Source organism: Maylandia zebra, linkage group LG6, assembly GCF_041146795.1.
Source record: "Maylandia zebra isolate NMK-2024a linkage group LG6, Mzebra_GT3a, whole genome shotgun sequence".
In the NCBI taxonomy this organism is placed as follows: domain Eukaryota; kingdom Metazoa; phylum Chordata; class Actinopteri; order Cichliformes; family Cichlidae; genus Maylandia; species Maylandia zebra.
In genome coordinates, this window is record NC_135172.1 from 19,823,713 (window position 1) to 19,967,891 (window position 144,179).

General features: G+C 41.1%; 4 protein-coding genes across 14 annotated transcripts; 3 read left to right on the top strand and 1 right to left on the bottom strand.

Moving 5' to 3' along the window:
- Positions 1-3,050: 3,050 nt before the first annotated feature.
- On the top strand, positions 3,051-34,303 carry frem3 (Fras1 related extracellular matrix 3). Its single transcript, XM_004549337.5, has 24 exons — positions 3,051-8,228; positions 9,066-9,155; positions 20,066-20,212; positions 21,684-21,914; positions 21,990-22,115; positions 22,357-22,608; positions 24,991-25,140; positions 25,227-25,436; positions 25,832-26,029; positions 26,143-26,307; positions 26,683-26,865; positions 26,958-27,088; positions 28,951-29,109; positions 29,239-29,542; positions 29,623-29,754; positions 29,853-30,184; positions 30,792-30,984; positions 31,075-31,179; positions 31,491-31,618; positions 31,709-31,843; positions 31,938-32,064; positions 32,159-32,346; positions 32,445-32,591; positions 33,333-34,303. Exons 1-24 carry the CDS (start codon positions 3,212-3,214, stop codon positions 33,888-33,890), a joined length of 9,408 nt encoding a protein of 3,135 aa, XP_004549394.3. The 5' UTR covers positions 3,051-3,211; the 3' UTR covers positions 33,891-34,303.
- Positions 34,304-35,249: 946 nt separating this feature from the next.
- On the bottom strand, positions 35,250-45,357 carry smarca5 (SNF2 related chromatin remodeling ATPase 5). The gene is made up of 24 exons (XM_004549338.5): positions 45,079-45,357; positions 43,963-44,091; positions 43,710-43,876; positions 43,509-43,609; positions 41,479-41,579; positions 41,180-41,359; positions 40,524-40,679; positions 40,291-40,422; positions 40,103-40,171; positions 39,904-40,013; positions 39,558-39,784; positions 39,282-39,403; positions 39,020-39,172; positions 38,775-38,907; positions 38,478-38,626; positions 38,265-38,387; positions 38,057-38,164; positions 36,932-37,045; positions 36,720-36,842; positions 36,476-36,608; positions 36,266-36,384; positions 35,709-35,921; positions 35,473-35,583; positions 35,250-35,364 (listed from the first exon to the last, which is right to left on the bottom strand). Exons 1-24 carry the CDS (start codon positions 45,148-45,150, stop codon positions 35,299-35,301), a joined length of 3,111 nt encoding a protein of 1,036 aa, XP_004549395.1. The 5' UTR covers positions 45,151-45,357; the 3' UTR covers positions 35,250-35,298.
- Positions 45,358-47,231: 1,874 nt separating this feature from the next.
- On the top strand, positions 47,232-56,785 carry usp38 (ubiquitin specific peptidase 38). The gene is made up of 11 exons (XM_004549339.3): positions 47,232-47,583; positions 48,777-49,467; positions 51,696-51,831; positions 52,199-52,328; positions 52,458-52,559; positions 52,962-53,120; positions 53,312-53,502; positions 53,591-53,684; positions 53,788-53,894; positions 54,092-55,424; positions 56,036-56,785. Exons 2-11 carry the CDS (start codon positions 48,786-48,788, stop codon positions 56,198-56,200), a joined length of 3,099 nt encoding a protein of 1,032 aa, XP_004549396.2. The 5' UTR covers positions 47,232-47,583; positions 48,777-48,785; the 3' UTR covers positions 56,201-56,785.
- A 4,421-nt stretch (positions 56,786-61,206) lies between these two features.
- On the top strand, positions 61,207-118,518 carry gab1 (GRB2-associated binding protein 1). 11 transcript variants are annotated; one of them, XM_004549340.3, is made up of 13 exons: positions 61,207-61,707; positions 61,841-61,996; positions 99,839-99,967; positions 100,396-100,561; positions 105,302-105,503; positions 106,218-106,900; positions 108,175-108,269; positions 108,360-108,660; positions 110,776-110,859; positions 113,993-114,086; positions 114,620-114,746; positions 116,410-116,541; positions 116,637-118,518. In XM_004549340.3, the coding sequence occupies exons 2-13, from the start codon at positions 61,925-61,927 to the stop codon at positions 116,793-116,795; spliced, it is 2,244 nt and encodes a 747-aa protein (XP_004549397.1). In that variant the 5' UTR covers positions 61,207-61,707; positions 61,841-61,924; the 3' UTR covers positions 116,796-118,518. The 11 variants fall into 11 exon arrangements, 10 of the variants coding, with proteins under 10 accessions (XP_004549397.1, XP_004549400.1, XP_004549401.1 ...); XM_004549343.3 differs by lacking the exon at positions 114,620-114,746 and adding an exon at positions 115,582-115,657 and having other exon boundaries at positions 116,413-116,541; XM_004549341.3 differs by having other exon boundaries at positions 61,208-61,707; positions 116,413-116,541.
- Positions 118,519-144,179: the final 25,661 nt, after the last annotated feature.

The following is a 144,179-nucleotide window of genomic DNA, read 5'->3' on the forward strand; positions in this document are numbered from 1 at the left end:
ACTCGTGAAAGTGGCTCCTTTGACACTTTCCTCATGTTTAAGTCAGCCATGCTTAATGCTTATAATTATGTTTAGAGGGAAGAACGCAAAAAGGAGACACTTTTAAGTGTAAATCATGGTACGTGACACAAATTTAAAGTCAAGACATGAAAGACAAAATCATTTATTCATATATTTCATGTGAATCCATCCATTACTCCTTTGACTTAAAACCAAAAACGCCCTCCTCACGGTGGTGCTAGAGGGTTAGTCCGCAGAAGAAGATCTATCCTTTTCCCGGGGACCTTGAGCGTCTGCACAAACTTCCAAGGCAATCCTTCCAATAGTTGCTGAAGAGGTGTTTCATTTTGAACCAGCGAGCTAACAATGTGAGCCCTGGAGCGTGACTAAAACGAGGGGGTAAAGTCAACAGTTTGTGCTGAGAGCATGTCAAACTGTGAAACGTGTTTACTAAAGAGCTTTGCATTCCCTGTTCTCTGAACATGATGACGCAGACCAGGAATTGTGGGAAACTGAGGAAAATAATCAGCAAATCCTGGATTTTGCCACCGTTGCTGTTAGGGATAAAAGGACGAGTGCTTTGTTTTCCATTTATCACGATGTCATTAGTGCTGCTGTCATCACAGGCTTCCCCCTGGATGAAGAGATGATCCTGGGCACCAGAGGCTGGCATCACACCAGCTTCATTCTCTGTTTATCTTAGACACTTATTAAAAGCATGTCGTGTCTTTAATGTCTAATTTGGAGAAATGCAAGTTAACCAGTTAACCAGCTCGACAGACACCTTAAGCAGCTGTCATCGGGTGATTTATACACGCCTGTTTCATCAGTCATGCTTCCAGCCCAGCAATCAATATCAGGCTTTTCTAACTATCTGAATGGGAAGTTCTTGTTTTTAAGTCTTCACTTTTTTCCTCACTATGGGAGGAACGTGGAGAGTAACAGAATATAAAAAGCTTACTGTGTTTGTTTCTATAGTTACACCATTTGGTGCATGTCCCATTTTTATTCTTGTCCGGTCAAGCGAGGAGGGCAAGATTTATTTAGAGGATGCAATGAAAAGTGTGATACAGAATGCTGGGATGCTTATGGCATCTCTGCTATTTGACCCACACTTAGAGGAAGGTTGCTGAGTGGTTCACAGCGTTGTCCTAAAAGCTTTACCGCCACCGATAAAGAAGCAGCACTTTCACTGAATAATAATTCTAGCAGCTCTGAAGGTTCATTTTTCACTATATTGAAGCATAAATTGCACTGAAGTGCCCTACCTAGCAACAAATTCTTCCATACAAGCAACTCATTATCAGTCCATAACTGGATAAATTTACTGGTGTGTTAAACTATTTAAAAAGAAGATTTTTCCTAGTACGTAGAAATGTCACAGTCAGCGGTTACAATAAAACGAAACTCAAACATTTCCAGCGTTGCAGCTGGAAGGAAAGTGTGAAAATGCTCGAGCGCTGCACATGGATCACTTCGTCAAGTGTCAGGCTCAACTTAAAAGATGACCCATAAAAGGCTACTAGGTATTTTTATCTTAACATGACCTTGTGTAGCATACTGAATACACATTCTCACATTCTCGCTGCATCCAGTGTGAGTGCTCGATGTGTCCACGCTCTGCTTTGTCACTGCAGAAAAAGAACGTCAAATTTTCTTCACCTGCTTATTCTGCTGAAACTTTCTTTTGCGCACTCAGTTTGCCGAACAACAGTGTTCGGTTGCATGAAATATGCAGATGCTGTAATCACAGACGAGGGGACTTTCCCTCATTTGAATCTTATTTAACCTCAAAACACGCAGCCATTGCTTGCAGAGATTCGGTTATTACAAGCGCTTGCTCAGCAACTAAACTTTATGAGAAATGAAGCCAGAGATGTCCCGTGCTATATTTATGCGGCGTATTATATATTTATTTCCATCACAGGTGGCTTAGGTGGCATATTTTCAGCTGTATAATGTTTTTTCTGTGTGTGTGTGTGTGTGTGTGTGTGTGTGTGTGTGTGTGTGTGTGTGTGTGTGTGTGTGTGTGTGTGTGTGTGTGTGTGTGTGTGTGTGTGTGTGAGACCAAACAGTTTCCAACACCTGTTGTGCCAGCTGATGCCAGGTTATTGTCCCCATGTTTGGAACAAATGGCCCCTCCGGAGCCGAAAGTTGCCTGAACTTAGAGGCCCTTAACTCTAGAAGAGAACAGAAATATCTCCACACGTCATCATTCTGCACAGACACACCTTTGGTTGAGATACTAAACTTTATTCTTCTGATACTCTAAGAATCCTGTTCAGTGTCTGAATCCCTGCTGACTGGCTCATCTTTGATATAATGATAGTTTGTTTGGGCACATTACATTGCCTTCTCTTAGTCCGCCCTCCATGGTAATATAAGGGATTGGTTGATAGGATAGGTTACACCCTTAATAATGAAGTTGCGTGTGATATCACACAGGTCAGTGATCAAACATCAGAAGACACTGTTCATTTTAAAGTAACTAAAAACAAATCGATTAAATAGCTAAAGAATCATTTTATCGCTGGGTAAAGGCTTTATTACTGTTTTTCTACTATTTCTTAGCTTTAACCCTTTTAAAGGGAACATTAACTGGGTTGCATTCTGACACATTTGCATGTTCACACTTGTGTCTAAAAGAAAAAACTTGGAGGAACAAGATATCAAATTATATTCAGTTGATTTTTTAATTAAATGTATTTATAAAATGATGCATCATATGAAAAAACATGGATATCTATCTATAGTACATCACATTTCCTAACCTATACAGTATAGTGTCAGGGGTTTTAACTGTACAGATTCCATATAATCAAATAAGACTTGTTTTTTTGAATAGGATTTTATCCTCCAACCCCCACCCCAACACCCTTTTTTTAGTGAGAGAAGAGGAGAAGGGTAGGTGTTGTTTGGGGCAATCTTGTCCAATGGTCTTTCTTAAATTAGCTTTGGGGGCTGGAGGCTCCCCTCCCTGCACTGACAGAAGGAGGAGCCTGTGCAAGTCACAGACTACTGTTTCATTCACCTGCACAGCCCTGCAGCATTCACCACACTTGGGTCTGTGCAGCCACACAAGAAACACACAGAGGAGATTCCAGCCGGCCCAAAGTTTCTTTTTTTATGCTTTTTTTCTCACTTAAGAAGCATCAGCCTCCTGCTGCTGCTCACTTGTTTTAACTAAATTACAAGGCAACTAGCAGCAGACATGGCTGCTTGTCTGCAAAGTTGCAAACTTTGTAAAAAGAGTTGCCTTCTTTTGGCTTTTTCTCTCAGCTTCTGTTTTGCCTCAGTATGTGCAGGGCCTTTTGATTCAGCTCACCTCTATCACCGCAGGGCCGGACCTAATGAAGATGATATCATTGTTGCTAACAATGGGATCAGAGTGCCTTTTGGGCGGTCCGTGTTTCTGGACCCTGTGAATGACCTGGTAACAGAAGTGCAGCCCGGTGACCGCTGCCAAATCACAGTCCTGGACAATGATCCACTGGCCCAGAAGCCTGGGATGCTAACCCCTAAAAAGTTTCCCTGTTCATTTGGATCTGAAGAAGTGAAATACACGCATTTTGGATCAAGGAGCCCCAGTAAGGATCGTGTGAAGCTGCAGCTTCGTTATGACTCTCACACAGACACAGTCATTGTCCCCTTCATGTTGGAAGTAGAGGTTGTTTTCCAGCAGCTTGAGATCCTCACCAGGAATATGCCCCTTAATGTTGAAAAGCTCAATGGAGAGAGCAATCCTATTGACAAAAAGGGCCTGGAGTTTTCCTATGAGGATGGTGTCACACAGTGTAAGATCAGCACTCTGGTCGGCGCTGGAGGTCTTCCCAGGTATGGCACTCTTTTGAACAACCCTTCCAATGGCCAAATGGTTGACTGTGATGAGTTTGTGAAGCAGGGTATTCGCTACAAGCACACGGCTAAAACCAACTCACCAAACAGAGACTATATTCCAATGATGGTAGAGCTGCAGGATAACGAAGGAAACATGATAATGCAAGAGCATTTCCAAATGATGGTTAGAATCAGAGAAGGTGCAGAGAACACTGCTCCCAAACCCAGCTTTGTAGCTATGATGATGATGGAGGTTGATCAGTTTGTGATGACAGCTATTACAAGTGACATGCTGTCGGCTGAAGATGTCGAATCTCACCCAGATGACTTAATCTTCAACATCACGTCTCCGCTGAACCCTCAGCAGGGTTATATCATCAGCACAGATGATCAGAACCTGCCTATCACCTCCTTCTATCACAGGGACATCAAAGAGCTTAAAATAGCCTATAAGCCACCCTCAGATGACTCAGAACAAGAGAGGATTTTTCAGCTAGAGTTTGAAATTGTAGACACCGATGGTGCAGTGTCAGATCCATTTGCTTTTATGATTGTGGTAAAGCCTATGAATACACTGGCTCCTGTTGCAACCAAAAATACAGGGCAGCTATTGTTTGAAGGGCAATCTCGAGCTCTCTCCAGCTCTCAGAATTTAGAGATTAGCGATGAGGATAACCTGGAAGACGTGAGAATCACAGTCATCGATGGTTTAAAGCACGGAGACCTTACCATGCTCGGCACACGCAGGAAGTTCTTTACACCTGCCGATCTAGACGCTGGCATTGTTGCGTACCAGCATGACGGCAGCGACACCTATAGCGACAACATTATTTTTAGAATGACTGACGGCAGTAATGAAGTGGAATTTTTGTTCCCCATCACCATTGTCCCCACTGATGACGAGCCCCCTATTATTAATGCAAACACTGGCTTGGTGTTGTTCAAGAATGAAATCATGCAGATCTCTCCATTCATCCTAAGTGCAACAGACATCGATTCAGAAGACTCCACTATTAAGTTTGTCGTGGAGGCACCATACTCCACCATAGGGCAACTCCTGCTTAGGCAAGCAGAGCTACCGTCTGACCCATCTCTGTGGAAGTTCAGCGAGACAGATGAGATGTTTGAGCAGGTGGTGACTGAGTGGCTTCAGCAGGACATTCTGGATGGAAAGCTGTTCTATCGTCACATCGGGCCCCACAGCACCACCACTGTAACCGATCACTTTGTATTCCGGGTCCAGGACGATAACGATCCTCCCAATCAATCAGGCGAGCACACGTTCACTATCAAAATCCATCCCGTTGATGACCTTGCCCCAGAGCTTTTCCCAGGCACCACCCTTCACATGACAGTGCAGGAATATGAGCTCACATACTTTAGGAAGAAATTCTTGTGTTATACTGATCTTGATTCAGATGACAGAGATTTGAAGTACACCATCACTAAGCCCCCGACTGACACAGATGAGAACAATCCAGCCCTCTTGGGTGAAATTGTACTGACTGACAGCCCTGACACTGTAATTACAGAGTTTACACAAGCCCAGGTTAATCACCACAAAGTAGCTTATAAGCCCCCAGACCAGGAATTGGGCATCACTCCAAAAGTGGCTCAGTTCACATTCACTGTGGAAGACACAGCTGGAAACACAGCAGATGGACTGTTCACCATTTTCCTACAGCCGGTTGACAACAAACCTCCACTTATCACCAACACAGGATTCACTGTTTTGGAAAGAGGTACATATGTCATTACCAGGAAGGAGCTGCACGCCACTGACACGGATACAGATGACGACAATATCATCTTCACGGTGACCCAGATTCCCCAGTATGGGCAGCTGCAGTATTTGGGGATTGATATGTCAAATGGCGAAACATTTGTGCTCGAAGACATCACAACCGGTCGTCTAACTTACATGCACGGAGGAAAAGAATCTCTCACTGATGTCATCAAGCTCTCTGTAAGTGATGGTTTCCATGAGGTACCAATTGCCATCAGGATCACAATCGAGCCAGTTGATGACAAAAGGCCCACGATTATGCTCCCACCCGGCCTGCTCGGAGCCTCCATAGATGTACTGGAGAATGGAGCCACGGAGATTACAAGTAACGTCATTCAGGGCCACGATGAAGATACAGATGACCTCATGCTCACTTTTATTGTTGAAGAACCTCCGAGACTGGGTGAAATCCTGGTTAATGGTGCTCCTGCTGAGAGATTCACTCAGGAGGACATAATTAACGGGGTGGTTGTGTATGCTCACACATCTGGTGAAATAGGGCCGACCAAAGAGCACGACTCCTTCAATCTTACTTTGTCTGACATGTCAGAGCAGTGGGTCGTTGGTGGCAACAAGATCCAAGGTGTGACAGTCCATGTGACAATCCTTCCTGTTGACAGCATCCCACCTGTTGTCAGCGTCGGCGAGCAGTTTATAGTAGTGGAAGGGGAGAAGAACGTCATTACTCTGGAGCAAATTCATGCCGAGGATGTTGACACCAACAGCGAGGATATCTTGTGTACCATCATTGTCCAACCAACTTCTGGTTATGTGGAGAACATCTCACCTGCAGCAGGCTCAGAGAAATCAAGAGCTGGGACGGCCATCACCGCATTCGCCATTAAAGAAATTTCCCTTGGCCACATCTACTATGTCCAAAGCATCCACAAAGGGGTTGAACCTGTGGAAGATCGTTTCACGTTCCGCTGCTCAGATGGTATTAACTTCTCTGAGCGCCACTTTTTCCCCATAGTCATCATTCCAGCCAATGATGAGAAGCCTGAGATTTTTGTCCGTGAGTTTGTGGTAATGGAGGGAATGAGTCTGGTCATTGACACCCCAATTCTGAATGCAGCTGATGCTGACATCCCCAAGAATGAGCTGGACTTTGAGATCATCAAACCACCCAAGCATGGGACAATTGTTCAGCAGCTCAGCACTGGCACCATCCCTGTGGAGAAGTTCAACTTGGAGCAGCTCATAGAGGCATCCAACATTGTCTATGAACATGATGACTCTGAAACCAAGGAAGACAGCTTTGAAATCAGGCTATCTGATGGAAAACACAAAGTGGAAAAAACAGTTCCTATCGTGGTCATTCCTGTTGATGATGAGACACCAAGAATGGCCATTAACGATGGCCTCGATGTGGAGATCGGAGAAACAAAAGTGATTAGCAACAGCGTTTTAAAGGCAACAGATCTTGACTCCGAAGACAAGGAATTAACTTATGTTGTGCGATACGGCCCTGGCCAAGGCTACCTGCAGCGTATCAGCAAATTTGGAGACGTTTTAGGAAATATCACCCTGGGAATGAATTTCACACAAGATGAAATTGACAGACAACTCATTCAGTATGTGCACACAGGCCAGGAAGGAATCCGTGACCTGCTGAAATTTGACGTCACAGATGGTATAAATCCACTTATTGACCGTTACTTTTACATCAGCATTGGAAGCATTGATATGGTTTTTCCAGATGTTGTTAACAAAGGTGTGACTCTCAAAGAAGGTGGAAAAGTAACTCTCACCACTGACCTCCTCAGCACCTCTGACATCAACAGCCCTGATGAATACCTCAGTTTTAGCATCACGAGAGCGCCTAGTAGAGGGCACTTAGAGTGCACTGACCTCCCAGGTGTTCCTATTTCCACCTTCACCCAGTTGCAGCTTGCTGGCAACAAGATCTACTACATCCACACCTCTGATGATGAAATTAAAATGGACAGCTTCGAGTTTGAGGTGACAGACGGCTACAATCCCGTCTTCCGAACCTTCAGAGTGTCCATCACCGATGTGGATAATAAGAAACCTGTCTTAACCATAACGAGGCTACTTGTGGAGGAGGGCGAATCCAAACTCATCACACCTTTTGAACTTACTGCTGAAGACCGGGATACTCCAGACCACCTGCTGCGCTTTATAATCACGCAAGTGCCAGTACACGGTTTGCTGCTTTTCAACAACACCCAGCCAATTACGACTTTTACCAAGCAGGACCTGAACGAGAACCTTATCAGCTATAAGCACGATGGCACTGAGACCAGTGAAGACAGCTTCTCTTTCACTGTCACCGATGGCACTCACACCGACTTTTACGTTTTCCCTAACACTGACTATGAGACACGCAAACCCCAAATGATGACTATTCACATCAATACGGTGGATAACGGTGTCCCCCAGATTTTGGTAAATAAGGCTGCCGCTTCACTGAAAGTCCTCCCAACTGGACACCTGGGCTTTGTGATCACCAGCAAGGTCCTTCGATCAGAGGACCGGGACAGTCCCCAGAAGGTGTTGAAGTACACGGTGTCCGAGGCTCCACTGCACGGCTTCATCATGAATACCGCCGTGGGCAATGACAGCATCAAGACATTCACACAAGGTAAGATGATGTCACATTTTTAAACCTTGTAACAACGTTTTTCAAAGGTAAGATTTACTCATCAGTGTTTTAGAGTTAATATTGGATTAGAGTGGATGTTTTGTGTGGCACAAAGGAAAGAATTGTTCTGAATTCATGATGCCAACAGCTTTGAGTTAGTATAAAGTTGACAGAACACCAGATATTCTCCCAGGATTTATTACAAAGACTTGTTTTTATAGAATTTAATAAGATGCATAGAAGCACAAATCCAAATCCTGAATGTGTAAAACAGAAAGACAGCTTTTTATAACCGGTGAAAAAGCAAAGAATAAAAAATATTCAAATAAATAATATTCAGTTAAAACCAGTTGGCTGCATTCTTATACTAATATAATGATGCTTAACTGGTTACTACAGACCCCATAAAACAATTTTAACCTCCTAGGACCTGGCGTCCACATATGTGGACATCAAATTTTGGGTTGTCTAGACCAAAATACAAAATTTTGCTCTACAAGGGCCTGATTTCCACTTATGAGGACGTTATGCTGCCACTGTTCTGTCAAAATTTTCAAGCTAATGTCCTCATATGTGGATCTCATTTTTCTCAGAAACAAAAATCAGGGAAAAAAGTCACGTAACTCTTTGTTTTTACATTCATCAGGTCCCAATCAGCCCAAATGGTAAAGACAAATTAAAATTGCATGCCCTGAAAGGGTTCAGGTCTTAGGAGATTAAATATATCTCTGTAAACTATATTTTCTGACTTTGTATTTATACAACCTTATAAAAGTGGTTTAGTCGTCACAGTTATCATTTTAGCTAATTGTTTCTCCATATTTTTTATGCAAACAGCTGATATCAATGACATGAAGATCTGTTATGTGCTGTTGGATGGGAGCAACGCCACCAGTGATATCTTCTACTTCATAGTTGAAGACAACGGTAGGACCCCTCTAATATTTAACGTGCAGTGGCTTCAAGCCACTTTGAGTTTGACTTTTAATGGCTGCTTAAAATTTAAACTTCTTGCTCTCTGTCGGTCACCTAAGTGTTTGCATCACAAAGGCTTAAAGCAGTTGGCCATGACTGACACCCAGTACCGAGGCGCCGCCTCTGTTCACCCCACTGGAAAGGGCAGCAGGTTTAAAGGACAGGGGTCAAAGGGGACTTAAGTCAAACACTGAATGTGGGTTAGTAAAAGTAAAAGACTACCACATGCTCTCAACTGTATTGTTATTGAACAATAGGGTCCTATACTTTGGGGCGCTTCTCTGGGCTTTCAAACGCCACCTTTCATCATCTGCCTGAAGTGACACAGTGAAGTGTGCATAGGTATGCTGATATATCTGGTTCCTCTTACAGCAAGTCTCACAAACATCTTCTTTTATCTTTCTAAGTATCCACTATTCAATGACATGACTTGTGAAATAAAATCTGCAGAATATTTTGACATTATGAAGATTTTCAAATTAAAAGATTCTTAAATTTCTTTTTAATAAATAACCAACTTTTTCCAAAATATAAGAACTTCATATTTTTTGTTAGCTCAATTTCTTTCTCTCTCTGTTTTTACTCGCTTACTCTGACATAACATTGAAGCACTGAGGCTTTCTGTAACACTGCCTTACTATTAAAACATTATTTATATCCACCCCAAGCATAATGCGACAATCTGACAGCCGACATCGGTTACCCTAAAGAATTCTCTTAAATGAATCGGATATGCATGGTATATGATGGGTCAGGGTATAATAAAATCACTCGTTGCCTTGTCACATTCACCTCTAACAGCATTACATATTTATAGCAAATGCAAAGCGATAAAATGCAGCAGGTGGGTTTTACTATTTTAGCATTGGCTGTAAAATATGAAACAAGATTTAGAAAGGCAATCAATGCTGAAGGGAAAGTTTAGTCTATAATTATGCTGTTTGGAGGGACATGCTCCACCTCCTAACACCACCATCACACCCATTGAGAAAAAGGAGGACGTGAGTTTGTCTGTTTTTAGTTTAGCTTCGCCTTAATGCCTCCGTATTAACTCTTACCCTCAGACTGTGAGTGATATATTTATTTTTAATGAGAATCAGTAGCACTGACATTAATCAACATAGATTAGATAAAAGTGCCTTAATCCTATAATCTTCATTTAGGCCAACATTTTTCCACATGTGGTTTAATAAGATGCCTAAAGCTAAGAATTTCTGTCTTTAAGTGTGGGTTTTACCACAGGAAGGGAACACAAGGGCTTCAATTAGCTCAGCGCTCCCTTTTCTGTTTGCTTACACACTTTATTTAAGCTTCCAGCCAACTCAGCTGAACCAGGTGCAGTGGAGCTTATACTGGGACGTAAAACCAGACCTTGTTTCTACATGACCACGGCTGACACGTGTGGCAGCGCCACATCATCTGTGTGATGAACTGCATCTGTATCACTGCACTTAATGGATACACTTATCAGTAAAATCATCACCATGCATATACATAACTACACACACAAATACAAAGACACGTCCAGGAAAAGATCAAAGAGATAATACATGAGAGCGAGTCGAGCCAGCTGGTGGCCCGCTAATGTGAAGTGTTGAAGAGGTGACCCCTGAGGGATGTGGCTTTATCCTGGACATGTAGGGGCATGTGAGTGGAGAGCACAGTGATGGTCAGGCTCTCTGATAACAAATCTCAGTGGGTGAGCTGCTTGTGTGAGAACCGATGGTGGGTCAGTAGAGATTAGCACCCAAGATAATCCATTTTTCACTGGCCTCAGGGAACAAACTTTTGTACTTAAAAAGAAAATCCAAATGCGACTTCATTAACCTAACCTAAGGTTAAATAGAAATCTGTGCTTAAACACCACAAAAACACTATTAAACTTCTTTATAATGAATTCTTATCTAATCAAAGTAGTTCTAGAGCCAGACACATCCTTTCAAAATCAGTGGGTTTTAAACCTCCTTTGTAAACTCCAGTAATTCTTAATCCTGAATCAAGTGTAAACATACCACTTCTAAACCTAGTAAGTTTTACACAAATACACACAATCTGAATGTGGCCTCACGCTCCGGAAATACCCCTCAGATGCACTGATATGGGAAGCTCCCTAAGGGTCTTAGCAGCCTTTAAAAGATACCTGCCACTACATGCGCTCCAGTGATGCTTCTTCACGAGCAGGTCAAGAATACACACTCGGATAATTAACATATCCTCATGTGGAACTGAAGCAGTTTGGCATTCCTCTATAAGCCCTGCAGGCTCAAATGTTGCAAGCATACATGTACATATGTAACTGCGAGTCCGTGTATCTGCTGATACAGAAAATTAAGATCTTAATCAAACATAAACCAATGATGTGCAGACCAGTGACATTGTGTGTGTGGGTATGTGTGTGTATGTGTGGCCAGGCAAAGCGGAAGTATGGCTCTTGTAAGAGCACGTGTGTCAGTAAGTTGGGTAAGTTACTTTAAAAAAGTAATTAATTACTAATTACTTAGTCAATATTGTATTTAAACTACTTATCTAATTACTGTGTCAGAAAAGTAACTTAATTACTAAATAAGTAATTTAACTAAATACTTCTTAAAATCCCTATAAACCTTGAGTGGGCAAACAACAGAAATTAAACTTTCTAAATAATAAATACATTTTTTTAAAGACGGAGACTCTACAGTATGCAGCGGTAGCATCTCTTCCACAATGCAGCCTGCAATCACTTTTTTAAGCTCACCTTCAGACGCTTTCTGTGCTGCTGAAGTAAAATCGAGTTTTGCCTGCTTAGCAGGAGCTGCCGCGGTGTTACCCATGGATGATGAACAAGGATCACTCAGAAGTGTTCGTCTATGCTCTTGTGTCAGGCGCTTCAGTAGATTACTCCTGCTATTAACAGCAGCCGATAAGTTTTTTCTCCCCAGGACATAGCTTACATATCGTTAGCTTCATAGCATAAGTGCCTAAGTCATTGACTTAGTCAAATGACTTAGGCAATTATGCTATGAAGCTAACGATATTACTGTAATAATAAGTGATCCGACCAGTTACCATGTAAGTGAAGAGACGGGAATATGTCCATTTCAACAAACAGCCACTCGCTTCAGCCGAGTCCGACATCTTCCGCTTTAGAATACGACTATAAAGCAAACTGGTGCGAAATGACGTACAGCTGCACTACAGCGATGTTAAAGCGGCAGAGTTTACTTCTACGTTTAGGAGACAAATTATTGAAATTAAATAATGATATTCAGCGAGTTTAATTATTTTACAATGTAACGCAAATACATTGTAAGTAACTGTAATTAAAATACCTAAAAATGAACAGTAATTTGTTACTCTACTTTTTCAGTGGAAAAGTAATTTAATTACAGTAACGCGTTACTTAGTAACGCATTAAACCCAACACTGGTCTTAGTAAGAAGTCAGGAGCAGACACTCGGTTTGATTTCAGGGGTCTCTGTGAGGATCAGTCATTAGCATAGAGTTAGCATAGCAGTCAGTTGTTAGAAAAAAAACCCTCCTCTGTTGCTTAAAGTTTAAATCTACAGTGAAAAACATCTAAATTCTACATTTGATCTGCATTATCCGTACTATATGGTGCATAGTTTGTTTCTTTTTTTAATGTCTTGTGATTCCATTACAGTTTCTGCAGCCTCTGGTTCATTTGAGGTATTCTATACATGTTCATATCTGTATATTCACAAGAAAGCTATTATGTAACATTAAATACTTAAAGGTGTAACGGTTTTTCAAGTCATTGGTTTACTTTTACAGCACCTCACCTTGCTACAAGTTTAACAATAAGAAAGATTTTCTCAAATGCTGATTTGAGCAATAAAAATCTTTTAAAAACACGACAACGTCATCAGTACTGATTGTCCACACCACTGTCCAGCCTCACTGTCACTCTCCTTCTATGCATCTTCTGTGTTGTGGAAAGTTAAATAGGTGCAGAAAGTTGCTTTAAAGTCAGGTGGAGACTGGAGGCATAAAGAAAAATCTTTAATCACAAAATTTTGAATATCTTATAATTATTTGCCAGCAAATCCCGTCTAAAGTAGAAAGAAACCAGTATAATTATCATCTGCTACTGCGGTCATTTTAAAAAACTAATGGCTTCTTACTAAGTACTCAGAATACCAGACTTAACAGATCTGTGATGATGATCTTAGAAACAAACTAGGATTCAACTTGGGCCATCCTCACACCGTTTGCAAGCAGTAACTTGCACTCAAGTGACCAACTCTGGAATTTCTTACAGCCGTTCAAAGAGTGGGATACTGAAGCAGTAAATACCTGCTGTGACACAGCTCACATATATCCCCATCCATCAGGAATGGGTCCAGTGAGCCACGGGCTAAGAAAAGAAACCCTTTTGTGTCAGGCCTGTTAAACCTTGTAAATGTAAAGATTTTGGAGTGTTTTGGAACAATAATTTAAAAACAACAACAACAACAACAAAAAAAAAAAAAAAAAACATTTCATTCTTCTTAATCTTTGGTGCAAGTCAAAGTGCACCCCAAACAGAAGACAAAAACCAAAGACAGAACAAATAGCTTTGCATTAAGATAAGGTTTTTTTTCTAGTTGCAACAATATAGTCTCCCAGTTCTGCAGGGGGATCATGGGCCCTGGTGAGTTGAGTGTTATGTGATCATTCAGAGCCGGGGAGAGGAATGCACTTCCTATGGGACTCCAGACTCCAGGGCCACAGACAGAGCAGGGCCTAGAAGTGAGGTGGTATCCCAGGCAGACAGGTGTGTACGTGAGAGTGGAGGCTCCAGAGGGATCCCCTTTCAAAGCCTGTGGTCACCCCACTCCCAGCTCTGCAGAAATCTAACCCAATCTCAGATAGCCCGATAACCCACAGATTTCCAGCGTAAGAGTTGCCCGCTCTGGAGGGGGCAGCTCCCCAGAGGGGTGCAATGATATCAAGCCAGAAGAGAAAAGGGGAAACTGAGGAAAAGGAACTTGAAATATTTTTAAAAGGGCAGCATTTTGGTCACATTTCTTCAGTACTGTAAGGGTACCCTGCTGCATGTGGACTGCAGGCTGGCTGACATGGACATGCTAAACCTCTGCTCCCTAACAGTGTTTTGGGATCTTACATGTCACTCGTGTCAACAGTCACCGGGAGATTTACTGGCTAATGGTGCCACTGTCGGGGCCCCCGCGACTTAAAGAAGCTAAGGCCTCTCAGTCCTCCTCCACCGCACCCCGTCCTGTTCTCACTTACCCTCCTTCCCCTTTCCTCTTCTCTAAGAGCCCTTCAGGGTATTACTATTCTTTTTTCTTGTTTCTATCTCACGTTTCCCTCCGGCCCTTTCACTGAGCTCTGCTATTCCCTCACTCTTTGTCTCTATTTCTCTTTTTGTTCTTTATCTTGAGCCTTGATTTATGGCGACTGGTGGACTTCTGGGGTGCAGAGTTATGATGTATAGCTAGAGCGGTTATTCTTATCTGCTCCCACGTGGCAAAGCTGTCACTGAGTTACTCTGTGCCATGTTTTTTTTTTTCAGCCGCACTAGTGACTTTGCTGCAGAGAAGGAAACACTGGTTTGTTGGATTGTTGGTTCACTGTGGTCTGAAGTGAAATGTCTCAACAGCTTTTGAATGGATTAGTTTTGGTACATTCATGACACACCAGGAAGAGTTTGAACTTCCTGGTTTCAGTCGAGGTGCCTCAAAAGATTAATCAGGTGCAGTTTTTCATAATTTTTTGACTCAGTTGTCTTAACCAGAGCCTCCTTATATTTCAGCATTACACCGGTAGCTGATGCTACACCTGATGCTACACCTGATGCTACACCTGATGCTAATTTTTCTGGTGCCACAAGGGACCATGTATGAACAACAGGGTGGAGGGAAATGATGTTCAATGCAGGGAAGCACTGACTGTATGTGCACGTTGCACCAATACGGGAAGCTGCTGATTAGTGCTAAGCAGCAGACCAATAAAGCGCTAAAAGTGTAGGTCACAAAGCAAGCCACATTATTTATCACATAATTGCGTAAATCAGCTAAATCACTAAAACCCCATATGCAATCAAGGTACGCCGTTCAATGTCATTCAGTCATTGTGATCAGACCGAACAGGCATTTAGTTAAAGAGACTGATTATGTATTAATACAATTTAAGTAGATATGTCCATGTCATCATAATAATGTTGGTCCACGATTAACATTGCAACTGACTAAGTCATGTTGTGTGAGCATTCGGTTAGCATTAGCAAAGAATTTGGTGAATGCTATTAAAAACAATCACTAGCAAACCAAAATGTTAACCAGTGTCCAATTATGGGCACTGAATAAGCCAGTCTACGGGTATTTTTCCGTGCTTTCACACTGGTTTTATTTTTTGTCCCCTGAGGCAGCGTTCCAACATTTTAGCCTGAAATATCCTTCAGTACAGCCTTAATCTAGATTTAGATTGATCAATAGTGTTGTTTTGTTCATTATTTTTGCTTTTGAACTTTTTGCATGATTTGACATCTACATGTCAGTGCTGTCTAAGTTTGCTTGTTTTCATTTTGTTGTCCCCGCCTACTGGCACACATGGGTCAAAGCTATTTTCAACTTCCTGCAGAGATGTCCTTAATGTCCTGAACAGATGCTGTGATGCAGACACTTCGATTCGTTGATTCATAGCACACACTGAAACTGAACGATTAAAGTCATCATTGCATCTAAGAAACCTAAATTTTAGATGAATCTTACCTGATCTCCTTTTTTGTCTGTTTACCCAGATGTTTGACATCCTCTAGATTTAACAGACCACACTTAAAGCCAGTGATATTAAATGCTGAGCATAGCTGGCAGGAATCTCACCAGTATTCATATGAACTGGATGATTGATGACGAAATGCAATAACGTGACGCTTGTCACTCAATGAGGATATTCTTAGAAGGTTGCTCTTCCTTGCATCATGCTGGTGAGCTTCATATTGACCTTCCTCTCAAGTGATACCTCCAGCCTGACCCACTGTACCACTGCATCTATGTATGGTTCCGGCAGTGCCGCTGTGTAAATATGAGCTGAGGGAGAATGCGCCGTTAAAGGACGCCTTTGCAGAGAAATTGTGAGGCTGCAATGTCCTGTAAATAAGCCATGATGTTGTGCTGAGTCATCCTGTTATTCTGTAACTGCTCTGTGTTTTCTGATGCACATTCTTAGTGCTTGTTAGGAGTTTGTGTCACTCGGCTCGTATAACAGAACACATTTCTTTAGCATTCTTTGCCGTCCAACTGGCATCAATCAAAGTGAAGCTAATTTATTAGATGGCTGCTAACAGGAAGGTTTGGAAATACATGGAGCCTATAAAACATTTCATCCCAGCAGAAATTATAATGATTGTCAGTTTAAAAAGCTAATGGAAATGTGAGCTTAGTGAGTCAGTCGCCGAGTGTATTGGATTTGATAGCCAGACTAATATAGCATGAGCGTCATAACAATTGCAATAAATCAAAAGAATTAATCATAAAGCACAGCAATCTGGCTCCTATGTTTGCAGCTACTTTTTGTGCGGGTCTTTCTATTTTGGGCAAAGCTAAACCATTTTCATTTATTTCTGAAGTGCTATGTGCACGCCTGGCATCCCGACTCTTGGCTTGCTCAGCCTCATGCCAGCGCCGGCCTCAGCGTCTGACAGCACGCACAAAAGAATTCAGAGAAATGTGGAGGCAGGCAGGCAGGGAGGCACGCCATGGCGGCAGATCTGGCCCACCCAGACTGCGGCCTGCTGTCCTTCTCAGTTGTTCATCCCCTTTTTGCGAACAAAGCCGACACAGGGAGGAAGGGGAACACAGAGGGGGAGGAGGTTTGTGGAGTACATCTGTCACTCTGCTACACATAATCTGGGAGTCTGGCGGGAAGGAAGGTTTTGTGAGACAGGGAGGGACAGACTGACAGACTAAGGGAGATCTTCGCTTTGATGTTCTTAGCCAGAAAACAGTAGTGCTGCTTTCTGCTCCTCCTGAGCATATATTATAACAGCAAATCACATTCTTCGTACTGTAGGAGAAGATTATTAAAAGATTATTAAAAACAACCGTGGATCACGCTGTGGATAACAAGTAGGCAATGCCAGATGTAACTCTGTGGTGGTGTCTCTTTATGATTGTAAATGCAATCATAAAGAGACACCACTATACGTCCCCAGAGCAGAGCTGTGAAACACACAGCACGACCGTTATTCGGCTGTGTAATGGGGCCTGTTGTTTTAAAAGTACAGGATTTGCATTTATTCACTTCTGCAGGTTATTTACTGTTGGAAAAATGAAAACGTAAAATGTAAAAATGAAGCTAGAATGTTTGTTGCTTATGATGGCAAACACATCATGTCAGCAGCAACATGTGTAGTGTGTTTCAGATAGTAATGTAATAAGATATAAAACATGTTACATTTGTTACAGCTTTCCCCATATATGTACAATTATATTTATATCTAGAAACAGTCACAGAGGTGTCGTAAAATGTAACTTTTCAGTGTCATTTGAATACTGTAGAAATATGTCGTTGCAATTTCGATGCTTGTTATTCAACAGCCTGTGAAATATCAGCCCAGCACACTTGGTCTGATTCATAAAAAGCCCTTTGTTTTACTCCTTGTAGTAATGCAGAAACCTAAAGCTGCCTGATTGCTTGGTGCCAAAACAATAGCAGTTTTTTGTCTTTGCTGTGTTCATTCAATAAGCCCTGATGAGAGACTCTGAATGAGCTTCTCCTCATATCAGCTCCAAATAGGGCCAACTGCCAGCAAGCACTTTTTTTTCCAGCACAGAAACAATCTGATGATTCAAGTCTTTTTTTCTGTGTGTGACTGTACATCAGGCTGGAATTGGTGCATTTTCCTTCTTGGGTGCTGAGAGCAAATCTGTGTCTTTAAGAGTTTTGCTTGTTTAGCAGGTACTGAGTCGATTCTGCTCAGAACACAACAAAGTCGAATGTTTTCAAAAGCCCGTTATTCTATTAACACTTGAAGAATTTGGGTCAAGCAAAAACAGACATGATACTTGTTTCCTGTATTTTTAGCCATGGCTGCGGGAAACCTGAGCACGAGCCTGGTGGAGAGTGCTCACCAGGCATTGCCGCTCCATTTTCGCAAGAGGATAGCCTGCATTCATGTATCCATCCGTGTACGCTAAACAGAATAAGATTCTTTCTTTAACTTGAACTCAGTTGTCCACACTCTGTTTTCGAGAAAGAAATGAAAAGTGATTATTTATGTTTACTATCCCACATTTTCCAGACAGTCATCATTACTCAATCAAACATCAGCTGAATCTGATCATGCTTCTGCCTTTTGGTCCATGTGGATCGTTTCTATTGTGATACGACCTGGCTTGGCTTCAGCGCTGACATGTGGGTTCGAGGAAGCGGCCCCCTTCCCATCCTGAATACCCACACTCAGCTCCCCAGTGTTTTCATTCTCCCCGGTCACATAGCATAAAGACTGCAGCCCCTTTCTTCTTCACTGAGGCAAAAATGAGCTCAATGGTGGTTCAGTGTGAGGACAAGGAGAGGCTCCTTTCTATTGTCCCGTTGTTTGTTTTTGTTCATGCTCCTTTGACTGGTGTAATGTCTAGTTCACATTTGTTTTATTTTTTCTGACACCTGTATCAAACCTTTAAAAAATCTTCCCAAAAACTTCTGCTTCTTCTTATTCAGTCAAGTCCTCTCACTCCTCTAAGCAACTTTTTTACAGAGTTAGGTCAGCGGGGCTGCTCTCAGTGTGACCAGCCGAGCAAAACTAAAGCGAGCCAGTTGTCTCTAACCTCTCTGATCCAGAGAATCCGCTGAGCCTGACCCATTTCAAAAGTCACAGGTCACCAGGCTCGCCTCACTCAAGGATAAAGCATTAAGCTATTTTACCGCCATTGCTAAAAAAAAAAGATTCCAAGTATGCAGCAGAACTTATTCGCTGACATATTTCTGAAGCTGTCTGCATTAAGTCAGTGATAGAAACCAAACTGGCAGTTAGAGGGATTACATGAGTCATGAGATAGTGTGGATTAAAGACGGGATCTATGACTCTGACCTTTTGATATTTCATGTCAAATGTGTTTCACTTTTGGAGGATAGCCTCTTTCACTCAGTATTTACTCAGGCTCATATTGTGCGCATCCACACATTAAATCATCCTTAAAACAGGGGCAAGAAATTAATATTCCCCAAGGGGCCACATGAGAAACTGTTGTGGATGGCCGCACCCATAAGTAGTTCTCCACAACAGTCTCAGTTTCTCATCTGGCCCCTTGGGGAATATTAATTGGCTGCCCCTGGCTTAATGTATGATAAAAAGTCAGAAATTAGTAGAAAGGGGTAATTGTGCTCACTTTTTTTAAAGCCAGAAACATGTAATCATTTGTATATGCTCTTTGAGGTCACTAATAATATCCGACTCATCTCTATGTCCTGGAAATGCCCCACTCCACTTCATTATTTTCACAAGGGAACGCTACAGAGCATGAACAGTGCATGGCAAGTTCAATAAAGATAAAACTCTATGAGTTTTTCAAAAGCAGACAATTTCCATTTTATCTGAGTTCGCAGGCATCCTACTGAGGCCTGAGAATAAGAGAGAGCTGTAGGTAGACGTGGATAAGAATCCATTGAAATAACAAGTAATGCAACTCCTCCTGGTGAAGTGAGCTTTAGAGAAGCCCTGGTATTAAGTTATCATGTTTCCCTTCCTAAATTAAAATATCCCTTTGATTCCTTTTATCCTTGAGCCCAGAGCAGATTGCAGTTTATATGCCTCAGTGAGTCCCGATAGGAACAAACCAGATTATTGTAGTCTCCATCGGAAAGAAGTTTCAAATGAAATGCTAATGCGTTAGGTTCTTTTTCCCCCTGCCTCTCTTTAGGTGGAAATAAACTAAATCCCCAGCCATTCCGACTCAACTGGGCCTGGATCTCTCTGGAGAGGGAATACTATTTGGTGGATGAAGATGCCAAATTCCTGGAGGTGACGCTGAAACGCAGAGGCTACCTGGGAGAAACTTCTTTTGTCAGTAAGTGCTGACAAGTCATTTATTTAGCTTCTAATTAACTGCAGGAAACCTAATTAAATTTGTATGCTTTAGAAATGAGTGAGTTTTTTGTTTGTTTTTACAAACATAATGATTGCTTTTACTATAATCTGCAGACATAAACAGGTTTTTATGTGTTATGCTACTGTCTGCTTCATATTTTGGATGCAAATATTGTATTTTCTACTCCATAACATTTATTTTAAAGCTTCAGTAGCTTATTTTGGAGATACGTTGACTCAAGCTACCAATATATAAGTAATTAATATCAACAGCTGCAATGATCCAATAATATAATGGTAACAATATAATGGTAAATGGACGGGTTAATGCTTTTCTAGTCTGCTTGAGCATTCAAAACACAGCATGTCTCATTCACCCATTCACAAACATAAGAGCGTTTTTGTCTCAGTGCTTTCTATCCAACATTCACGCTCCAACGAACGCATCAGGAGCATGGCTCAGTATCTTGCCCATGGATACTTTGGCATGCAGACTGGAGCAGCCAGAGATCAAACCACCAACCGTCTGAGTAGTAGATGACATGCTCCACCTCCTGACCCACGTCCTCCCCAGTTATATGAAGTGCCATCCTCATAGTTACTTTAGCTTCTTTAAATATACAATAAATACATCATCAGCTACGTAAGCTGGATTATAACTTTCACTTCATTAAAAAGTCCAGATACATTTTTTCCACATGACTAAATTTAAACTCTTTCCTGGAAATGATCCTGAGCATTGTGGGACTCACTCGTTTTTAGAGCCAGCTTCAAGTGGCCCTTCAAGAAAGTGCAGTTTTTGGTACTCCCATAATGGCCTTATTTTTTAGCTCCTAAGGGGCCACTTGCTTGTCACTCATAAAAAGATATGATGGATGATGATACCACACGACCCTTTATTAAACTGACATTTTAACAATGAATTATTACCCACTTTTAAAGTCTCTTTAGACTTTCATGTTATTTATGTGTTTTTAAAGGTCAGACCTGCAATAAAGCATGACCATAGCTGCCTTTAGTTAAAATCTCTAAACATTCCTTTTAAGGCTGCAGGGCTTATCCTCAGCTTATCCCTGCAGCCAAACGAAGAAAAACTCCACACTCACGCTGCAGACATGTCCCCAAAGGAGCAAAGCTTTTGTTTTCTTCTTTGACTGCTGCTCCATTTCCTGTCCTGTCTGTGACAGAGGTTCAGTTGAATTCATGTATGACATTTCCTAGTAAGGCTTGCATGCTGGCCACTCACTCGCTGTGCAAAGGAACGTAAAACTCGAACTATCTTTTCTATTCTATTCTGCGGCGTCAGCAGACAGAATATTCTACCTGTTATTGTTGCATCAGATTGAAATTATCATGTGTACTGTTCAAATATGAAAGCCTGTACTTTGACATAAGCCCCAGGAGGAAGCACTGGGGTAAAATATTGCTGCCACTGGAATGCTTTTCCTCAGGTATTGCCACTAAGGACGGCACAGCAGAGAAGGACAAGGATTTCCGTGGTAAAGCCCAGAAGCAGGTTCAGTTCAACCCAGGCCAGACCACAGCGACCTGGAAAGTGAAAATCTTCACAGACCAGGACTTTGAGACCTCGGAAACATTTGAGATACATCTGTCAGACCCTGTCATGGCTGTAATGGAGTTTCCTGACGTCGCGACGGTGGAGATTGTGGACCCTGGTGATGGTAAGAATCTGGTTATTTTGAGTTATTTGAACAAAATTGTTGTTCTTGGCCTTCATTTGTTTTCCTTCAAAACAGAATCGACCGTCTACATCCCTCAGTCAGAGTTCAAGATAGAGGAGGATGTTGGAGAGCTGTTGGTGCCAGTGCGACGTTCGGGAGATGCCAGCCAGGAGCTCCTGGTAGTTTGTTACACTCTGCAAGGTGAGATCAATCTGTTTTTATCAAAACACAAATAAATGAAATTTCAGGAGTGGAACCTTTTCTTTCATTACTTTTGACTACTGGTGATATATTAGAGCAAACATTTCTATGTTCATGTGTAGGGCTGATTATTTAATTAGTATTTATTTTGTGTTATTTTTTACTTCCCCCTTTTTAGTCCAATGACTTCCTGCTGTTAGTTTCCCTGCAAACTGATCTTTCTGTTCCCATAATTCCTCAGGAACAGCCACCGGCACCATACCCAGCACAGTCCTTTCCTACTCTGACTACATCACCCGGCCCGAGGACCACACCAGCGTGCTGCGCTTCGATAAGGATGAGCGCGAAAAAGCCTGTCGCGTCATTATCATCGATGACTCCCTTTACGAGGAAGAGGAGAGCTTTAACGTCAGCCTCAGCATGCCCATGGGGGGCCAGGTGGGCGCCAACTTCCCGTCTGCCAAAGTCACCATTTTGGCAGACAGCGATGACGGTGAGTGGGAGCGTTTGATCATTTGAGAAAAATAATGATGAACGTATGCTGAGCTGAGCTCGTTCTTTTTGGACCCGCATCAGACCCGGAGTTGAAGATGAAGAGAGGGATCTCCATCAATCATCTGTTTACAGACAGAAGGAGGGACCTCGTGAAACTATTGCACGTACAGTGTGGAAAATGATTATTTGATCCCCTGCTGAATTTGTAGTTTTACTCAAACACTCACAAATTTTACGCTAGTTTCATTTTAACTCAGAGAGACAGAATATCAAAATCAAAAATCCAGAAGAAAAACACATTACATAAAAGTTATGACCTGATTTGCATGTCATTGAGTGGAATAAGTATTTGACCCTGAGCAAAACACAGCAGTAAGATGCTTCTTGTAGTTGGTCACCAGGTTTGTTGGTGTACGCTGACATCCTTTGCTGCAGTTAGAGAGCCACAGAGGGCGGCAGGTGTGCTTGATCCTGTTGCTTACAGAGTCTCTTTGCTCTGTGTTTGCATTTGCATGTCTGCTCGCTATTAATCCACCAAAGGTGCGCAGACAGTCTGATCACCACAATCACCAAAGCCTAAAGACCTGGATGCTGCGCCTGCATCAGCGGCTCGACAGTATGGCTGTGTTTATGCTACAGTTATCCACTATACTCAGCCTGTCTGGGCGTCAGATACAAGATAACAGCAGACAGGTGCTGCGTGGGGAAAAGGCGACCTCTGTGAATGTTATGCTACACTGTAGCCCGACAGATCAAAGGACTTTAAATCTCACCGTGCTCCGCGGGCGACCCTCACCGGCATTTAGGAAGGCCCAGGGGGAAACAGAGGGCACCCCTTTGTATGAAGGGACCAAAAGGCAGGTGGTGGAGGGGGGGTGGGGGGAGGCTATTATGCAGGGAATCCAAATGACTGGCATGTTTTCCAGCACTATGTGGTCTGTATCTCTAAGGAGTCTCAACATATTAGCTTGAGAAAGAATCACAACATTCATTAGAGCCTCTTGTACTTTCTTTTCTGAATCATTGATGACAGATTTATTTTCCTTTCTCACATTTACCCCGTCTCTCGCGCCTTTCGCCCGTTTCTCGCACTTGCTTGGAGTTTAATTGATCTTTATATAAATATAACCATTGTGCATTCCCAGACACGTGAAGAGACAAGAGAAGAGTCTTTATTGTAAACCTCTATTGTGATCCTTCTTCTTCTTCTTGGTGGGTCCTGAAGTACCACCGCGCCACAAATCTGCTTCAGTGCCTGTAATGTGTGCGTCTCTGTTAAACAATCAGCCCTGCCTGAGTAAACTTGTGGTTTGGGACCTTGCCAACGACGAGCCTCTATTGTTACTGTTTGTCTGGATCTTCCTCCCACTGATCTTAAGGTTGCCATGTTGGCACTCACTTCACCCTCTCACCCTTATTTTGGTGCTAAATAGAAGCCGGAAGGCGCTGAATGCATCCCAGCAACCATTCCCTCAGCTTCAGTTGTCTCTCGCAGCATACATCGACTTCTAAGTAAACTTTAAGAGCAGATCTGCCGTTTCTCCTCAAGTAGTAATTACTGAGAGGGAAATTATTGAGACATCTGACATTCACTCATAGTGTCCCGAAATGGTTAACAGATACAGTGATAGATTTTTATTGACTTTTGTTACATATCAGCTCTGAAAAGATGAACCTCTATATCTCCACGTCTATCTATAGGTCAGATCTCTAAGAGCGCTGGCCGGACGCAGTGTGTTGAAAACCTGCTTTATACACAAGTGAAGAGAGATGAATGTGTTCCAGCGGTCTGAATTCTTGCCCTCTGTCTTTACAAAGGAGACGGTTGCCTCTCTGTCTCTGCCACCACCCCCCTCCCCTCCTTTACCATGCTTCTTATCAGCTTCTCTGTCATCAGACTCCAGGAACGTCCCTTCGCTTACCCATCATTGCCTGTGCACATACAAGCACACAGCTTATTCATCAGGTGTACCCTCAACCCTTTGGCGTTGAGTTCAGAGAGAGCTGTCGGGATTTAGATAAGTGGGGGAGGAAGGTTGAGGCAGGATAAGATGGATGACAGCTCTCTTCCTGTGCTGAGTAAAAAATGGGGGCATTTTGCTCAGCTATTCACTTCAATCTGTCCCTGAACCTGAACTACAAAATATGTAGTCTAAATATCCTCACAAATTAACTGCCAACATCCAAATGTCTGGGCTTATGCTGTGCCACAAAAAGATCTTTGTTTTAAGAGCCTGTAGAGAAAACACAGATTACTTCCTTCACTTTATGCGGTTTTGGAAACTACTTTGTCAGAATATTTCCATTAAGAAAATACTGACCGCTGATCATGGCTCAATTATTTACTAATTTCCCTTCCTAATATTCCCAACTCTCACAGAGCCTTCACTGTACTTCGGTGAGCCTGAGTATATCGTGGATGAGAGCTCAGGCTATGTCGAGGTAAAGGTTTGGAGGACAGGCACTGACCTGTCCAAAACCGCTACCGTCACCATCCGCTCCAGGAAAAGCGACCCCGTTTCTGCTGAAGGTAAAAATCAGACGTTTGACAGAATCCACAGCACTCAATCGCATTAAATAACACCATCATTTAATGGCTTCTTCTCTGTCTGCCAGCTGGACAGGACTACGTTGGCATTAGCCGCAACCTGGACTTTGCTCCAGGGGTGACAATGCAGACTTTTAGAGTAACCATCCTGGATGACTTGGGCCAGCCGGAACTAGAGGGACCCGAGACCTTTGACCTTGTGTTGCGGATGCCCATGAATGCGGTGCTAGGAGAACCAAGCAAGACGACCATCACCATCAATGATACTGTCACTGACTGTGAGTATCAGGTTTAGAAATCAAACCAAAGTATGGATTTATAAATCTGCACTCATAATCTTTTCAGAAGATATTCTATATTCATATTACTTATAAAAAAGTTCATTATCAGTAAATAAACAATGACTTAATGGCTACTCTGGCGCACTGTTATGTAGCTTTAAGGACAAATAAAGACTTTCTGAATACTTTTCATGTAAGATGTCATATGCTGGCTCTTAACTATTATACATATGTACATTATGAAGCATTTATTAAATGGTTTTACACATAAATTGTAGGACAAAAAATATCAGATCGCTTTAAAAAAATATGGATTCTTCATAGCATGAAACACTATCTTCTTTTAAATTTGTGAAGACTTTCTTGTAATTGATTGCTTGTTGGCTTCTCAGTGCCTAAGGTTCAGTTTAAGGAAGGAAGCTACAAGGTGGATGAGTCTGATGGGGAGGTAACAGCCACTGTGTACCGCAGTGGAGACATCAGCCTCAGATCCACTGCACGCTGTTACACTCGCCAAGGCTCTGCTCAGGTCATGATGGACTATAACGAAAGGCCCAATACTGATGCATCAGTCATCACCTTCCTGCCAGGTGACACCCTCCCTCTGACACCCTCCCACCCAAACTAATCTTTCATGTATCATTTGAGGTGTATTTATACATATATATAATATTTATTCTCTGTACCCTAATTTTCTCCCCAGGTGAGAGTGAAAAGCCATGTGTGGTTACCCTGGTAGACGACTCCATCCATGAGGAGGATGAGGAATTCCGCTTGGTGCTGGGAACTCCTAAGAGCAAGTCTCCTTACGGAGCCTCTATCGGGGAGCAGAAGGAAGCACTGGTCACTATCACAGATGAGAAAGACAGTACGTGTTTTCTGGAACTAAATATATTGCAAATAATAAAACAACATTTGCACAAGTGGGAAAAAATGTATCAAATATCTTGGCTGAGGAAAAAAAAAGATACCCCTGGCCCAAGCCAAAGAGTGTGTATTTGTACTAAGTTAGCTAAAACTGATGTAAATAACTACAATAGAATAGCTCAATTATTTTGCTGCGTCTCATAACATCTGCTAACAACAGAACACGAGAATCTCAGTACCTTTGCCTTTTTTAACACTTATTCCCATAAACCACATTGTTATTTGGTAAAATCTGAGTTCAAATCAAAGATGTTCAAAAGAAAAAAAATATGTTCATTTAAATGTTTATAGTACGTGAATACAATTTTTCTTCCAGAGCCGATCATCCGTTTCTCTGAGATCAAGTATAGTGTGCGTGAGCCCCAGGTGAAAGGCGAAGTGGCCACAGTGAAGATTCCTATTCTTCGTTTTGGTGACACTTCAAAGGTTTCAGTAGTGAGGGTGCACACAAAGGATGGGTCTGCAACCTCTGGAGAAGATTATAACCCGATGTCAGAGGGTGAGAACCTGGTTTTAGCAGCTACACAGTGACTAAGTAACTTGCATGCTGCCTCCTGATATGACTGCACACGTCACTGTTTGTGTTTTAAGATGTGGCGTTCAAGGAGGGCGAGAAGGAACACTTTGTGGAGATTGAGGTCCTGTATGACGGTCAGAGAGAGATGAGAGAGGCCTTCACTGTGCACATGAAGCCTGATGACAATATGGTGGCTGAAATACAGGTGAGACGACGGCCACGTGGGATGCACGAGCAGATGCGCATAAACAAATATAAACCCAGAAGAAGGTTGTGTATGTGCGGGGTACAGTACTGCAGATCTACACAGGAGCCCTGTCATGTCAGCCTGTGTTAAAATAAGCAGGCAGCAGCTGGCAATGCTGTCAGCACGCCTGAACCACAGATATATAAAAAGCAGGAATGAGATGCTGAGGGGAATGTCCCAGCAGGGCCAAACAGAAGACAAACCTATAAACAGAATGGCGACATTCTGCCCATATACTCTACAGCAGGCATGTACAGCTCACGTGACAGAAATAGGTGATTACAGTACAATTTGTGTGTTGAAATTACACTGTATCATTTAAAATGACAATGTTTTATTTCGGTGAAATTAAACTAATCTCGAGGGCTGCACGGCAGATATTATAATAGCAATGTTTTGAATTCACAACTAATTTGTTTATCAAGAGTTGATTGATAAACATGTTTAGGAGCAAATCAAAATCCATTGTGGCATAACTATTAATCTCCAGCACCCAGTGTGTTTGCAGTATTACTCAGAGTGTATTTCTTTGTGAACAGTGCATTGAAAAGACAATTTTGTGAAAACAGATGAAAATTTCTTCGGGCTGGCTTCATTCAGATACACTCCTCAGATATTTTAACAAATACACCCGTTCAACTGCTTTCTAACACAAATATCTAATCAGCCAATCACGTGGCAGCAACTCAATGCATTTAGGCATTTAGACATGGTCAAGACAAACTGCTGAAGTTTACACCGACCATCAGAAAAAGGATGAAATTTGATTTAAATGATTGTTGGTGCCAGATGAGCTGGTCTGAGTATTTCGGAAACTGAAGAGCATCTTAGGTATGCAGAAGACCACACCAGGTGCCACTCCCGTTGGCTAAAAACAGAAAAGTAAGACTACAATTCATATAGACTCTCTTGAATGAGTGTAATGAGGACCCGAATGCAGACACAAAGGCAGACGAAGGGTTAAACAGAAAGCGAGCCCTTCGAGGCGTTGGAACAGATACAAACGAAGATGAAAACCCAAAACATAAACGGGAATCTACACTGGGAATAGCAATAGGGAAACTGGAGCACAGAACAGGGATACACAATGGAGGACATCCAGGGACAGGAATTTAAAAGATACATGATTGGAACATAACAGATGTTCTGACAAGGGAGACTGACACTGTATACACACAGGAGGGTGATTAGTGGTGGAGACACATGGGAACACAGCTGGACTAAATACATCTAATGACAAGGGGAAGTGAAACAGAACTTAATACACACAGGGAAAGACTCACAATAAAACAGAAAACACACACAGAGACACACAAACTTGTACACGAGAGAGAGACATGACAGAGCTGAGAGAGAGGGAGAACGAGAGAGAATGACATGGAGAGGACTTACAGATGAGACCAAGACAACCTAAAAAGGGAACTGACTAAACATGTAACTAATAACTAGAAATACAAATGATTAAACACACATAGGGAAAGTTGCAAAGGACTAGGTGAAGAAGAATCGCAGTATAACTGCATCATTCGATTTGCTAGGTGTACCTAATAAGGTGTCCAGTGACTGTACACCAAATTGTGGTAATGACTAATCACACTGTATTGTTTTGAACCAAAGCATTCAATGAGATAAATATGTTACTTCTAAACCTTTGCCACACTAGATTATGAGTTAGAGTATGTGCTTTTTACACATGCATACACATTAATGATACCCATAATCTAATAGTCTAAATGGCAGCGCTATAGGCTTATTTAAAGTGTTGGGTAGTTGTTTAGGATGACAGCCAGTTGACTCTGCGTTTTCTCTCTGTTTCCCAGATGAACAAGGCCATTGTTTACATTGAGGAGATGGACAGTGTGGCAGATGTTACTTTCCCTGCCATCCCCCAAGTGGTTTCCCTTCTCATGTATGACGACACATCTAAAATGAAAGACAGACCCTACCCACCCAATGGATACCCTGTTGTTTGTGTGACGGTGAGTGAGACGCTGCTTTATTTACTCTAATATAAAATCAAACAAAGCACTTTTTCAGTAGTAATTATTATATAAAACATATTGGTAATGCTGTTTTTAAAAATGTAAGGTTTATCATATTGTTTCTAGGCCTGCAACCCTAAATATCATGACTTTGATAAAACGGGTTCCATCTGTGCCGCGGAGAACATCAACGACACGCTCACTCAGTACCGCTGGCTCATCAGCGCTCCCACCGGATCAGATGGAGTAACCAGCCCCATGAGGGAAGTGGACACTAACACTTTCTTCACCAACACCAAGTCCATCACCTTGGATTCAATCTACTTCCAAGCCGGCTCTAGGGTTCAGTGTGCAGCAAGGGCTTTCAATGCCAACGGAGATGCTGGCCTGGAGCTCGTCAGTTCTATAGTTGTGATCAGCAAAGAGGAGGGTAAGAAGAAGCCAGCAGAGATTTACAGACAAAATACTGGATGTAGAATTATCTGGTTTAGCTGACCCTACCTTTTGCAGGTATGTGTCAGCCTCGTATCCCGGGTACTGTTGGAGCTGAACCTTTCTCTGCAAAGATTCGCTACACTGGTCCAGATGATCCAGACTTTCCCAACCTCATCAAACTGACAGTCCACATGCCTCACATGGACGGTAAGTGGCAAATTTTGTTGCAAATCTCAATATATGCCCTTATATAGCCAATGTGTGTGACAAAAAAAAAAAAAAACAATCTTTTGCCCGTTCATCAGGAATGCTGCCAGTGATCTCCACAAGACCTCTGTCCAACTTTGAGCTTACCCTGAGCCCGGATGGCACACGTGTGGGCAACCATCGCTGCTCCAATTTGCTGGACTTCAATGAGATCCAAACCGGCTACGGCTTCATCACAGACGCAACAAAGAACCCTGAAATAATTGGGGAGACATCGCCCTATCAATACAGCGTTGTCATGCGTTCAGCCAACTCTCTGCGCTTTTACAGGAATCTCAACTTAGAGGCCTGCCTCTGGGAGTTCACCAGCTACTATGACATGTCAGAGCTGCTGAACGACTGTGGAGGATCCATCGGAACCGATGGACAGGTAGGAAAAAAAGTTAAATAAGTGAAGACGGTAAAATGTGTTTTAAAATCACCACATTTTACTCAGTCTGAATATTTTTTTTAAGTTTGTAACATTTACAGGAGGGCCAGGATCCAAGGTTTTCCAGCAGAAAGCTATATAGTAACATTATGAATGAGATATTGTGATTCAACTGGTATTAGCTGAATTGCCTGGTGAGCCTGTCTCTAGCTAGCTTGCTAGCAGTACCCCATAAAGTTGATTGTGTTCATCTGGAGGTCGCGTTATTCATCCAAGTGACCGGCTGACTAGAGGTTTCTCCAACCTTATAAATGATACAGCTGCATGACTGAAGCTCGGGCTGTTAGCTCAGTTTTGTTAGCCAGTGGTGTTAGTTTTGGTCATTATTGCAACTGTAGCATTTGTAAGGTTGGAGAAACCTGCAGCCAGCTGAGATTGAAGAAGTCACTTGGATGAGGGACAAAAAGTGTGTTTCACTGAAAAAGTCCAGATGAGCAGAATCAACTTCCTGGGATTTTCTTACCTGGATGATTAAAGACACTCACTAGCATTAGTTCCCAAAGAAATAGGTATTATTCACGACGGTGCCTTTTCCCTGCCCATTTAGGTGCTGAACCTGGTCCAGTCTTATGTCACCCTGCGTGTTCCTCTCTTTGTGTCTTACGTCTTCCACTCTCCGGTGGCTGTCGGAGGCTGGCAGCACTTTGACCTGCAATCAGAGCTCAAGCTCACCTTTGTGTATGACACAGCTATTCTGTGGCAGGATGGCATTGGCAGCCCACCTGAAGCTGAACTACAAGGTATCTTCATAGCCAACGCTGTTAGTCTTTACTGAGGAAAAATGTAAATTGGTGACGCTCATTGGAAAACGTTCCCCTCTGTACTCGTAGGAGCCATGTACCCCACCAGTATGCGTATAAATGAGGAGGGCCGTCTCGTTGTCAACTTCAAGACCGAGGCACGCTTCAGGGGGCAGTTTGTCATGTCTCATCCAGGTATGCATGTACAGTGTACACACCCTAAACCCATCTTGTGGGGTCATTCTGTACAAGCCGCCTCTGATTACCCTGTGGTCCACATCCTGTCGTTATCTATTTATGGAGTTCCACCTCAGGGGTCTTCCTGTTTGAAAGACCCAGAGGTCATTCAGCAAATGTCAAAATGACCCAACAGCGTTTACTTTTAGGCCGCAAGTAGCACAGGCAGTGTGAAAGGTCACTCTATAAATAAGTAGACACTGTTACTAGCTTAGGTTGGGCAAATTGCATTTGTGAAGATTTATGACTGTATACATGTTTGTTTTCAGGAACCAGCGTGTCATCTATGGTGATATGTGCTGACCACTCTGGGCTGACGTTCACTCTAGCCCTGGTCAGGACTGAGCCTACATACAACCAGCCCATGCAGCAGTGGAGCTTTGTCTCTGATTTTGCTGTGAGTCATTTAACTGTGAAAGCATCCTTCAACTGGTAAAGAAATAGCAAACCAAACAGCCCCATTCCTCAATGTCTGTCCAACCTCTAGGTACGAGACTACTCCGGGACTTATACAGTGAAGCTGGTCCCCTGCATTGCATCACCCAATGGGGAGTTCAGCATCCCTCCTGTCTGCCACCCAAGGGAGCCGCTTACTTTTGATATGGACATTCGCTTCCAGCAGGTTAGAGCTGATCGCTCTTAAAGGCTTTTTCAGTGTGTTGTATTTACACTTTGATGCATTATTTATTGCCTTTTTAATGATCCTTGCTCGGCAGGTGAGTGACCCGGTGGCAGCCGAGTTCAGCCTCAACACACAAATGTTCCTGCTGTCCAAGAAAGAGCTGTGGTTGTCCGATGGCTCCATGGGATTTGGAGAAGGAACCGATGCTGCTTTTTCAGAAGGTACTACACTGCTGCCATCTAGTGGTGTTAAGTAACATCACAGTGGGAAACCATGACCCACAGGGAATGTCACGTCATCTGTACTTCAATTCAGGCTCCATGATTTATGGCCGTGTGATGGTGGATCCAGTCCAGAACCTGGGTGACTCCTTCTCCTGCAGCATTGAGAAAGTCTTCCTCTGCACCGGAATGGATGGTTACGTTCCCAAATACAACCCCACTAACAAAGAGTATGGCTGCCTGGCAGACGCACCCTCTCTACTGCACAGATTCAAGATCCTGGTATGATGCAATAGATCACAAAGTATGATTGGATACTGTGGAAGTGAAAAAAGTAGATGGGGTTTCTGATTTTTCTGTGTGTGTGTGCCGTTCTGCAGGACAAAGCCCAGCCAGAGACTCAAGCTACATCATTTGGTGACGTTTCTTTTAAGGCCACACTGGCGCAGGACACACCAGGAGCTCTGTCTTTGATCAGACAGCCAGGCACTGACGGCTTCACACTGTCTTCCTCTCCACTTTTTCAGGTCTGCATTATTCTCAGATACAATATGTTCATATATGGAGGCCCAAAACTGAAGAAACAAAAAAACCATAAATAAATGAATAATTTAAGTAAATATGGTGAAAAACATAGACATGCTTTTCCATGTTGATCCTTTGAATGACAGCACCCTCATGTTAAAGTAGAAATTGATCAAAATTGATAAAAATCAATAAATACACATAACGTAATAATACAAAACTGAATTTTAAGTGGTAATGATAATAAATATGGGAATTAATGCAAAAGCGATGGAATAAACTAGCACGGCCTGCAATATTTTTTCAAATTCTTCTTTTCAAAGTCTTTGTTTCGCATTTATCAAACAAAATTCAATCAAAGACACAAGCTTTGGTTACCATAAAGCTACAAGCAACATATGTTAAATGTGAAGGGTGAAACGAATTTAAATGGAAATATAAATGTTTTTAAAAATATTTTGATATTAATGATCGCTGTATGTGTGACAATGTTTGTGCAAAGTATTGTTGCGACTGGCCCACCCGGTAAGAACGAGGTAGGATACTTACAGACATATGTGCGTACATATGCTACAAATATTATAGTAGGATTAATGGTTGTACATTTAATGATAAAATACTTTATTTATTATTATTATTATTAAATATTTTTTGTTTGTTTTTTAAATTTGGCACTTCTGGTCCTCCGTAGTTGTTTTGCACAGGCCCAGACTTAAAGAGAATTACACATCTTGTGCTTTCAGGTGGCTGCTGGTCGAGAATGGTTCATCCACACCATCTACACTGTCCGCTCCAGAGAAAATGCCAACCGCAACATTGGCAAGCGCAGCGTAGAGTACCTCCATCACAGCATCTTCTCTGTTGAGCAACCCCGCTCCTCCACCCGCCACCGCCGTGCCGCCCCCTCTTTCTCCGCTCCTGCTGTAGCCCAAGACATCGGTATCGAAAATAATCGGGGCACCAACATCCAGCACATCGCCCTGGACCGAAGAGACCGCATTGTGGTCAGCCAGCGCCAGCCTTGGCTCCCTAATCGTGACAGTTTCTTAGAGCGCCCCCTGCTGGAGAGTTCAGGCAGAGAGCCGAGTGATACTTCCACTATACCTTTGCTGGTGGGCGTCGCAGGCCTGATCCTCCTCACCTGCCTCATTGCCACCGTCGTCATTCTCCTGCTCCGGCGCAAGAAGCGTGAAAAGAAGAGCCAGTACCCTCCTTACGCCACCTCCTCTTCTTCAGCCTACAACGGCTACAGTCGCAGCCCAGCAGGCATGTGGGGTGGCTCAGACAGCTCAGAGGTGTAAATGTGGGCCCGGCTCCAGTTCAAACATCTGTCCCCTATTAAAGGGACTTTGATAAGTCTCCTCCACCAATGTGCCTTCGATGCCAAACTTGTGTAGCACTGAAAAGAGCCCAGAACAGTCTGTGGACAGCAAAGGATGTCAGTACTCGGGGCCCACAGGCGTGAATGCACCAGAATAATGAGGCTTGCTGATCTCTGATAATTGTTTGTCTTTAATTTACTGTACGTTCGTGCCTTTATTACAACCTATGCAGGATCATGGATATAAGTAGAAGCCCCTCAAAATATATCTGTTTCATTTAGGTTCCAAGTTGTAAAATATCGCTCTTTATCCAGTGTTTGCAAATGCATGTAATGTAACTCGTGAGTAAATGGCATCCTTGTTTAAATCTCATAAAAGCAAATTATTTTCTATTCAGTCTTTTTTTTTTGTTAATTGCTGTATTTCACCATGTTCATTATGTTTTTTTAGTGGAGAACAAAAAGGACTGAATGTTAGTCAAAACTGAGCTTAATGAATGATGTGATTCTTTTTCCTTCTATAAGAAGCCTGCAATACTACTACTGAGAAGAGTACTACTGTGGTGTCACTGAAAGGGATTGTAAATGTTATTTTAGTCTTTTGAAAATGCAGAAATTCACTTTTTTTTTTACATTTTCTAGATAAATGTGGCTAAAATCAGATGCACACCTATCCGTGTACATATCAATGTAGGACTATGGGTAAAAGGAAAAAAAGTACTACTACACCCTGGTGAAACTTGAAAAAAGAAAAATCTGTCTGGTTTGTTGATCAAGGCCTGAAAACAAGTGCAGTATAAAAACTATACTTTTTCCTTCTACAAGTGACAGCATATTTTAATGTGCCAACTATTAGTAGACTTTTATGGCTTATTAACTTTGTGAAAATTTTCCAAATACTGGATGTATGTAAACTTAAACTGCCAAACTGAAAAGAAATATTTTATGAACGTGTCATTTATCAGCTTTTTTGTTTGTTTTTTTTAAAAAAGGGGGGAGATTTATTTGCGATGCTCAAAAAGACATTTTCTACAATATAAGATACAAGAACAGATGTTTTCTTAAAAATAAAAAAGGGTACATATTGTTTGTTTCAAGCAATGGAATGTGGTACAACCAACAGGCATAAATACACATATTTCAATTAAGTACTAGTAAAAAATAAGGACTAGCAAACAAAATCTAACCCAGCACAGCTGCAGTGTTTAGGTAAGTGACAACAAGGCAGGCTTGTAAAGAAACACTTCCTAGAACCTAAAACAACCATATCAGTCCGTCAGGGATTTTACACAGTACATTATCACAGCCTGCAAACAAACACAGACACTAGGACTAATGATAGCTGGCTGCCGTCTTTAATTCTGTTAATGCGGGTTTTTCCAGCAGCTTCACAACTTGAGCTTTTTCCTTCGTCCTCGACCGTCTGGAGTTCCCTCTGACTTTCGTTTCTGCGCCTGGGAGGGAAAAAATGGATTAAAAAAATAATAATAAAAGGATGTTGTCCTTAATAGACAGCTTAAAATAGTTTGAATTGTTTATTATGGGATGAATTTGTAGCTTACCGAGCCGGTCTTTGGGCCCCGTTTCTTCTTTTCCGCCTTCTCCCTCTCCTCCAGCTCCATGTTCTCTCTCTCTATCAGGGTGATCAGGGTGTTGCATCGCCTCTGGAGCTCCTACACGATAAATGGGGGGAGAAAATAAAAATTGCATTTTTAATTATTAAAACAATTTTTAAAAAATGTTTAAATAACAGAAGAAAAAAAAACTGAGAAATAAGAGTGAAGTAATCCAAACTCACCATTGCAGTCCTAGATTTGAGGAACCAGTCGAAGCGGAACTGTGGTGAGTTGCGGATGCACTGGCGGAGCTCGTCGTACACGCTCTCCTTATCAAAGCCAAGCTTGTGAAGCATACAGATGAGGAAGCGGTCTTCCTCCTCTGTGTAGTTCTTGCCTTTGTTAGTCCCGTAGGAGATACGGAGCTGATGGAAAGGAGCCTTGTAGCGGCCAATCTAGAAGAGGATTTGAGAAACACATTGAAGGATAAACACAATGCTGAATGAGAAATCTACTCAGCAACTTGCACTACAAAAAGAATCTTTTTTGGGGTTTTTTAGAAAACATACTATATGATACGGGGCCGATGGCGCGATATGGCAGCCTGGCTTCTGTCAGTCTGCCCCAGGGCAGCTGTGGCTACAACTGTAGCTGCCTCCACCACAGTGTGTGTGAATGTGACAGTGAATGAATAGTGGAATGGTAAAGCGCTTTGAGTGTCTAGAAAAGCGCTATATAAATGCAATCCATCATTATTATCATTATTATTATTATTATTTCAAAGTTGACTGACTGCTACCTTTGAGTCCAGTGCTTTCTTGATGCTGATCCTCCTCTGAATCCTGGCCTCTCCTCTTTCTATCTGAGCCATGATCTTTTCAATATCCTGCAACTCATTGCAGCGCTCCCAGAATACAGCTGCAGGAAAGGACACGAACATGAAGTCACACAATAAATCAATTTAAATATCTGGGTTTGCTTTCGACAGAAGAAAAAAAAAATCCATTACCAGAATATTCCATGACTTCCTCCGGAGTTTTCCCCTCAACCTCTCTGGCAATGTTCTCAATATCATCTCTCCCCCACTTCTCGTTTGCTTTGATGAATTGGTTGAAGTCACGTTTGTTCCAAATAGTAAATCCCTGCGACAAGCGTACAGTTGATCCGTTAATGCACAATTTAGAGAAATATGCAAACATTTCATTTCCTGTATATCAGCCACTGGCTGCAAGTCAACAAGAAAAATAATCCACCTGTTGCAGAAGGGTTTCCTTCTCTTCCAGTTCCTCCTCTGTGAGGGCCTCGGCCTCATCGATCTTAGCCTGCTCCTCCTTCTGGACCTGAGCAGAGTTTGGTATGTCTGGATTGCGAGGAACCTTAAGAGACAAAGCCACAGATCCAGTTAGAGTCTTCTCAAAAGACAACAAAATTTGGACAAATAGGAATGTGTCTGATCTCTTTGAACCTTATATCCAATGGTCTTTCTGTAGAAGAGAATTTCCTTTTCTAGAAGCTCAAAAAGACGTGGAGGGAAGAACTGGAAGTCCTGCACATTTGGCTGCTTAGGCGGACGAGGAGCCTGGCAAAAAAAAAAAAAAGGCAATCCAAAATAAGTAATAGGGACATGCACAACTAGTCACCTAATCATCGCTATTGTCACTAGTCTGTACCAAACGTATTCATTCAGTCTAACTGATTTACAATTGATACTCAATGCAGTAAATCAGCGGTCCCCAACCCCCGGGCCTCGGACCGGTCCGTGAGTCGTTTGGTACCGGGCCGCGAGAGTTGAGGCTCAGGTGTGAAATGTATAGTTTTCAGGGTTTTATCGGTTTTCAGCGTTATTTTGTTATTATCGTTTACTCTGTTTTCCTTGGTCTTTTCACGTGTGTTATGAATAAATTTTCTTTTTTCGGTACAGGTACTAGTTTTATTTTGTTGTATTTATCCGCGACACCTTAAAGGCCGGTCCATGAAAATATTGTCGGGCATAAACCGGTCCCTGGCGCAAAGGTTGGGGACCGCTGCAGTAAATGGTTGTTTCCTAAATGTTATGCCGCCACCTGCCACCAGTTGGCGCATCACTGCTGAGAAACGCCATTAATCTAGGCCTGATTGTTTTAGTAATAGTATAATTGTTAGTTTTTCGTGTTAGTTCTTTAAAAAGGTGAAAGACTGAGATCACAGATAAAACAATGTTTTGTAATAACATGTTTTCATATCATATTTAACATCAGTTTATTATACGTGTTTTTCTTAGTTGCCTGTTTGGAGAATACAATGCAATGTCCATAATGCACAATGTAAGGTGGCACACAGTTAAGCGACATGATTTATTATTGAAGAATGTGATTAATGGTATCACATGGTTTTCTTTACAAGGCTTTTGACATTGTATATTAAACGGTTAACAAATTTAACTTAATAACTGAATGTTTCTTAGTTTTACACTAGTTCACTGGACTAATTTGAGTTTTTCCTTGTTTAGTCATCAAAGAACTTAGTCAAACCCCCAATAAATAAACATTAAACATCCTGATGCTTTAATAGATTCTGTCTGTATGATGTTTGTACAGTGATGGTTTCCTACCTTTGGTGCTTTGGGCTCACTGACTCGCAGAGCTTCTCTGAAGTAGGCATCCACCGCGTAATTGGCTTTCCTTTCTCTCTTGGGCGGCTCGATCCAGTTTGTAATGACCTGAACGGAAAAATGAAAATCACAAGCTAAGGATTTAAGTCTTTTCCCAAAAGAAAGGCAGTCCCAGATTATAAATACCGATGCTGGCCAACCTATTTACCTTCTTCTTCTCTCTGTAGTCCTCTCCTTCGAAGGTGTACACGCTGGTGTTCTCCGTGTCCATGGTGAAGTTTCTCAAAGAGCTCTCACCCAGTGATGACATTCTCTCCTTCATCTCCATAGTCTGGTACACAATCATTTCAAAGTGTTTGATTTTTTAAATTCACACAATAACTTTCGATTGATGCTTTTCAGCTAATGCAACCAGACTCACCTTCCTTTCACCTCTCTCCAGGATGGCATCGATGTCATCATCTGTGATCTCGCTCTCTTTGGAAGCAAACACATGTGTGGCACCGTGGCGGATGATGGAGAGCATCTCATCCTTACCCAGTTTGTTTGCACTCGGATCCACAAGTCTGCCTATTTTCAAAAAATAAATAAAATAAAGTTTAGTTTATTTCGCAATTTCCAACAAGTACCACTATGTGAACTTCATATTTTATTTCTTAGCAGCATGCAGGACACTAAAACAAGTTTAAACAGGCTGACTTTAAGTGAGATGAGTTACCTTGCTGGATGACGATCGAGTCCAGGCGCAGTTTCATCTCGGCCCTCTCCACAATCCTCTCCTCCACTGTGTTTTCAGTGATGAAACGGAAAACTCGGACCTGCTTCTGCTGACCAATCCTGTGAGCTCGGTCCTAAGCAGATGAAAAAAAACAAGCAAACAAAAAAGTCAGGTAATCTGACCGAAACAATCAAGTTCATTGGTTACACTCATGCTCAGGTAGATCATCATATTAGACTACTAACCATGGCCTGAAGATCGACTTGAGGGTTCCAGTCTGAGTCGTAGAGGATGACTACATCTGCTGTTGCCAGGTTAATACCCAGACCTCCAGCCCTGGTGCTCAACATAAAGATGAACTTTGAGCTGTTGGGCTCATTGAAAACATTGATGGAGATCTGTAAATACACAAACACGTGAAAATTAAGTGCTTTTATAGTCACACTCTCAATACCAAACACTCAGGAATTGCTTTTGGTTATGGAAGATGACAAATCCACATCTCACCTGTCTCTCCTCGTGTGGAGTTTGCCCATCCAGGCGACAGTAACCGTAGTTCCTCCACATGCAGTAGTCCTCCAAGATGTCCAGCATCCTGGTCATCTGACTGAAGATGAGCACACGTGAACCTACAAAACAGGGATGTGGAGACGTTAAGAGACGTAATTAAAACAATTTTGCAATTCTACCAGCATTTAAAAATGTATATGCAAACGGGAGCATGAGCCCTCCCGCCAGTAATAAAGAGATAACTAAAATACTGAACAAAAAGAATCCACACACCCTGCTCTTTTAGCTTGGGCAGCAGCTTGTCTAGCACCACCATCTTGCCGCTGTTCACCGCCAGGTGGATGTCTGTTGTGTACGGTGGGCCGGGCTCAGCCCCATCAAACAGGTAAGGATGGTTGCAGCATTTTCTCAGCTGCATGAGAACGTTCAGCAGACGCATCTTGTCCATTTTACCCGCCGAGTTCAGAATGTCGATGTCCTTCATCAGAATCTTTGTGTACCTGACGGGTAGTAGCACACAACAACTTAAGTTCAGCATCCACAAATACAGCAGGGGAAAAACACAAAAACAGCTCAGGTCTTGTTTTATAGCAAGTCCATTTTAACTGGGGATGCTTACCACTCCCGCTGCATCTTACTCAGGCCAACATAAATCTTGATCTCCTTCTTGGGGAGCAGAGTTTTCTCCACGTCTGCTTTGATACGACGAAGCAAGAAAGGACGCAGCACCTACACGCAGGGAGCGCATTAACCCAACTGAAATATAACACACCTTACAACGTACAGCAGCGTGCTGGATAGTCGCATTAAATACATACAGTGTGAAGACGTTCAACCAACTTTTGATCACCCAGGCAGTTATTTGTGTCAAACCAGGAATCAAAGTCCTGAGAAAAAAGAAGAGAAATTAAATTGGCACCTTAATACAGAAACACCTCTTCTCTAAAGCGTTTTCAAGACTTCTTCTATAAACTACTGATTTTGTGGTTTTCTATAGAAATCCTACTTCTGATGAGTTGAAGACATCAGGCAGCAGGAAGTTCAGGAGAGCCCACAGCTCATGGAGGTTGTTTTGCAGGGGTGTTCCAGTCAACAGCAAACGATTGGTGGTCTTAAATTCACGCACAATTTCTGATAACTATGGAGAAGCAAAGAAAACCTTAGCGATCTGACCATCTCACAGTACTAAAGGTTAGGTGGCTGACATGTGTAACTATTTTGTTTCAGCAGCTGTCTGACCTTTGACTTCTCGTTCTTGATCCTGTGAGCCTCATCAATGACCAGGTATCTCCAGTTGAATTTTTTGAACACCGCCTTTTCAATGATGAGCATCTCGTAGGATGTCACGCACACATCCCACTCTCCAGGCAGCAGCACATCTCGGATCAGGGCAGTCTGTCATTGAAGCAGAAAACTGTTTTTACCACCAGAGTTCTACAGATTAATCTCATAAATATGTGTCTACAATACATAAAAAAATAATAATTTTAAACCAGAACAATACATGAGTGTTGTCGGTTACACAATCGTTTCCTGTGTCACAAACAACAAACAATAAATTATTATTCAAAAATAGATGTTATTACCTGTTATTTTAGCAATCTAAATTGCAGTCATAAAAACCAACTACTAAGAGCCTACCTCCCACAACGTATGGCATAAGGACTTTTTAAAGACTGAATTAAGACATTAAACAACAATTAAGGCCTTATTGTTTAGATTGCAGTATTTAACACCTTTTAAAACTTTTTTAAATGCCTGTGGGAGTCAAAAAACAAAAACAAAAAAAACAAAACAATATGGAGTCCACCAAATAGAACTGGTGAAGGACAATCAAAGCATCTGAAAAAATGCTTTGATTTTCACACCATTGATACATTTTTGACACAGCTTACCCGCTCATCTCTGTCTCCGATCAGGCAGACAGCACGAAGGGAAGGCACCCATCTCTTGAACTCATTCATCCAGTTGTAGAGGGTGGACTTGGGAACCAGCACCATGTGAGGACCAGGGATGTTTCTGTAGTGCTTCATATAACCCAGCAGTGCAATAGTTTGGAGAGTCTTACCCAATCCCTGACAATAAGAAAAGAAAACATGAATGAAGAAAAAACAAAAAAACAAAACATTATGACACGATAAAAATATCTGTAATTTAACTCCATGAATAAGTAGAAACGTGAAAAAGTGCTGACCATTTCATCGGCGAGGATACCATTGATTCCATTCTCGTACAAAGAAATGAGCCAGTTCAGACCACGGACCTGATAGTCCCTCATCTTCCCTGTTTTCACATCTACATTACAGACAAGAAAACAAAATTCTGTAAGAATTGTTTTAATTTTGTTTTGCCTAATAAAAACTCCCACCACTAGGGGGAGTGCTTCTGCTGCCTCTTATTAGGGCAGTAATAGATCAACAAGTGCAAGTCAAGTGAAATTTGCTTAGGAAGGCTCCTAACTGAGTGAAGTGACACAGATGAGCTGGCTGAATTCTGCTAAGTACAAAGACAATGTGCTTCAGTGCTTCCTTTATTGGCTGTATCAGGATCAGCCACATACAGTGGGGCAAAAAAGTATTTAGTCAGCCACCGATTGTGCAAGTTCCCCCACCTAAAATGATGACACAGGTCAGTAATTTGCACCAGAGGTACACTTCAACTGTGAGAGACAGAATGTGAAAAAAAAAAAAAATCCATGAATCCACATGGTAGGATTTGTAAAGAATTTATTCGTAAATCAGGGTGGAAAATAAGTATTTGGTCAATAACAAAAATACAACTCAATACTTTGTAACATAACCTTTGTTGGCAATAACAGAGGTCAAACGTTTACTATAGGTCTTTACCAGGTTTGCACACACAGTAGCTGGTATTTTGGCCCATTCCTCCATGCAGATCTTCTCGAGAGCAGTGATGTTTTGGGGCTGTCGCCGAGCAACACGGACTTTCAACTCCCACCACAGATTTTCTATGGGGTTGAGGTCTGGAGACTGGCTAGGCCACTCCAGGACTTTCAAATGCTTCTTACGGAGCCACTCCTTTGTTGCCCGGGCGGTGTGTTTTGGATCATTGTCATGTTGGAAGACCCAGCCTCGTTTCATCTTCAAAGTTCTCACTGATGGAAGGAGGTTTTGGCTCAAAATCTCACGATACATGGCCCCATTCATTCTGTCCTTAACACGGATCAGTCGTCCTGTCCCCTTGGCAGAAAAACAGCCCCATAGCATGATGTTTCCACCCCCATGCTTCACAGTAGGTACGGTGTTCTTGGGATGCAACTCAGTATTCTTCTTCCTCCAAACACGACGAGTTGAGTTTATACCAAAAAGTTCTACTTTGGTTTCATCTGACCACATGACATTCTCCCAATCCTCTGCTGTATCATCCATGTGCTCTCTGGCAAACTTCAGACGGGCCTGGACATGCACTGGCTTCAGCAGCGGAACACGTCTGGCACTGCGGGATTTGATTCCCTGCCGTTGTAGTGTGTTACTGATGGTGACCTTTGTTACTTTGGTCCCAGCTCTCTGCAGGTCATTCACCAGGTCCCCCCGTGTGGTCCTGGGATCTTTGCTCACCGTTCTCATGATCATTTTGACCCCACGGGATGAGACCTTGCGTGGAGCCCCAGATCGAGGGAGATTATCAGTGGTCTTGTATGTCTTCCATTTTCTGATGATTGCTCCCACAGTTGATTTTTTCACACCAAGCTGCTTGCCTATTGTAGATTCACTCTTCCCAGTCTGGTGCAGGTCTACAATACTTTTCCTGGTGTCCTTCGAAAGCTCTTTGGTCTTGGCCATGGCGGAGTTTGGAGTCTGACTGTTTGAGGCTGTGGACAGGTGTCTTTTATACAGATGATGAGTTCAAACAGGTGCCATTCATACAGGTAACGAGTGGGGGACAGAAAAGCTTCTTACAGAAGACGTTACAGGTCTGTGAGAGCCAGAGATTTTCCTTGTTTGAGGTGACCAAATACTTATTTTCCACCCTGATTTACGAATAAATTCTTTACAAATCCTTTTTTTTTTTCACATTCTGTCTCTCACAGTTGAAGTGTACCTCTGGTGCAAATTGCTGACCTCTGTCATCATTTTAAGTGGGGGAACTTGCACAATCGGTGGCTGACTAAATACTTTTTTGCCCCACTGTATATAACATATTTGTTATTTGCTCATGCTCAGTGTGTGCTTTGAGTCCCCATAAAAACAGGTCTTTACTTACAGGAGGGAGACTCGTCAAAGCGAGTGCACACATTTGTGGTCTTTGTGCTCTCATTAAGAAGCTCTTCATCCTCTTCTTGTTCCGTGCGACGGTGGCGGTTGCTTTTAAAAAAATAATAAAAGACACAGCGTTATAAATCACAATGGGAGAAAACTTTCTAAATGGAGGAAAAGAAACTGTTCTGTAGGGATAGATACTCACTCTCCAGCTGAAAGCAAATTCTGTTTCTCGTCCTTCTTGATACGAGGACGTCCCGGTTTCATCTTGAGCGGTGAGGTGGGGGTCTTCTGTGCAGCTGGTTGGATGAAATGAGCAAACAGCTCTGTTTGCTTCAGCAGATACTCAAATCTGTTGGTCCGGTCTGTTTGCTGCATTACACAGAAAGAAAGTCCCATTCATCTTCCGACCCAGGAGTACAGTGGTGAGCCATGTAATGATGGAAGAGAGGACTTACCACTTTCTCCTCATAACCTGGAGTAGAGTCTTTAGTTTTGGAGGAAGATGAGGAGGAGGAGGCATCTTGTCCATCAGCACCTGCATCTGAAGAGGACTCTTTTCCAGCATCTGAAGAGTCAGACTTCTCCTAAGGGAGTGTATGGTGAAAACAAACCAGTCTTAGTGGATGTCGTCCTTATGTTTACAACAACAACAACAACAACAACTGATAGGAAGAGATGAGCTCACTGGCTCAAAAACAAGCCAAAGGGCAAACCAAAATTTCAAGGTGCATCGGTATTCACATTTGCAGAAAACAGGGCATGTATTGACTGAAATACCGTCAGTTCTTCTTCTAATCATATACTGTCACGGGAAGGTACTTTTGATAGCACATTTGCGTCACAGAATAAATCAGTCTCTTTTACCCCTCTGCTATCAGACGTGCTGAGAAGTACCAGTAAATTTGTGAATTTAAATCTCTATTAAAAGAAGATGAGGTGATAATGATAAGACTTTTTGTGGAGAAAATGCTTCCAATACAAAGCAAGGACGGTGTTTTGGAATTTCAGCTTTCTTTATGTGGGATTTTTATATTGATAGAAGTTTCAAATCATTTTTTGGCCGAGTTGTACGCAGCCAGCGAAGCAGCATCCTTCCCCGGTCACAACAGCCATTGCTACGCGGTCTGCTCCGAAAACAAAGGGGCAGACGGTACAGCTGAGAGGACTGCTTCTGCCCCCCCCCCCCCCAATTTGTTTTCACGGGGTTTTCTAAAAGCCGACTCACTGTTATAAGCGTCCCACTGAGTGAACCAGGTCTGAGAGCAAGCATAGAACAAGTAAGGACTTCTGGAGCGATACGAGACAGGCAGCTAGCGGGGCTAAGCTAGTAGAGTGGGCGCTCATGAAAACGGCTGGCCTCGCTGCTGCGCTGGTGGATCTGGCTGTTGTCTTCGGGAGCTAATGGTAGCGCCGCTGCTAGCTAACTGACAAACTGAAAGTTTCACACAGTTGATTTCGAAAAATGCCTGAACAAGAGATGGACCTTTTCAGAGTTATACATTCGTGTGTCGGCTTTGTGAGAAACGAAGTCAGCGTCGAAAGGATATAATTCCCATTTTGAAACATCTTACCTCCGCTCCTCCGGCGTCTTCAACTTCAGCCTGCTCTTCCCGCTGTTCCACGCAGTTTGCGCTTTCGGACATTTTTGTCGATTTTCCTTTTCCGTTCAGGTATATCGTTTGTTATTAGGTGACTTGTGTGATCCCGTTTAAGAGCCGTTGAGAATTTTCGGAACTTCCTCTAGGTAAATAAGGACAATCCTGTTGTTTTTAATGAAAGACACACCGGTTGGTCGCAGGCAGCACGTTCGCGCTAGCAAGATTTTTCTCGCGCACCCGCGTTCACATAGTTACCGGGTCTGAGCGCGCTATCGCGAGATTTTATTATGCTGCCTTCGCAGACTGTCGAAAGTATTTGTTTTTGTTATGGCTCATATGACAGCTTCCAGTCATCTCCAAGGTTACTATAGTTAACTAAATCTAAACTAAAGCCTTTAAAAAATTAAACTTAACTAAAACGATTTTTAAACTGCAACAATGTATAGGTTAATATGATTAGTTTTAGTATTTGCTGGTTTAGTAAAACACTTTTATTATAACTTGATGGTTTTGCTGCTTATTGAATCTCTGGATGTCAGCAAGACCGGGACTCACCTTCTTTTAAAAGTTTTCTTTTTTATTGAAATACCTTTACTTATTGTTCTGAATCTAGCATCTGACATATGCCCTCCATGCAATGAATAATTAAAAAGACTAACACAAAAACTATTAAAAACAAAAATAAATAATGCATTTTCAAAAAAATTTTAACCAGACCTGACATATATATGGATACATTGATATGTTCCTTGCACTTCCAAAGTTACATGCTTTAATATTATAACTCATTTCTGAAGCCAATGACACTAGCATCACCCCTCTAGGAAGTTTGATGGGTTTCACTGATTAGAGAAAAGACATAGCCAAGTCAATATTTGTGATTGATAGGGTGAAATATTATAGTAAAGTAATATTTCAGTCCCACTTGTGTTTCCTAAAGTAACATGTTTTCTGGGAGTGGATGATGCAGTCATCTATGTGCTGTAGAGAGCTTACTCCCCATTTATAGAGTAAGAGCTGCACTGTGAGGATAAGCTTCTTTGATTTATCAAGTGCATTTCATACAACTCAGCTGCTGCTGCTGAGGGAAAAGTTACAGGAAATGTCAGCAAACACATCAACCATCTCATTGATTACCGACTGCTTGACAGAGAGACAGAGAGGCTGCGGTATGTAAGACTGGGCAGTGCTCAGTCTGATTTGTTGATGTGCAGTACAGGAGCTCCACAGGAGACTGTGCTGTCTCCACACCTGTTCACTTTGTACACCTCAGACTTTCAGTACAATTCTAGGTCATGGAACCTTTAGAAATCCCCTGACAGTTCTGCAGTGAGTAGATGTATTAGTAATGGGCAGTAGGAAGACTAGTGAGCACTATAGTGGATGCCTTTGTGGAGTGGTCTGGGAGCAATCATTTGCTTCTGTATGTGAAAAAGACCAGGGAGGTGTCCCTTGGAAGAAGATGGCTACACAGACATACATGCACTGTACCTGGGTGTCAACATGGACAACAGGCTGAAATGAAAGACCAACACAGAGGCTGGGGATGAGCAGGCTCTATTTACTAATGGAGTCAATGTGTGCACCAAATGATGGAAATTCTATGTTACTCTGCTATGGGAAGCACAGTGTACTCAGGAGTCTGCTGGGAGAATCATTAAGGCTCAGGGACTGTCTGTAAACTGGACACATTGAAGCTGAGGTGGAGAACAAACTGTTAATACCCTTACCGGAAAGGCATTTAATCTATTATTATTATTATTAGTAGTAGTAGTATTAAAAAACGCTAAAAAAAAAAAACCCAAAAAAACAAAGATGTACAAACAAGATTACATATCCTACTGGGCCGAGAAGAAAATGCCCCTATCTCTTGTTAAATTACACATGCCTAACTCTTCCATTCGTATAACAAACAACATCTCCTTAATTCAGTGTGAAAGTGCAGATGGATGCAAAAATGTGAAAATAAAGTCTTTGATAATCACAATTCCAAGATGCAGATCAATCTGGATGTTAGGTGGAAGCTGGGAGGTTTCCATCTTTTCATGATTTTTTTTTTAATCGTAGCGTTATCCCAAAAAAGGGCAGATGAACGAGTAGTGGTTGAACGCAACACACGAAGTGTACAATAAAAGGATAAAGGTTCTCGAAAATGCTCGCGGAAACGCAGCTTCGTTTAACTGGAAGCGTGTCAAACGGCCAGCAGCGCCATCCGTGGAAACCCACACGACTGACCGTTACACAAATGTAACAAAAGCGGAACAGGCAAAGTTAAGAGAAAAATAGCTTCACCCCAAGGGTCCTACCACCGTCTCTGTCCATAGGAATGACGTCGCTGTACGGTTAATCAGCTGTTTCCGAGCGAGGAAATGGACCAAAATAAATACACATAAAACTGTTTTATCTCTCTGAAGACATTTAGCTCTGACCGACGGCAGAAGCTACTCTGGTCGGACGCTGTTGACATGCTTTATTTGGGTAAGCACACATGTTGGATTATTTGAGTTACATGATGGCATTTATGCTAAGTCAGTTTGTAGGCTAACGGCAGGCCTCTTCGGCTGTTTCTTTCTTCTTCTTCTAATTTTTTTAAAAATTCTTTTAATTGTATTTTTGTTGGGGGCAGTTTGTTAGTAAAACTGCCGCTATGGAGAGGTCAGCACTGTTTCTCAGGTTTAGTTTTAACGCTCATTCTAGCCGTACTTTAGTTTCTAGACATATAGAAATATCTGCTAACTTTACAACTAGCTTTAGCAAGCTAGTCGGCTATCTGTGTGTATTCCCCACAGCAGCAGCAACACAGAGCGGCAGGAGTCATAGATCATAGGCAAAACACGTGTGAAATAGCACATAGTAATGTAATGTGCAGTCTTCAAGGCAGATGGACAATACATTAAATTTGTTTTATTACGCTGAACTTGAAAAAAAAATGTATAGCAAAGTCGTGCGTTATATTTAGTGACAGATCCACTGAAACCACCTTAAATGCCCCCCTTCCCGTTAAGGTAAATAAGTTCAACTACACCTTTTAATCCGAGCGGTATCTTAACAGCTATATCGATATCTACATCGATATCTTAAAATAAGTGTCTTTCGTTTTTACTACACGATAAAGAAATGCTACGGTAGTAAATGAAAGAAATCTGTCAGCGCCGCTCTTTGGGCGTAAATTTTAAGAAATTTGTAAAATTACGGAAAAAGTCACGGGATGTCATGTAGATCGCGAAAAAGCAACCGTTCTGTCATTTAATTGTTAACTACAGTATTACTTAATTATTTTTGGTGTAAAGTTGTAAAACCTTTAAAAATACAGTTAAATGTCCAAAATGCACGCCTTCAATCCCACTTCCCAGAGCCATCCAGGGGGCCCCATTGGAGTCTGTGCCTGGCCAATTGTAACCTTGCATTTCTAATTTTGTCTCCCAAACTGCTCAACATGAGCGGTGTTGCTGATATTGTGATTTCTAATCTAATAATTTTACTGTTTACACCTTTGCTTTATAGTCATAAGTCAAAATGTTTTCTGTGACGTGTGTGATCACAAACAAAAACTGTGACAGAACAAATGTTCAGTGCACCATTTAGTGTGACTGCAGATGTTTTCTGACTCTTTTTTTTTTTTTTTTTTTTTAAATGTTTCACCTAATTACTTTTTCAATTTTCCTCTACAGATCGACATCATGGACAAGATTTTGGAGGGCCTGGTGAGCTCCAATCACTCTGTTCCAGTGAAGAAGGCCATTGTGAAGAAGGTAGTGGAAGCAGCTGAGAGAGAAGTGACAGAGGATCAGTGTCAGGCACTATTCACACTCACCACCCGCCTCATCTTGCTCGGTGAAGATGCCTTCCAGAAGCAAATTGGCTCCCAGGTTCTTGAAGCCTATGCACGCTACCACCGCCCAGAGTTTGAGCGTTTCTTCAGCAAAGACTTCGTCCTCAGTCTGCTCCAGCAGGGCTACGGCCAGCTGGACCGCAAAGACCCCGCCATAGTAGAATACATTCACTGCTGCCTGCGGTTGCTCATCAGCTGCCCATCGGTGCTGGAGATTTTTAGTGTGATCCAGGTGGAGGTTTTAAGGATGGTGTGTGAACGACCTGATCCCGCTTTCTGTGCCCGCCTGAGCACTTTGCTGTCAGACTTTGTGCAGTGCATCCCAAGAGATAAGTCGGGTATTCTGTTCTGCCAGCAGCTGGTGAGGACCATCAGTTCCTTCCACTGCTTTTCTAGCCAAGAGCAGGAACTGAGAGAGTATGTTGGTCAGGTGACGAAAGTTAGCGCGCTGCTACAGAACATCTGGAAGGCTGACCCAGCCACGCTGCTGCCCTCACTCCAGGAGGTCTTTGCTATTATCGCCTCTACAGGTAAGACTCTTTGATTCCATATAAATTGTGCCTTAAAGGAACAAGAAAGTCATTTCATACGTGATTACATTTTTTTAAATGGGTTCAGTTTTGAGACATTTGTTGTTATAGATGCCATTTAAAAAAAAAAAAAAAAAGAAAGGAAAAAAAAAAGAAATACTCAACATAAAGAGCAAATTTGGATTTTGTTAATAGTAGCGTTAAGGATGGGCATTTCAAACAGAAATATTATTTGATATTTACATCTCTTCCTCAGAGATTGCCCACAGCTCAAATGCTCTTAAATGACTTTGAATTCAGCTGTTTATATTTTCGACACACATTTGAGTGGGCTTCCCTGGCATACTGCCATCCACCAATTAATGATGCTGTTGGGTAATGCCCGTACTCTTATTCTGAAAGTTCAGTCACAGCAAACACGCTAGTACCAGCCCTTCCTGTCTTCTACCATCTCCTGAGAGGTTCATCAGGCTACTGTTGTGATACCCATCCCCCAGTTTGATAGACTAATGATGTGCTCCTGAATAAGCCTGAATTTCTGAGTTCCCAGTCAAAATTTGAATCTCAAACTCCCCCTTTGATTTGCTTTTGCCACTTGCGAAGTCAGAGTAGTAACCTGCAGTTAACAAACATGGTGGCACTAAATGTAAATAGCAGGAAAATCATAAAACTTTTCATTTGTACTGCCACTGTTATGTATTTGTGACTTACTAAGTAAGCTAAGCACAGACCAGGCTCTAACATGATTGTGCAGTGGTGTTTTAAGGTAGAAAAGAGCAAGACTTTTGCTCTATTGCTATTGATTCCTGAATAGCTTTACGTTGCTAAGAAGCCAAACAAATCCTGGTTTGTTTGTTTGTTTGTTTTTTGTTTTAAGTTGTTGTTCTTTCTCGCTCTTTCTGGAACACGCTAATTAGGGAGGGACTTTTGAGTTGCAAGGTATGTGAAGGGCAGTATAACTGTCTTGTCTTGGACTTCAGCTAGTAATGATACTCTTTGATCTGCTCTGGATTTTTTATTGAGAGGTGGAGGGGAACTCCAACCAGAATCTGCAGCTGGTTGAGTGCTGGTTCATTTGCTGCTACACTGTTACCTCATCTAGGCTCCAGAGCAGAATTAGGAGTGCACTTCAGATGGGTGGAGTATGAGCCCATCCAACTGAAGAGAAGCTCAGTGGAGAGACAGCTAATACTTACTGTCATTTATTCTCACAGTCTGTTTAGCGTGATTTATTCTTGTTTTTAAGAAAACGTGTGTGCGCCTCCTTGAAGACGCACACCCACTCTGCTGAAGCTACAGCTCTTAATCATTTCTGGAGTTGGTGGGTACAATGACCTAGCCACACAAAGTATTTGTTTTAGTTTATTTAATAATTTACATCTTACATTGTAAAATCATGGTTAGTCCTAATTTATGCACTCATATCAACTGATTCATTTATTTATTTTTTTGAAGTATGGAAGATCAAAACCATCTCCAACCCTAATAAATAAGAGTGATTTACAAAATGCATGAAAAGTATATTGATTTTTTTTTTAAGTCACAGAAATTTTTGTTTTAACTTGCTTATGTGATGATGGTTTTTAAGTTTTTCCAGTTCCCCACTTCCCACTATTCCTTTGTGTATTTGAGATATATGAGACTTTTAGAAGAGTGAAACTGCCCAAAAAACATAAAGAAAAAAAAGACTGAGTGTATGTGTATACACACACACACACACACACACACACACACACACACACACACACACACACACACACAGTCTTTTTTTTCTTGGGCAGTTTCACTCTTCTAATAGTTGAGAGAGTTTCAGCTGAAGTCAAAGTTGCAGTAGCTGATGGTAAATGTTATTGATGTTCTGGGTTTGAAGCAGGAAATTGTTTCAAATATTATATGGACAGTATGTGTTTGAGCTCTGTGAGCAGATCCGCTTTGGATTGAAAGGTCCCTCGGCCTCCATTTTATTGATATTGTTCAGGCGAACAGTGCCCCTGGAATGCTTTCCTAATATCCGCAGAGCATCCCCCCTCTTCATAGAGGATGCATAAAGCACCATAGATGATTGTGATCGTGTTTTCATGATGATAAACCTCTACTTTCATATTGTTCAACCTTAGTGTTTGTTTCTTTTTCTATTTTCTCTTACAGACTGTAAGTGTAATTTGTATCCCAACACGTGTCCGCTGGAACACAAAGAAAAACTAACATTATGTATTTGATTATCGCAGACCCTTCCTTTGACCCAGCCATTGCACTGGCCAGCCTGGTCCAGCATATCCCTGTCCAGATGATCACAGTGCTTATCAAGAGCCTCACCACAGACCAGAACGTCAGAGACGCAAACATGACTAAAGCACTCTGCAGGTGAAATTGCACACTGAGCTATTTGAGTTCAAAAGAAGTGCCACAGTATTTAAATACAAGAATAGAATAATCCTTTAATTGTCCCACAAGGGGAAATTTGGTTGTAACAGCAGCCAGAAAGACACATACAAACAAACAGTACACAGGACACAGAACAGAAACATACACAATTTTTCTTACATATTTACATATGGACAATGGTTACTATAAACAGAGTACTGTACAACTGGAGAAGTACAGTTTTTAGGATGCATGTATAAATGGCTTGAACATTATCTTAACTGAAAATCTGTAGATCTATTTAATAAGAGTGGGTGGGTTTGTTCCAGTCATTTGCTGTTAACATATCCTTTTTCTGTCCATCTAGGATGATTGACTGGTTATCTTGGCCTCTTGCCCAACATGTAGATACCTGGGTCATCGCTCTGCTGAAAGGCCTGGCTGCTGTTCAGAAGTTCACTATCCTCATAGATGTCACTTTGCTTAAAATTGAACTGGTTTGTAATGAGAACTCTTCAATGAGTTTCTAATAGATGGAAATTGTGTGCATTTTACTGAAGCACCTCTATAAATAAACATGTTCGCAACAGATGATTTTATTTTATTTTTTTAAACTCCACCCATAGGTATTCAGTCGTCTGTGGTACCCCATTGTGCGTCAGGGGGCGCTGGCCGTGCTCTCTCACATGCTGCTGAGTTTCCAGCACTCTCCCGAGGCCTTCCATTTGGTAAGGGGGTCTCTTGTGTCCTCACAGCCCATTTCCCTCTCGTATGGCCACTTTATTGGTTTTCTCATTTTCGTCTCTTCTGGCTTAAATTACTTCAAAGCTGCATAGACGTCTTTTCCCAGAACTCTGGGCTTGGCACCACACTCTCACTAATGATGTGTGAAGCACTTAAATGCAGAGCAATAGCCCTTGAATTGGCCAATTTCATTAGATTCTAAAAACATGAATAGGCTCAAAAATACTCTGCAAATGAGACCTCTGTGGGGTTTCTGATGTGCAACCACCCCGTGGCTCACCGCACCACAGATATTTATGATTAATGTTAGCTGTACCTTCTGCTGTTTTCAGCGCTATGGTGTAGTCAACATTTTTCTCTTCTCTTTATTCCCTTCTCTCTCTTAGGTTGTTCCACATGTAGTAGATCTAGTTCAGTCCTTAAGGACAGATGGGCTTCCCACTAGCAAAGCGTTCCTGCTGCAGTTCACTGAGCTCATACACTGCATGATGTACCAGTACTCTGGCTTCCCTGACCTTTATGACAACATACTGGAGGCCATCAAGGTAACCAAGTGGGGAGAACACTTCTTTCTGTAGTTGGATATTTCAACGATAACAAAACACATCAGGTCCATGTTTTATTTATTTGGATCATTATAAATGAAACATGATATGCAATGAGGAGCTTCAGTTAGACTTTCTGTTACTTTTACTTTGCATTTTTACTGTGTTAAAAACGTCTCTTTTCTTTTCAGGATCTACCAAAATCTGCAGAAGAGAAGATCAAACTGGTGTTGAATCAAAGTGCCTGGACGTCTCAGTCCAACTCGTTTGCCTCTGGTCTGCTGAGGCAAGCTAAGTCTGAGACGGGCAAAACAGGCTTAGTCAACTTGGGGAACACCTGCTACATGAACAGCATCATCCAGACCCTTTTTATGGCCACAGAGTGAGTCTTTTAGACATAAAATCTGTAAAAGCAGGTGTTCTTGTTGTGAAATGAAATATGAAACCAACTTTTCTTTCTCTTTCTTCAGTTTCAGGAGGCATGTTTTATCATTGCATCTAAACGGTTCCAACACACTAATGAAAAAGCTTCAGCTTCTCTTTGCTTTCCTCGCACACACTCAGGTTAGTGTTGCCCTGTTAAGTAGCAATTACAAGCATTGTTAGTGGAGAACTACAGCAGCAGATATTAACGTGTTTCATTCATTTGTGTTTATCTGTCCTACAGAGGGCGGCCTATGCTCCCAGAAACTTCTTGGAAGCGTCCCGCCCCCCCTGGTTCAACGTGGGTTCTCAGCAGGACTGTTCAGAGTACCTCAGATTTCTTTTAGACAGGTATTTTAAATTAATAGCTTGTCAATCATTTGCATTACTGAAAGCGGAATGGAATAAATGTTAATGAATATAAAGCATTGTGAGTGCTAACTGCGTATGAATACTGTTTGTAAACTGTGTTTAAACAAAGACATAGCCGTTGCACTAATTTGTTTGATTTTTTTTCAATAAAAAGCTGAGTGTTTTCTGATCCCAAGGTTACACGAGGAGGAGAAAACCCTTCAGGCACTGGATTCAGCTGAACCAAAAGCTGCCTCCCCAGCTGACACGAGCTCCAAAGACCCTGCAACAACGTCTGCTCAGGAAGACAATGAACAGACCATTTTGCCTCTAGCAGAGGCCAAACCTGGAGATGACACAAGGACTTTGATAGAAAAGATGTTTGGAGGGAAGCTAATCACGAGCATTTGCTGTATGCTGTGCAACTGCATCTCTGAGAAAGAAGAACCTTTTACAGACCTCTCTTTGGCCTTTTGTCCAGGTACCACTTTACAGGATGGCCCTCAAACACAGAGGCAATCAGAAGAGCCCAAAGCTCTCTGTCAGGGATCTGTCAATGGTGGCAGCGAAGCTCCTGAGCCAAGCTCGGCCAAAGCTCCAGCTAGCAATGCCCATTTTGTGCCAGTAACAAATGAGCCTCCTCTCTCCGTGCCTGACCTGGTGAATTATTTTCTGGCTCCGGAAATCCTCGACGGAGACAACGCCTATTTCTGCGAGAAGTGTAGCTCCCTCCAGCGGGCAGAGAAGACCATTAAAGTGGTGTCTGCCCCTGAATACTTGATTCTCACTCTGCTGCGATTTTCATATGACGCCAAATGCCATGTCCGTAGGAAGATTCTTGATAATGTCACCATCCCACCGCTGATCAGACTTCCTGTACATGACCCTTCCGTACCTACACAGTGTTCTTCTTCTACCTCGTCTCCTTTGCAAGTGGATTCTCCTGAGAGCAGCGAGAATCTGGCCAAGAAACTCAAATCATCGCAACACGATGAGGAAGAGGAGAAGGCAAGGATAGATGGAGCAGAGGAGATGAGCAGGGCGATTCAGTCGGTCCCCTATGTCCTCAGCTCGGTCGTAATACATTCTGGTATATCGTCAGAGAGCGGCCACTATTACTCTTATGGTCGTAATATTAATGGAACAGATGGGGCACAGCATCCAGACAACCAGTACAGCATCAAAGAGGATTTAGGGAACGCCCAGGCCGAGTCCAACCTCTACACCTGCTCAGCTCCCTCGCTTCCACGTGAACAAAGCGAAATGCTGCCTAATAGTAGCCAGGAGGCAAAAGATTGGCTGCTCTTCAATGATAGCAGAGTAACATTCACATCTTTCCAATCAGTGCAAAACATTACTAATCGCTTCCCCAAGGACACCGCTTATGTGCTCATGTACAGGAAACAGGAGCTACCAGGGCAAAGCTTAAATGGGGGACTAATGGCAAATGGAATGAGACTGAGTGCCGAGCCTCCTCTGCAGAAAGAACTACTGGATGCTATTATCAAAGACAACAAGCTCTATTTACAGGTACGTTGGGTTGAACACATGAAATGCACTTCCATATACTGGTGTTCAGTTACCCTTTAAAACTGTCACTGCCTATAAATTCAAGTGTGAAGCGATTAGCTCGTATTAAATCTGTGGTTTAAGAACTCTGAGGGTATTTGGATAGAAATTGTGCTTATTTTGCCTGTTTTACACAAACATGACTTAAAGCCTCATTAACACTAACACTTCTAAGAATCGAGGTTATAAAAGTCAGAGAGTCACCGAGGTGGAAAGAGGTGAAGGGAAAGCAGGCCGTGCTTTTACGGATAACTTGGAGATGTAGTGTGTAGGAGTTTTTTATTTGGACTGCACATCTGAACTGTCCTGTTACAAGATGTGAAGAGTAATTTCACGAGTCATTGAACTGTGCTCCATCGAGTTGACATTCCACCACACTTTTTTTTTTCATTACAACTGCAGTAAATCTCCTCTAGGGCGTGCTATAATTACATGCAGCGAAAGCTCTGATGGACTTTCAAGCACACGCAAACTAGCGTTGCTTCTTTGTCACAGCAAAGTTGAGTGCTGTTTAAGCTTAAATATAATCTCGCTTGGAAATAACACTTCTCTCCCCTGCTTGCTGTCGTTAGGAGCAGGAGCTCAGCGCTCGGACCCAGGCTCTTCAGGCCCCATCATCCTCCTGCTCATTCAGGCCCAACGGTTCAGATGACAATAACCCACCGGGGAGCTGCGGCCCATCTGGAGGAGGAGGAGGAGGCGGAGGCTTCAATACTATTAGTAGACTGGTCTTCTGAAAGAGAGAGAGAGGCATAAAAATGCTGCAGGAAATCCAGATGAACTGGTGCTAAGGGAGTTCTGGGCTCATCCCACAGGACGCTGAATCTTCTCACTATGTATAGCAAAGGAGGAGCACTGAAATGATCTAGCAACACACATCAAAACTGGCTCTGATTCTTCATTTGATTTTCTTTAAATCTAAAAGTTTTGGTTAGTCATCTATGATTTTTCTTTATTTATTTTTGTGATTTGAAAACATTGTAATCTCCTGTTAATCCTACAAATGTCAAAACTCGGGGTGGCTATTACTCACTGGTGCAAATATATTTCTGTCTCAAATGAAAGAATTTTGGCAGGATATGATTCAATATTATACAAACGACTTCAGATTAATCTTCTAATAAACAGACAGAAGGCATTCATCTGTTGGAAATACAGATTTGTTTAATTTTTATTTATCATACTTTAAGTTTTTACTTGCAGCTTATTGTGAGCTGTGGTATTTTATTATTGAGGATATTGTGCCTGGGATCTGTACTCTGTTTCATACAAGACATGCAATAAATGTACATATGACTTCAAATAAAAGAACTTCAAATTGATTACAGTATTGACTTGTGTGTATCTATATAGATACACACGTGTATGTGTGTGTATGTGTGTATGTATATGTGTATATATGTATATGTTTGTTTGTTTTTTGGTTTTTTTTTCTTTTTGCCTGTCCCGTTTGGCTCTTTTGCCATCAGAATTGTTGTCTAAAGGCAAAGAAAGATGCCCAACGGATTTACTTTACCAAATTGACCATCCCAGCCTTGCCGTAATGGTCCATTTGATTCACCTTTTATTGTTTATTTTATTTTCACTTACTGAATACGGGACAGACTTGACTGGGGGAAAGAAGGGGAGAAAGAAAGAGGGAATGAGAAACAGCTGAGAAGAGGGACGGGGGAGAAGGGCAAAAACCAAAAACCAACAGAATGAGCAGAAAAAAAAAAAAGAAATAAAAAATGCATATATCAATCACCTGGATCACCTGCTGAGAAAGAAAAAAGAAAACAAGCAGAAGAGAACAAGAGTAATAGAATAAACAACATCACAATGATATATGGGAATATGACAGTAAATACTAAATATTAAACATTGTGCAGCACATAAGATCAACAGAACACAGTGTGCTTTGAGGTAGGAGCCAAAAAGGGTGTAGTTTGTGGGTGTGATCACCTGTGTGTACACCTCTGAGCATGGACGCGCTTGTTTTTTTTGTTTTTTTTAAAGGTTCCTTCATGTAATGATCTGCTAGAGGGTGTGGGGGGGCCACAGCCCCGTCCTCCAGGGCATGAAGCAGGTATGGAGGAGATCAAAACTCCAGACATCCAGAGGCCCCCAGAACACAAGAGACCAAGGAAGACCAACAGAGGGGCAGCCGCGCCACTGTCCCAGAAAGAGCTGAGGAGAGTCCCAGATGAGGGCTCACTCAGCAGCCGCGGAGCAGAAGCCAGGGGGAGTTGCAGTGACGCGCCCGTGAGCTCCGCCGGCAACCAGCCGTGCCTGAGTGACCGAGGCCGGGGGCACCCCACCTCCGAAGTGGCCCGAGTGAGCACCAGGCTCCAGGCCCCAATAAGCGGCCGCCAAGGAGTGAGCCGGTGTGTACCTGGACGCCCATCCCCGGACACAAAGAACCACCAACGCACCGATGTCTGAGGGGGTCCGCCACTGGCAGGGGAAGTGGTGGTAGGGGGAGATAGGCCTCCAAACCTTGGAGGGCCTGAGATGTCCCCAGAGAGGTGGCGCCTGACACCCAACCTGACATATAGACACAGACATACAGGCACACACATATACAAACATCCATTCCCACCCTCATGCTCTCATATGCACTTACTCCACACTCAACCAACGTGGAGACAGACATAAAGAGACGCTGTACACACGATCACACTCCCCAAGCGTACTCTACAAACCGGGTCTAGGTACCCTTGCCCCTGGAGGGGGGAACTGCACCCAGACCCAGGTGGTGTTTCCCTTTTCCCTGCGGTGGGGGGAGGCAGACCGCCCCGACTCCGCAGCAGCAGGGAGGCCCCACACTCCAGACCGCAGTCGGACGGCCAACTCCTCCTCCTAGCCCCCCCGCTCCAGCAGGTCGCAGAGAATGGGGGTGAGAGAAGACTCCAATGTATATATATATATGTATATATATATGTGTATATATATATGTATATATACATGTATATATATATATGTATATATATATATATATATATATATATATATATATATATATATATATATATATATATATATATATATATATATATAATATTAATCGTCTACATTTCTTTCTTAAAATACTGTGTGGTTGCACTGAGAGTTACCTTCATTTATGCAACACTCTTCTCAGAATCAATAGTATCAGCATTTCCATTGCAAGAAATATACTGACCACTTGGGCATTTAGTTCTGCTGCAAATGTTTGTGGGTGGGTGTGGGTGGTTTTTGTTTTGTTTTTTTAATTGTATACAGGGGCGGATGTAGACAAATTTTCTTAGGGTGGCACGAGAGTGCATGGCATGGAAGTCAAATGGGCTGGCAAAATCAGAGCCTTTTCTTAAAAAACACATATGCAGGTGTTACATATGGTTAAAATGATTCAAATGCAGCAAGTATACACGTTTCATACAAATATAGTATATAACTTAATTATTTTCTTTAGCCTACATAATTAAACATTTCAGTTACATAAAACGTAGGAATTTTGATTCTATGTTCTGTATAGCCTGTATAATAAGTATGATATAAAACTAATAATAATAATGAAATAATCAAATTGTTACATGCTTAAGTTTACACAAAATGTCAGAAATCTGCACCGTCATGAACAAAAATTTTATATATATATATATATATATATTTAAAACTAGTGTATATTTTTAAGTCCGAACTTTCAACACAAGCTGAAATACACTCAGCATGGCTGCAGCTTGTTGCTATGTCAGCTTTAATGGGTCATGGGATTTGAAGACGCGGCACACAGAAGGTTAATAACACTCACCTTCATTCCATTTCCAGAGTGCAACAACCAACCACCTGTGTGAAATCTGAAATGCCTTTGGTGTTGTTCAAAATGTGCTTTGGGACAAAACAAACAAACAAAAAACAAAACAAACACATATGTGTGTGTGTGTTCGGTTTTATTTTTTTAAGTTGAATAAACTAATCAAAGAGCTCTATGTTGCTGCATAATTGGTCAAAACATGTGATGATTCCTCTTTTCCGTGCTTCGATTGCAAAATCGCTTTGTCAAATGGAGTCTACTCAAACCAGTATTGGAAAAGGGAACTGCAGAGTCACATGCCATCACATACTGTTCCCACAGGCAAATTATAGTTGTCTTTTTTTTATGCAGAAACACAAAATCATTAGCAAATGTTTACTTTTTACACATTTTTAATTGATGTGGTAAATACACAGTGGCATGTGAGGCCCAAAGGACATTTGGAAAATAAAAAATCTCAAGACTCCTTTTTAAGCAAGCAAACCTCCTGTTTGGTGGAATTTTTTTGCTTTTTGTGGATGTATTTTCAATATTCTGTATCCATTCAGTAGCCTGTTACTATGTTAGATAATTTGCAGACAATCTATAGCTCATCTGGAATATACTGACACCATATTTTAGGTCTGTCTTTCTAGGTAATACTGAAAAGCTGGAAACAGGTAACATAATACCCACATGAACCTTTAAATCTTAACTCTGGAGACTCTAGGCCTTTGCTTTTTGATGATGTGCACATATGGCTCTCAAAGAGAATTAATTGGGGTTGCTGTGTTGTGTCTACAGCCTTTAATTGCTCCCTGTTTCTTCATCAGGACTAATGCTGTGGAAACAGGCCATGTGTCAATAGACTGGCAAAGTCATTAATCACAGAATAACAGGGAAACATCCTTTCGGAGAAGCATAACCATACCAATAGGATTCCTCAAATTCCACTCGGATTCCATAGGAAACACGCCTTTGCCAGTAGAAAGGACCAGTTATAGATGGTCTTTTTGGTCCCCCGGGATATTGACATATTTCTAGTGAACCACATCCAGGCTTACAGGAAAAAACATTTTCTAACAGCTTTGGTGCTGGACTGTAGCCTGTGAGGAGATTGCTGGTAGCTTTAGGCTCTGTGGATTTTTAGATTCAAATAAATGGTATGGGAAGTAGATTTAAATTTAGCAGTGACAGAGATGATATAGCTTTGTAAATAAATAGAGACACGGATTCATAGATAAAAACGTTAAAAAACTATCATGTAAATAGACTACTGAGTCTATTTTAACATGATTGTATACAGATTCCTCTCTGGGGACTCCAGCAGCATTGTGGATAGTGTAGTCTAGACATGCAGTGATTTGTTGGGACCCTAGGGGTTGAGGCGGGTCCTTTCATTGTCGCTTTTTTTAAGCTCATTGTCTTCACCAAGAGGTGCATGCTTCTGTATTAACGTTATGCGTCATCTACAAAAAGCTAAACAACACTGTTATTTTTTTAGGAACGGGACACAGAGAACTGTTTGAACTACATGTCCCATGATGGAAGCTCTACAGCTTTCCCTGCACGCCGCCGCCTCTCCAGTTTGTGCTCTGAAGAACCGCATCAAGCAGTCGGAACAAACATCAACTTCCGACTTTGAATTTCAAAATAACATTCTAGAAATTAAACCACGTTGAGTCGTGCCTCGTATGTGCGAATATTACCATGAAGAAATATTCTGGAGTGTAAAAATGAAAATATATTCTATGTTCTTTATAACAATGTAGCCTTTATCAATTTACAGAACTAGCCATAGTACTACAGTATTGCTTAGATGAGAAAAGGTAGATGTCAACCTGTCAATCAAGACTAAAAATAGCAACTTACACTACTACGTTTCTAAACTAAAGGCAGCTTCAAAGCGTGCTAATATTATTTTGAAAACAAACCAATAACTTCCGGTCCTCTCGCCTATGCGGCTGTTAACTCCATTCAGTAGTGTTCCAGAGGAGGGTGAGTTTAGGGAAAGACGGAGCCACCCTGTCAATCACAATTAAGGAACCATGGGAGTAAACTGGTAGGAAAGCTAGGCGAAACCACCGTGTTTACGGTCGAGCTTGTTTTAATTTGCGTTCAGACGACAACTATGCACCGGTACAGTGTGGGACATGCACACCCGACCTCTCCAGATGGGAATCGCTTCACTTTGACGGGAATTAGCATGAGACGTTAAATATAACAACAACAAAAAAAACTTGCCGACTTTCATTTGTCTGCGCCTGTTTTTTCTTTTCTTTTTTCCTCTTTTTTTTTTGCCCCCACAGCCTTCCAGTTTGAACAAAATACAAAAGTCACCGCTGATATTTGTTCAAAAGGCGGTGCCGCCGGGGTTTATGTTTACTCCAAGCTAAGGAGACACGTTTATTTGAGTACAACTCGTGGAAATCTGGTCTGTGCATTTCACAGAACTGACGTGTCGGCGAGTCCACTTTCGGAGGAGTGACGGTTGGTTATTGCGCCTTTAAAAACACACATACACGCACAGCATTTTTTTAAAACAAACTTTATATTCGAAGTATGTTTTGACTTCACCGTCTTAGCCTCATATTAACTGTTTTATTGTTATTTTTCCCCCCAGGTACAAGAAGACACTCCCGAAAACAACCAGCGCCAAGCGTCAATCCGGGCTCAAACTCCAGAGAGAGCAAGAAAAGGAGCAGAAATGAGCGGGGGAGAGGTGGTGTGCTCGGGGTGGCTGAGAAAGTCTCCTCCTGAAAAAAAGTTGAGACGTTACGTAAGTGCGCTTTATATCCTCTTTGTTACGTTGTAATAAAGTAACCTGTTAGACCAAAGGGAGGAAAAAAACGTGCATGCTTTTCCCTGGAGGCTCTCCCCGGGTGCAGACGATGTGTAGGCCTCATCTTGTGTGCATTGCAACAATCAGCTTTTGTCTCTCCCCCCCTTACCCTTTTTGTTGGTGAACCTGAAAGTGTGCGTTACTTATATAAAGTAAAGTTACTTAAGCGTGACTTAACAGGCTTTGCTCAAGGGCACGTCAGCGGGGCGCATGGCCGCTGTTTGGGAAGCAAACATGAGACTCTGGCAAGCATTATCTCGGGAGAATTTGATTGTCTTTGACCAGTAACGCAGTGCTTTGATTACCTTTTGAAGTCACGCAGTCAAGAGTATCAAAGGTGGTCGCTGAGAGTTAAATGATTTACAAATCAACTGCAAAATCAGAGCTAGTTGTGGCTGTCATTACATCTACTATATCTGCCATTGTTTACATCCCTGTGTTGTCTTATCTGCAGCTCTGTCAGTCTCTACTCACACCTGCTATTCAGTCTTACATACTTTTAAAACGATATGCAATCAGTTATGACATGCCATTGATTTTTTTTTTTTTCCCCCCACAAGTGTAACTGACAGTTTTATGTTCCTGTTCTCTCTGTTTAATTAGTGTGCTATTGGAAGAACCTCTCATATAAGGCTAAAGCAAATAACTTGATTAGCTGCTTTGTTAGCCATCAAGCCCATTTGATTTCTTTGTGCACGGCATCTTTATTGATACAAGAGCTGTAAGATCAGAGAAGGGATGTTTTTGCAGAAACCAGAAGTTCAAGAGAGCATAAAATATACACTTAGAAGCAGGGTTCATTGAGTGCCTGCATCACATCTATTACAGAATAGTGTTTTATTTGATGACAGAGGTCACCTTGTTGTACAGTACTTTGTGACAACAGTTTCCAGCTGTTTTTTTTTTTAAAACCAGGACCCTGTTCATATCTGGAGTTGGCCAGGATTTGATCAGGAATGGACAATCCTTCTCCAAGTGAGATCAGGTGCCTTTACTGACCACTCATAATTAAGTGTACCCCACCCATTGCATATGCATGCTCTGACGCAGCATGAGAAAACATGGGGATAGATGCAGAGAAGACAAGAATCCTGTTCGTGCACAAAAAACAGCTAAAGAATGAGGCAATCAAGAAAAACTGGACTTTCCAATGCTTCCAGTGTTTGTTATCTTTAACTGTCTGCGGATATCTTGCAAAACTGTGTGTGAAAAATTTAGTTTATTGAACAGATTCTGGTGCATAAACTGCAAATAAGCAAGGCAGACATGCAAACTATTTTGTCATGGGTACTCATCCAGGAAACCTCTCAGCTGCGAGGGGGAAAAACCCCTGGTCGGTGCAGCTACGCGTGCTGAATAGTCATCGACGAATGCTTTCTTGTAAAACTAGCATAGATTTTATCAGAAGTTTAATAATTTATGAATGTGCTCGAAGCGAATATTTAACCATTTCCTTTTTTTTTTTTTTTCTTTCAACTAAACCACAGAAATTCAAAGAATGCATACAGTTTGACATCATCAAGTTAAAAATTCATAGGAAAAACCAAAGATTGATGAATGAAATCTGTGTTTTGCTTATTAATGTAGAAGTTTAGAAATTTTGTTTGCAAAGTTTGCATTAAATGGAGGGGTCCAGTTCTGTAAACCTGCATCTTGCCTGTAGCGGCAGGCTTTGGTATCACTATTGTGTTACCTGCAGTCAGCATCTCGTATGGTCATTACAAAAAAGTCTTTTGTTTAGTTTTTTCAAAGTTGCACTATTTCCCAACAGCCTTGTGCACAACTAATGGCTAATAAATGAATCATGAAGCAACAGCAATATAACTCCTCATATTGATTCCTGACTTACTTTAATCAAACAGAGTCATGGTGCGAGGGAATAATACAATATGGGACGCTTAAAAATATCAATGACTAAAACATGCTATTTCTTTCTTATTTTGAAATGATTTGAAATAACAATAATGTTTGCATCCACAATACAAAAGTTAATATGACCCCAAATGTTAGTTTCTCAGGAGAAAAAAAGAAGTAGGCTACTGGAGGACCTAGTTATTTTCAAATGGTTATGACAACTTGTTGCTCAAGTTGTGTAACTGTTTTAGTGTTTTAAGAACTCTGAGGAAACTCGTGATTTTGTGAGGTAGAAGTTAAGCTGTTTAAAGCTGCGAAATTATAGTTGTTGTTTTTTATATCTGCATAAACTGCATCTTTTTTTCCCTGTTTAATGTTAAGAAAACATTTTTGAGTTAAATGTTGGCCATTGCTTTTATACAAACAAGGAACAAACTGCAAGCTGGTTTCTTTCGTTTTGGGGGGTTTATCAACGCAAATGCCACGTTTTAGTCTTTCTGTCACAGGTAGCGACATAATCCTGTTTGAAAATATATTTCTACACTGTTTGACTTATTGAGGCCATAAGAGTGTAACAGCAGAGTTCAGCTAAATCTTTCGAGAATACAGCTTCAGATTGTGGGTCATGATTCTTCCTCTTCATTGTTCGCTCTTATTAGATTTTCTACGGCTGCTACAGACTGTTCATATCAGAGTTGTTTTTCAGTGACTAATACTCTGATCTAACTTTCAACAATGCCCTCTATAGTAGTGCAGCAATCTAAAATCTAAAAATACTGGGAAACACAGCAGGGTGGTTTGAGCAAGCTCGGTCACATGAAGCTGTGTAATTAGTGGAAGTGCTTACAAGTTGTTCAGATTATACTAACTCAAATAAATAGAGAAGTTGATTCTCTCTTGTTTTTCTTTTTCTTTTTTAAATTGAAACAATTCAGCTGGTTATGAAGCATGAGAGCTTTTGTGGGATTAGATGAGACATTCTTGAATTGTTTTACTTCCTTGCTGCTTCTTCTTCCTTTTCTTCTTCTTCTCCTTTTCGGTTACTGCCTTAATGGGTCATCGCAGCAATTCATCACCTTCCCTCTAACCCTATTCGGAGCGTCTTTTGATGTCACACTAGACTTCTGCATGTCCTCCTTCGGGACATCCACAAATCGTCTCTGTGCCTTTCCTCTTTTCCTCCTGCCTGGCAGCTCCATCTTCAACATCCTTTATCTAATATATCCACTATCCTTACTCCTCAGCAAACATCCAAACCATCTCATCCTATCTCTCTTTAACTTTGTCTCCAAACCGCCCAGACTTAGCTGTCCCTCTGATGTACTTTTATCTAATCTTGTTCAGCCCCAACAAAAATGTTAGTGTCTTTTAACTTTGCTGCTTGCAGCTACACCAGCTCTTTTTTTTTTTTTTCTTTCTTCAGTGCCACTGTCTCCATACCATCACATCCTGTAAAAGTTCCCTTTTAACTCTAGCTGCTATCCTTCTGACACAGCATTTAATGTAATCGACACAAAGGTCAGCGTATGTTTTGAGCTGCAATGGTGCAGGCGAACCTGCAGCTCTCCCCAGGGCTTTTGTAGTTTTTTTTTTTTTTTTTTTCCGAAGGTGGACGAGTTTGCTGCTATGTGGGCGGCCCTGACTCTATCTGCAGTTCCCCAAGCCACTTTTTTTTTTTTTTTAAGGTAATTATTTGGTTTTCAGCTGGACTAGGGCTGTTCGATATAACGATATATATCGGATGATAATATAAAAACTTTTATCGTTTCATTTTACGCTATCGTTTGTTTCGTGGTGTCGCAAAATAAACTGTTTACGGCAATATTTTTTCATCGTTCTGATGGTCACTGTAGTGGCTATATTAATTTCTTAAAGTTCTCTCTTTCTTTTATATTTAATATAACCGCACTACGGATGGACAAGCGCCTGTTTTTATGCGTTGTCGTTAGCAACAACTACGGTAACACCATCACGTGTCCGCTTGTTTATGTTCCACATAAACCTTTCACAATAAAGCTCAAGATCCTGTTGAGACTTTTCAAAATGAACTGAATCACGTGAAAGAGCAGATTATTTACGGATGAGAAGTAAAAAAAGAGCCGCCAGGTGCTAAAAAATAAACCTTAGACTCAAACGTTAGAACAGGCTTTTCCCTGCAGCACGCCGTGTAATAAATACTCACAAATGTAACGGTGGCCGTTACAACTTATGTCTAAAAATGTATAGTTTCATGCATCTGTTAAAACACTCGACTCCAGCTACATGACGCGCAGCTGGAAACACTTCCCGCAAGACGAGCTGCCCGAGATTCACAGAATTTACAGAAAATGGTACATTTTTGTGATTTATATCGTTATCGGGACGATAGAATTCTTATATCGGGATATGAGATTTTGGTCATATCGCACAGCCCTAAGTTCGACTGATGTTGGTCTCACTATTTGGCACAATTGAGCAGTCCTAGATTAAATGTGAGTTTGGTGCCACATGCTACATGAGGTTTGCTGGCAAAGTAAGCTAGTGATTACTGACTTTATTTTTTTTGTGGTAAAATCACATTACAGCTACATTGGTGCAAGCATTTTAGTTTGTCAATGTCCTTTGAGAACAGGGACCAGAATAAACTGCTGTCTTTACGCTATTTAGTACCAAACCGATGTGGGCATTTTGTTTTTTGTATCTAAAACTACTCACCTCAGCTTTAAAAAATACAAAATATACCATAGGGTCAGTACAGCCTTGCTCCCTGGGGTTTTCCATTTCATTGGCACTGCATTTTTCCATCCATTTCTCCTTTTTCTCTTTCATTTCTCTTAACTAATGTGCATATTTGTCTCAGTGTCCACTAGTGTAAGCATCCTTAAAGGAACAGCTTTCGAGATGGATGTCTTCAGGACATCTGTTGTGTTGTCACATGGACCCAAGGAGATGCAGAGATCGAGTTACAAGGTTGCTGTCGTCACTGCTCGATAAAATGGTGTATCTCAGTTAATTCTGCCACCACATCATGGAGGTGTAGGTGAAAACGGATAAAGGAAATGAATAAGGATAGTTACTGGTAACATTTTATTGATACCGATGCCATTATTTATTCTAGGTCTGTTTTTACGGATTCTCTCATTGATCGGTGATCAATATTTTGCGTTGGGGAAACATGTAGGTCTACAAAGGTTTTCAGCATCAGTGCTGCTGGTTATCATCAGGGTCTGATGTAGGATGTAGAAACCAGATTTAAACAAACAAAAAAAAAAACCAACAGGTATGTACTTCAGGTGTGGAAAAAGCTCCACTGCCGGGGGTTTGACGTCATGCTTTGTTATGTGAAACTGCAAGAAACAAGATGTCAGCACTGATGAAAGCAATTGATAAGCTCTGAGACAGACAATTAATATAAACTGGACAGTTTGGAACCGGTTCTCTGTCGAGAATCTTTAGTTCTCAATCAGCCTCTCTATCTAATCTAGAGTTGATAGAGAGATATGTATATAACTGCTTCAAACGGCTGTTTATGCGTGCCATTTTGAAGCCGCCATGTTTCAATTAAACGTCATTGTTCGGCTTGTTCACATTACAGTAATACAATTCCTATTGAAAGGAATCCTTAATTTTAGTTCAAAACATTAATTAAACAGCAGCAGTTTTGAAAATGTATAAAATAACTGTCTCCTTGATTTTTAATAATTTTGCTTAGCTCTTAGTTTCTCAGTTCTTGCCTTCCGGTGCACATAGCTTCATAGACCATTGTAGTCCCTGTAGTTTATTGGCATGCACTTTCTGAAAACAGATTAGGATTTTGCTGAACACTTTGTGCAGCCCTTACAAGGGCCTCAGAGCAAGAGCACAGGGCTGCAGGGTAGACCGGATGAAGGAAAATATTGAACCCTGAAGGTCCTCCTCTGGCTCTAAAGGGAGACTGAGGACCTACTCCGTGCTGGTCTTATGGCCTCTTAGCTGAAAAACAAAAAAGCATTTATAGTGTACATCAAAGTGGCTGTTAGCTTTTGTCTGTGGCTGACTGTAAAAAGTTGTCATTTACACACAGTTAAAGAAAACTGTATGCCACCAGTGTAACAACGTGGTCGAACGAAAACAAAGGCATAGCTCATTTGATTAAGTAGAGGATTCATTAAATCTGCTTAGCAAGTGGAACAGAGAACAAACGCTCACTTTCTGTTAACCCTCCCCCCGCCCCTCCCTACGTGCTTGAAGAAACAAACAAACAAGCTACCCAAACGGGATGCAACAGAGGGGTACTTGTGCAGCATTAGCCTCTTAGGCTAACAAAGAAAAATTACTGGACTGTGTCCTCATCGCAGCAGCACCAGCAGCACAGCTCTCCATTTGGAGCAAGCAGACTACTGTTGTGTGATCTGCCACAGCTTGGAAATGGGTTGAATATGCCATTAATTATTCAATGCCCATTACAAACAAATAAGCATTAATTATTAATATATGTGCTACTACAGTAGTTGTCTCTTTTATCCCTGACACAGACTGTCGTCACTGTGTTATACATAGGCGGTGTCATTTTCATCGTAGCCTAACTGTTGGTACAGCAGTTTAAAGGATAAAAAAAAAAAAGCTGTGGGAATGAGGGTGGGGGGAAATGTGTAGAATCTGTAATATTCACAACCATTTCCCCCCCAAAGAACTGAAAGCTGTTCTGAGTCCTGTACTGGTGTTTTGGTCTTTTGTTTTAAAACACAATCGAAGTAAACATGAGTGTGGTTGTTCTGCATTTTCTTCTGGGTATTTATAGTCTTAAGCATGAAATCAAGTCATTGCCTCACAAAGAAAAACACAGCCATGAAAACAAAACATTCAGTTGGAGCCAGCCCTTGGGGAAGTTGGCAGCACAGAGCAATTTTTTTTTTTTTTTTTGGGGGGGGGGGGGCATAGTAAATCACTGTCAAACCTGTCACAGCATTACTCAAGTGGTGATGTATACAAAAATATGACACTTTTTATTTTCTTCATTTTTTTTCATCGGTGCTTCATGTGACATCAGTTTTGAGAGTGATGACAACACACATGGTGCATGTCAGTCACCTAAAACATAGTCTGTGTTTTTGATCGTCTCCGTGGGATCTTAACAGCAGCGTTTGGTGCTGTCGATCTTTGTGAGCGCATGCTTCATTGTCGATACAGAAGGTCTCTCATCTCTTATGCAGGCGTTTGTAAGCAGCGTCTGATATTATGTGCATGATGACGAAAAAATGGGTTTAACGCAACAAACGTGAACTTGAGCTAACCTCGAAATCACGTTCTCATATGTATACTATTATGTCCTGTTATGTAAACTAGACACTTGCATGCATAACCTTTCATGCAAATTCTTGAGCGACGCAGCTGCTTTTCAGAGCACAGTAAACCTTTGTTTATACCAGCACGCCACTGCTTCAAAATGAAGCTGAAGTTTAAGATGATTGTTTACGCGTTACAGACTAAACTTTAGTGTGTGCGCTCCAAAAAGAGTGAGAGGTTACAGTGAGTATGTTGCTTGCAAATTTATTTTAAGCTGAAAGGGGATGGAGGATGTAATCGGTTAGGAGTCATTAAGAAAAAGATTTAAGAAGTTCTGCTTTTGAGTGCACGTCAGCGCATAGTTGGTTAGATTTCAGAAATAAATGTCATTTCTGTATGAGAACAAAGGAAATGTGATCATCATTGTGATCATGTCTGTTTTCGGCTTGTTTTTGATTCATAGGTGGCGCTGTGTGCTGATAATGCTTAGAGTTACCTCCCAAAATCTTAACTTTCACTTGTATTATCATTTGTGTATGCCCCTTTAAACTTAATTTGTTACCTTAGTGCAGAAATGACACCGTTGATTTAATTGGTAGGTCAAGGCTAACATGGAGCATTTTGTAAACAGATGTGTCTCTTTTTGCCTGGCGCAGCTGTTTACTGTGTCGTGTGCCAAGTCCGCAAAGCAACTCGTGGAGTGGCTGCAGAAAAGCGGTTCTCATGCAGGCTTGGATTTGCTGTGCGAAACCTGGGAACAGATTCTGAGTTGTGTTTTCTGCTGTAAAATGATCCTTTTATTCCTTTTTTTTGTCACTGCGCCAAGTCGAAGAGTTTCAAGAGAAGCTATTATTAAATGCAGATGACAGAACCCTCAGAGCTTTGCTGCTGGGCTAATTGCACACGTCATCATGCGTCTTATTTTCTGATGACTGACGGTTGTCTCATATGCAAGGAAGTGACACAGGCCGAGGTTAAAGAAAGCTGAACGTTTTTTTTGATCACAATGCTCATTCCTGGTTTTCGTGTTGCGACTTGCCAGCTAATGACACGAAGCGGTAAAAATAGGACGTGTCATAAGGCTGCTTCTATTTCCAGGGTGTAGTTGTAGTCTTGTGTGGAAATAAAACAGTGCTAGTAGGGAGAACACAGAAGGCCCATAGATGGTTTACAGTAAATCAAACACAAAGGCCGAAGGGGTCCCTCTTCCCACCAGATTGGCGCACGTCATTTGAGGGAACGAAAGCTATCGCGAGTCGGGCCAAATGTCTGATTATTTGCATTTTCTGGATTCTTGCAAAGCGCGCAAACATTCTCCAAGATTAAAGGTGAAGGACCATAAATATGTGTGCAGGAAACGACAGGCGGGCAGGCAATAATTTTATTGTCATTGCGGAGGAGAGCAAAGCTTAAAAAAAAATAAAAGCAATCAAGATGAAAAAGACTGGAGTGCTTCTCAAAGCCCCACCATTAGGCAGCCTCCAGTGAGAGCAGCTCTCTGTTCTCTCCCTCTTTCTTTCCGTTCCCAGTGCTTCTTGGCAGGCTCAGACAGCAGGAATGCGAGGTTGCTCTGTGCTCCTCTTTGCTGGTCTGCAGGGGTGTGAGCGCCTGGTCCCTTGCTGCTGCTGCTGGTGGTGGTGGTGCCGCTGCTGGCTCCTCAGCTGAGGATTGAATGGGCTGGACTACACTACAGTGCACTGCACTGCTCTGCAATGCAATGCGCTGGCTGATTGTTGTTTCTCCAGCACCATGAGGGAAGAGGAGCCGCTCCCTGGCGCCCCAGCAAGGCATGGCTGCTACTTCCTGTGTGTGGTGTGATGGCTACCAGATGGCGAGTGAAGACAGAGGAAGGGTCCCCTGCTCTCTTCTTTTTCTTTCCTTGGCTATTATATTGTTAACTCCTGCATATGTCCTCTGCTGCTCTCTAATATGTTTTATATATATAATATAGCTGCAAATGTTTATGTTAATAACAGATAATGAGAAGATGAATTTGGAACTTAATGTTACCGAGCTGTTTATGTACCTCCGAGTTATACTCACGAAAGACTCCACTGTGACTCACTAGTGATCTGTGACTCACTGAAGAGTTGTATACTTTGAAAAGCCATTCTTGACACACTCTCTTTTAAAAGTCACTGCAGTGTTTTTTTTGTTTTTTTTTTGTTTTATTTTCTTGCACCGTAGAAGCACTCACTGCTGGTGTCTTTGGACACACCTGGAGTACGACAGCACATATTTTCATGGTGGTACATTGAATAGGTAAAACAGAAAATAGGAAGAAAATGTAGCCAATGAAAGCGGGGTGCTTTTTGTTTAAAAATGTCAGTAATATCCTAATTAATTGGCTGCCAAATGCTAGATTATTTTGGCATAATGTTACCTTCAGATGTGTCCTTTTTGCAAGCAACAACTAGTTGTAGTTCTGGTGTTTTGAGGTTGTTTTTGGTACTACTACTACTACTACTTCATACGGAACAGATTATTATTGAATTTGACTGAATTTTAAATCAGCAGTTGACCCATATATGCAGCCTGAGGCCTGTAAATACCATACAGGAAACAGTATCTGCTAATGTGATGTTTATCGTCACGTTAGCTCGACAAAGAGAAGCTTTTGCTGCCACGTCTTGTGATCTAAGCCTTAAAGAAAAAAAAGGCAACTTCCTCTTCTGTTTTTTTTCTTTTCCTTTCACAAATGCCAAAGATAAACAAGAAATTTTCCATTGTGTCAAAACTTGTAGTTGCACATCAGATATTCAAATGGCTTACACAAGTGTTACAAATAGGTCCCAGAGGTTCCCGTGGATAATTGGACATGTGCTGTGCGTTTGCAGAATCTCCGAGCTTGTTCCTAAGACTTTTGTTTTATTCCAGAGTTTGCACTAGATAAGATGCTCTGTACTGCAGCTGTGGTTGACCTGTAGGCTACAGCAGTGAGAGTGAGAACACAAAAATCATGGTTAACCTTGTTCACATTCAACAATGAATGATTTAGTCTACCGCAGCCTGTGTAAGTAGGAGGATGGAGAAGAAGATAAAACGGTATCAAGTCATAACAACCAATTTTGAGCTGTTTTATTTGTATAATAATTGTATTTAGCTTAAAAAATATGCCCAATACAAAGTCCCCCTGGATGGTGAACTTAGGCACCGCTGGGCTTGCAGTATACTCTGTATTGCTCTTCCTGAATTGAGCCCATGGATGAATTTAATACTTGAATATGTTGGATGGTTTGAGGGTTGCTTTGGAAGGTAGAAGTATGTGTGACTGTATCTGTTCCCATTTAACGCTTCACCTGTTGCACACACATACACAGCTGGCACTCGAGTTATGCAGTGCTGTGTGATCTGACCCTAGCCGCTGTGTCTGCAGCCCCTTAATATAGCCCGCTGCTGTCATGGTACTTTTTTTTTTTTCTTTGCCCCTCTTCCCTCGCTCTGCGAGCACCAATTTGTGTGCATGTTTGTCCCACTCTTTAGACAGGCTGAGTTAGACATGTGGGTGTTGACAAGTCAGCTTTGAGACTAGATGCGAAATATTCCTACTGACCTGTGTAATTTCCTAACTTACTGTGACTCACAGGCCGCTCTTACAGTGAATCTTATCAACTAATAGTCTCGTTCTTCATTTGGTCTTAAACATCGTATTTAATAAGAAACCAAAACATCAAAAAAAGGGTCTCTTTGGTATTTACTACTGCTGCTGTTTCTTCTACTGTCCATAATTGCGTTAGTTATGATGGTACTACCTAGTATCTTTGCCCTGGCCTCCAGCCAAAGGACGTTGTTAAACCTGTAGTCATGTACACACACACAAACACACCTACACACACACATGCGCGCTGAGAGAGACAGAAAAACTCCTGCTCTTGTAGACGATTCACTCGTAGCCTGATTGGAAGCTGAGAGTCTGGAGGTCCTACCTTTCTTGTTTAGCTGTGTGTAAAGTTTCCTGGGCACACTTCTCTTCCTTTTACTTTTTTTTTTTTTTTTAAAACAAACTTGTGGAATACCTTGACGTTTTTGCCTCCACTCTAAAACGATGGCATCTGGATAACCCAGTCACATTTGATATTCAAGGTTGGTGTATAAGATAAGTTGTTTTCCTTTGAATATAAGCAACTAATGCTTGTAAGAGTTTGAGGTGAGCGAAAATGAAAGTGTTTAAATCCATAAAACTTGATTTGGTGTTGCATTTCTATTTTAAACAGTGTATTTGAAGTTTAAGGTAACCTTTTATGTTGAATTTTGAGCTTTTAAGTCCCGTGTGAAACAAGCACAGTTTTAGTTTCTATTAGTTTTAAAGGATGATAAAAACGAAACATCTGTGTTCCTTATTTTGCTGTTTCTGTCAGATTCCCGTTTGCTTGCACTGCATTGTTTATTTTCGGGGGCTGAAAGCTGAATTGTTTGAGCCCGTCTCGTCAGCGGTTAAGAAACGGTATGCTCATGTGAACAGTCTGCTATGCCAAAAGAATGTGTTGAATTCTAACCATGCGGCTTTGACAAGTGCATGTGACTAGAGCAGGGCGATATGGCCAAAAATATTTATCACGATATATATTTGAAAATTTGCGATAACGATATAACCGATGATATAATTGATGCGAGACAAAATACAACTCCACAACATTACTAGCGCAAAAAGACAACCTTCCATTTATTTTCACTTAAACAAGAAGCTGGTTTTTATGTACATTAAAGCTTTATAAAAATGTAACAGTGCAAATGCAGATTCCTTGAATGAATGTGCAGGTAATCAAAAATGATGAATGTAATGGGTAACCATCTTAAAGTGTCAAGGCTGTGGAGTGGCAAAGTGTGCATACTTTTGACTTTCTGCTTATCTGGGAGGAAAAAGTGAAAAACTAAAAGCCAACATGCCAAGGAGATATGGCAGGAATATGATAAACTTGTGTTTTAGGGAGTAATGTGTCCTGAAGTGAGAAGCAGATGTTATCTGTGCTACAGCTTTAGTTCTCATGGCCGAGAATGCTGCCTGCATTCACAAACCACCCTCCCTGTATGAGCAAGGTTATTTCAACACTGAGTCTGGGAATAATTTTCAGCTACCATTCTGATTGGTTATATTTCAGTTGTATTTGGTATCTGTTAGTGACTCAGCAACCATAACCTTTATTAGAGGAACAATTCATCAATTTATTTGGCAATCATGAAAATGATTGGAGGTTATTTTGTCATTTTCAGGCATGATTGTGAAGAACATTTCTGTGGTGTGTCGGCGTGCAGAGTGGGAAAGAAATTAGTTTGAAAAGCTCTGATAATGTTTAAAATAATAACAAAAACCTGGCCTAAAGTGCAATAGATGCACAGTCTGTCTTTCTCATGTCCTGAGCTGTTTTCTTGCTCAGTCGGTAATAGGCATTGATTGCTAACCTGGATTTTGCCCTTTCTACCACAAGCCAATGTTGATGGTCGTTTACCATGGCAGAGAAGCAATAGTATGAATTACAAGAAAGTGAGAAGGATATTAAAGTAATAGTGAAGATGTCTTTTAATGATTTGGTGAATGCATTTCAAATGCGCCTCCATTTTCATTTTGAATTTCACAATGGCATATGTAGGTGATACATGTATCTTGAATTTTTGACTTTGCATTGTTTGTATACAGGCTTTATTTTTTTATTTTACAATTAGTTTATAAAAATGCATTAGGGACAACTATGGGTTTAGCCTTTCCCAATGATACTTCTGCATGTGGACTGGAGGAGTCGGGGATCGATCCACCAACCTTACACTTATCAAATGACCCCACTCTACCACCTGAGCCACAGTTGCCCAGTTGGACTATTTAAGAAAGACTACAATTTTGCATTAAGAACTTTTTTCTTCTCTAAGAAGTAATTAGTATTTCCCCACTGGTTGTGAGTGGTTGCTGGAGATTGAAATAAACTACCAAAACCATGAGTCTCACAGTCCTAGAGACTAGTCAGTGACATCCCCCTGTGTATTCCCCAAATAGCTGGCAAGTGACTGCTTGAGGTTGCTTGCTGTCAATGAGTGCAATTGTTTGAGATTTAGGGCGCTGCACTGAAAACCTCCGTGCAATTACTTTAATCTGCAGCTGATGCTATGATCACCCTGTAGTTTGCGTGGAAGACTGTGGACACTCGACAGCTACTCACTAAACCATCGTCAAACTGTGAATAGTGGGACGCATACTTAAAAAGGAGACCATTTGCTCTCAAAGAAAAAGCTGCGTCTTTTGAAAGATGTTGGTTTTAATATTAAGGTACAACTTTTACTTTGAAGGCAAACGTTCTGTTTCCAGTTTGTGTCTCAAGTTTCAGTGTGGCTTAGTGGTTGGTTAGTGACTGTTTGCACACAAGTTGGTGTCTTCCATGCAAACGCACAACCAAAGCAATTGTACGGTGGTGCAGCTAAGGATAAGAACAGGTTCTCTAAAATAACCGGTTCTTAGTTGAATTCCTTGGAATTGTTTGTCTGCTTGCCTGTCTGTCCCGCTTATCAGTTCTTGTACTTGCGCTACAATCAGCTGATTTCAGTTGTTGGAGGAGGAAATTAGTAGGCACGTTTACAGTGTGGATACGGACATAATTTTTATTTGCATTGCACAAAAGGACAAGAGCGTGATGGTAAAGTGCAAACTGCATCCAGGACAGAAATGGCTGCATCGTGCTGGTAACACAACTTCAGCTCTTTGCAAGTACCTGCACAGACAGCATGCTAACGCTAAGCTAGCCACTGAACCTTATCAGGTAACAAGCAGTAAGGCTGAAGCCTCTGTTTCTACCTGTGTTTTTTTGTTGTTGTTGTTGTTGTTGTTTTAAAAAAAAAAAAAAAAAAAAAAAAAAAAAAAAATTGTGTCCAGTTTCACCTAGTGACAGAAAGCAGCCTTGAGTGATCGCCAACTGGTCAGGGAATACACGTTTTTCCCCCAACAACTGGTCGTTACCAGGTGGTCGGCACCCTGTCTCTAGGTTTGTGTGACTGAAGCTTCAGCTCATTCAGCTGGATGAGCTGATGAGCTTATGCAATGTAGAGGCATCTGTCCGTCTGACCACAAGTCACAAAATCACTACTCCTCTTGGAGCATTGGAGATTTTAGTAAAACAAGATTATTTTGTCCTGACTATTAGGGATTGTTTTTACAAGGGCGATTTATTTGTTTATTTGCCCATGAGTACGCTTGCTAATAATGATGGAGCTAATAGAAGCAGTCAACATAAAAAAAAAATAATAGCACTGTTTTAACAGCAGCCTCTTTTATCTGTGATCAAATGCTCATGCAAGTTAGTTGTGTTTGACTCCTTTGCTCGCACTATAGGTCTGCACAGGCACCACACCGCTTTGGTTACATCCTTAGGTTTACCTCTTTCATCCAGTTTAAAGCCAAAGAAATCCAGAATTGGCGACTCTTTTTTTTTTTTTTTTTTTTTTTTTTTTTTTTTTTTTTTTTTTTTTTTTTTGGCAATTATTTCATCCATGTTTGGACTCCTTCTGTGTTGTAAACGCGTGAGCCTCCTTCAATTTAATTCTCATTACTTTGTACAATAGAGCCAACCAGTTCTGACTAGAGATGGACCGATCCGATATTACGTATCGGATTGGTCCGATACTGACCTAAATTACTGGATCGGATATCGGAGAAAAATAAAAAATGTAATCCGATCCATTAAATATCACGAAATAACCTCACAAAACTTGCAACACGCCGTAACTCACCTCAGAACATTAGCACGTCGGAGCAGTATGCCTCACGTGATAGAGCGGCTGTGGCATGCGGGACCTGTCGGTGGTCTGGATAGCATGTGGAGCTTCGCTAGCAACCCGGCATTTCATCTCCGACAAAGTTATCCCGAGAGAAGTAAAGCAAGTGTGTAAGTCCATCTCTGAATGTTTGTAAAGCATTCCTGCGTTAAGCTTAACAAGCGACTGCCTCTCCTGCTGCTACTTCAATCATGAAACTGCTTAATGATCAGCTGGTCGGCTTTTCTGTCGCGAGTCCGTCTCTCTTGTTTGTTTTTGGCCCACTTTGCACCAGAAAGAGGAAACCAGCGGCTGAACAACAGCAGCACGTTTAAGCTTGATAAGCTGTTGTTAGAATTTATTTAATATTTCTTTCTACACCAGGATCTTTTTCTACGTAGCTGACGCTGGTAACTGTGCAGGGGCGGATCTAGCAAAGTTTAGCCAGGGGGGCCGATAGGGCATTAACTGGGAAAAGGGGGCACAAAGACATACTTTTCTTTCTTATTCTCATTTAAAATGTCTCGCTTTTAATAAATAATTATCCAAATCTTACACCCAAAGTTTTAATTTGATGTAAAATGAATAGAAGTCAATTACTGTATATAGTAACTATTAAGTCTAATATATATACCCTAGTAAGCTATAGTACTTTTTCCTTTGGGAAGGTACCATCTGTGCAGTCTGCAATTTTGTTGAAGAAAGATGTTGAATCTATTTAAGCATCATGAGGTGGAGCGTGAGGGGTGGTTCCCTATTTTTTTATTTTTGTTGTTGCTGGGAGTTGGAACCCTATTAGTTAGGTTGCTTAATATTTATGCTAAGTACTCTTTAAAATACCAGAATAGGGAGGATGGTGTAGGTTTAAGTTTATTAGATTGATCAGTATTGCTGAACTATGAAATATTTTTTTTGCATACAGGTATAACAGAATAGCTTTAGTGTAGTTGTTGTTTTAAACTTGAGTATGAACTTATACAAAATGCAGCAAGATATTTAAAAAAACAGTTTTGTTGATTAAAACACACTATATCGGATTCATATCGGTATCGGCAGATATCCAAATTTATGATATCGGTATCGGACATAAAAAAGTGGTATCGTGCCATCTCTAGTTCTGACAACTTAATTTTCTTTATGTACTTCACACAATTCAGTAACCTGTGAATGGTGATGATTGTGATGAATCAGATGAAACCACTGTGTCATTAAAATTCAAGTTTTACCCCCCCCCCCCCCCCCCCCCCCAAAAAAAAAAAAAAAAAAAAATGCTTGAGATCACTGGTCTAAATTAGAATTATCTTTACATGAATAAATATTTTACAGCACGGAAAATTTGGAATTTCTGTGAAATCTTAGCTATATTGTGGAAGTGGGAATGTCTCAGGATACTTCATAAGTTAGTCTTACTAATCAGAAACTGTTGACAGCTGTCGGCAAACAGTTGAGATAAATAAATGGAAATAAATGAAAATGGCACTTCAGTCACTTTACTCAGCTGGACATCCTTATATCCGCTCTCAGACACAAGTTTTCCTCGATCTATGACCACGTTCTTGTCAGTCTCATGAATCTTGATCTCGTGGAGTCAGGCCTTGTTGGAGAATCTTCACCATAAGCTGTAAACAGTCATGTTCCCCGAGGATCAAAATATGCAGCATCGTTGTTCTGATTTTTATAGTCCAGTCGGTCAGATTTGTGACCTTGCCAGCTCTGGAGTCAATCTTTTCATGCACTTTTAATTACACTTCGGAGATGTGTTCATAATTGTTAGGATGACTGCATTTTCTATGTGCTGTTTTTTATTCTCCTCGTCCCTGAAGTGAAGGTTGTGGAGCCGGTAATAGGCGGCTATCAGTTCTGCTTATGCATCCAATACACTCCCCTGATTATTCTTCCTTCACATGCGATGTGACCATGATTGTCACTAGTATATCTTAAAGTGTAGCTTACTCTGATTGTACTTTTTAAATACTGTGTAATCTTATAGAGTTGCATTAAACATATGAATTTGTAGGAGGGTCATCCTGTCGCCTCACAGCAAAAAAGTGCGTTTTTGCGTGGAGCTTCCACGTTCTGTCTGTGCTTTGGATTCCCACAGTCCAAAGACATGTTTGTTAGGTTAACTGCTGATTCTACGTTGTCTCGAGGTGTAGATGTGAATTGGAATGGTTGTCTACCCTTTTGCGTCTAACACAGCCAAGTCTAACACAGGACTAACAGGGTGGATCCTGCCTCTTGTCTGAGTGACAGCTAGGATAGTCTCCTGATAAATTGGGCATCTTTTTGTAACCATCATCAGAAGCAGCAAAAATGTTATAGTTTATGAATAAATCCTCATTGTCCTGCAATTTTTTATATTTTTTCATATAAAAAAAGAGGCAGTCTGTGGTCAGGACTATTGAGGTGAATGGTAAATTGTTTATTAAAGGGTATGGGACACCACTTTGTTTTTAATGGAGACAGCTCTTACAAAGGAGTTAATGCATAATTGCGGTTTAAGTGGTGGATCAAACTCTGGCTTTCTCGCTACAGCATGCATTAGATGGCCATAAAACCTTGAAATGCACAAATGCATGGATTTTTTTTTTTCCCCGTTCCACATTACAGAGCAAGATCTTTATATATAGACTATACGTTTTAGGAAGTTAAACCTTTTGTATAAAAGGTTTAATTTGTAGATAAGTGTCCCATAAGTGAGAATAAGTCAGCAAACATGTAAACGCTTAAAAAAAAAAAAGCCACAATGTTTTGTGTAATAATTTAGTTTGAAAAATTGTTGGCATTGTTGTCTTTTCCGCTTGTAGTGTGTACAAGAAATTCCACACATTCTTTGGTAAAGGCGAACCAGTGTGTGGGAAGCACACAGCCACTGATGCAGCACACAACCTCTCAGGTATGTGTTTACAACATACAAATTTGCTTTCAGCTGAAAGTAAAGTAGTATCATCTGAATGTGACAACAGAGAGCAGAGGTGTGTACTAGTTTCAGGGGACTGGTGAATAAAGGAGGTGTGTCTTTACCTTGGCTGAGAAACAAGCCCGGGCATGCTCATCAGCTCTAAGAACAGGACACCAAACACGTTAATGAAAATAAGAATCAACAAGGTGCGCTTCAGATCTGTGAAAGGCAGCTTAGTGAATTATCTTTTGCAGCAGAGTCATTAACTTGTAACTCTGATCTTTATAACACCGAGCTTTTTTAAAAAAATGTTTTTCCTTCTTCTGTAACCTGGCACCACTTTTTTGAAAGCAACACCACTAGCCACACAGAATTACATATCAGACTCCATTTCCTTATCTCTGCGTTCGGCATCTCAAGCCATTTCCTAGTGGACAGACTCTTCCAAGGGAGCGACTAATTAGATCACGTCTAAGGCAACCTCTCACTGGCCACTAAATCTGATTTGGAATAATTTTCATTGGACTGATTGGATTAGACTGCTACATGGATAAGAACTGGGTTAGATGCACACATGCAGTGGAGTAACCCAGTGTCTGTTACCCAGCTTTTCTTTTTTTATACCATTTTTTAAATAGTAATATAAATATCTTTATTTTTTATAGATATCTTGCCGGGGGTTCATTGGTGTATACTTCATTTGAGGGCAAGCATTATTAACATAACAAATAAGCCTAACATTTACACACATACACCCACACAGGCACTCACAGATGCTTTTTAGTAGTGATGTGCGATACCACTGATTTCCGATCCGATACAAAGTAAAATTCAGGGTGGTATCGGTGATACTGATCCGATACCGATACTCTGTACAAAAACTTAATGTTTCATTGCATTACATAATACAATATATAATTGTATTATGTAATTGTAATAATAACATAACCATATTGCTTCATAATGATTAGAGGACATCAGACAACTTGTTTTTATTGCTTAATAATGCAGAATAATCATATAGAAATAAAAAAAAACTGACGTTGTGCGCTATTTGAGCATGTTGCCTGCGTGCAGCACTAAAGGACTCTGCGAGAGACGTCTGTCTCGCTCTAGCAGCACCTTTCCCTCTCCTCCTCTTCAGTTCACCTCAACATAAGCTCATCATATTCTGTGATGTGATTTACTCCGAGGTGTTTGACGAGGTCAGTGGTGTTGCCACAACACCTCACTGTCTTGCCACATATATCACAAACTGCGTCTGGGCTGTTTGTGGAGGTAAAACGCGTCCACACATGACTCTGTTTGCACTCAGCCATTGTTGTGAGTGTGCACGCCATGGGCTGCAACACATTTATACAGCCGTATTTCGCATATGACTATGAAAGGCATAAGAGAAAGTAGTTCCTTCCAAATTAGACGATCTGAATGATATAGTTTCTTTCCACTGCGTTCATTTTAATGGAAAAACTACAAATTTACCCCAGAGTACTAAAATATCGATATTATAATATGAGAATCGATTCTAGAACATAAATTGCTGGTATCGGAAGAATCGATATTTCAGTATCGATCCGCACACCACTACTTTTTAGTCCTGACTGTGGAGAGGTCATTCATCTCACTGTGCAGTGGGGGTGCAGTGGGATCATCATGAGTCTGCAGCACAACCTGCTGTAGTGTGAAACTGAAGACTTGATGTATAAATATACCAGAATATCCACGATATTAATATATAATATCATTGATGTCTCTCTTTGTACTGCAGGAGTGAATAAAAAAAAAAGAAAAAAAAAAGTAGTAGTCATGCTTGGAATGCAAAGTGGGATGGTGCACTTTGTGGCGTGTGGGCACAGCTTGTTGAGTAGTGGCTGATATTTTTGGTTCTACCCACCTATCTTGAGCCAGCCTGTTGTAGGTGTTCTGCAGTGTAGAAATGGTGTGCAGTGGGGGGTTTGCGGTGGGCAGTTGTTGCCAGGGGAGGTGGTGTGTTATTTTCAGTCCATTGTGTCTACTTCCTGTGGGTCAGGGGTTATTGGAGCAGGGTGTTGGAGACTTGACAGAGTGAGAGGAGGGGAGGGAAGTCAGTAGGGTAGGCAGGAAAGTGACCAGACTCACTCGACAACAGTGGCTGGTCAGCGGCTTGGTTACCTTGCTTCTCTTGCACCGTTTTTTCTTTTTTATCTGAGCTAAGCTTGGACTCGTCAGAACCAGGTAAAGATATATTAATTGCTCTTTAGTAACCAGCCAGCTTCTCATTCAGGATTCTGTTTTGTGTCATTGTAGATTTGCTGCTTTGCTTATTTAACAAACAGCGGTAGCTTTGTAACCCTCTGCAGTAGGTCAGAAATAGAGTCAAGTATTTATCAGACATTTAAATTGAAATTTGTACTTGAGGCAAAGTATGCAGGAAATATAGAAGACAGGAAGTGGGTGGAAGTTTTGACGACTCTTAGGTAGCCTAAATCCCACTTTATGGTTGTGTATTTGGACCAAATGATTGTGACTATCACTGATGGCTACACTTGTACACAAAAATGTGTTGTTACAGCACAATTAATCTTTAAATAAACCATATGTAAACAACTGAGTGTAAATGAACAACCTCAAGTGCCTTGTTGAAAAGTTATGAATGAGTATCACAAAAAAGTGCTCCCAAATGAACACAAGGCATTTTCTTTTTTTTGTTTTGTTTATCACAGACAGGGCCAGGTGTTCAAAATGGCCACAGTTGTGTTGGAAATTCTTTAAACATAAGCGTGAGCTTTGCCTATGCAAAATGAAATGACCATCATTGACTGCAGCAACTTCCAGCGAGTGTTGTGACAGCTCTTGTGTGAGAAGAAACTGTCTTTAAGAGCAGTATTGAATGCATTAGAGACACTTTAAAGCCACCTGAAATGGCAAGCACCGTTTATTGGGAAGTAAAAATCCATGACCATGGTGCCATACAATTCACCTGCCATGTCTTTAACTCTAAAATGGTTATTAAACACTTATGTTTTTCCTTGTTTGTGCTTTGGTTCTGGCTGCACACAAGGACATTTTGGTTGTTTTGTTTAACAACTAGAGTAATACTATATGTATACTAAATACAATCTCTCACCCACACATTGGTATCAGGTAACACTGGCTGTGCAACGTGAGCAAATCCTTGAATTCTCTTATAAAGTTTTCACAGTGCAGATGTGTTACCGTCTCTGCTTCCTCTACCCGCTGCATAGACGTTAATAGCATTTATAGCACAACGTGCACAGGAATCCCCTCAGTGAGTCATTAGCTTCCAAAGAAGACAGTCATCACTGTCAAATTGCATCATTTGGGCCACGTAGTTTTAATGGAGAAGCCGACACATTACCTGTTGCGGTAACAGGTAAATTTTTAGCCGAGGTTCTAAAGTTAGCACCCGACAAAACAGCCCCCAAACACAGCCACGGTGACAAAAGAAGGCAAAACAGGAAATCTTTTTGCCCGGCTTGTGTGTTGGGAACAGATGACCAGGAAGATAAAAAGCGCTTACAAAGTGGAAACTTCCACAAAGGGATGTTATTTTGCTTTGTGTGTGTTTTTTCTCTCCTTTTTGCTGTTTCACAAAGACTCGTGCTTCCTGGAAAACCTAGCAAGAGGTATTTGGTTTAGGTACGATGAGAAAAAAAAAAGTATATCTATGTATATGTAGTTTCCTACATTATAGGAAACTACTGACACTTCTGTGTTCCTTGAGTCATACTGGGATGTGAGACTGTGTTAATATTTAAACCCGCTCCACTGGAGTTAATGCTTTACCTTGTGAGTACGGTTTAAGTCTGAGCCTGTCTGAAAGTGAGGCCGGGGTGACCCACCATTCTCTCAGCTACTCTTCAGAGCTGCTTATCGGTTCTTCTCCTCCTCGCGCTCTCATCTGTTTCATCTCCCCCACCTTCTCCCTCTCACTTTCTCTCTCTCGGTCTTTCCCTCCTGCTGTCGGAGCACACTCTAATGAATGATATGGGATGATTGCTTGGCTGAGAGTTCCTGTCTCCGCCCTGCGAGGAAGAGTTAGTGCAGAAACGACAGTAAATGCACAGCTGCCTATCCAAGCCAAAGAAGTAACAGGGATACTGTGGTCCTGGGCTGTATGGACACGAGACGAAGGTCACGCAGTTGGTTTAGGGCACATCCTCAACAAAGCTTCAGAGAACAAACTGCCTGCTGTTGCAAACCTGGGTAAGCATTACCGTTTCAATTGTAGATCTTTTTTTTTTTTCTTCACCCTCGAAGTTCAAGGTCACGCCACACTTTAAAAAAATTACCACCTTTTAGTTGTTTCAGATTGTCCTACTGTGTATTTGAAGTTATGGCTAGGTGGTTGTGGTCTTTGCTTTAAGTTGTAGTAGTTTTTGAGGTAATAGAGTTTGAAGAATCATGGTGTTATCCTACTATTAGGTCACCTGTGAAAGCCCATAAATGAAGAACACCTGTTTGCCCTTCAGATGGTCTTTCATCTTTGTGTGCGCTATTTGCAAAGATAGCAGTATGACTACCGGGGTCTGTGTTCTTTGGACCGCTACCGTAGATTGTTGGGGCTGGGGTCAGATGGCGCCTGGCTGGGTGAGAATTTCACAGCTGCACATGAAAGCAAAGTGACCGAAGGATGGTGGATCGAGGGAGGGAATGACTGATTGTGTTGATGGGGAAGGAAGCGAACTGGCATGTTTTGATCCTGCAGTAGATGTTCCTAATGGGTCAGCGCACTGCTGAAGAGCGCACGTTCTGTTTTTACTGTACACAGCAGATGTCTGTTCACCGGTTTATTTCTGGCAAAGTTGGAATGCACAAGTGGTAGCTCCATCATATATGCCCAGTTGCATAAAACAACTGCCATGTCGCCATGTTTGTTTGGTCTTAACAGCCTCTACCCAGGCTGGCTGTAGCTGCTGCACAAGTTTCTGCACAGATCCCCATTAACTTGATATTTGGTTGTGCAATAATGAGATATTATCATTTGTAATTAAGCATTTTAAAACAGTTTCTTAAGGACATTCTTATATTGAAATATTGGGCTTCAGAATAATTACATGTCTCCAGCCTGTTCTAGTGTGAAATCTCATGTGCTCAACTTATAAAGCTTTATAAATCTCAGAAAGCCATGAAAATTAGTCAACCATTAGTCTTACCATGTGAAATATATAGCATGATAACATCTTTAATAATCTCCATATTGATATTTGAATATTGCAGATCATTCATTCATTGTTGTTTACATTTAGAAAAACTAAAATATACCAGCTATGCAAGACCTGCACAGTTAAAAAAAATAAAAATTAATCTACATTGTTTAATATAGGCCCTGTATCTTTTGACTTTAATAGATATGCTACTTAGATAGGTTATTGTTTTATGTTTCGGGCCTATCCCCACCAACTGAAGAAATAACAGGAAATTTTGAATGGGCTTTGTTGAGTAATGTTGAATTTTTTGGCACGACATTCGTGACTCGGATGACGTTTCTGATTCCCTGCATTTCGGGCAACATTTTCTGATGAGTCCGTGGTATAGGCTCATATTGCAGTAAAAATATCATTGTTGTCTGTACAGAGCTATGTGCAGCCACAGAATGAGCAAGCACAAAATTCATCAATATTACTGCTTTATACCCATCCAGTTTTGTGTCTGCTGTTCGTCATAAAACTTTGCTGAAATATATTAAAAAATGTCTGAAAATGAACACAGGATTTAAAAATAAATAAATAACACAGAGAACTTTAATGCAAGGTTAGTCATTTGCAGTCAATTAAAAGTGAAAATGTCTGTTTTCTTGTGAATTGTTGGTCTTGAACTTTGGCTCTTCTGAAAGAATTGAGACTTGGGATTCTCACTGTTGTGTTTTTTGACCTGTGTGGGAAGATGGGGTAGTTGCATACAAAGGAACGATGTGATGGTTCTTGTTTTCTCTTGGAGAAGAGAGAAATGAAGAGGTTGACTCTGAGATGGGAGCATGGCTATGCTGTGGTAACGGTTCATAATTGAGAAGTTAAGAACCAGTTGGGATTTTTTTTTTTTTTTTTGTGGGTGTTTCTAAGATGAACATTTAAAGGTTCAGTGGGACACACACATAAGCTGGTATTGTAGTTACTTCGGTTTGTTTGCCTGGGTGGTCCTATCTTTAGCTCTGTTTTCTATTTCTCTTTGTTAATTTCCTCTCCCGTCTTTGGCCTCTCAGCACTGCAGGTCATTGAATTGTGCATTGAAAATATATAAAATATGGTGAGGCTAAAACAACTTTTGTCAGTTAAAGAAAAACATAAACTCGACTCTTCTCGTGTATTTTCAGTTCACACCGGATTAAAATTGGGTCAGACTAGCATGCTTTACAACCAGCTTTTACGCTCACAGACATTAGCTCCATATGACTACGGAAGCAGGAGTATCAGCAGCACACGGCTAATTAACATTACATATCCACTTTACCAAAGAGCGATCAGTCCAATCAAATAAAGAAAAACTGGCTAAACAGATGCTCAGATCAATTTTACCAAAAATCTCAGCCGGCTCTCGTCCCTGCTCATCCCATCACAAAATATATTAATTGTTATTATTTTAACAAACTAGTGTTTCTGGTGCAGTCTAATGAGAGTGACAGCTTTTATCCATCTAATGTATTGCTCGCATACATCGCTAATGTACTGTGCCGTTGCACTTCGCGTAACCTGCGTAACTTGGCTGTAACCCTTTGGATCAGTCACAGTTGTTTAACAGGTGACTCTTAATCTGTTAAGCTACTCATGTACACTCTCACTGTTGTTGCACTGCTTAGAGCTATGTCATTTTAAAGCACAAAAACCACAGCTAAGCATGAGCAAACCTCTCTCACCGTCTGATATCTACAGTAAGGTAATGCTTGTAATAACTCTATATTCATTTTCCTACTGTTGCCTAGCTACCAAGGATGCTTTTACTATTTTTTTTAAGTTGCTTTAATTATCATTCATCTTAATATAATTACACGCAGCCTGTTCCACATAGAAAACACATTGGAGTGAGACATCACCCCTTGTCGTCTCTTGACCTCCAGTCACCAACAAGGTATGTTGGCAGCACTGGGAGAAGCATTTGGGGTCTGCCTTCTACTGCGGTAGTGGTTTTGTGAAGGAGGCGAGTACAGAAAGCTATGCACACTGTGGCATCTCTGACCTCTTTTTATTGAGAGTGCAGATGGGAAACCAAATCATAAAGTCTCCACGGGAAGCAGGGGGGAGGCTCAGATCCAGGGAAGAGGATGCAGTCTTCAGATTCTGCCGCAGAAAAAAAAATGCAAAGACTGCAACGTCCGTAGAATTATGAGTTACGGATAGACATTTAATTAGGAATGGAAATTAAGAAATTAATATTTCACTGCTGTAACCTGGGGGAAGAGCTTTATGTGTGAAATCTATCCCAAAAAACAACATGAATCATTGGAAAACATATTTTCATATATTCATTTAAGCAAGATCCTGGTTAGGAAAAAATGATCCTGAATATCCATCATCACACAGGCGGATAGTCTGGGTAAATGTGCCGTTAAAACTGGCTATAAATCACGTTTTGAAACGTAAAAAAAAATATATATATATAAATAAACATTCAAATACAGCATTATACTTTGACTTTAAGGCACACAGTGTGGTGATTGCAGGTAGATGGAACTCTCCAGCAGCACCGTGTCGAACAACTTTTCAGGAGGAAATCGTGCTTTGTGCGCTGCTCAGAAGAGCTGCAGCTACTACAATATTTTTTTCATAACTGTCACCATCAAGTGTCTTTATTTTTTAATTAAATATTCAAGTAGATCTAAAAGATATCCTTCGAGTGCTCCCTTTTTTCCCAACGGGTTGTGACAATGGGTTGATTGGGCACAGATTTTACACCGGATGCTCTTCCTGACGGCAATCTTTCTATTTATCCCGGTTTGCAATCGGCACTGCGACTGCGCTGCCGTGTGACCACAGAGGCAGGGCTTGTGTGTCCTCCCAGTCTTGGGCTGGGAATCTTCCACATGGAAGGTGAACGCGTTAAACACCGAACCATGGAGTCACTTTACATATTTCTTTCTTAATATTTGTGTATATAATCAAATTTACGATGTTGATATTGACGTCCCTGTTGGATAATTATTGATATTTTGTCCCAATTATCACTTAAAGGGTTTCATGCAGACACTGAACATATGCAGTGTGTTGCAGCTGAATAACGATAAACTGTAAAAGTAAAAATAGTTACACCGAGATTTATTTATTTATTTGAATATCAAGTGGAATACGTTGTGGTACTTCCATATTTCTGTACGCGTAGCGCTTACTGCAGCTCTCCTGGTCCCACCCCCACTGATTTAGAAGTGGCAACTATGAAGGTCTGGGACAACCTGATTACACTGAAAAGGAAGTCGGAGGAGGGAGAGGTTACAAACTGCAGACCCTCACACACACTGCACCACATGATAAAGGCAAAAGGCGCAAACAACAACAAAAACAGCGCCACACACGCTTCACCATCAAGAAATACTGCAGAATACTGCTAAGAAACTTTTGTACTACAGATGTGCAGCTTCCAAGGTAGGGGCACTATTTTTAGCCAGTCATGGACAATCTGTACTTCAAGCTCTGGAATTCTGTATTTTTTAAAATCTTTTTTTTTCTTCAGTCTTGATGATGATATTTGGGCTAGAAGGTTTGCCATACAGCGTAACTGGAATACCTGAAAATCATCTTTTTCCTTCATATAGCAGTGCTGCAGGAAAATGAGTTTTCATTAGTTCATCAAAGCTTATTTGTAATGCGCATTAACAATCCCTGCTCATTTTATGGATCCATGTATGAAATTGAAGTCATGAAGGAAGAAGAGCTTTCTTCGTGCCTTCTTTTACGCATGCAGTCTGTATAAATTAGAATGAAATACAAAGAAAGAGCTGGTTTTAAACATTAATTACATCCTTCTTTGGGCTGTCTTTAAAAACAATTTCTCAAGAAGACATTTAGAGAAAATCTCATCATCTGTAATTCACCAAGATCCAACTTGAATGCTGATTTAATCAGAATTTCCGTCCAAACTTAATGTCCTGTCATTCGGCGCTTGTGCTCTGTCAGGTTTAACTGAAATGGCAGCAGACTTTTCATCAATTAAGATTAAATATTAAGACCGAGGCAAAGATGTATTGGTAGAAGCTCAACATTAAAGCTAAGAATGTTTTTTTAAAATCTTAGTGAAGCAGCCGTGAGACACAAAGAAAGTCTTCTTTAGAATCCAAACTTTTCCTAATCCTAACTTTTCTACTCTCCACTGTCTCTTTGCTATCTGCTAACAGGTGTCATGTTTGAGTGAAATGAATGTTAAGCAAAAATCTTGATAAAGTTGGCAATGCTACTTATTTGATGGCTGAAAAGAATTAAAGAGGCGCCTTTGCGTGTCAGTAATATTAGAAGAAAACACCTATGTACTAGCTCTTTCTGCTCTTTGTGTAGGAAATTGTCTTTTTTTTGTATGGTTTTTATGCTTATGGAGGACTCGCTGTTGCACTGGCCATCTGCTGTGCCAGCTGTTCACTTTGGGTCATTGCATTAGATTGGTCTAACAATACTCCAGCTTGCATGACCATGATTCACCAGCGTAATCACCAGTGTTTACCTGGAAGTCCGACACTGGTCATAACGTTAGCTGGCTATTAGCAACCGCTCACTGACCGTGGACCTCGGTCATGCACAGCTTTCCAGGAGGTCCCCTCTCTTTCCAGCAGGCGGAGGGGCAGATGACGTTGGCTGAACGGCCTCACTTAGCCAAAGGCCATGCACTCTTACTGGTACGTTAGCTGCCCTCTGCAGTGCTCAGGGATGTAAAAATAGCTGTTTAGCAAGAATCTCAGTCATGTCTCACCAACAAAGACTGATTTATACAAGTTGCAGCACCAAGCATAGAGAAGCTTTTGTCCCTCCCCTCCTACTCCTTTTGCAGACCTCGTCACCAAGGCCGTGAGTGCCAAAATCTCTGACGCTCTTGACACTCTTCTCTTAAAACAGCCTTTGTTCAGCAAAGTATAAAGGACGTGATAGCGAGACTCAGGGAAGCAGTGTGGTCTCTAAAAATTTGCGCATTTGTTTACCGCATTTCAGTAAGATCGCAGTGTCATGGAAATGTTTTGTAGTAGTTTGTTTGCCTTTCTGCGTCAGCGATCGCAATTTCATAATAATCAGGCATTTAACCCAAATAGCTGAAAATGTCACAGGGACTCTGTGAAATTCGCTCCTTCAGTTTTCCCCCCCCCCCAAACTCGATTTGAAAATTGATAACTATTAAAATAAAACTGGCCAGCATTTGGCAGCACAGAGGAAACAGTGTTACTGTTTTGGGGTTGCTGTAGTGTGACCTTTCTCTGACTCCACTTAATCACAAGAATTTCCATATTAGTTATGCATATCAACAGTGGAAGAAATACTCGTTCAGATACGCGACATGCTTAAGTGTTTACACAGGAGCGGCTTTAATTGTTTGGGTTGAAGCTAGAATTTGATTAGATCGACATATCCTCTTTTACAGCACTAAGGATTGAATTTCATGTATAATTTTCCTCATGAACACCAAGTAAGATTAGAGCATCTAATACATCTAATTTTTTTTCCTCACCTCCCTCCAGGCACCCTTAGAATGAGACAACTCTGAAAAGTACACAAATCAATACAGACACACTGGTTACTGCAGTACATTTAATTTCCTGCTGTGGAAAGATTTATCGTGTGAGTGTGAGGCTAATACAAGGATTTTTTTTTTTTTTTTATATTATATGAAATAACCAATAAGAGATGTGTTTTCTATGTGGTCATAAAAATTGAGTCTGGTGGTGATTTTTGGCAGATAAAAGAGAATCATTTACTTTTTTTTTGTTTGTTTTGTTTTGTTTTTTCTTCATATTATCACCAAAATCTTGACCTTCTCTCTTTCTCCCTCAGCTTCACCTCGTGCGTATCCCGTGCCCCGTCTCTCCTTCAGCTCTAAACCTCACACTGTGGTTTTTTTCTTCTTCTTCTTTTTCTGAACAAACAGAGAAGCTGTCTTAGACGAGATGAGTCAGTGCAGCTGGGGTGCAGGTCATTTACCCGCAGCCCACTCAGATGGGACAGATGGCTCAGCCAGTCGCATGCTGCTTGGTGTAAACTGTGCACCCAGAGCTAAGCTAAAGCTAACGCTGAGTGCAAAGGGTTCAGCTAATCACAGATCTATAGGTAGAAGTGAAAAATGCACAGGTGATGACTCAATAGCTCAAGACGGGAGTTCGGTATAACGATAGAAACTACGTTTACTTGTTTACTTGACTGTAGGTTAGTGAGGTACTGAGTTTTCTTTTTACAGCAAAGGTCATGTGTGAAATCCTGACACAGCACGGCTCAGCTATGGTTACATGTTTGAGGCTGAGGCTTAAAATTGACAGAGGGCCAAAAAAAAAAAGACCAGGATATAGCTGAATACAAATGTGGCACGGTTTGTGCACAGAACAACCAGGAAGCTGACTTTCAGATTGCATGTGCCACTTTTTTTTTCTTGTTTATTTTACCGTGTCCCTTGTTCTCCAATGTGGTTTGGATCATGACGATGACAAAACAGCCTCACGCCAGGACTGAAAGGTTCAGCTTTGCATTGTGATATTAAGGTTAAAGGATATTTCTGGTGTTTCCTGTAAATGTCGCCGTTGTGACTCTGTGAGTCTTTACTTGACATTCTCTGCCTGTGATTCAGAGATTGGGGGGGATCAAGAATTTATGCAAAACACATGATTTTTAACATCACCTTTTTTCCCCGCCACTTGTCTATTGAGTCTGACCTAAAGTAAACACAGTAAGTAGCCACCCTGGAAGACACTTTACTGCGAACTGTGTTAGAGATTAAATTTAAAGGCAGCGTCTTATAATAACTGTTCTTAGGATGACATATTAATGCTTACTAACATTTGTGCTGTTTTTCAGCACAGCACATTTCCTGAATTCTCACAGTCATAATTTATTTAAAACTAGAGTATTCTCCAGCAGCCCCCCTTTTCCTTCAAAACAGGAAAGTGAATGGGATTTGTTTGCATGCTGTCTGTGCAGATGTTTTGATTGTGTGCAAATGCAGCACTTTTTCTTTTTTTTCTTCTTTTGACTAGTTGGCAGTTGAACTTTAATATTACTAGTTGGAGAGCTGCTAATGCTCTGACCCAAAGTTTCTGATGTTTGGGGTCGACGTCTTTCAATTTGTAGTTTTAGGAGTTTGTTTAATTCACAGCAAGTTAATGAAATGTTAACTGCTCTTTCCCTGTGTTCTGTCTTTGGCTGTTTCGCTGAGTCTTTGCAACACTGTTTTATTTATTTATTTATTTTAATAAATCAGCAGTTTGAGGCTTAGGTACGTTATGAGTCATTTGGACTGAAACTTGTCTTTGGTCTGTTGCTTGACTTTAGTAATGTTACCAATCCTGAGGATTAACATTACCTTTACTTGGATTGCTTTTTGCGCTGGTACTTTCAGTTTCTGGTATTTTATTTGTCTTTTGACACCACATATATTCAAGTTTATTTTTCTGCTGGCAATCCAGATTTACATGCCCTCAGGTTCACAACTTTGGAACCATTAAGTTCACCAGCAGTAGTAGTAGTAGTAAGGTATGTTTTGGTCTTTTTTCCTCTGATTTGAGCGTTTGGCTGCTCTCACTAAAGTAGTGGTAATAAAAGCACTGCTTATTTGTTTCAGTCAGAGGGTGCAGCCCTTCAGCATAGTGTTGTAATCAGTTATTGTAAGTGTCCTTTTGGCCTCCTGACAATTGACTTTGGTACACTGCATTTAATATGCATAGTCACGACTTGTGCTTGCATTACCACTGATCGGCACACATTAAACACTGACAAACTCTCCCTGAAGCAGAAATAACTCTTCACATGTTGTCCAACAGATTTATTAGTGAGACGGCACACCTTACTGTGTCCTGAACAAACGACGTTATGTAACATCCCGACTGCCCATGTGCAACTGTAGATTCACATAGGCCTTCCTCTCTGTCATTTACCATTAGGCATATGGAGGAGTTTAAGTATGCAGCTTAACAGCCTGTGATGAGAGTACATTTGCATTAGCAATTAGGGCACTTAAAGGCCTTTAAAGCTACATTAAGCTATCTAAACCATGAAGCACAATTAGCCTTTTAAGCGTAGTAAAGCTGGAGTTGCTGGAGCTTGAGTGTTGTTGGCAGGGTGCTTCACTAGCAGCCAGTTTCACAAATTCAGAGTAATAAATTACATCAAATTCTTGTACTCTGAGTACTATTTCAGCATTTAGTCAAGTTTGGCAGCAGCAGCATGGAAAAGCACATAGCTCAGAAGTGTGTATTTATTTAAATCATACTGCATTTGGGAGCTTAGTCTTTAATCAACACACTGTGGTATCATTTTGGTTCAGTCATTTCTTCCTCTGTTATGGACTTTGGCATAACTTGGTAACTAGCAATACTTTCCCCAACTAGCTTATTTCATGTGTTGGCATAGAAGTAAGATACTGAAATGTTACACAAGCAAATGCCAACAAGCTGAAACAGGGGATAGTGTCAGTATTGATACCAATCAATGCCTAAAAGGCATAGTTTGTCTAATTGGCTTCCAGTGCAGTGGGAATGTTTCCAGACTCCTTCAAGTTGTTTCACTTTCCACATCAACAAGCTCAAACTGCCTGTGTTGGGTTAACATACTACAAAATAAAAGACTGACATTTCTGAAAAAACAAAAACAGATGAATAAAGCAAAAGCTACAGTTTGTCGTAGGCTGCAGCCTCCACCATCAGAGGTCTGCAGGTGCAGGCTGGTTTCATATATGCTCTCAAAAGACCAGCATGGAGATACAGGTTGAGAGGAGGAGTCCTGGTCCCTCCACAGACCCATCTAACGAATTCCGATTATAGCTTCCTCTAGGTAAATCATGTAGCTCTCTTTCTGTCATCTTGAGATTACGTGTTTAGGTAGGCGCTGCACAATAAATAAAATCTAGGGTAGGCCTACCCTCTGTTGTGATTGATGCTAGAAGATACAGCTAATTTGCCTTTCACCATTTCTCTCTTTGTGGAATTAAATAGGACTGTAACATTTGCAGATTTCCCCCCACTTTATGCTCTTTCCCCACTTCTCTCCCCCACCCTTGCCTCCGTCATTCTCAGTGATGTTGGGTCATGAGGGCTCTGACGGCAGCGTGACTCCACTCAGTTGGCATCTCTTTTCAAACTTCCCACCCTCCCTTCCTGTGTCACCATCTTAGTGAGCCCCTCAATGCCCCCTCTGTCTGCTCCTAGTAGGCTCCAGGCCCTGGGTGGGCAAATAGAGGGTCTCTTCCTGTGTCCCATCCCATCCTATCAGAAGGCTTACTTGGAGAAAACGGGTTGAGGGATGAACCACGGCTGGCAGGCACAGCTGCCATACCAAGGGAGCCCTCCCCATCCGGATCCAGCATCGTCCCATGCTGTCCCATTCCCAGCCCTGGAGCCACGAACACTAGACTTCTACAAGCTGAAGCGGGCTCTGTGGGTGAACTTCACAGTTCAGACTAGGACAGTGATTTAGAGAATGCTGGAATAGACATGCGTAGACCATGTAGTCATTAGGCACTGCAAGCAGTCTTAGATCAACTTGGATTTAGCCATGAATTGAACACAGCAGCAGCTACAATGGACTATACAAACCACAAAGCAGGACTAAAGACCCCATCATAGTCTTCATCAGCATCCACAGGAGGTGGGTAATAGTGGGCAGCAATCAATTGGCCTTGCACTCTTGTGTTGTTGTGCTTGTGTTGACCATTTTGTCTGTGTACTGTACATGCACTAACGACAAGGATGTGCAGAATTTTTATATATTTTGTTTTCTTTTTCATCTCATATTTTATTGGAGGTAACATAACCCATCCTTTCTCAATTACTTTGGGGCTTAAAAGACTTTTAATTTATCAAAAAAAGGCCCAGTTAAATCTCTGCATTACCAAAAGTTAAAAAACAAACAAAAACTGCACCATGCATTTGAAAGGATGAAAGGCAAGATGATTACTTGTAGCATTGTTCTATTCAATTTATATAAAGGTAAATCCAAAGGAAACTCAAGGCTAGTGCCTGACTACACTGTCGCTCCCCATGCACTTTTAAAAAAGGAACACTTTTTAACACACTTAAATCTTAAATCGTTTCAGTCTGGTAGGAGGTAAATGAGAAATGTGATTACGGACCACTGCATGGTTTTTAACTTCTTTGTTGCAGTTCCTGCCAATATATTCCACAGTTCGTTGCACTGATTTGATTTCTACTTCTTTCATGTTGTCTTGTGTGCATAAACATGATTATGCATCCATGCCAGTGACATGAGGTGCGATTTAGGAGCTGTGTGAGGAGCTGGCCGTCAGGGATGCTAAGACCCTGGGTGGTGTTTTCATTTGTGTGTTATTAACTATGTAGGTGTTAATTTTTATTCATATGCCTAGGGCTGGCTGGGCAATGCAGATCTTTGGTTAAAAAAAAAAACAGTGCGAGTGTGTATAATTGTGCATAAGAAAAACTGTGTGAAATCCCACAGATGGAGGAGAGATGCTCTAGCTACCACACAGCTTGTCCTCCTAGAACCACTTCAGTCTGTGACCATGCTAATGTGGCAGTGCAGAAACACTGCGCACGGATTCATGGCAACACTGACTACTGCTTTTAACTGTGGCTGGCCCATAACACAGTATTGCATGTAGGTTTAAAACTGGCTTTTGTTTGCATCTGTTGTTACATTGTAAATACATAGTTTGAAATTATTATATTTTAACAATCTGTCCCAGGACTGAATCATCAATATTTTAACTGATATAATAACTCATTATTACATTTTCAGTACTTTTATTCTCTGGACAGGTGCTTTAACATATTATCATTTATTATAATGAATGACTTCAAGTGTGTTTTTCAAACAGAAGGCACATTTTTGTTAATCAACAACATCTCATGCTGTTGTTGTGTATTCAGTTTGAGTCGTCATTGTGCAGGAATTGCAGATGTTGTCTGCTTGTGTGACATATTTGTCTCTTGTTATTATTATAATTTTTTTTTCATGATGTAAATGATCAGTCCTGTGTATATCTTCACCGGGAGGAGGCCCCAGGGCAGACCCAGGACACGCTGGAGAAATGATATCTCTCGGCTGGCCTGGGAACGCCCTGGTGTTCCCCTGGACAAGCTGGAGGAGGTGGCTGGGGAGAGGGAGGTCTGGGCTTCTCTGCTTAGGCTGCTGCCCCCACGACCCGGTCCTGAATACACGGAAGAAGATGGATGGATGGATGGATGGTGTATATTTTTAAAAAGAACTTTGCTCTGTGGCTGTGAAGCAGTTTTGTGGAGCAGGTTTCACTTGCCCGTGTCTTGAGTGTATACGACTTACTCAGTTGTCAACACTCTCTCCCTGGGCGGGCCTGGCCTCGCTGTAACCCAAGCTCTTGGTCCTTCTGTTCCCTGCAGGGTAACCTGACCCAGGATCGCTTTGTCATATGGAAGAGAGAGAGAGGTTCCTTCTCCACACCCACCATCTCGGTCAAACCAGCACGGGCACATGAGCCTTGTGTTTTTTGTTTGTGTTTTTTTTTTTCCCTTTCTTTTTTTTCACCACCCAAGCTTTTGTACTTTGATATTTGAAATGTGATATTTAAGTGGGCCTACCTCAAAGGATGTAGGTTTAATAGGTTTAAGCCTCAGTTCGGATTGTGTGGGTGTGTTTGTGATTATATAATGCAGGCCTTTTGAACTAGAGTGTGTGAAACATGGGCTGCATGCATGAGTGCACTATGCAAGTGTGTGATGTGAATGTTCTTTGTTAAACGTTTCAGTCTGATTCTTGTATATCTGTGTGCTTGTAATTGAAAATCCAAGAGCTCTGCAGGTCTGCTTGTTTGCTCATCCTGTTGGTGGAGGGAAAGGTCTGATGCTCTTCATGCCGTCTCAGTGTGGCGCTTGGCCCACTAACAAAGGACACCCTGTGGATGAAAAAACAAGGCCAGAGCATTGTTAATAGGGTCAAAATCTTATTCCAAAATAGCAACAACAAAGCTTTAGTTTGCATTCCTCACACTCTGCTGGTATGCTTCCTTATCCGTTTGATCTCAGTGGTGGTTGTTTGTCTACTAGATCTCGTGTGCCATTTTAAACTCACATGTCAAATATCGCTCAGAGGTTCTGTTGGGTTGGCCGTTTCCATTTGGTGTTGCAAGACATTTGATAAATCTTTGAAAAAAGAAAAGAAAATCCCTTTTTCCTCGGCCCCTGGCTTTAGCAGTAAAAGGAAGTGAAATATTTTTGGACAAATCCTCTGTCCTCTACAAAATCGCCTTTTCTGTCTTGGGCAATTCTCACTAATAATTTCACAGAGAGCTTATTTTGAGCTCTAAAACAAACATTCATTTCAGCTGCCATGACTCAACAAAAGCAAGAGAGCATGACTTCTTTGACTCAGCATTTATGTGTGTCTGTGTGTTTATTGAATGTTGAATGCAGTGACAAAGCAATCCTTCCTTTGGCTTTGTACACCCAAGTGGGCCCCTGACTCTTAGGCTACGTTCACACTGCAAGCAAAAGCGCATCAAATCTGACTTTTTTAAACTTTGCGACCCATATCCGATCATGGTGTGACAGTACGAACAGCACAAATTCGATATTTTCACATCTGACCTGGGTCACTTTTGTATGTGGTACTGAATCTGATACATATCTGATGTTTTAGAAAGCGACTGCTGTTTGAATGGTCATGTCGCATTAAATCCATCTTTTACGTCACTGAGACAAGAAAGTTATCAGCGCCAGAGAAGCGCTCGAGAAGACATCGCGAAAGCTTCCTGGCGATCCAGTAAAACTGTTGGGAAGACAACGTTGGAGAAACGTGAACATTTTATTTGTACTGTATAATCTGCAGATTCTGACAGAAATCTGCAACTATCCTTTGAAGCACCGCTCCTCTCTAAAACAGCAATAAGGATAATTATTAGGCCATTTGTAAATAACAAAATAACTTTATACCTTAAAGCAAAATTGGGAAACGTTAAGTCAGAAACAAGTCTTTATATTAAGGGCCATCAGTCAAACCATACTGTCTGGTCTGGATCTAAGCTGAGCGCGTTGTGTGTGACGTCTTCTTTTGCGCATGCGGGCCGCTTTGAGGGTTCACACTAGAACGCGTTTGCTGTCACATTTTATTTGTAGTGTGAACATGTGAACAAGTTCAGAATCTGCAGTAAGAAGAAATATAAAGAAGTAAAACACAAAAGTTTAAAAAAATGGACGGCCCTGCTCCTGCAGCTCTCACCTGTTTGCACTGAAAGGATTCAGCCTCAGATGAGAGCCTTTAACCCGTGTTCTGATTATTATTATGGAACTTTTTTTGTCCAGTTACCCCAAATACTGTTGCTTATCCACCTGAACTTACTATTGGCTTTTCCCATAAGGTGCTCTCATGCATCTAAACCTGTTGTCTTGTTGTCTTGACAAGGGATCCTCTGATACTGGTATCTGCTGATACTGATCCAAACATAGTTTTAAAATAATAAGCTGAAATCCTAATTTGCTAATTCCTCATGTTTGATGTAAACTGCTTACTCACTTAAAAGTAAAATGTAAATAAATAAAATATTTTTATTTTACTTTTTTTTTTCTCTTCACAAACACAAGTTACGTGTGGAGCTGCCAAAGAGCCGGAGTGAAATATTATTTAACTGAGTTTAGGACAACATGCTAAGTTACTAAAATAAAAGCTTCGTAACAAACCAACATGTTGGGAGTGAAAGTGGGCGAGAGAGAAAGAAAGCATAGTCGTATTCTGATCTTTTCAGTCATGCCGCTTCACTTTGACGATACTTTGAAAATGTTTTTAATTAACTGCAAACCTACAAATAAGAGCTGTCGGTGTACCAGGTGTGGAATACCTCCTAACTGCTGCTGCTATGCTTACCTTAGGTAATCTGATCCAGGCTTTTGGGGTCAGTTTCGGAGCAACACCCTGTATCCGTCCTAGTCTTAGTGATTCTGGTGTGAATGAGCACCCTTGGAGTTTGAATGCATGCTGTCATACTAAAGCACGGGTTAAACTTCCTGTGCCTGATAATGCTGTACTTTGCTCCACTTGGGTATGAATGGCACTGAGTTTTGTCATCGATGAGTGAACGTGAGGCTCCGAGTGGACAGGCACACACACACAAACAGAGAAAGTCCAGGATGAATGACCCAATCAAAATGTTTGCTGCCACAAGTGTAACAACTCTTGCACGTATTCCAAATATTACAGTTATTATGGCTCGAAGAATAATGTTATAAAAGGCAACCTAGCAGTGAATCACAGTAACTGTCACTTTAACATAGTGATGAAGCTGGCAGTCTTACATATCCTATATCTGAAGAGCTAATCATGATTACAGATGAACTGTACGTGGAATTAGTGGCACAAAGGAATGTTTTCATCACAATTTATTACTGATGCATTAGATTATGGTAAATAGCCTCCCATGGTCCCATTCCATTGTTTCATTAATGTCCTTAATATATTCAAGGATTATATTGCTAGATTGCTTGCTCAACCCTTTATTTACAGTGCTGAGCTCTCGTCTGCTTATGTCTCCCCCCCTCCCTGTGTCTGAGTTTGAACTCTTTTGTCTGCTATGTGATGTCTTTTTCTCACAGACAATAAATTGGATTTGAAAGAGAGGACCCAATTGCCCGTTTCTTATTATAGATTTGGTTGTTCACTGCAGCCAGGGTGCTAGACCAAACTATGTGGCTTTTGTTCTGGTTATCCCAGACACACATTTCTGGTTGCGGGCCTCTTCCCTCTGGCTCACTGTTCTTTTAGCAAGGGCAGTGCAGCTGGTGGAGAATGCACACAAAGACACAAGCTATGATAGGACACAGTGGCTAAACTGAAAAAAGTACAGCATTTGGCCAGCCTGTGGTCATCTGGGAATGGAGAAGCCATTGTGAGAACACACATGTAACCTTTGGCCTCATTTCTGTGCTCACCCTGCAGGCATGGAAGAAGCGGTGGTTTGTTCTTCGCAGCGGCCGTCTGACAGGCGACCCAGACGTGTTGGAGTACTACAAGAATGACCATGCCAAGAAGCCCATTCGTGTGATTGACCTCAACTTATGTGAACAGGTATGCTCCCCTTTTACTTCTGCCCTGTAGTTTTATTGCACAAGTTATATAAATTATTACCATCTTGAATAGATCCAGGTTTGCATGATGTCACTTTGATGTATTTGGATGAATATTTGCATAATATCCAAGATGAATTTAATTGTCCTTAAAAATCTGTGTAAAATAATGAAAATGCCCTGTACGTGACTGCGGTGTACAAATGTTTTAGCATAATAGTTTAAGTGCTGGGTTCTAGCGCTCAAATTTCATTTGTTGCTTAGAGAGCAGTTACCTTTTAGATTATTTTTGCAAATTCTCTTAATTAAGAATGATCACTTTAATACATTTTCCCTTTTTTTTCGTTTCTTTGGTTAGCTCTATTAGTGATCAGTCTTTCCTTGGCTGATGCCACATTAAGCTAAGCCGTGTCGGTTGCTCTCCCTCAGGTGGACGCCGGTCTGACCTTCAGCAAGAAAGATTTGGAGAACAGCTACATATTCGACATCAAAACCTTTGACCGCATCTTTTATCTGGTGGCTGACACCGAAGACGAGATGAATAAGTGGGTCCGCCACATCTGCGACATTTGTGGTTTTAACCCCACCGATGACGGTAATTACAATTAGCCACACATCACTCTGTTTGGGCACTATTGGCACTGATGTTTTGCTTCACTGTCGAGGTTACACAGTGATATTTATGTTTATATATACTTATATTCTGTGTCTTTCGAGTAGAAAGTTTACTTTGAACTGTTGATATTTGAAATAGGGTGATTTTGTTACATTTGTGGCACAGGCTGTGATTTATTTAAGAACATCAGTAGATCAGAAATAATTACCTGGTTATGTTTCACCATAATACACAAAATCTCGGTTTGCATGTTTGTGTGTTTCTTTTTCCACAAACTTCCCCTAGACCAGGGGTGTCAAACTCAAATACACAGTGGGCCAAAATTCAAAACTGGAACAAAGTCGCGGGCTAACGTTAATATTTATTGAAAAAAAAATCTTCCTCTAGATATAAGAATGAATCTTTTCTTATGGACTCAAACAAGTTTTGCTGAAAAACTGAATATGGAACAAGCAAAGCTTAATACTAAACAATATATATATTAGCTGTATAATACCAGTAGGCCAGCTCTAATAGTAATTTGGTATGGCTTCGCGGGCCAAATATAATTAGTCTGCGGGCCAAATCTGGCCCGCGGGCCAGAGTTTGACACCTATGCCCTAGACCATCAGGAATTGAGCCACCAAAAGTGGTGCACAGGCACATGTTAGGCTCTCTTGTCTGCATCGGATATTTTCACATCATCATGTTGGTTTGCAGCCACCTAGCACCGGGCTAAAGCAACCCATTTTTAGCGTTAATGCACCTGCAACACCTTAGAAAAGCATCCTAATCTCATTATTACCACAGAATGCATAATGTAACTAGAAGTAGTAACTAGTAACTAGAAGCGTAGTAGCTGTGGACAGCAATGAATAATTTTTAGCATATGAACAACACCTGCCATCTCTCTCTCTTTTTTTTTCTTTTCTTTTTTTCCTTTTCCTTAAGTGAGATTCAGTATATCATGGCAACAGCATGAACAGGCAAAACGATCCTATAGCATGGCCATGTAAGTTTCTCCAGGTAAGAACCGCAGCTTTAAGCGATCCAAGGATTCCCCTGTTAGAAGATGACTACAGGAAATCACTATTTGTCCACGCTGGTGTCTCTCAACAAAGCGCTTGGACATGGTGAAGATGCCATGGAGCATCAGGGGATTCTTTTTAGCCATGACACCAGTTTATCACCACAGCTGAGCAATACAGGATAAAAGTAGAGGATAAATGATTTACATTTGATGGGTCTCTTTTGGATATCACTGTTGTACCTCACAGATGTCAGGATCTTTCTTTCTGAAGGAACTAAGGGAACCAGTTAAATGTGTCAAGAGGTCTCTATTCAGCATAGTTCTCAGCCAAGGTCTAATGATCCATGTGTTGAACTTTGTGCAGTATTGAGGCTCACGTTACTCTTTTTTTCCCCCCAGTACTGGATAATAAAAGCATTGTACGCCTGTCACTCTCACTGGCCTTCTTTCGTTCGTTTCCTCTTATCTGGTTTTAATTTCCTCTCCCTTGAACACTCCTCTTTTCCTCTCTTGTCGCTCTGTCTTTGAGACTAATTGTCTAAATGTCTTCTATAGTTTCTTGACCTCATCAGCGAAGCAATGAGCATTTTTAGTGTGGTGAGAACTGGCACAGACGTTGCACATGTTCACTGTTTCACATGCTACACTAGGGCTGGGCTATATCATACCGTTCACGGTAATACCGTGTAATTTTGGGCAACGATAGGAAAATGAAATATCGCGATAGAATATGGGTAAAACACGCATGCGCAGTGCCTATGTTTACATACGCACATGGCGGCGACGCAGAATGATAAGAGCGAAAGCGGATCGTTGAATGAAACGGATGAACCAGAATTGGTTTGCAAAAATGCTGCAACTTCAGTGGTGTGGAACTGGTTTGGCTTTCGTCCGTCAGATACACAACAAAGCACTATTTTTGGTAGAGCATGCTAGCGGGCCGTCGTTATTACCCTGTTTTTTGGAAAATAACACTTAAAATCAATCCTTTGATTTTTCTGAAAATCGACAGTGCCCCTTATAATCCTGTGTGCCTTATGTATGAATTCCGGTTGTGTTTACTGACCTCGAAACGATTTTATGTACACGGCGCTCGAAAATCTGTCAAATGTTTTAGTACGACTTTGCTAAACTACGAACCCGCACCGCTTGATGGATTGTCAGAGCATTACGGCTACCGTAGGCAGGAGTCTCGCGGACTGATACGTACTGTGCTTCAACATAATATTACCGTATTGTGTGTATAACCTCTGAATCCGAGATATATCTGATGTTTTAGAAAGCGACTGCTGTTTGAATGGTTATGTCGCATTAAATCCATCTTTTACGTCACTGACACAAGACAGACGCCAATTATCAACAAAGTTTTGTGGATGTTATGCTGAGGATATGTCGGCCAATTTCCACTAGAAATGCCTTTTGGTTAAACTGTCAGCAAGGAATTTGCACTGTTACATTTTTATATAACTTTAATGTGCATAAAAAAACAGCTGCTTGTTTAAGTGAAAATATATTGATGGGGTTTTTTGCACTAATAAAGTTGTGGAGATGTAAAGTATTTTGTCTAGTGTCAATTATATCGTCAGTTATATCGGTATCGCAAATTTTCAAATGTATATCCATCCATTCGCTTCCGCTTCTCCTTTTCAGGGTCGCGGGGGGCGCTGGAGCCTATCTCAACTTTGATAGGGCGAGAGGCGGGGTACACCCTGGACAGGTCGCCAGTCTTTTGCAGGGCCAACACACGGGGACAGACAACCATTTGCGCTCACATTCACTCGCACATTCACACCTAATGGCAATTTGGATTTTCCAGTTAACCTATCCCCACAATGTATATCGTGATAAATATTTTTGGTCATATCACCCTGCTCTATGCTACACAACTCTGATTCTTGTTGGAGACGAAGGTGCTTTTCAAACCTGGCAACTGAGTCACTGATACTCCTCCAAGGTCATTCTCTCCAAAGTGTGACTATGCCTCCAGCTCTGTTAAATAGCTAGTGTTGCAGAGTAACCATGATAACAACACTGATGGCACCTTTTCTGTAGATGTCAGAGCTGGCTTTGAAAACCCCGATGTACGAACTCATAGTAAGACGGTTAAAGGAGAGCCTGGGTGTAAAAACGGATATCTTTTGCAGATACCCTTCACTGCTCAGTACAAAAGAATGTCCCTGGCTCTCTGTTTTGTGCTTTCTTGCACTTCTCTGCATGTGAGACAGAACTCTCACTCCTCTGTCGCGTGTGGGTGTGGCCACAGTAGAGTGCTTCATAGCTGGGCAGGGAACATTAGTAGGGCTAGGGGAATGAAGGCTCTCAGAGCGAGTGTAGGAGGTATAGATTAGTACACGCAGAGGGGATTTTCCCTTTTCCTGTATGAATCAGCACTTAAAGCTTCAACAAACAAATGTAAAAAAAAAAGACAAGGACATAGCGGAGGAGATGAGAGGAGCAAATGATGCACGTAAAAGAGAGAAACTGACTTTTAAAAGAAGAGAACTCGGGGACCTTGCATGAGATAAAACCACATCAGTTATAGAAGAGTGTGGGAGGAGAGCTGTGAAAAAGGAGAAAAAAGTAGAGAAATGTGGAACGAAAACACATATACGCATCAGCTATCTTGGCTCTGAGTGCAGTAGAACAATCAGCTTGAGCAGCAGGTTTGTTTAGTAGCTCATCATGTGGGAAAGCAGAGAGACCTTTAAAAATGATGTCTGAGGAGTAGCTTGTTGGAAGGCAAAAAACAGAAAGTAGTCTGTCGACACAAAGCTTTTATTCGGGTGACATGTTATACATGAAATGATGTAGGCTAACGCAGAGTCGTGATATCGGTGACATCCATCTGCTTTAATTTGACATGAGTTGTTTGTGCCAGTGTTCCTGGCCTCATGCTGGGCAGCGTGCTGCATTTGGATTTATTTCCTGTGGGATTTCTCCCCAAGAAGGAAGTGAGGTAATTGTAGTAGCTTGTTGGGTCAGTCAGTAACAGTGTTTTAGCTGCAGGCTAACGACCTTAATTTGAGGTTTGGTTTGATATACACAGTAGAGGGACGCACATCTGTTCGTCAGAATGTGCGTATATACATCAGCTGCTCAAGTTCACACATACAGGCGCAAAGTTGACGTAGTGTCAGCGTGAATGGAAACAATTGAGCGTTACATTGGAATTGGGTTGCTAGGAAACAGCTTGGGTCCAAGTTTACTTTGCTAGAGTTGACATTGGCACATACAGTTTACTTTTTACTTTGTGCTTAATACCATCTCTGGCCTCTCTTTCATTTTCAGTGGGTTTCACAGGGCCACAGTAGGTGCAGCTCCTTGCTCAGTGACTGCCAATGCATGTGGAGTCAAAGTTGAATAAACAGCTGGAAATGTAGCAGAAATGCTAATGTGCTCTGCTGGTGTTGCACTTAAAACTGTGAAGCAGGCATTTACTGACATCTGCTGAGCCACATGTGACAGGTCTTATTGGCATTATTTGTGGCTATTTTTTTTAGTTGTGTGATCAGTGTAAGAAATTAATCTTAGTCATTCATTAAATTTTCCCTTTGCTGCTTAGACAATTCACTGGCAGTGGCTTGAAACCTCTGTGGTCAGTTATGGAGACAGCTTTACTGTATTTCATTCTTTAGTTCTGTGTACTACTCACTAAATAACATTAAGTTTTGACAGGAGTTATCCTCAGCTTTCATTTCTTTGTCCTCCAGATGCAGCAAAAGCTGCTCACCAGTCCGCCATGGGACTGGTGGTGGAAAACGCTCCACACCCAGGTCCAGGAGTGTTTACCAATGTGCCGGCCCCTTACCAGCCAGTCAGTGTGCGACACCTGGACTCACAGTCCAGTTCAGAGGAGCCCCAGGATTACCTGTGGCTTGCTAACTGTGAGAGCAAAAAGCCTGAACCCAGCAGGTGAGATCGTGTCCGAATATGCTTCTTTTATAGGTTCAAGTCTCCATATTCTCTATGTTGGAGTGTCGCATGGTGAGCTAAGCATTTTTCAGTGTGGTTTCCAAGCCATTTATTCTTTTTGTATACTTTCAACTGTACTGCCACTCCTGTCCTTGTCTCTGCCGTATGCTGTGTGTAGCTCAGTGGAGCATCACTCTCTCTTGGAGAGGGACCAGGAGTATTTGCTCCTGGAGGAGTGTGAGAGCAAGACTGTTCCTCCACAGGCTAGCCTGTGAGTGGCCAGCCAATCCAGCTGGAACTGCCTGCTTGTGTGGAGTGTTGCACACGCATAAAATACAGATCTCCAAACACTTGTGAATGTTGTAAATGTAAATGACGGTTATTAAATCTAGGTTGCATTTGTTTAGCAAAAGGCCTTCCTTCTAAACAGAAAAAGACGTGGGTGTTTTGCCTAACAGTGTAATAATTGTGTTATTTCCTGCATGGTTACAAACAGTTACCAAGAACCTCAGTCTTCCACTTTATCCACAAAAGCGTGCTGACATGGCAAGAGTTGGAAAAGTTTAATGATAAAAGCTGTCTGGATATGACTTAGTTACTAACATAGCCTTTGTATACTAGTGTTTTTGGCTTGGTGTGACTGTGGGATCTGCAAATCAACGTATTTTACTTTTTGTATTAATTATCTGGTGTTTATGTGTATTGTGTTATCAGAGCTCATGCTGAGTGCTCCAAGTCTACCTCTTCAGAGACAGACCTGAATGACAACCTTCCATCTCACCGCACGCCTACATCCTCCACTTCCTCGGCTAAACACACCTCACACAATGGCTTCTTCCCACCGCACCAGACTCCTGTGTCCGCCCCTTCCATCTATGACTCGCCTCCATCACGCGGTGCCTCCCTCTCAACTGACAGTGGCTTTTATCATCTTCCTCGCAGCTACTCCCAGGACACTGTGCTGCTCCCCAAGTCAGCCTCCTCCCCTCCGGCTCATCCAGACGGCGCGGATGCCTCTGACCTTTATGTCTTCAACACGCCGACACGGAAGCCCTCAGTAGAGACACAGATGCGCAACATTTCTATCAGTTACGACATCCCGCCCACACCCGGTGCAAACAGCACCTACCAAGTGCCCCGCACAGTATCGAACACAGGGGTAGGAGGCTCAGAAAGCGGGGGAGATGTAGTGCCCCCTCCCAGACCACCCAAGCCTTCCCTCAGTTCCAGCTCAGGACTCCCGCCGCCTCCTGCTGAGCGCTCACCTACAGACACCTATAGTGTGCCTCGATCAGCCTCAGAGACAGATGGAAACTACTGTGTGCCCACAAGCGCTGGGAGTAAGGCTTTACGCAGCAACACTATTGGCACTGTGGACTGTTCACGCCTCCGCAAAGGTTTGTATTGTAGAGGTTTATTTGTTTGTGGTGCCCTTTTCACTTTATTTTAATTTCAAAACCTATTCTCACCTTTACCTTTTCGACAATACGGCACATATATGTGGTAGGCAGGATATTCTATTATTTAATCTTATGAAGATTTGTTGCACCAAAATCTAACAAAAGCAGATAAAAATGTTCTGAGTTTCCTTTTTAATAACAGTTCTTTAATCCATGGCCAACATCCTTTTTACAGAGCCTTAAAATAGTCTGGCAAGAGAAGAGAAACTCATGGTGTCGATTCTTCTTGCTTCTCCCTCTTGTGGTGACAATCGGAATTGCAAAATAGGTCTTGCTTCATTTCTGTGAAGGTTCTCAGTCATCGAGGTCATCGTAGTCAAAGTCCTTTGACTACGTCTTGCTTTATTGTTTTAGATGAGCAGTGGTTATTCCCCCAATAAATTTGGGGCATTTGTGAATTTTTTCCCTTTTATGCTTTGTGTCTTGGTGACAGAGCAGATTATTGTGCCTAGGGCAGGGCTGCACTGTTATGGAAAAAAACACATTTTTTAAATTCGAGCAAATATTATAATTTTTTATAATTTATTTACTTAAGAAACCTCATAAAAGAGATTTTTTTTTTTTACACAGGATGTCCTTATTTAGAAAGAACTCCATGGAAAAACAAATAACTGAGTAACAAAAACAAGGTGAACGTGCTGTTCACCTACCACACCACGCCGGTCTCAGGAGCACCGGTCTTTGCTGGCCTGCAGCCTCTGCTGTGAGATGGCTTCGACACAGATTGAGCGAGTTGCCGCAAACTCGAGCAACTTGGGAGACTTGCATGGTAGCCACAGGGGGAGTGATGGAGAGCCAAAACAGTCTCATGTCTCCTTGTAATGTTCACCCCTCCTTTTTACTCTTCCCCGGAAGAGACTCTCATTTGTCTTCAAAGCTTTTTCTCGCGCTGTTGTGGTTCTTGTGGTCATAAGTGGAATGCATTAGCAACTGCATGAGTACCTGATGACAATAAAATAAAAAATACAGTAATTACATGCTGCAAAGTAGAGTGCTTACATGGTGCCTTTGAGCTTTGTCTCACAGACTAAATCTGCAAAGTCATGAAAACACTTAACACACAATAGAGGACAACTGTTATGTGGGAATTGTCCTGTAGCATAAATGGGCCTGAAAGAAGGCTAATAATGTACAGTGCACATCATTTGCTGCTCTCTGTGTAGAAGGGCTGTTTATAAACTGCATTGTAATCATGGTTTTGCTTTTTGTAGACTTTGGATCCCAGGACTGCTATGACATTCCTAGATCATTCCCTTCTGACAAAAGCTGCTCGTTTGACTTCAATGAAAGCTTCAACACCTATTTTGTGAGTATTTCAAGTGTAACTGCTGGATAATCGTTCTGTGGCTTTAGGGAGAAATGTGTATGTTAATCGGTTTTCCCTTGTCACCCTCAGAAAAGCAAAGGAATGATGCCAGTGGGTAGCCATTCTACAGAAGAGGTCGACCAAAACTACGTGCCTATGAGTGCCAACTCACCGTCACATCATCACTCGGGCAGTTTGCCAGAGCCAATGCACGAAACCAACTACGTCCCCATGACCCCAGGTACTATGGAGTTCTCATCCCTGGGAAAACAGGTTCCTCCACCTGCCCACATGGGATTTCGCTCAAGCCCGAAGACCCCTCCCCGCAGGCCGTTGCTTAGTGAGTGCCAGCCCCCACCTGTGGACCGAAATCTCAAACCCGATCGCAAAGGTGAGCAGACAGTAGGTGTGCTTGCATGCATAGCTGTGACTTCATAAGTGATGTGTGTGAGTGTGTGCGTGTGTGTGTGGAGTTCTTGCTTCAGGGGTGTGTGTGAGTATGTTGCTGCTGTGAGCTTAGTTTAGTATGCTCAGCGTTCACTAATGCACCAACTGTACGTGCTTTGTCTCACACTCTGCTGCTATTCCCACAGTGGATGGCTCATGGTCATAAAGCCATCTGCACAAAATTTCATTCTCAGAGCGGTGTCATTTTTCATCCTGCTTTAGTTGTTGTCATAATTAATGTGGAAAAATGTTTCTCTCATTTTGTCTTCTTTGGTCTGTCTGGTGTATTAAATACCACCGTCTCCCTCTGCGCCCATCCTTGACCAGCTTATTTCACCTCTTGATGAATTAGTTTATTTCCCTACATTTGATTACATCCAACACAGTTAGTTCCTTGTCAAAACCGCGTTTGCCTCCAGCTCCCGTGAGGCTCTGTTAGCCATTTCGGAGGGGTCTGCTGTCTGTGCCACGGAGTCATTGAGGCCTTAATTGGTCACCTCCATCCCGTTTGTTCCCAGCATCTGAATGGAGCCTTTTGATTGGGGACCTCATAGACTGAAAGAGAGTTGAAGAATGATGGGAAATAATCACAGAGGCACATCAAAAGCCGGTACTGTTACTGTCACTGTCGAAAACGGAGCAGTTTTCTGGAGTTTTACATTTCCAGATTGGGAATTCTCCCTTTCACGTGGCCCTTGAGTCAGTCAGCTCCAAGTTTGGCTTTGGTCATTGCTGAACTGCTGTGTCTAAATAAAAAAATCATATCAAGTAGCTGCTTTTCAAGCAACCGCTTTGAAGTGATTATTATTTCTCACACACACACACACACACACAGACGCGCACACACACACAGTCCTAATCCTCACTGCTAATAAAACTTGGTTTTACACTTTTGAATATCTTTGGCAGCAGACGAATAAAAATGCTAATTGTAAATGTTTGTAGTCTAGTTTGAGTTTTGTATTATTGTTTAAGCCCAAATCTTTTTGCTTTTTTTTTTTGTTTTTTTTAAAGTATTGTTTTATCTCATTCACTTTTTATTTTTTTTAGCTAATATTAAAATTCTCATTAAAATATATTTATCCAGTGTTCAATCCCATTGCTCCTGGCATAAATTTACTCTACTTGGATTGCAGGTTTTAGATATTTGGATCTGTGCACAGCTGCTTCTTGTGTTAGAAAATGCCACATAGACATGAATAAGAATATAAACTCGTATTTTTTAACTGATATACTTAAATGGTATTATATTAATGTTAGTGATGTTGCTTTTTAGGAGCATCATTATGTGCTGATTGTCTTTTGGACCTTAGCTTTTTAAAGTAGAGACCATTGGTGTATTCATTGTTATGCATGGGTAGGATGTCGCATCACCTTTAAACAGAAATGATGTTTTTCATTTCTATATTTAAAATGAGCCATCCACTTCTTCCATTTTCTAGACTAATCTGAATCTCTGCAACCTCTGTTCATCTTCCGTGCACTTTTCTCTCCGCTTTGGATGTCTGAGCCGTATGTTGCAAACACTTTGACTAGTGTATTCAAAGCAAACGGCATCTTATTTCCACTATACGTGGATCCATTAAAATTAATTATCTTTGTCTGCAATCGCAGCGCATTTCTGACAGCACTGCAGAAAAATGTTGTGATCAGTGTGCAAAGGAGCAGTGCGTGTCGTCCTCAAGTTGCTCTGTTCTGCAGATTGGTCCGAGCTCTCGTCAACATGACATGATTTCTCAGTGTTCTCTCAGCGCTTATACACAGCTCGTCGTGCATGCACAGCTGTGATGTCAGTCTTTGTGTGGGAAGTCGTGGTGCATGGAGTGAGGTGCATGTTGGGCAGTATGGGTCTTCTGTTGTCATGACAATCATCCTCTTGAAGTGTGCTGTGCAAAAAGAAAAAAGGTAAATTGGTGTACGTGAGGTTGCAGTTTTGCTCTTCTTCATCAAAGTCTCGTCTCTTTCGCTTTGCATGGCAGAGCAGTTGTTACAGTAGGGCTGAACTGTTATGATCACCAAAAAGATGTTGTAATCAGCAAAGTCTTCTTTCACCAATCAGGTCACAGTCCTAAAATAATAAGAGCGGGTTTAGAGCGAACTGACTCTCAAACCGTAGGTGAATTCCCAAGTCGACGACGCAAGGGTAGGTACACCACACTGAACTGCTGTGCATCTGAATACTTTTCATTCTGTGACCTTTTCACACTCTACTTCATCTTGATTCTCTGCATGCTGTAAGTAAATGTACTGTGGGGATTTTTACAATTTTTGTTCTTCAGGTGTGTGTGTGTGTGTGTGTGTTCTAAAAATATGAAGTGTCGGAGGTGTTGCATTAATCCAGTCTAATCATTTTAAATCCCAGCAGGGGATGGATGAGTGTGTACCTCACGCATGGTGGATTACACTTGTTACATCTTCGAAGCTCATTAAGAGTCATAACACGCCTTTCAAAATAAACCATTTCTACCATCTTAACCTAAATATTTCCTCACTTTCAATGTGATGTTTTTTTCTTCCGTGGAGCCAAATGACTCACTAACGTTTCTCTGCTCAAACATTTGTGTCTGTGTTTTTGTTTGCAGTTCAACACATTTTACTTTCATAGCACATTGGGATGTAACAGCCAGAACACACTTATTGTCAGAGAATGCAGGGCTTTGGAAAAGAGTAGACTTCTCTTCAGGAGGAAATTGAACAACGATATTATCTAATAAAAGCGATATCGCTAGCTTCCGTACATACAGATGATGTTTGGGGAAAATCCCAAAGCTCTTGACCATCTGCAGTGAAGGGATCATGCAACTCTTTTGTACTGTGCAGGGCATTATGCACAGGTTTAGTGCACGTGTAACTTTGACTCTTCTTGCACAGTTTCTGTCCTGAAGTGTTGTCTTATAGGAGGACAGCATCTTACCATTAGGGCATGAGGGGACTGATACAATCACCAAGTAATTCTGAGTCCATTTTAATGTCTATGGGAGGCTCAGGCTGGCTTCAGACAGCACTCCCTGTAAACACCGTCAAGACACCAAATGAGAAAAAAAAAAAAAAGAAGTTCATCTCATCAGAAGACTTCCAGAAACTCTGAGAACCAGTGCTATAGTGCAAGGTTGCCCACTACCATAATAAGACACTTTATATAGTTTTTTCCTCACGTTTCTCACCCACTGCCTGCTTAAAGCATTTAGTCCAGTCCCTTTATAAGAAGCTTTGGGAAATCATCCATCCCTGGCTAACATCTAAACAGAGTTGCACATTGGGCACTTATCACAATACAAGCAGCACATGGCTCATCGTTCTCAGGTTTACATCTGAAATATTCCAACACCGTTTCATAAAAGCAAAAAATAAGTTCTGGTTTGGTTAAGGATAGTTTTGAGTGCAATCACATGAAGAAATATGAATGAGATGTTAAATAACACTAACTTAATATTTGTGTTATTGAGCATTTTACAATCAAACTTTTAATTTTTAACATTTTTAATTCTAATGTTGGTTTGATTAGATTTGAATATGGTTTTGTCATTTAAAAGTGCATTTTAATACACACACAGATCTCCAAAATATAAACATTTATGCTGCTCTTGACCTCTGTCAGTCTTTATGTACAGGGTGGGCCATTTATATGGATACACCGTAATAACATGGGAATGGTTGGTGATATTAAAGTCCTGTTTGTGGCACATTAGTATATGTGAGGGGGCAAACTCCTCAAGATGGGTGGTGACCATGGTGGCCAATTAGAAGTCGGCCATCTTGGATACAACTTTTGTTTTTTCAATAGGAAGAGGGCCATGTGACACATCAAACTTATTGGTAATGCCACAAGAAAAACAATGGTGTGCTTGGTTTCAACGTAACGTTATTCTTTAATGAGTTATTTACAAGTTTCTGACCACTTATAAAATGTGTTCAATGTGCTGTCCATTGTGTTGGATTGTCAATGCAACCCTCTTCTCCCACTCTTCACACACTGATAGCAACACAGCAGGAGAAATGCCAGCACAGGCATCCAGTATCTGTAGTTTCAGGTGCTGCACATCTCGTATCTTCACACCATAGACAATTGCCTTCAGATGACCCCAAAGATAAAAGTCTAAGGGGGTCAGATCGAGAGACCTTGGGGGCCATTCAACTGGCCCACGACGACCAATCCACTTTCCAGGAAACTGCTCATCTAGGAATACTCGGCCCTGGCACCCATAATGTGGTGGTGCACATTCTTGCTGGAAAAACTCAGGGAACGTGCCAGCTTCAGTGCACAAAGAGGGAAACACATCATCATGTAGCAATTTCAAATATCCAGTGGCCTTGATGTTTCCATTGATGAAGAATGGACCCACTATCGTTGTACCCCATATACCACACCAAACCATCACTTTTGTTGTCCAACAGTCTTGGAGGGATCCATCCAATGTGGGTTAGTGTCAGACCAATAGTGGTGGTTTTGTTTGTTAACTTCAGCATTCACATAAAAGTTTGCCTCATCACTGAACTAAATCTTCTGTGTGAACTGAGGGTCCTGTTCCAATTTTTGTTTTGCCAATTCTGCAAATTCTGTGCGCCGATCTGGGTCATCCTCATTGAGATGCTGCAGTAGCTGGAGTTTGTAAGGGTGCCATTTGTGAGTAGCTAATATCTGCCGAAGGGATGATCGGCTAGTGCCACTCTTCAGTGACATGCGGTGAGTGCTACGCTGTGGGCTCTTGCTGAATGAAGCTAGGACAGCCACTGATGTTTCTTCATTAGTGACAGTTTTCTTGCGTCCACATTTTGGCAAATCCAACACTGAACCAGTTTTCTAACTGTAGCATGGGAGATGGGTGGTCTCGTAGATGTCTTGCATTGAAATCTGCTGCATTGACCCGGTTACTGCGTTCACCAGATAACACAATTTCGATCCGCTCCTCACATGTTAACCTCTTCAACATGTCAATGGCTGCGAACAAAGAGAAACTTGTAAATAACTCGTGAAAAAATAAAGTTACGTTGAAACCAAGCACACCATTGTTTTTCTTGTGACATTACCAATAAGTTTGATGTGTCACATGGCCCTCTTCCTATTGAAAAAAAACAAAAGTTGTATCCAAGATGGCCGACTTCTAAATGGCCACCATGGTCACCACCCATCTTGAGGAGTTTGCCCCCTCACACAGGACTTTAATATCACCAACCATTCCCATTTTATTACGGTGTATCCATATAAATGGCCCACCCTGTACAGTTTAAGGATGCTTTTCGAGCAGTGGCTGACTGCTGTGTGTTCCTTCCTGCAGTAAAACCTGCTCCACTAGAGATCAAACCAGTGCCAGAATGGGATGAGCCAAGCACACCTGTACGCTCACCAGTGACACGGTCGTTCGCTCGAGAGTAAGTACCTAAGACGTTCCTCAGCTTTTCTATAGTTCAGTGTTTGGCTAACAAATAAGGGCATGTTCACACAGCTCTTTGCAGCAAGATCATTGTCCCAGAAGACACACCGTCCCTCGCTCCCTGTTAAGAACCTTAAACATACTGCATGTGTATAGCAGCTAATGTTAAGTCTGGATTGTCCTGTTTTTTTTACTCTCTGCCACAACATGCAGTGAAAGTATATTTTTCTTTTGGTGTGAACGTGCCCTTTTGTAATAGATCCAGTTAACTAAAGATGTAGGCACTAATACTTCATGCTTTACTGTAGTCACTCTGTGACCAAAGTAGTACTGCTCATAAAACAGGATTCTGTATTATACTGAAGGAAGTCTGTTGGCTTATCTGAGACGAGGTAATTTGTGTGCTTTCGTGCTGTAGGGACTCTTCTGGCTGCAGTGGGTTTGGGCTGTTATGTCTATATTATATTTTGTGCTCACCAGAGACTGCAATTTCTGGGAAGTCAGTGTGTAAACATTGTGAATGCTGCTTAGTCCTTCTAGGTTTCCAATGCCAACGAGACCCCCGTCAGTGCATAGCACGGCCTCCAGCACTGACTCCGAGGACTCTACTGAACCGAATTACGTAGCCATGAACCCTAATATGTCCACAGATGAAGCAGTATGTAACACACAACTATACTCTGATACAGAGATTACTTTTCTCCTTTCTTTTTCTATTCACAGATAATCAAAGCTGATAATCTGATAAATGTCTTCTTTTTTTTGTGGTGTCTGCAATCAGTTTCATCTCGTTTAAATTAAATCTGCAAACACACAAATAAACACAGCAGAAGCTTTAGTTTAAGGCAGACAGTTTGGAGGATCATACACCATGCAACTTGCAATTTTGAGCTGTAATTGCTTACTGAAACTATTAAGAAATCCCATTTCCAGTGCTCTTCTCCCTAAGCCACACATTAGTGCGGACAAATTACTGGCTGCTGCAGATGGACTCCTCGCCACTTCAACCCGTTTCTTTGCAGTTCTGCTTTTGCCCTGCTGCTCTGCTTTACTTATGCTCCTTCTTTCTCTTCATTTACTTTTCAGGTGTTGTCTTAAATCGGAATATTGGCTATTAAGAAATGAAGTTAACGTGTCTCATTTAAAATTGACTGCTCTTTCTGAAGAATGATACTATTATATGAGCTGACTTTTCTACCTACGGGGATACTTTCTCTTACACTTTGGGTAATCGATTCACAGTTTTCCTTTTTTTTTTTTTTCCTTTCTTTTTTTTGCTGTTAATTTTTTTTTTTTACTTTCTTCCAACGTTTGCTTTGCTATCGTCTGCTGACCTCCTGAACTTTTATCAGTCTTTTTTAATTTCTTGCTTTCTCCCTAGTTTCTCATTTCTCTACCATCGTCATCCTTATTCCTGCATTTTGTTCTTAACCACCTGCTGTTTTCTCCTCCTTTTTTCTTTCATCCTTTGCAACTTTCTTCTTACTGTGTAGAGAGGAGTCCTTCTACTGCACAGTCCCCATCACCCCTGTAAAGAGGGAGGTGGAGGAACTTGACACCATAGAGGAGGTGAGCAGGGTTGCCAGGTTAGACGTGCATAGCCCGCCCTGTCATTTTTGGGTGCTATTGTGAGATGAGAAAGTACGAAGACTTTGCTGTGCAAAAACCACCTACAAGCTGTGGCTTGAATATAAAGGTTGCAGTGAATTTTCAGACGTTATCTACCATCACTTTCCTTACAGTTAGAATTTCTTAGTTTTGTGTCACCATCCTAATTCGAATTAATCTCTCCATCGTACCTGTATTTCATAATTAACACTAATTACAGGCCCAAGTTGTTGTCACTATGCCTAAAGTAGAAATTTTCTTTGTTTTAAAGGTTTGAAGCTATTATTAGTAATGGGACAAATTACGTGAAAAGATGGTCACTGATTGAATATGTTCATTCCTCTACAATTGCAGTCTTTTCAAAAAATACATATATTTTGGGGGCTTTTTTGCCTCTATTTTGACAGCCTTGCAGGAAAGAGTAAATGGTAAATTGAGGGAGAGTGAGTGGCCGCAAGGCATATGAGCACTTGCTCACCCAGTGGGGTAAACTGGTGCCCAACAGTTGCACTTTTTATGACGAGTTTTTGTAACCCTACGTGCACAAAAACCCTCTAAAGATAGATTAGGGCTCCCAGACCTGAACCCATTTGCATGAATATTTTAGACATTGTGACAACACATTGGTGCATTTGAGTATGAGCTGTGTTTCTCTGTGACTCTGCTATCAATTAAAAAATAAAATAAAAAACAAATCCCTTTTCTGACTTAAGCAGATCACGAAGCTCGCTCCGCCCATGAATGCTGACGGTGGGAGTAGCCCTGTGGTAAAACCAAAGGGAGACAAGCAGGTAGAATACCTGGACTTGGATCTCGATTCCGGCAAGTCTACCCCACCTAGGAAGGTAGGAATTTACCAGCGCCCATACTCCAAACCACACGTTCTAACTTAGAGGAAATTTATGGCCAAACTTTTAAGACTGACCTCATCTCTCCTCAGATGAAAAGCAACGGAACTGGCATCACAGCATCAGACGAGCGTGTCGACTATGTAGTTGTGGACCAGCAACGAACACAGGCCCTTAAGAGCACCCGGGAGGCCTGGAGCGATGGCCGCCAATTGACAGAGACAGACACCCCTTCCAAAGGACCCAAGTGACCCTGTTGTCCCAACAACACAACCCCACCACCCAACCCACTCTAAACTACCAAAACGCCACAGCTTCCACACTAATGCTGGTTCTGGTTTTCGCTTTGGAACGATCCAGCTGTCTCGTTCCAACCTAACAAGATCCCTAGTGTGTAAGAGCCAGTGGAGCGTCATAGCCACTCAACGTTGTTTAGTTTACACTGCTGTCGGGCTTAAAGGAGCGCTGTGTGTACAGCTGTAGAAAGGGGCGTGGTCCAGGAATAAGCTGTATGCAGTTTGAGAGCATGAGGAAAGACTGGACTTGTTTGCAGGATTTGACCTGAGCAGACTCACCAACTTTGAACATTCACTGCCTTCTTTCTGGATTAGTTATGTCGTCGTTCACCTTTCAGCGGCCTGTGGGCTGATCCAGAGTTAACATTTCCTAAAAATTGTAATGCTGTTTGATGTCGTTTTGAAGTGCAAGTGAGAACACTTTATAACATGATCACAGCTCTGTCAGCGCAACACTAAACGTTAGCATAGCACGTTAACGGTGTTGTGTTTTTGTTTTACGTTTTTGTTTTCCTGCTGTTTGAGCAGGGTGAAGTTACTATGGACACTGTTAGCAGCTCAGGAAACTGACCCCGAACTGTGTCTAAGGCGAACTTCAAACTGGAAAGCCAGTATGACAAAATTTCAGAGAAGCATTACTTTAGATTTTTCTTCCACTTGCGTAGGCACCTGTACTAAAATTCAAGCTTCGGATTCACTTGAGGTTTTTAATCCACTGAACATGATTCGATTTCCATTTATTCAGTAAGTGGAGATGCTTCGATCTGTTGTAATGGAAGTGCAAAGACTGTACAATAGTGTTATGTATATAAACAGGAAAAGTGTCCTTTATTTGTATGGAATATCCAGCATGTTTGACTCTAAGGTATATGGATTCTGCAGGGTAGAATCCCGTACCTGACTCGATGGTATCAGCACTTGTGATAAATGAATGAATTACTGTGAGTTTTTAAAAGAACGTGACAGGTTTTCTCTAAGTTATGCAAAGGTATCAAAGCGAGAGAGAGAGAGAAAGAGAGAGAGAAAAATCAGGTACTCTTTATGAATGCATATTAATGCAACTTTCCATTTCTAATTTATTTCTCGAGTTATTGTATCAGGTCTTGTCCATTTTTCTCTTTTTTTTTTTTTTTTGGTAGCTCAGTATTGATTGATATGGAGGAACATTTGCTAAAGTCTGCTAAAATGCTTCGTTTGACAAGCGGTCAATTAGCTTCACAGGTTCATTTCTCCTTTCTCTTCCTCATTTCTCTCTCCACTTAGGTTTAATTTATTTTAAATTGAACTGGCATACAGTTTTGGGAAATTGACTGCCTCGTGCAGTCAACTTGATGCATATTTTAGAGACGGAAAGTCTTTGCCTACATACATCCCTGCTTTACTTGACTTGACTGTCGGCTCTCCCGCAGAAATCCCAAGCATGTGCTACCACGTGATTTAAAAAACAAAAACAAAAAAACAACTCATAGCTGTACATATTTTGCCATCAATTAGATTTAACATGTATCGTTTGAAAGATGTGCCTACTAAGTCATCTTCCTCCTACTTCACTCTTTCCTTTATTGCAGTCTCTTCGTGAAATGGACTGCAAAGCTGATAATGCTTTATCTTTTTTAATGAATCTCAAGAGAAATGTACATTTTAAAAGTGGACTAAATAAAATCCAGCCTCAAACCCATCTACAAGTTTCTTTTTATGTTCTTTGCACTTCTTTCTGTAATTTTTCCAGTCGTAGAATAATTAAAGAAATCATTTCTTTTACACTTAACCTGGGACCTACATATATTCTCCAGCTATGCCCTCCAAGTATGTTTAATCATTGGGATTTCTGATAAGGAAATAACATCAAGGCAGTCCTCGGTCATCTGAAACGGACACATCTCAAAACTGTCAAAACATTTTCTATCCAGTTGTGACAGTTGAAGACTTTTGAACTACTTTAAAACATAAGTAAAGCTAATCGTACATGGCAGCTGTAAAACATTTGGACTAATAAAAATTACATTCAGAGCAGAGCACTACAACTTCCTTAATTCTTTGTGGCATAAATCCAACAAAGTGCTAGAATCACTCCTCAGTGATTTTTGTGACATCATCACACAGTTCCTGCACGTCCATGATGTCAATCTCCCGTTCCACCACGAGGTGCTCTACTGGATTGACATCTGATGACTGTGGAGGCCGTTTGAGTACAGAGAGCTCGCTGTCGTCTTCAAGAACCAGTTGTGACGCTTCTTGTGACCAACAAGGCGTTTCCGAGAACTGCAGCTCACTGGGTATTGTCTCCTTTTCAGACCATTCTCTTTAAACCAAAAACATGGTTGTGTGGGGAAAATCTGTCTGACACCAACATCTGTGGCATCCTTAAATGACCTAAACTATATATAGATATAATAATTGTATGACAGAGTCAAGTTTCATATCACTTGTGCATCTTTGATTTGTGGACTGCTAAAACATTTAAACCACAACTGAGAGATTCTGTTTATTCATGGCAAACCTTGGTTTAAAACTCATAAAGATGTTTAACTAAGACAGGGAACCGGCATCCTAATTGTAATCCAGGTTTTATAATCTGCTTTAAAGGATAATTAAGTCCATTTGCACTCTCGTTCTTACTATTCTCACTTTTCACTGCAGTGTTTTTAAGCCACAGAGCTTTGACAGTATTATAAGATATAGCCTCAAATCAAGTTCTTACACAAGCTCCTACAAAGGGAGCGGTACGTAATTCTTAGCAAGAGTCACTGCTCAACCAAAATTTAAGGAATACCCCTGTTTTTATTTTATCTGTGCTGACCACTAGATGGAGCTGTTGTTTGAAAGACTACATGGCGGCTCTTCTTTGCCTTCATGCCTTTCCCTCAGTCCACACCCCTCCAGTGCAGTCTCTTCCCCTGATCTCCTGTTTGAGGCTCTGCAGTGCTGTGGCAGCCAAAATTACATAAACAGCTGCTTCACCGTGAGCTTCACAGGCTGTGCTGCTGCTCCCCTGTGCTCCTACAGAGGCCCCCAACAGACCCCATGTAATAACAATGATCATTTTAAATATACACTACAGTGTATATACAGAGCAAATTCAATGTTGTTTACCCAAAATGTTCTGCCTACTGAGGTGCATCTTTAGCAGGATTTCAAAAACATAAAAATAAACCTTTTTACCTTGTCATTTATTGTAGTAACCAAGATTTGAAGCACTACATTTCCACTAAACTGTGTGCAGCAGCTACAATCCTTAAAATGAATAAAAAGAGGGGTGATTAGGCTTTGAAATGTAGGCTCTCATAAAAGGTCCAGAGACAATCACAGATTCCTGTTGATTTCAGGTATTGTTCCCTCCTTTTTCTTTTATTTGTGGAATAAATGTGGGTAGCAACAGCGCCTTGAATTAAGGCAGCTTACTAAATCAACAAGAGCGATGTGATCATAAATTACAAAAAAAAAAAAAGCAAACAGCTCGTTTGCATCAGAGCAGGTGTGCGTGAGATCAGCCCCATGTTAACTTTGATACTGATGTATGTACCTGTTTTCTCCCTCTACTTAATAAGACATGTACCAGCTCTGACAACTACTTCTGTTGGCTAATTGTTTAGATTTATAGATTCAGTGCAGGGCTCCAGTTTATTAAAATCCAGCATATGGGCTGATTGGCATCATGGTCACGCCTAATCCCATAAATCTGTAGTAGACATTGTGAAATAGAATTCATCGTATAGAAATCTGTCCTTCATGATCCGTTTTAATCACTGTGCAAATAACCCAATTAAAGCAAATGTCACTGTCACGTTGGCATATATTATAAATGTTTGTAAGACATGCAGCAGATTGTCTAATGTTGCCATCAGGTAGCGTCACACACGGTGGAATTTTTTTCTTCCCATCCTGAATTTCCACGTCACGCTGTCAGATGCGGCTCGTGGGATGACGGGTTAGCGTATAACATTTGACAGGTTTCTGGCTCATTTTCTCTTTAATGATTGCTACTTTTTCAGTGCTCGTGTGAGTGGTTGGCTCACATGCTTGATGAGTGAGAACTAGATTACCGATAATGTCATCATCTAGGCTCAAGTTTATTATTTTCACCTCATGCTCGGTCGCAGGGACCTGGGAAAAAACCCCACACCCTCCGAGATTCCCCACAAGCACACAAATTACCTATTTAAAAGCTGTAATTTGTTGCTTTGTCACTTCTTCTCCTTCTGAACCAACCATTGCACACGTGCAGGTAATAAGGCTGCTCTCCCGGTCTGTGGTAATGAATGAAATCCCAGGCAGCAAAGTGGCATGTCTAAACCCAAAAACCATATCAGCATTCCCCTCCCCCCCAAAACAACAACTTAGATCTCGTTAAACAAACACAGGAGTGATTGAATCTGAGAGCGCATCGAGGATTTTTATCCTTTATCCAGCTAAAAGCTTCAAGCTGTTTCTCTGTGAGAAAAGCATCTTAATCACTTTGTGTGGGTGATAGTGACGGAATGTTTAACATTAAAATACAACTTGAGCCCGAGCGTTTGTTTGCACGTATGCCTCTACCTACCTACACCGCTGTGGCTTTGTGATAGTGCAGCCTGGGGAGCCTCTATGCAGCATCTTTGGCTCTCTGTGTGAGTAATGGGGCAAGGAAAGAGTCTCTGGCTTCTTAACGGGGCCCAAAGAATAATTATGAGGCGAGCTGAGAGGCTGCTCCCAGGCAGCGGGGAGCTCTGTGAGCTTTATTGGGTCGGGCCTGTTGACTTGGACCTCTGCCTGAACTGATGTGAGCAGTCTCTGAGGTGGCCTGAGGTGCCGCCTCGTGGGGCTTGTTACAGAGGTACGCAGGGACAGCTGCGGTGTGTTTTTGGTCTAAACGTGGGTGAGAGCGATGGCAGAGTAACACGATCATTTCCAGACCAATCCGGGGAACTGTGTAGTTGCTTGTGAACATGCCGTAAGGGTGGAGATTTTAATGAGAAAGTGCGGTGATGCTCTTGTCAACAAAAACCAAACAACTCGCGTGGCTAATTAACACCATTAGTATGAGTGAAAAGTCAGCACTCGAGACTTCAGTAGATTATGCAGATGCAGGTCATATTAATGGGGAACACACTGCAAGCCTTGAAAATAAACATTCCTCTAGAGACATGTTTAACCTAGTAGCTGTTATTGGGCTGCAGTGCAATTAACTGATGGCACAGTGGCAGCTGCACATGTCCTCTGCTGGTTAATCATGGAGCTAGAGAGCAGCCATTACCAGAACTGTGCAAGGAATGCAGGAGAGACACAGATGCTATAGATCACGAGGTATTGTGCAAATGTCTTGAGCCACTATTTATTTCTTTATATGTTGCTTGGAAAATGGGAAATTGGTATGACCAACTTTATTCTTCAATACAGCCTGAACTCTTTTAGGCTTACTTTCTTCTTAATTCTTTAAGTAGTCTTCAGGAATAGTTCTCCAGGCTTCTTGAAGGACATTCAAAGCTCTTCTTTGGATGTTGGCTGTCTTTCGTTCTGTTTTCTCAAGATGATCCCACACCCCTTCCATTATGTTGAAGTCCCAGCTCTGGGGACGCTGATCCATGACTTATGGTGTTCCATTACATGTTTTTCTGTCCAGGTATGCTTTTACTGCATTGTCTTGCTGAAAAATGAAGCAACTGCCAATCACATGCTTAGCAGATAGTATGTGATGGTGGATCAAAATCTGTTGGTACTTTTTCGTGTTCATAACTCCATCCTGAAGTTTGGATTAATCACTTTACAAGACCTGCTGCCACTGATTTTCAGTGAGGTTCTTGTTATTTTGGCAAAACTCAGCCTTTTCTCTCTCTTTCCAGTCCTTAAGAGTGGCTTCTTGACAGCCACCCTTCCACTGAGAACATTTCTGATGAGGCTTCAGTGAACAGTAGATCAATTTAAGGGCTATGTCTCAGCTCCTGTGTCAGATCTTTGCTGTTTTTCTATTTCTTAAGATCATGACTTTCAAATACTGTTCATCAGCTGCAGATTTTTAAGCCTGCCATGTTTGTCCTCCACTTGTCCAGTTTCCCACTGCACACTATGCTGACATGTGCCAAGATTCCAGCTAATAGCTCCTTGGGAATCACATTGTTGGTAAAAAAAAAAAAAAAAGAAAGAAAGAAATACAATGCTATGCTTGTCGAACTGTGTTATCTTTAGTATTCTTCATAGACTCAACTAAAGAAATTTGAACACATGATGTGTTTTAGTGAAAGGATGCTAGTAAGAAAGTGCTGGGAGACAATTTAAAATCAGTTCTTTCCTAAGTTGCCTGTTATGCATATACTAGACAGCACAGGTTCACCCCTTGAGTAAGGAGCCTTTTTTATGTTAGAATGATTCAGAAGTCACTCTGAAAATGGTGATGCAGGACATCAGACACACTGCACCAACTACACATGCATCCTTCTTGCAGACAATAATTGGAGCTAAAAAAGCAGAATAACGGGGACAACTGCTCATACATGGCATCCACAGCGGTTTCTGCCCACAAGCTGATAAAGTCATGGCCTGCAACTTACAATTACACAAATGTCGTAAGCTATTATACTGCATTAGATTTAACCAGTCTGCAATTTACTAGTCTGTATTCCATGACCAGTAATTGTATTGGCCTTATACTGGCTCACACAGCTGGATCAGGTCTGTGTTACAATGTGTCAATCTTCTCAATTTAATTCCCACATTAAATATGTAACTGAATGGCAGCTGCAATTCAATAAATAAGGCAAATAACATGGTGTTACCCTGACACCCCAGTACAACTTTCATGTTATAGTGAGCGTAGCTTATTTGACTCATCAACAAGATCAATTTACTGAATGGATGAGGCTAAGGAGATTCATCCAGCTGCTAACTGTCTTCTCCCCAAAGCATCCCCTGCTACCTTTTCATAAGCACCCCTGCTGGCCCACCCCAGGAATACCTATGAAAACGCTTTGGTTCACAGCAGCTTCCTTATTATTGTAACAGCTCTTAGTTGCTGGATAGTTTTTAAACTAGAAGTATGCTTTCATACTGAGGAAATTTTAATTCCTCCATTTACAGACAGCAGGTTAAAGACTTCGATTAAGGATCTGATGTAGGTGCTCATTATCTGAAGTTTTAAATCGCTGAGAAGAGGCTACTGTCATTTTAAGGATTTTAAGGCTTTACTCAACAGGATATATGCTTTCTTTAATGCTTGCAGAAGCAATAAGAAGTAAAAATTCAATCAAAACACCACTTATAAATGCAATCTGAAAAGACTGAATCAACCATTAATTTTATCTCAACCTAATCATGACGCCCTGGGGTTTTGTGAAGCACGGCTGGATAAAAGACGAGCTCAAAGGCAGTTGCCCTCTGCTCCAGCTGGTCTACTGTGGAGGAGGAAAAAGGTTTTTGTCGCAGGTTGTGGCTCTGTGGGGGCCCCGCAGATCAGAGAGCAGGAGCCTCCAAGCCTACCCTACCTCTGCGGCTACAGGAACAAAGCCTTTGCTGCAGGCAGGGGGAGTCTTTCGTCGTCCTTGTTTACATTTCTTGGAACCAGCGATGAGGTGTCCTCATGCCTTTGAAGGAGCTCCGAAAATCCAGGACTCGTGCACCACCCTCACCATCCCCAACTGCACATCTTCCCAGTCCGTCATTTGTAGTGAGAAGCATGACAATTCATGATTTGTTTTGAAATGCATGCCTAAGTATTATGACCACATGATAGTCTGTCGGTCTGTCCCACATATTGAGACAATGTCCCACATTTTGACTGGCTCAGCAGGATGTGCGCTTTTCTAAAGTCAACCTCATGTGAAGAAAACAGGGAAGGCTTTTTGCTCTATTCAAGTGGAGGTTATCCTTTCTAATGCTGTAGCCAACAAGGAAAGAAGTCACCAGGAAGTTACAGGCTTTGCAGATTTTGGTGAACATGATGGAAACTACCGCAAAGAAAACAAAGTCGCACTTTATCCTGAGAAATGCAGGTTTTGTCTCCTTGCATAGAATTATTCACACGAATGAAAATATAGCGTGAATTTGAAGGGATGATAAAATTGCTAGATATTACTCAAAAAAACGTACGATGACCTATGAATGCATCTCTGCTGAACTCCAAGCAGACAGCTGAAATAACAGTGACATAAAAGAGAATACAGGAGCGTATGAAGACGATCACATGAGACCATAAGAACAAACTTCAGCTTCCCCTCATCCTTATTGTATTTACTTATCCATAGTGCAGGAAAAGTTGCTTTCAAAGATCATTCATTTGACCTTAACGTGCTAAATGTAAATCTGGTAACCTGCACAGTTTATTATATTTTATTTTTAAGTTGGATATGAAAATATCTTATACTTAAAAATACTTATACTTCTCATACTACCTCCCAGCATTGCTAACATGTCTAAGAGAACATAGTAACTGCCCACAGTTATAGTGCATTATAAATCAAACCTTCAATATGTGATTCGAATGCAGTATTACGATTTTTATGCACTTTCCTCATTTTCAGAGCTTCAAAATTAATGGGACAGCTGACTCACATCCAGTTTTAATTTCAGGTGAGGCCTGCTCGCTTTGTTATCAAACGTAGCGTGTTGAATTTGTATTTTATATCTTTTCCACTGTCATTTTAAAGTAGTTTTGAATATGAGACGTTAGTGCAAGTGAGGGAGGTGATTATAAAGCTCAGAGAGACAACAAAAGCTTTACAAGTGGCCAAAACAACAACCTGCTAAATAATGAATGCACTGACCAGCTCAGCAACACCAAACAGTTAGAAAGACCACAGAAGACAACTGAAGTTCACGATGACACAATTATTTCCACAGTTCACAACGTCTGACCAAGTCAAGAACACTCTCAAGGCAGCAGCTGTATCACTGTCAAAGTCAGCAATTAAGTCTTGGGTAGACGTCATAATGAAGACAGTTCTGCAAATAAAACTTTCCACTTAATAGAGTCAAAAGATTCATTATTATTCATTATCCACCGTTGATAAGCTTTTTTTGTGTGTGTGTGTGTGTGTCTACATTTTGTTAGATTTTTTTGCTTTACAAAGTTAGGAAATTAATGCTGAGCTCAAACCTGATGTTGCAAATAAATGACTGATTCCCAGTCTCTGGTATCAGATTGTGGTGGCTCTGTGTTGGCCGTTACCCAAAACCATCATATCTGTGCTGGTATTGCGAACAAAAGCAAAAAAAACCCAAACAAAACCAAATGTTGGATCAGCGCATCCCTCTTAGTAACAGTAGGCATGTTCTCAACATGGTTTTCATTTCTTTTGGCAAATTTTACACCGTTGGCAGTTTGTTTACTTCACTTTCTACTCTGCCAGTATTTCTGTGTGACTGTTGGGTGAACTCAACTCCAGCTTACCTGTCTCCCAGAATGAAAATCCCGAATCTTGGATGTACTTTTAATTAAATGCATCTCATTACAGTGCTTCCTGGCAGGCCTGTATTTAGCCATCTATAGCTCTGCTTATCACACGTGTCATACTCCCTCATCTTCCAGTCCTGGCAGCCGATCCGTCTTTCCCCTTACCCTCAGCCCGCTCCCTCCACATCTATTTGTCCACTTTTCTTTGTCTCAGTGTCTCCCCAGCTTTTCCTCTTTTGTCTCCGATTCAAACCTCTAATCACATTATGGCTCGAGCCAATGCTGGAGTGAATCTAAAACAAGCCACAACATACCATCAGTGCTCGCCGAGCCCAGCTACACTACTCTTTTGTGTTATGCCCAGACAAAATCAATTTCTTCTCCTTGTCCAACTCTTAAGTCAGCCATCCAGCAATATCCTCTTGACACTTCCTTTCCAAAAGCACCATTGTAGAATTTATAGAGGCGGATAGGTGCTATAAAAAAACACCAGCGGTTTAACAAAATAAAGAGCAAGACAGACTGAAACCTACATAAAAAAAAAAAGAAAGTTTAGTAGAGGTTATTTTTTTTGTACATCTGCCTTCAGCTTGGTGCTGCAGCCTCGTTAGTGCGTATAAAGATTGCACTGCACATGTAGAAGGAAGCATGTTTTCTATTTATGTCCTCTTTATTTCTCCAGATCAAAGCAGCCCTCTCCTCCCCTGTCGAGTTCCAATCACTCAGCAACAACTTGGCCTCACCTGCCTACCCGTGCCCCGTCTTTGGCATTATACTCTGGATCCTACTTCCTGGTCAGAGGCCAGAAGATTAAAAAAAAGAAAAAGAAAAATTGAGTGATTTTCTTCGCTTTTGTTTTTTCTAACGCTCTCTTTTTTTTCTCCTTGCTCTCTCACTCTCGCCAAAGCTGGCTCTAATCAGATTTAGCAAAGGCTTGAGGATTGGAGTTTTTGTGTTTGTCTGCAATGTCATCAGCACAGATGTGGAGCGGTAAGGCTATTACAGTATTGGAAAGAGTGATAATTGTATTTAGGGAGCAGTATTTGATGGGGAGTCATAGTTTTGCGTGTGATTTGTGTTTCACTTCATTTATTGCACATTGGCAGTGCTCCATTAACTAAGCTGATGATTATTATATTAGCAAGGATATAACTGCACATTTCTATTTTCCACATACTAACTTTGCGCTGCATAATGAGGTACTATTAATTTTTAATAGCTTAAGGAGTTTGCCTGAAGACGATGCTAAATTTATCCCTTCTGATAATGTACTGTTGTGCTGAGGCTAACAACCCTCCCTCCAGCACCACAGGACTGACTGTTGCCCAACAGTTGAGTGATTTATGAAAAAGATTTTGTTACCATTCCCCTCCAACTCCCGTAAAAGGGTATTCAGCTCTGCATACCAAAATATCAATCTTTGATTACACAGATGACTGATGATGGCATTTTTTATTTATTTATTTTTTTGCCTGCAGAGGACTTGCTGTTGGAGTTGCATTGACTCAAATATAGATCGGCTCCCTGAGTCTGGTCTTGGAAATATCTGGTCATGTTTCTGTCTCTGTCTTCACTTTTTGTTTTGTGGTGTGTCAGCTGTTCATCTGCGGGGTGGTTGTCTTACACAGCATCTTGGAGCTCGCCAGTCTGACAGGGTGTCAGCGGGGTTTGTTTCCCACAATTGTCAGGAAATATCTAAGTTGGGGGGATATATTAAGTGAAAAGCCGTTTCCGAAATATATTTTAACTCGAAGCATCGTAAAACCTTGTTGTGAATGACACTCCAACCTTGATGTGCCCTAACTCTTTTTATTTTTTGGGAAACATAATGCGATCCATCACCGCTGAGGACACTGTTATGTCTTAATACCTTTTATCCTACTTATGCAGGTAATATCAGTTATTGTGAGAAGGCTGTAAGAAGCTTAGCTCCTTGAAAGATGTGATCTGTAATGGGCTGGATGCTGTGCTGTGTGGCAGCATCCCACCACTTTTTTATTTCATACATTGAACCATCAGTGCTGTGATTAGGTAACAGCATTTTGTATCATAGCAGGTCCTGTTGAAAAGCGGGCGCCTTATCAGATATGTGTCGCCCGGAGTGTTTTTAACAGGGCTGTGCTGGTGAGGGACACTGAGACAGGAAACACAGCTCAGTGCGCCTGGCCTCTGTTTTCCTGCTGAAAACAGCTATCCATCTGTGTAATAGGCCTTGTCAAAAGTTTACCGAGAATCAGCAATTCACTTTGAGACCATCCTGCATTTGCCATGGAAGGCGACTCTGATAAGCTGTAAAAGCCCATTGAAGCAGTGAGCAGGCTTTGATGCCGTGTGATATCTTGGCAGTTGCTGTCCTCTTCTCATTCACCTTCCATTGTAAAGCCTTTAAATCCTTCACTGTGCACTGTTTGTGTGGCATCAGTGCACATTCTTCTTTGTAAGCGCCTTATTTGATATTTACAAGTCAGAGATGCAGTAATAGCTTAATTATTAGCTCGCCTCTGCTCACAGTCGAAATAAGTTGCTACCTCATTGAGCAGCTTCACGTATCCAGTTTCAGTCATTATTTTGCCCCCCATAAGAGTATTATTATTATAATCAGATATTGATCTTGTTCACAGCTGAGTTGCCAAGATATTCACAGAATTTCAGCTTTCTCTTGCATTTATACTAGCACCAACATAATCCACTGTTTTATTAAGAGTAACACTTAAGATCAATTTTGGAGTAGATTCGATTTCCTCCTGTAGATCCAGACCCTTTGTATATAAAACAAACACTCCTTTATACACTTGAACATCACCTTAGCTAACGTATTAGTTAGATAGTAGATAGACTACTATCTGAGCCCTACTGTACAGTCAAGAGGACATCCTGGGCTTTATAGCTTTCTTTTCTTTTCATGGCCAATGCAATGTCCACAAGGAAGCTAAAAATCAAATTATTTCTTTAATATGACATTCTTAAATTAATCTTATTATGATTTTACAGTTTTAACCCTTTTAAAAACAAAAGTTTCATTCAGTGTCCTTCGTAGTGGATGGCAGGACTTGCTAACTCCCTTTTTCAACCAGTGGCTCCACTTCAGAAAGCAGAGGGCCGAATGAGGCAAAAAGGATTTTACTCCAAATTGTAGAAGGGGAGTCAGACTTTATCTGTCAGGGGATGAGGTGGAGGAAGGACAGACGCGAGAGCTCAGAGGAGGACATACCAGCTTTCGACTGTCCATTATGGGTAAAAAAAAAAGGTGTAACCTAGGGTTAGGCATTACAGTGTGCAGAGGGAGAAATAAGGGCCTTTTCAAATAATTGCAATTTTGGTTGAAAGAGTTTTTGACATGAAACACGAAAGCGGGCAACATTAAAACATTAATTAGGCAACCGTGTTTTTGAAAATGTCAAAGCATACGGACCACAGGGAGGTGCTCGTCTCTGAAGACGTGCTTAAAACTGAAACTTTTTTCAGTACATTTGTGTACATGGCATGACTCGGATACACGGGGATCCAGATGTACTGGGTGCTTAATTCAATAAGCTGAGAGAGATACTTCAATACTAGGCAGTCTATCAAAGAAACAAATGATCTTGATCTTGTCTCTGGTAAGGGGAGAAGGATAATGCCCTCTGGAATATGCAGAATTGTCCAAGGTGGCGTCAGACTTATTGCTATCAGGGGATTATGTGGAGGGCGGCCAGACATTAGAGGAGCAGGAAGGTGAAAGCTCAGAGGAGGCTAGACCAGCTTTTGATGAGCCTGAGCTGGGACAAAATGACAGCACCCACCGTCCATTATGGATAAGAAGAAATGTGTAATGTAGCACTCTGAAGGTTTTTCATTACATCGTGTAAGGTAGGCCTCTTTAGTACACAGCAGAAAGTTTGATAATTATTTACTCAGTTGATTTATTTAGTTAATATTTGCTAAAAGTGCATTAAGCTGGATCTCTTCTTTCTTCTTTTATTCACTTTCAACCCTACGGAAACAAGGCTAAGAGAGTTTTTAACATGAAACACAAAACAGGACCTTGCTGATCACAAACACCAGGACTGGTTACATTAAATTTCAACCAGGTTGAAGTCTGGACTGATTGTTGCAGCAGGCTATTGCAGCACCTTGATTATTTTAGTTTTTCAGGCTTTCTGTTGCAGATTTACTGTTTGAGATCATGGTGCTGTTGCATGACACGCTTTTGGCCACGCTTTAGCTGTAGGACAGATGGCCTCTTGAGTCACTGTATGAGATCCATGTGTTGATATGCTGTGTTTGGTTTTCTCCTAATTGGTACTGTACATTATGGGCAAGCATGTAAACTTTGGTCTTGTCTGTCCAAAGGACATTGTTCCAGACGTCTCGTGGTTTGGTCAAATGCTGCTTTGCAAGGCTGGGCTGTGCTGACATGTTTATTTTAGAGAGATAAGACTTTCTCCTGCTAACCCTTCTAAACAAGCCATGCAACAAGCCAGTCTTTTTCTAATTTTACTGTTATGAATTTTAACGTTTAATCTTAACATTAGCATGCTAACTGAGAGCTGTAGAGTCTGAGATGTACCTCTTGGGTTCTAGTAGTTTCTCTGAACATTGCACGCTCTGACCTTGGGGTGACTTTGCCAGAATGTCCACTTTTGGCAAATTGTGGCTTTTTTTTAAACACACACCTGAACGCACCAGACTAGCATCTGACAAAATTTCTGCTTTTATAGAGGTGCTCACACACTGATGAGCACTAAATCAAGTATATTTGATTAGAGCACCTGGCTGCTACCTGCCTTCCTAATAATCCTGTGGGAGCAGTAACGGTGTACTTGGTACTTCTGAAAATGACATATTTTCCTTCATGATGCTGCTGCTGTAGCGGCCGCCTTTGAATTCTTGAAAATTGTCTAACACGCGTCTATTTATAAAACGCCTCAAAATGTATTAAGCTGTCATAAATTCAGCTCAGATTGGTCAAATTTTTTTTTCATGCCTCTTTATGGGTGTGTTGTGTTTGGAACAAGCTGAACTCTGATCTTTACAAGTTCACTGCTAGTTCATATGAAGCAATAAATAATTTAGCTAACGTGGACTAATATCAGCTGTGCTGCTACTAATCTTTCAGACTGTTTTACCAGCAGAGAAGAAGTTTATGTCTGACATCTTGGACAGTCTTCAGTTTGTAAGGCAATGGAAACTGGAAAATGCAAGTTTAATGGCTTGAATAGAGATGATTGTTCTTGGTAATTGGAGCTTGTGCCTGGAAATGCTCGAGAAGCAAACAGCCCCGTGCGTGAAAGCAAATTTCAGAGTTGTGACATCGTGATTTGTTTTATGACAACAGTGATATTTTTGTTTAAAAAAAACAACATATTTTTAAATCAAACCAAATGCTTTAATTTGACCCTTTTTGTTTTGACACAGCATTAATTGGTTTATTTGGACAAAGTAGCTTTTCACTTACGATGCGCATTCACAAGTTTTATACAAAGTTCAATTCAGAATGGTGCCTTTTGAAAACTAGTGGCTATTCCAACAGGCTCGAATACTGAACATTGGTTAGAGGAATCCTTTTACTTTTGGAGTTTGGACTCTTTTCTCGATCAAATTTCTTGTAATATGTCTTGTTATGATGAACTTGGCTTACATTTCGATTCGATTCATAACATTATATAGTGTGTTTTTGCTGCTAGAGCTGTTACTGGCTTTATTTCAAGAGTTTACTAAGTAATCCACATGCAGGTAATAAAGATGTGTAGGTAAGGTGAAGAGATTGAGTAGCACTGAGGTGACTCCACAGTGCAGTGTGCACCTGACAGTACAGTTGTGCGCACTGCTAAAATTTAAGACATGAGTGCTAAATGAAACTAACAACACAGTAAAAATTCTACATCCAACATAGTATTAGATTCATTTATTAAAATCTTTGGATATACTGACCATGAGTGTTAGTACCACACAACTCCTCTGTACTCCATGATGTCAAGTATCAAGTAGAATTTAATTTGACATTTAGGCTGACTTTTATCTTTTACAGTTCAAATACACACAACATAGCTTAAGTTTACAAAGTTGCGTTTGGTGAAATCACAAGATGTCTCATGCCAACACCCCATACCAACTTTCAAGGACAGAGGTGAATTCGTTTTGTTTTGCAGCCACAGGATCTGTACACCTTGCAGTCATTAAGATGACCATAAACTCATCGATATACAAAAATATCCTAGAGTCAAATATGAGGCCATCGCTCTGATAATTAAAGTTTGGCCCAAACTGGATCAAGCAACAGATCAATGATCCAAAACACAGCAGCAAATTTACAACAGAATGGCTGAAAAATTAAAGAGCCCAGGTGCTGCAAATGCCCAATGAAAGTCCAGATGTCAGCAACAGGGGAAGCTTTATGTTAACATATTATCAAAATGCACATATGAATATGAAATGTGACCTTTATAGAGACAGCTGGCACCATACTCAATAGAAAATGTGAAATGGCTAATGCAGCCTTGTTAGGCTAAAATAACTATACCTAGTTATTGTCAATCTTAGTTAGTCAAAATATAAAACTATCAAAAATACAATTTAATTATAATTCTATTCAAATTCATTATTTTATTATCATCATTTCTTTGTGTTGTTATTGAATTTCAGTAAGTAAAAATTATATAAAATTTAACGTCTCTTTTACATCCCCAACATAACTAATGCATATTAACAAAATAAGCTTTTTGTAAATATTGTCAGAAAACAAACTTTTTCTTGTACATTTCGAGAGTGCAGCACTCAGAAAGTTAATTGTTAAGGTCATAACATGAGCGGTTGTGTGGTGAATGTACATTCACAGTAAAATGCATTAAAAAAACAAACTGTAATTGACTCTATTGATTTTTCTAACCTTGACAAAGTAAGAAAAAACACTTTTGTATGTTGTATTCAAGCTAAGTTTAAAATGTCTTCTTTTACTTCACACTTTCCAGCTTTTCAGCACAGATAAGCAAACAGAGCTAATACACTGTGGCTTTCAGTTGGATTTATTGTTGAGAAATACAGGCCTGAGTTAATAGGTGCATTGGATCTCCTGCTGTGCACTTTGAACTGTCAACTAGAGAGTGCAGGTCAGAGCACGGTGAAATTAAAGCACTACATGTGTGATAGGGGCTTAATGGTCTGATGATAAATGGTCCTTCAGCTGCAGTACGGATCTTGGTGGCATATTTTACAGATAATAAAGAGGTTTGACCTTAAACCCTCTGCAAAGTCTCTATGCTGATTGGATATGCCACACTTTGACACAATAAATTATAATATATGAACTGACTCAATAGTTTTTCTTTCAAAAGAGCTTTGCAACCTAAGATATTTCTCCACAAAAAAGGGCCAGGTATAAAAGCAATTATTATGTTTTCATCAACATGAGCACCCAAATGGAAGATACAAGGTACTAACAGGAAGATGAATACAACAAAGGGAACGCATTTTGTGGATCCAGAATAAAACACAAAAGCTCTTGACGGTGTTCCAAACATTTAAAGGAAGTAAAAAGAAGATGTGGAGAAAAGGCAAGCTGAAGACTGAGGGTTGGAGAGGACTATAAATACACTAATAGACTAACAGAACATAAGCACAAGTAATTAGGTCTGGATTAAAGAACTCACTAGAGGTGACACAAGAGTAGCCCACAGTCAAAAAAGGAGACGGATAAGTAAATACAGAAGACACAGCGAAAATTAAAAAGAACAACACCAAAAAAAAGAGGGGGAGATATTTGACATAGTGTGAGATACTAACATGGTGCTCACATATTAATGTCCTTTAAAGACCACAGTGTTGGGAAATAACAGAATACATGTGCCGGCGTTACATAATTAAAATACCAAATATGAGTAACTGTATTCTGTTACAGTTACCATTTAAAAAGGTGATAATTAGAATACAGTTACTTTGTTGAAATAAATTACACAGCGGTCTTTTCCTTTTTCACATGTTAGGCTATCCTCTCTATCCCCTCTCTAATTTTTGCAATTCCACGCATTGCCAGAAACGCAATTTGTTATTTTTCTCCCATGACAGAACTGAAACAAAGAACATTTCATGTCCTGTTAACAGGGTATAAAAAAAAATTCAGACTAGATTAGATTTCAATGAATCTATTTTATTTTTTTCTTCCTCTTGAATATCATGTTAAGAAAAGGTACACAGAAGCTGAAAGTTAAAGAGTTTCACACCCACTTGAACCGTTACCTTTAATATGCTCAAAAATACCTGTGAAAGCGTCACAATATGAACAAGTCTCTCGTGGTCAACATGCATTCACACGCAATGTTTAATGAAGCCCAAGGGTCATTTCTGAGGTTCCTGCTTGAAAATGACATGCCCAAAACGAGTATTTTTCTGCGGTTATAAACTCTGTGTAAACAATTTTGGTATCAAAGTAAAGCTATTTCATCAGAGGTGTAAATATTACAGCAGATGTTATTGTGTCAAAGTAACTGAGGATGGAACACAGAGAAATAAGAATATTTTTTCCTCAACTACCTTGAAAATATGCTGCGGGAGACAATAAACTCCAGAAAATTATTAATTAACATATGGACATTATTTGTGCACCAGAGCAAAGTTACAGCTGTTTTAGTGAAAGAGCATTTGGCACATGTCGGCAGAACCTGTGAGAGGTGACATTTCTTAGGTGTTGAACAGCAGAACTGATTTAACTTTATTTAAATGCATAAAAATAGTTGTTTTTTTTAATATACTTTTTAAGGATTACCCACGCACATGCACAATTGGTCTTGTTATTGCACAGTGAAATCAGTCTCTGCAACTTCTCTCTGCAGAGCAATAACTTCAGCTTCTATTGGTGTATTTGCATGATTGACCCTGCCTTTTAATTATTTGCACCAATAATAATAATGGATTGGATTTATATAGCGCTTTTCAAGGCACTCAAAGCGCTTTACAATGCCACTATTCATTCACTCTCGCATTCACACACTGGTGGAGGCAAGCTACAGTTGTAGCCACAGCTGCCCTGGGGCAGACTGACAGAAGCGAGGCTGCCATATCGTGCCATCGGCCCCTCTGGCCAACACCAGTAGGTGAAATGTCTTGCCCAAGGACACAACGACCAGGACAGAGAGTACGGGGATCGAACCAGCGACCTTCCGGTTACAGATGCGCTTCCCAACCCCCTGAGCCACGGTCGCCCAATAGAATCACGGTAACGCCGTTGGGATTTAAGAGGTTAAAAAAATCTCACAAAGAATTCACCATACCGTAATAAAACTCATATGGTAAAACATTCATGCATCACATGCTTTTATTTTATTCTGATAGATGCAAAAAGTGGCCTTGGAATTTGAAATGTGCACAACAGTAACAACAGTAGCTGCATATACATATATGTTTTGTACCTGTATCACGACAACAGAACAACATCAGTGCGGGTAATTTCACAGTATGGAGTACGGAGTTTGGTCAATCCTGTTATATGAATGGTGTGATGGAGAAATAGGTTGTATATAAGAGACCAAAATAGCTGCCTGTTCAAACAGTGTAGCAGTGTGGAAGTGCCTTAAGCTCACATTCTCTTAAGTGCCCAGCAAGCAGGTCACTCAACACCTTTCCTGATTTGATCATGGCTTAATTACTAGCTTCAAGTTGTATTTAATAGAACATGAAGTTGATTTTGTAAATGTGCTTTCCTTTATAGTCACAAAGAAGGGAAAATCAGGGAATGCCCATTAGCTAACAATGTGTGATTGACAAGTTTCATTACCTAGGGAGCCTGCATCAGTTTTAATTTGTAAAATTGACTTTATGACTTCTGCCTCAGCTTCATCATTTAGGCGTTACCTCTGGAATGCCTGTTATTGCTGATCCCTCAAGATTTGACGGATTGAAAATCCTTGGAGGCATTTAAAGAAAACAATGACAACACAGGAGGCAAATATTAGGTAGTCAGAAGCTTTTGCACAAAGACAGATGTCAGACGTTTGCAAGAATCTCTGAAAGCCTTTATTGAAGGCAATCAAGGTCAAAAGATGCTATTATTATGCTTGGTTGTAAATGAGTTTATTTGCGTGTGTGCAGGCCAATTTGCATGGGCATTTCATCCAGGCTTGCATCCAGCCATTTGAAGTCCAGAAAAAAAGCCGAAAGGGCCACATTATACATTTATAGTGTGCAAATAAATTACATCATACAATACTGGCTGCACTCTGAAGTTATAGGCTCTCACAACAAAAGCAGTTTAACACTTGGCCAATATGAATAGCAGTGAAGCATAAAGACAGGAATATGTTTAGGGATACATTTTATGTGTCCCAGAGTTGGCACGCTGAGATGCCTTTTAAAAACTGGAGTCTGTCCAGTTGTCAGTGACAATGACGCTGATTTATATGAGCAGAGGGGAGAGAAGCAGGACACGGGATATGTTTCTCTCGAAAGCTTTCCATTTGGTAAATGATGCTCAAGGGTTCGCTTTTCTCTGTTGACATGAGCCCAAAGCACAGTGGCATCTGCGGTAATGCGGAGTGGATAATACAACGCATAACATATAATTGTGCAATTCTTCTAAATCAGCCAATATAATAATTATTTATAAAATTAAATCATTATTAAGATATAAAAGCAGGGATTGACAAGGAGGCTGTCACTAGATTTAAGAGAGTTGAGGGATACAGTATTGTTCTCCTCAGCTCAGCACCTCTGTTAAATGCTGTATCAACTTTGGTTAAATGTAGTGTTGCAGGAGTTTAGTTTTAGAAAAATGGGTTTGCATTAACATTTAAATGTTATTTACTCCTTATTCAGATGTCTCAGGAAAAGTGTATTTTGTCCTTTTTTCTTAATTGTGTTTTATGATTTTCATTTGCTGCAGAGGCAAATTCTCCAGTAACAAGAAGCTAGCCTCCATTGTTTTGTTTCAAACGTAACCTTTTTTTAAAAAAAAAAAGACTGTTCCCAAAGCGCAAAAAGACAAACTTTGCAAAGTCTAATTGCATTTTAAACCATGTTAGAGTTTGGTGCGATTCACTTAATGTATGCTGCTATAGTAATCATTTCTAATAGGGGCAAAGGGGAAAGTGAAAAGATTAACCATAAATTGGTAACACTCGCTTAGAGCAAAGTCAATATTTCAGTTGTGTTTTTTTCCATATACTATATGTAATTTTTTGTTTGTTTTAGCTCAAAGCCATGGTGTCTTTTGAGAATAGTTTCTCCTCCCACAGCAAGGATAGTTAGATCATTTTCCCGAGGTCGCACATGAGAAATTGTGATTGTTGTCAAGGGCAACACCAATAAGGTGAATTCAGTTCTACTCTATACTAATTCTAATTCTTTAAGCATAGTGGTGTGGCCCCTTTGGAGAATTAATTGGCCACCCTTGTGTTGGTTGGTGTCCTTGCACACAATGATCACCTAATGTGTCTTCACCCAAACAGTGCTCCAGCTCAAAGCCACATTTGTCATTTTACTCTACATCCTGAAAGCATTCACAGCGCTTCACTTGTTCCACATTTTGTCATGTTACAGCGTTATTCCAAAATGGATTCAATTACATTTTCATCTTACAGTTCTACACACAAAACTCCATAATAACAAAGAGAAAAAAGTCTTGAAGTTCTTGCAAATTTATTAAACAGAACAGAACACAACTTATTGGGAAAAAAAAAGTGTGTGGTGTACAGCGCTCATTATGCCCTTTTATATGATATGTTACTGAATGTGGTTGAAGTAAATGTGGTTTGTGGTGTATAACTGTGTAAACTGCTGATGTTTCCCCCTGGTTTTATCTTTACTGACATCTTAGCAAAAAATAATTTCTGATTTAGAAAAAAAATCAACAAAAATGAGCTGCCTATTAAAAGAACCCACCACTTTCCATTATCAGGCTTTTTTAAACGTCTGCATGCATTTAGAGTATAACAAGCAGCTGAGTGACACTAAAATGCTCACAGCTGTTTCCCAATGCCTGGTTAATGCTATTTTTCTCCTTGCTGCCAAACATCTGTAAATCATGCAGACTCCAGCAGCATCTAATAACCCTGAAATTTTGCTTGTGGAAATTAATAGAGTAATAGAGGCGAGGGCAAAATGCCATGAGAAATGCCCATGTGATGCTGACAAAAAACAACACTCTTGTTCACATCATATAAGAAGGTAATCTTGCAGAGGATAGACAGTCCTGTACCTCTGCTGAAACTGGCTGCTGTGATGGAATGGTACCCTTATTAGAAAAGCTCCAACTATTACCAAAGACGCCCAAATGCTTGGCCTTCACCTACGTTACCCAGCAAATAAGACAGCAAAGGCAGCTGCAGCTTCTACTGCTGAAAAGTGGAAAACTGACCGGCTTAGTGTTGAAGGCGTGAATAAGATGACTCCTCTTATGTGAAGCACGCAAGAGTCACCCACCTATGGCTAACCTTGGTCAGCTAAAAGCAAACCAATGAAGTGATAAAGTATGCTGTTGGTAATAACACTAAATCTACAGACTTTACAGTTTTTTGTCTGGCATCTTTAGCTAAAAGTGTATTAAGAGCAATAAATGTTAATTAGCTAACATTTATGTAGTCTTGCATAGCCAGTGTTGTCTCCACACTTGTTTTAATGCAGTGGCAGTGCTGGGAAATCTCAGTGTTAAGCCTCCAGTATGGTTCTGTGTTTGAGTCTATAATTTCATCTTGAACATCAGAGGGATGATTAAAGCAGGAAAAAAATGTAACTGTATTTGTCCCCAGAACTACTTTTCTGAGCATGTTGTATCCATTACATTCTAATATGATCTAGGCTCATTTTGCATTAAACAATAAGTCAATTGAAAAAAGATTTCCCGCAGTGCTTTTACATATTATAAACATACAAGTAGTAATCAAAACTGGTCTTTATCTTTTAACCCTTTAATCTTGTGGGGCTCGCACACAAGAATTTCACTCGCATGTGCTGTGCCAGTGTGCCTGCACATGTGATGTGACAATAAAAGTGATTTGATTTGATTTGATCAGTTTGGTTTGCAGGTAAGATCAAAATAATCCCTCAAATTGTTTTTCATACTGCAGTATTACCACCCTGTGAGTCCAGTATCCTTTGGGCCCTTTTCAGGAATTTTCCTTTTCAGACAAATATCGAAGATGGACTCGGATGCTGTCGGACGTGACTAAGGCTTTGTCACGACACCTTTCTACCTACAAATCGTATGCTGTTGCAGCTTTTGTCTGCCAATATTATAGACTCTATACCATAGTTAGTATTACAAAAGACACAAGGAAATGTATTTAAACACACATATATAATTATGATACAACTGAAAAAATAACGAAGCACAGCTGAGAAATATTTTACATTTTTATATTTTTGTATTTGATCGTATAGCCTAGAAACTCATTAAAGCTCACAAGTTAATGTATTGATTAGCTTGATCAATTCTTTTCTGTTTTGAATTTTAAAATCTGTGAATAACAATGATAACCATGATTTTCATTTTAATCTTTATTAAATGGATGAAAGTCTAGATTTAAGAAAAGCTGTTTGATGGAAAAAACAAAACAATTTAGGTCAGTGTTTAGGTTAATTTAGCTGTGTAGTGGCCAATATCAAAAAGCTCTCAAGAATACATATATACATACACATGTTCCCCTCTTACAGTGGCAACAAAAATGCTGCACACAGATTCTATTAACCTACTCACACATATGCAGTTTTATTTCCTTTGGTCTGCTGATGTAAATTGGGTCAGGTAGCCTTAACTAAAGCTCACATGGCATGCAGCTCAGGGCTGAGTCACCACTGACATGCTTTGTGCAGAGGAGACTTTCTAGGCATAGGCAAACCCAGATATGTGCAGTTTTACAATTGCTATCCGATTTAGAGCCCTGCTTTTTAAGTCTAATGCTTCCAAATGGCTGTCCAACTGAGATGAACTGCTCCTTCTAGATGAGATAAAGCACAGTGAGTGTTCCCCAGTAAGATGGATGGGCACATTTGCATGCTGGGCTGTCACTTCCACCACTGCAAGACCTCCGTCTTCCTTAATTTCTTTTAGTCTTTTCTCCATCCTTTGCCTTTTTCTGAAAGGAAGCTGTACATAAATTACTAGTAGTTAGAGAAATGCCGTGATGTCTAATGTATTATCCACAGTTTATTGACAGTGGTTCTTTAATTTTTTTTCACTTTTCACTAAATGGCAAGTGGAGTGGTAAGAGGGTAAGTAGCCAATTCAAATAAAACAATGGATTGTGGTTAATGAGCAGGTCACGGTATTAGGTTTTCCAGGCAGTTAAGCCAGAGGTTTGTTCAGACAGAAATTGAATATGTTGTATCATGTTCAGTGTTGCAGTAATTACTAGAAATGAGAATCGAGATTATCAGCGTACAAACAGAACTAGTATTAATGACCAACATTATTAGTGACACATGAATTTCGGAGGATTTTACTGGACAACTACAATTATGAGCATTGTGTGATTTGCCCGGGTGGATCGGATACATTTCAGAAAACTGACTTTCACTTTCAGGTCTTGCAGTCGATGCCATAAAACACTGCCAGCGACACTGGATCCTAATTAGTTTCAACTTTTCCTTAAGCCAATGAGCACTGCTGTTTCAGAGCAAAAACTACAATGAACTAAATAAAAAAATGAAACAGATTGACAGCGTCAGGAGACACACCACTTGCATAATTGTTGACGTCAGAATTTCCTACAAAGGTATGTTGTACAGCTCCTTCTTTCAGATTGTTCAATTGCAGCCATGCACCAGCACTGCTATTTGCCATCTACTGGAGATATGAGTTGCGCCTCTGAAGAAGTGACTACCCTCTCCCAACACGGCCGTACGACATCATTCACAAATTAGAACCTACAGTCCATCAAGTTGTAAAGCATGCTACAAAGCTGAGTGATTTTCACATATTTATCAACTCAAGCTTAAAAGTTTGCTGCTGATCTCGGTAAATATAACAGAGTTGCCTTCTTTCCCAGTTTGGAGATTTGCAAATACGGGTAAAAAAAAAAAGGGCACCACACTGCAGATGAAAGCAGAAAAAAAAATTGTCATCAAAGCAGATTGCTTTCTAAGGGATATCATAGAGTATAATCCATCAATAACTTTGTGCTGAACACTGGGGATGGGGGTCAAAATTTCTGTCTGAATAAATAAATAAATCTGGGTAAATTCCCAGATGATTGAACATGCAACTACTTTGCTGGTAATAACTGAAATGAGTAAAGAAAATCAACAGCTTATTTATGCATGATAATTCATAATATTATTGGGGGGTTATATTGGTTGGGTCTGATTATTGGCGGGGGGATTATGCCCCTGGTGTAATCAACAGCACATTTTGAGATTGCTTCATATTAAATATCAAAGTAAGAAACAGACAATCCTTCAAAAAAATTTTAAACACAGCATATGATAAAAGGAAGGCGTTAAACTCGATGAAGGAAGACTTTTGGATTTTTCTAGCTATATGAGACGATTAATCACGTTCCTTGTAAATGTTGCTGAAATGTGAAATAACTATACGACATTGCAAAAACATTGTCGGATTAGTTTGCAATTTAGCTAACCTCAGCACTGTTTGCATCAATGGTCTTGGTTTTTTCCAAGCTAGCATTTACATCCTTGTGCTTTCGGTTGCTTGGCTAAGTTCAAATGTTTTTCTAATGCAACTTTTTATTTTTAAAAATCAAAGTACTGAACCATGCTGCTGGTTCCCTCTTGGCTATCTACAACATCCATTACCAGACAGAGTTTAGGCAGCCATCCTTGGATAGTGGCTAGCAATGATGTAGCATAAATAAAATAAGAACAATATGTTTCATTTTGGTACCCTCCACAATATGCTACCTAACACAAATATGAAAGAGGTTTAGATTTCCTGCAAAGAATAGCTGCTCCGGTGGGTGAGGTTGGGAAAAATTATGAGAAAATGGGTTATAACAACACTGTTACTGCATTTTTTTTAACCTTGAGGGGAAAATTGATGATGGAATTGGAGTATTACTTTTTGCCCTCACAAAAAACTAAAGTTGCATGAAATTGTTAGAGATAAAATGATGTCTTAACTTTCAACATGCATGAACATCTGCGGGTTGCCAGCCTCTTCTGTTTGTTCTCCACATGCTTTGGCTCTTTTGAGGCGAGCTGCTGGAGTCTAACTGTAAGTATTGTGTTGTAATGAAAAGTTAACAATGTCCCATGAGTTCTCCGCTCACACTGACAATGACTGACAGTTTCTGTTGATCACACACTTCAATCCCATTGGAGAGTACTACCTATTCCAGCTCATGAATACAAGAGGCCTCAGTGCAAAAAAAAAAAAAAAACCCTCACAAGAACTAGTTCTCTGGTTCCTAGACCCTCAAGTGCATCTTGGAGGAATATTTTAAAATAGCTCAGACATGAAGAGGAAATATGCTTTAGAGGGTATTTAAATATTCAGTGTCATTCCGTGTCTACAGTGCAAAAACATTTTTCTGAGACTATAGTCTGTTGGCTTCACAGAAGATCAGATAATAAATGAATTTGGAGCCATATAATGGTAAGTTAAGACAATGCGAAGCATATTATGAGCTGGTTTTGCGGCATGCTGTGCAGGTACTGTTACACCTCCACAGATAGATAGTGAATGGAAAATGTAGAGTGATTAGCTTCATACTGAAAGACCTGCAAAACCTCTCATTATTCATTCTTCCACCTGTCAAAGTGAAGTATTACTGTCTCTTCCAGTCTTGACATGCTCTTACCAAATCCACAAGGGGCCTTTCGTTAAACTGCTGTTCCCTTCACTGTGATGTTAAATGGCTCATTAGTAAGGCTAAGGTGTCATGTACTGAAGGACAAATGTATTAGCTCTGCAGCTTTACCTGTGCTGTCATATACATAAAGTAAGGAGTGGAGATTAGTGCTGTCTGTGTAGCTCTTAAAGCAAGTTGGCTCGCAAACCTCGAAGTGATGAACTGAGATTTTAATTCTCTTTTGGCATTAATTTAATAATTGCATTTGACAGTGATGTCACATGCTTCTTACTGGATGCCGTTATGAGCTTGCAGTGCTTTGATCCCAGAATAAACAGCCAGTGTTCATCCCCACTCAAAGCTTTCGCAGCTTTGAAACTTCAGGCACTTTTAGTGCAGAGCCAGGTAGTTCGGAACATCTTTTTGCTCTAATAAATGAAATCATCGCCTAAAAACTGCAATTTGTATTTACTCAAGATATCTTTGTCTTTGTGGGGCGATCGTGGCTCAAGAGTTGGCAATTCGCCTTGTAATTGGAAGGTTGCCGGTTCGAGCCCCGGCTTGGACAGTTTCGGTCGTTGTGTCCTTGGGCAAGACACTTCACCCGCTGCCTACTGGTGGTGGTCAGAGGGCCCGGTGGCGCCAGTGTCCGGCAGCCTCGCCTCTGTCAGTGCGCCCCAGGGTGGCTGTGGCTATAATGTAGCTCGCCATCACCAGTGTGTGAATGGGTGGATGACAGGTTGTGTAAAGCGCTTTGGGGTCCTTAGGGACTAGAAAAGCACTATACAAATACAGGCCATTTAGTACTAAAAATTGTTCGATGAGCTGAAACATGTAAATGTAACAAATATGCCCCACAAAAAATCAAGAAACGGGCAATTGTTTTTTCACAGCAATGTACAAATGCATATAGAATAGAATAGCTTTTTATTGTCACTGCTACAAGAACAATGAAAGGCAGTTTGGCATTTCTCCATGTGTGAAGTACACAATAGCGTAAGTGTTTACACAATAACAGACAAATTTACATTTACACAAGAAAGATATGTACAAGTTATACATACACCTGCATACATACATGCACATACATACATATATGTATATATACATATATGCATCCGTACGTACACACACACACACACACACACACACACACACACACACACACACACACACATTCCCACTTACACGCTTACATCTATATACATACACATACATGTTATAATAAATAAGGTTATAATAAATACAGTTTAAAGAGGTAGG

Coding starts and splice junctions, on each gene's coding strand:
- frem3 (XM_004549337.5), top strand. CDS start 3,212: ATGGCTGCTTGTCTGCAAAGTTGCAAACTTTGTAAAAAGAGTTGCCTT. Junction 9,156..20,065: donor CTTCATAGTTGAAGACAACG/GTAGGACCCCTC, acceptor GCCTCTCTTTAG/GTGGAAATAAACTAAATCCC. Junction 29,110..29,238: donor ACCCTGTTGTTTGTGTGACG/GTGAGTGAGACG, acceptor TATTGTTTCTAG/GCCTGCAACCCTAAATATCA.
- smarca5 (XM_004549338.5), bottom strand. CDS start 45,150: ATGTCCGAAAGCGCAAACTGCGTGGAACAGCGGGAAGAGCAGGCTGAA. Junction 39,785..39,903: donor AGTAAGATGCAGCGGGAGTG/GTAAGCATCCCC, acceptor ACTACCCGTCAG/GTACACAAAGATTCTGATGA. Junction 37,046..38,056: donor GTGAGCCCAAAGCACCAAAG/GTAGGAAACCAT, acceptor TTTTTTTGCCAG/GCTCCTCGTCCGCCTAAGCA.
- usp38 (XM_004549339.3), top strand. CDS start 48,786: ATGGACAAGATTTTGGAGGGCCTGGTGAGCTCCAATCACTCTGTTCCA. Junction 53,503..53,590: donor ACCCTTTTTATGGCCACAGA/GTGAGTCTTTTA, acceptor CTCTTTCTTCAG/TTTCAGGAGGCATGTTTTAT. Junction 53,685..53,787: donor CTTTCCTCGCACACACTCAG/GTTAGTGTTGCC, acceptor TCTGTCCTACAG/AGGGCGGCCTATGCTCCCAG.
- gab1 (XM_004549340.3), top strand. CDS start 61,925: ATGAGCGGGGGAGAGGTGGTGTGCTCGGGGTGGCTGAGAAAGTCTCCT. Junction 61,997..99,838: donor AAAAAAAGTTGAGACGTTAC/GTAAGTGCGCTT, acceptor CTCACCCTGCAG/GCATGGAAGAAGCGGTGGTT. Junction 106,901..108,174: donor CTGTTCACGCCTCCGCAAAG/GTTTGTATTGTA, acceptor TGCTTTTTGTAG/ACTTTGGATCCCAGGACTGC.